The 143,420-nt window shown below is 44.4% G+C and overlaps 7 protein-coding genes and 1 pseudogene across 12 annotated transcripts; 6 read left to right on the top strand and 2 right to left on the bottom strand.

Annotated features, from left to right (window-relative positions):
• The first annotated feature begins 12,999 nt into the window (after positions 1-12,999).
• On the top strand, positions 13,000-24,672 carry LOC125543088 (ABC transporter D family member 1-like). Its single transcript, XM_048706335.2, has 25 exons — positions 13,000-13,494; positions 13,615-13,906; positions 14,458-14,682; positions 15,445-15,642; positions 15,765-16,219; positions 16,753-16,891; positions 16,974-17,052; positions 17,986-18,224; positions 18,324-18,628; positions 18,720-18,825; positions 18,909-19,070; positions 19,613-19,712; positions 19,787-19,895; positions 20,102-20,192; positions 20,418-20,542; positions 20,642-20,791; positions 20,887-20,959; positions 22,018-22,198; positions 22,286-22,444; positions 22,935-23,081; positions 23,173-23,373; positions 23,530-23,684; positions 23,767-23,819; positions 23,911-23,989; positions 24,147-24,672. The coding sequence occupies exons 1-25, from the start codon at positions 13,433-13,435 to the stop codon at positions 24,231-24,233; spliced, it is 3,972 nt and encodes a 1,323-aa protein (XP_048562292.1). The 5' UTR covers positions 13,000-13,432; the 3' UTR covers positions 24,234-24,672.
• Positions 24,673-39,205: 14,533 nt separating this feature from the next.
• LOC147988501 (uncharacterized) lies at positions 39,206-40,456 on the top strand. The gene has a single exon (XM_087534981.1). It carries the CDS (start codon positions 39,206-39,208, stop codon positions 40,454-40,456), a length of 1,251 nt encoding a protein of 416 aa, XP_087391107.1.
• Positions 40,457-40,591: 135 nt separating this feature from the next.
• LOC147988500 (uncharacterized) lies at positions 40,592-41,670 on the top strand (annotated as a pseudogene).
• Positions 41,671-76,611: 34,941 nt separating this feature from the next.
• LOC147988499 (uncharacterized) lies at positions 76,612-81,759 on the top strand. Its single transcript, XM_087534975.1, has 11 exons — positions 76,612-76,779; positions 76,859-76,960; positions 77,139-77,294; positions 77,398-77,482; positions 78,724-78,930; positions 79,451-79,660; positions 80,733-80,788; positions 80,924-81,036; positions 81,144-81,213; positions 81,507-81,559; positions 81,756-81,759. The coding sequence occupies exons 1-11, from the start codon at positions 76,612-76,614 to the stop codon at positions 81,757-81,759; spliced, it is 1,224 nt and encodes a 407-aa protein (XP_087391101.1).
• A 1,970-nt stretch (positions 81,760-83,729) lies between these two features.
• LOC125539884 (uncharacterized) lies at positions 83,730-85,588 on the bottom strand. Its single transcript, XM_048703448.2, has 4 exons — positions 85,213-85,588; positions 84,876-85,070; positions 84,514-84,752; positions 83,730-84,405 (listed from the first exon to the last, which is right to left on the bottom strand). The coding sequence occupies exons 1-4, from the start codon at positions 85,289-85,291 to the stop codon at positions 83,833-83,835; spliced, it is 1,086 nt and encodes a 361-aa protein (XP_048559405.1). The 5' UTR covers positions 85,292-85,588; the 3' UTR covers positions 83,730-83,832.
• Positions 85,589-89,131: 3,543 nt separating this feature from the next.
• LOC125543076 (uncharacterized) lies at positions 89,132-99,480 on the top strand. 4 transcript variants are annotated; one of them, XM_087544504.1, is made up of 14 exons: positions 89,132-89,555; positions 90,473-90,612; positions 90,701-90,849; positions 91,641-91,780; positions 92,989-93,238; positions 93,775-94,715; positions 94,811-95,011; positions 95,234-95,368; positions 95,467-95,536; positions 96,229-96,420; positions 98,221-98,276; positions 98,375-98,436; positions 98,531-98,618; positions 98,874-99,480. In XM_087544504.1, the coding sequence occupies exons 6-14, from the start codon at positions 94,548-94,550 to the stop codon at positions 98,931-98,933; spliced, it is 1,032 nt and encodes a 343-aa protein (XP_087400630.1). In that variant the 5' UTR covers positions 89,132-89,555; positions 90,473-90,612; positions 90,701-90,849; positions 91,641-91,780; positions 92,989-93,238; positions 93,775-94,547; the 3' UTR covers positions 98,934-99,480. The 4 variants fall into 4 exon arrangements, 3 of the variants coding, with proteins under 3 accessions (XP_087400630.1, XP_087400624.1, XP_087400620.1); XM_087544498.1 differs by having other exon boundaries at positions 95,207-95,368; XM_087544494.1 differs by having other exon boundaries at positions 95,192-95,368.
• A 33,080-nt stretch (positions 99,481-132,560) lies between these two features.
• On the bottom strand, positions 132,561-133,157 carry LOC147988498 (uncharacterized). Its single transcript, XM_087534965.1, has one exon. The coding sequence runs from the start codon at positions 133,155-133,157 to the stop codon at positions 132,561-132,563; it is 597 nt and encodes a 198-aa protein (XP_087391091.1).
• A 1,933-nt stretch (positions 133,158-135,090) lies between these two features.
• LOC125543060 (uncharacterized) lies at positions 135,091-141,194 on the top strand. Of its 3 annotated transcripts, none has more exons than XM_048706319.2 (6): positions 135,091-135,388; positions 137,872-137,958; positions 138,174-138,444; positions 138,566-138,763; positions 138,848-139,077; positions 140,478-141,194. In XM_048706319.2, the coding sequence occupies exons 1-6, from the start codon at positions 135,377-135,379 to the stop codon at positions 141,033-141,035; spliced, it is 1,356 nt and encodes a 451-aa protein (XP_048562276.1). In that variant the 5' UTR covers positions 135,091-135,376; the 3' UTR covers positions 141,036-141,194. The 3 variants fall into 3 exon arrangements, with proteins under 3 accessions (XP_048562276.1, XP_048562272.1, XP_048562267.1); XM_048706315.2 differs by having other exon boundaries at positions 137,854-137,958; XM_048706310.2 differs by having other exon boundaries at positions 137,821-137,958.
• Positions 141,195-143,420: the final 2,226 nt, after the last annotated feature.

The following is a 143,420-nucleotide window of genomic DNA, read 5'->3' as shown; positions in this document are numbered from 1 at the left end:
ATAATGTAAGACAATTTTGCAAACTTGTTTTGCTTACAAAAATATCTTACATTGTGGGATGAAGGAAGTAGAAACGAGCAGAGAAAGTACATATGGTGGCCGGGCTCAAGAGAGCTCTGTTCTTGTTTCAACGAAATACAGTTTCCATATTCCAAAATAATATGAAAAGAAATACAAATAAGCATATATGTATGTATGTATGAAATTTCATAAACATGTATGTTCACATGTGATGTACAAAATATAAAATACATAGATTAAAATGGCATTTTTCTTTGTTATATTTGAGTCAAAATTTTCCTTTTTGTGTAGTCCGTAAATAATCATATTATTTAATAAAACTTTACAGATACTTAGAGAACATGCATGTGTATTTGTAAAAACTAACATTTATTTTGATATATATATATCACCCTGAGTGAGGAATAGTTATTCTTCATCCCCCCTCTATTTTATCATCAATGCACCGTAATTTTACGTTCCGTAAGTTTTGTCTTATTTTCGACGCAAAAAGAGACCGTAAGAAAATATATAATCGTCGTAAAAATATATTTTATGTTATGTAAAATTACAAACGTAAAAATATAGTCTAAAATACACATAAACTACAATTTTTTTGTCTTATGACATATATTTTTATTTTCTTATGTCAAATTTTACATAGTGAATCAATAGAAATGTAACTATTTGAATTCAAAACATAATTTAATTATGAAATGATCGTAAGATTACCTCGGATGAAGAATAACTTATTCTGCACCCTGGGTGATGAATAGTAACACTATATATATATATGGGAGTTTTCCCTTTTAAAACAGGCTCCTTATAACCCTTCTTATAAAACGTTGCGTTTCAACTTTCAAATAAGTAAAAAAAGGCATAGGCCCCTCTTGTGGACCTTGCACTACATTCAAACCAAAGAAGCGGGAGCAACTAGTTAACGAGCGCTCCTTCGGGAGCCTTGTAACGATCAGCGCCATTTGTCGTGCTTTCAGCCATTCACCACGTGTCTCGTTCTGGACGCTTTCTTCGGATTTTATTTTTTTATTTTTTCGCACGCGTTTTCGGCTTTTTTAGACGGGGTTTTTCGACGTTTTGGTTTTCCACTGTCTTCCGTAGCTTTTCGACCAAAAAAAATTGCGCGAAAAAACGCGTTTTCTTTTTTTTCCTTTCGCGAAAGTCATGGTTTTTTCCGTGAGAGTCACGGTCGTGCCTTTCGAAAACGAAAAAAAACGCGTTTTTTGTTTCTTTTTTCTTTCGCGAGAGTCATGGTTTTGCTTCCGCGAGAGTCACGGCCGTGCCTCTCGAAAAGGGAAAAAACGTGTTTTCTGTTTTTTTTTCTTTCGCGAGAGTCATGGTTTTGCTTCCGCGAGAGGCGCGGTTGTGATTTCGCAAGAGTCACGGCCGTGCCTCTCAGAAAGGGAAACAAACACGTTTTATGTCTTTTTTTCTTTCGCGAGAGTCACGATTTTGCTTCTGTGAGAGGCACAGTGTGCTTTCGCGAGTGTCACGGCCGTGCCTCTCGGAAACGGAAAAAAACGTGTTTTCTATTTTTTTTTCCTTCCACGAGTCACGGTTTTGCTTCTACGAGAGGCACGGGTGTGATGTCGCGAGAGGCACGGGCGTGCCTTTTTCGGAAAGGGAAAAAAACTGTGCTCCCGATACGGTTTTTTTGTCCGGTTTTTTTCATGAAAAAAATCGTCAAAACCTAACAACATGGGATCTAGTTTTAAAGATATCGACGCGAGGAATCCAATGGTGAAAACAGTTTGAGATTTGGACGCACGGTTTAAAAGATAAAACGTTTTGAATAAACGAATCTACGAAAAAAAGGAAAAACTCTCAGGTTGCGACAAGTGATGCACTGCATGTGCGCCACTTGTCACGACCTGTGAAAGTGGAGTGTTCTTTACAACGAGTACTCCTTAATTAGTGATTTCGCAAAGAAAGAGCGGAATTTTTTTGTTTGAGCATCAGTACAGACACAAGCGCTCATATACACGCGCATACACTCACCCCTATGAACGCACACACGCACACCCTACCCCTATGAGCACCTCCGAGAGACTGAGCCGGCATATCATCTTGAGATTTACGAAGTCACCGTAGGCGCCTCGTCGTCGACGGGAACGTCTCCTTCCATTGAAAGCACATCGCTGGAAATTCTGAAATAAATCCAGAAATAATGCGAGCACCAGAATTTAAACCCTGGTGGGTTAAGAATACCACTGTTCACCTAACCAATTCAACCACAGACTGATTCGCAAAGAAGCAGCGGAATTAAAACCCGCAATGAACGAATTCAACAAACCATAGAAAAGTCAAACCTAAAAAACAAATATGACCAACGTCAAAACATTAAAGAGAAAAAGGCGCGGCGTGGCAAAGCGTGCGTCTAGTGGATAGCCATAGGCCATAGCTCCCTCTTTCTTCTTTGCTATAAGCTTGGGTACCAACGACTTCTCTCATCATATCCAAGAGTCCGAGGTAAGATAGATGTTAAGTACAGTAATTAGCTACTCCTTTCGTCTTATAATATAAGACGTTTTTTTAACACTGTGTTAGCGTTTAAAAATGTCTTACATTATGAGACGGAGTACTACCAAACCCTGCCACGTGGTTGTGAACGAAGATCTCTACGACCTTGCTTTGATTTCACCGTGGAGGTAGCCACGTGCACATCCTTGTCACCGGTGAATCTACCCACAAGCTAGAGCTAGAGCTAGGTTGGTGGTACCATACCATATGCATCATGCATCATGCACGCATGACGTACGGACACGTTACGATGCTAGCGTACAGTGGAGGTTGTTGTCCGCTCAGCATGTGACGAGAGGGACGTGCTGTGCCAGATCATGCATGGAGCTTCTTCTCAGCGGCAATGGCGGCCCCGCACCCGGCCCGTGCACGACAGAACCGACGTGTACGTACATGCCGGGGCTTGCCGTTCCTAAATATAAAAGAGCTTGCATTTGATATGTAGTAAGAGCAACTCTAATGGGGTGACCCATTTCGTCTGCTCGCGTCTGTTTGGGTCGGTGTAGACAAAAGTGACGGCCTAACGCATCGATTCAAATTTAAATCGTGTCCGCCTGGCGTCTGCGCCGACCCATTTCCGATCCAAAATTGCGTCTGGAATGCGTCGGCGCGGACGCGAAGTGGACGCGCCGCACGTCTTCTCGCCGTCCGCCGCGTCCTCACCTAGCGGCCACCCAACCGCCACCGGTCGTCTTATTTATGACGACCACCGACAGCGGGCCCAAGCGTCAACCAGTGGAAGCGTCCTTTTTCAACCACACGTGCGGCGGGGTCGGCTTCATCCACTTCTCCCGTCCACATCTGGCCCCCCACCACTCTCTTTGCTTCCTCGCCGGCGACCGCAAACCCTAGCGCGCCCATGGGCCTCTTTGGCAGCAGCAAGGGCAAGGGCACCCCGGCGCCTCGTCCTCCCGTGCTCCCCTTCCCCCTCCTCCTTCGGCGGCGACGCGTTTCCGCCCTGGTCGCCGGCGCCTGCACATCCCGGTGCACCAAGCGCGGTGGCACTGAGAGTACAGGCAGCCATTGTCGTACCCCGATGTCACGCTGCCGCATCGTTGGCATCTGGATCCGCAGCGGATCCCGGTGCCGACGGTTCCGCGTACCCAGCGGGCGCACGACGACGAGGTGCGCAGGCGCCGCGCGCAGCTCACGCCGGAGCAGCGTCGGCTGCCAGAGTACGCCGCCGATTCCACCAACTGGGAGGCGTGGTTCGCCCTCGAACACGAGGAGCAACGACGCTCGGGTGTCGACGCCGTCCTGCCGCCGTTCCCACCGCCGCCCCCGCAGGTAGAGCCGGAGGACATGGAGGCGGAGGCGGAGTACCAAGCCGCCCTCAAGGAGGCCCTGCAGCACGCGCTGGAGGCTAGCCGCCTCGAGGAGGGCGTGCACTGGGATGGGCTGGAGCAAGCCCTTGCCCTGTCGGCGACGGGGCACTCCGTCCACAACCCGCTCTTCGTACTGCCACCACCACCGTCGTCGCCCGTCCAGCCCAAGCCGGAGCCGAAGCCGGAGCCGACGCGTAAGCGCTCCCCGCCTCCACCCACTTGGCCGGAGGAGGCCTCTCGTGGACGGGCCAGTACCGCGAGCGGGTGAGCGTGCCTCCCATCCAGTTCGCCGCGACGCCGGAGGATGAGGTGGCCCACCTCGAGCGATGAAAGGAGCACTGGTTCCGCCAGGAGCAGGCCGACGGCGAGGAGCAGATGCGCTACGAGGCCATGCTCCAACGCGGCGCGGAGGTGCTCCGACTCGAGGAGGAGGAGGAGGAGCGCGTGCGGCTTGCCGCAATGCTGCCGCCCCAGCAGACGCTGGAGGAGGTTGCCCTGGCAGCATGCCAGGCGGCGTTCGGGTGGGCTGCCCTGCTCCGGTCTTCATCGACCTCACCGAGGACGGCGTCGTCGACGGCAAGGGCAAGAGCAAGGCCGGCGACGTCTAGGGCAGCGTGCGGGGCGGCAGCAGGCGGTCGCGGACTTTTCTAAATGTTCTATTTAATGTTTATTAGATTTAGGTGGACTTTGGCCGGCGTTTGACCGGCCACATTATGTTTAATTATGTTTATTTCGTGCATTTTTTCCACGACGGCACATTTGGGTCGGCCTCACCATTGAGCGGTCAAGCCGATCCATTTTAAAATGCGGACGCGCACGTCCGCCTGGCCGACCCAAACGGACAAAAAACGGACAAAGCGCGCGTCCGTTTGGGTCGCCCTGTTGGAGTTGTTCTAAAAGTTCATCCATTATAAAAGTTCACCAAAAGTATATCACTGGAGCATGAGATGCATGCATGCGTCAATTTTTGTCTTGATCAAAACACTATTTAGACTACCCACACTGAAAGTGACATAGATGGTAATATCACACATATCCATGCAAAGTAGATGATGTGGCAAGTAATAAATAAATAAAGAGAGTCATGCGGTAACATAGCTAGTTAATAGGCTAGTCATAGTCGGAGTGATAGTAACATAGCGCATTCCAAGAAATTTTTTACTAGTCATAGTGGATAGCCGTTTCTTTTTACTCCGCATATAAGATTTGGTGAAAGTCAAACTGCATAAAGTTTGACCAAATTTATATTAAAAAAATATGAACATCTACAATACTAAAACTATATAGTATGAATATACGTCTCATGGTGCATCTGATAATATTAATTTCGTATTGTGAATGTTTATATTTTTAATATAAAGTTAGTCAAACTCTACAAAGCTTGACTTTGACCAAACCTTATATGGGAACTAAAAAGAAATAGAGGGAGTATGAGTAACATCACATATATTAAGATAAGATGAGTAACATCACATATATCAAGATAAGATGAGTCTACAACCTAATAAATAAAGTGTTGCGTGACACTACATATATGTTACTCCTCACTATGAAGATAGTAACATGGACTAGTAACATATGCATGTTACTGATCGAAGTTACTTCCCACTGTGAAGGTAGTAACATGGACTAGTAACATATGCATGTTACTAGTCGAAGTTTCTTCCCACTATGGAGACGGCAATTACCACATGCATTTGCATGCATGCGTGCGTCAGTTACTACATGTGGTAGGTCCAGCAACTTCTAATGTGCAGATCGGATGGCTATTGTGGACTCATCTAGTATTCAATGACTAATTTGAATGGTGTGGCTTAAGAAGAAGCAAGAGAATTCCTAGTAATGAAGGGGCTAACTATTTAGATATAGTAGATGATCTAACAATGAGTCTCGGTCATCCGGTACACGTAGCGTGCTATGTCGCAGTTTTCTTTCTACTTTTTTTCTACGCATGAATAGATCGACTGACTTACTTGGACGCATTGCTGTTAACTTACTTGGACGCATTGTTGTTAACGGCCGTCAGATGTACATACGCATCATATCTTGCAGTTGGTTTTGCTAAACAGTTTAGGGGAGAGCGTGGGATGTGTCTGGCTCATGAACACGAACCAGTCCAGACTCCAGACTACCCCGCAAAAAGAAAAACAGTCCAGACTAAAAAATCAAAATAAAAGGAGGAAAATCACACGTGGCTCGCCGTATGTATATGACGACCGTGATCCACCTAGCAGACCACTCTTGAAAGCTTAAATATGGCAAAACTTTTGCCACATGATCATCAGATAATCCGGATGAGAAAACGGTTATAAATTGTGTAATTAACTTTAAAACTGTCAAAGGATGAGGTAAAAGCAGCTGGAGCTTACTAAATCTGCAACGTCACATCGATCTTACCGTGGGGTAAATCGCCGGAGCCTAGCTGGATAGATTCTAGAAGCGATCCACCAATTTTAATTTGGTCGCCGAGGAGGAGGAACAAGGAGATGCATGCGTGCATGGAAGCTCACGACATAAGCGAGGTGAAGTGCCCAGCACGACACACGTTGCTGTTGCCGCGTTGCGTCCCCTTAATTTCTTCTCCATGGGTTCTGTTGGGCGCTTGCCGTCTAAGCTCCATCGTCGCTGAAGGGTGCGTGTGGTCACTGTACATGGAAGCTGAGAGAGAGAGAGAGAGAGAGAGAGGGGGGGGGGGGGGGGGGGGAAAGGGGTCCATCATCAAATTAAAATCGACGCCCCAACCGACGGTACATGTGGCACACTTCCAAACCGGCCCTTAAGCAAATTCTCTATTGTTTTTGCACGCACCTTTGTTTTTCCTCTCTCTTCTTTACATACTTTTGTAACTTCTGTACGTTTTTTTTTCAGACACGTTGCATGCACTCCTGGATTATATATATGTATAATCATTTAATTTTTTTATTCCATTTATTGTGGGATTTTTTGTTTAAGTGTTTCATGTGCAAGTAACAATGTATATGTATACATACTCCTTCGGTTTTATACGGTCTATACACATGATTCATGTTCCTCGCAAGAAAAAAATATACACATGATCCATGTGAAAAAAGATGTGGTGCTTCCAAATTGCTCTGTTGTGACATTGATTGACTGGATTTGTTCTGAACCATTTGCTATTTTACCCCCTCATAGAAGGTTTATTCTTATGTAATTATCGCCGCCTACTTGGATGGCTTAATTTACCCAATTTTGGATGAAAACAACATTATTTTTTTATGACAGTAGATTGAAAACTAGGTAGATCCCGTGTATGCACTTCTTTATGTTTTTTCGCGGACACGTTAACGTTGCATGCACTTCCTAGATCACATGTAGAGTAATTTGAATTTTTTTTTTGTTTCCCTTTATTGTGGGATCTTTTTTGTTTCTACTAATGGGGTATCCTGCTCCACAAGTGGACAGGTGTCGAGTTTTCCATATGATTGATAAAAAAATAACGGTTTTGCCATGTGGGGAATCTCAAAATGTAAGGACCCACAAGCTAGGAGCACATTTATAAAGTCTTTGATGAGGAGGATTCATGTGCACCTACCATAGGGATTTAGAAACAATGTATGTGTATCCACACTATTTTAGTTTTATACAATCTATACACATGATCCATGTGAAAAAAATTGTGGCGCTCCAAATTTCTCTGTTGTGACATTGATTGGCCAGATTTGTTCCAACCATTTGCTACTTTGCCCTCTTCATAGAAACATTAATTGGCTTTTGTTTTGCGTAATTATCGCCGCCTACTTGGTTGGCTTAATTCGCATGATTTTGGATGGAAACGACCTTAAATATCTTATGACAATAGATTGAAAACTAGGTAGATCATGAGAGGGCACATATTTTTCCTCGCCTAAGGCATATTTTCTCTCTAAAGAGAAAAAACCAAGCTTAGCATGATGCAGTCCATGGAACATGAACAATTTTGTAAGAAGAGCAATAATGTTCCATATGAAGGTTATGAGGCAGCAATGTTCAGTTTCTAGGAAAACATGATATATAAAGCTCGAAAGTGAAGAACTCAAACATATTCCATCTGCAAAGCAAGAACTAGTCACCGGGCCAATAACTGATTCGCTCGAATGCACCATCTTATGATAAAAAAAATGCCATCATTTGCCAGTGCTTTTTATGCAGGAGAACATGCTGATATCTAGAGAGACGATAGATATATCATTAGTCATTACAATGTTTCTTTATTTAGTACAACACGATAAGCTCTAGAGAAATATAATCATTAATCAAATGTACTATTACATCTTCTTGGCAAGTTTTCTTATTGGAAACCACAAAGGATTGTTCTCTAGGTTGAGTTTATCAAAAGAGCATTATCTATAATGCATTTAGTGAAATATTAAAAGCATAGTTTCGTCAAAAAACCATTAAAAGTATAGACATTCAAACAAAATAGGGAAGCACCAGTCCGTTGACACAAGCATGAGTAAAAGATTAAAGAACCAAGAAAAAAGAAAAAATGATGCTTTTGGAAATGAGCCAATTGTGCTACAAGTTGCGCGAGTTCATGCCAATTATAGTATTTCTTAGTCCTTCTCTCCAAATTTCTCTCTTTCTCGTTGCCACTCTCTCTTTGGCTTAAATCTCAACAACTTGTCAGGCATTCACTACGACATAACATGAATAATTTCATAAGAAAAGGAGAGAATGCTTCGTCAAGGAGCTAAAATGCAATAATGTTCCATCGAGGAGCTGCTATCTTAGCGTTCTTTCATTCAGGAGAACACGATGAGATCAAGAAATGTAAATATCTCAAATATAAGCTATCATCTATGCACCCTTTGTCTTAGAAATAACAGAAAAAGTTATGCATCTTTAATTTCTTCAATGCTCATTGATTACATGTGTAGTCAAATATTAAACCATAGTAATTTCATCAAAATAGAGAAGTATCAGGCATGACACAAGCGCAACTAAAAATGAAAAGAAACAAACAATACGTATAGGATGCTCTTGCAAATGAGCAAAGTAAGCAACACAGTTGTGTGCGTTCATGCTAGACAGTAGATTTTAGCCAAACTCCCTCTTTCTCGCCATCATTATCTCTATCTTAAATAAATATCGTCAACTTGTTTGCATGCTCTAGGATGCAACATAAGCAAGTCCACAAGCAGAGCAAGAATGCTCCATCAATGCACTAAAGAGCAAGAACCCGCCATAGAGGAGCCGGTACCTCAATGTTCTGGTATATAGGGACGGATGATAAGTGCAAAGTTATTTCTCTCAAATGTTAATCATCTTCGCCTTTTGTCTTAGAGACCACACATAAAAAGTTCCACACCTTTAATATATATTTCCAATGCATACTATTTACTTGTGTGCTCCAACATTAAATAAATAAATAAATCCAACATAAATATATAAGCATCAAACAGTCGAGATAAGCACAATTGAAAGAGAAAAGAATATAGAAAAAGGCCCAGGATGCTCTTGCAAATAGGGTACATTAGCAATGAGGTTGCATGAATTTGTTCTGAGTACAATAGGTTTTGATTCCTCACTCTAAATTTCTATCTGTCTCGTCGTTACTTCCCTTTTCTCTTGAATCTCATCAATTTGTTTGCATGCTGCTATGACACATCATGAGCAATTTCTTAAGAAGAACAAGGACCTCCATCAAGAAGCCACGTGAAGTTTTTACTACGGTATTCCAATATCCGGGAGAGCTCGAGAGTGGTAATATCCCAAATAATCTTCTGTAACCCTTTATCTTGGAAAATACATGTTCACCTCTACTTTTCGGAAGTACAATCTATCAGTTCTGGAATATATGTAGCACCGAGAACCTCAATGTCGGTCCAATTTAGAACTACAGGGGTCCCCATCAAAGTGTTGTTTTTGTTGGCTTCTGTACAAGGACAAGCTAAACACCAAAGACAATCTACTTCGCAAGCACATTGGTCAAACTAGTGCTTGCGCACGCAGTCAAGCACTCTACGAAGATGATGATCATATCTTCATCTTCTACCTAGGCAAGGAGCCTACAAGGGTTCATTCCTCCAAACTCGATAGAAAGAGTTCGGAACATCTACGACCTCTCAAGCTGTGATCCGCTCACCTGGCCAGCCGTGGCTCTCACCGTCCTATGAAAGTTTTGAAATTGAGGAAATACCAAAGCACTAGACAATACCATTAGGAATACTGTTGTGGATTTCACTCTTTGGACTAGTAGGTTTAAAGGACATACTCAAAAGGCAAATATAATCTCTTCATCAATACTTTTTCTCTTGCATCGACCCAGCCTTATAATTCTGATGTGGGTTTCAGCTTCGAGTTATATATACGAGTTATTATAAAAGAACATTAAGTTATGGAAATAATTCATCAATGGAAAACATAACACAATTTTGACACAAGGCACATAGGATAGAGAAAAACAAGAAAAATGCTTAGGATGTGGTACCTCTTGAGCATGCGTTGGTTTTTTCTTGAAGAGGAAAAGGTGATGCAGCAAAGTAGCGTAAGTATTTCTCTCAGTTTCTGAGAATCAAGGTATCAATCAAGTAGAAGGTAACACGCAAGTCCCTAGTACCTGCACAAACAAACAAAAACCTCGCAACCAACGCGATAAAGGGGTTGTCAATCCCTTCACGATCACTTACGAAAGTGAGATCTGATAAAGATAATCAGATAAATATTTTTGGTATTTTTATTGTATAGATTGGAAAATAAAGATTGCAAAATAAACAACGATAGAAATAGAAAGTAGATAGGAAAATATTATGATGGAAGATAGACCCCGGGGCCATAGGTTTCACTAGTGGCTTCTCTCAAGATAGCAAATTTTATGGTGGGTAAACAAATTACTGTCGAGCAATTGATAGAAAAGCGCATAGTTATGAGAATATCTAGGCATGATCATGTATATAGGCATCACGTCCGCGACAAGTAGACCGGAACGATTCTGCATGTACTACTATTACTCCACACATCGACCGCTATCCAACATGCATCTACAGTATTAAGTTCATAAGAACAGAGTAACGCATTAGGCAAGATGACATGATGTAGATGGATAAACTCAAGCAATATGATATAAACCCCATATTTTTATCCTCGATGGCAACAATACAATACGTGCCTGGCTGCCCCTGCTGTCATTGGGAAAAGACACCGCAAGATTGAACCCAAAGCTAAACACTTCTCCCATTGCAAGAAAGATCAATCTAGTAGGCCAAACCAAACTGATAATTCGAAGAGACTTGCAAAGATATTAAATCATGCATAAAAGAATTCAGAGAAGAATCAAATATTGTTCATAGATAATCTTGATCATAAACCCACAATTCATCGGATCTCGACAAACACACCGCAAAAAGAATTACATCGAATAGATCTCCAAGAGAATCGAGGAGAACTTTGTATTGAGATCCAAAGAGAGAGAAGAAGCCATATAGCTAATAACCATGGACCCACAGATCTGTGGTAAACTACTCACACATCATCGGAGAGGCTATGGTGTTGATGTAGAAGCCCTCCGTGATCGATTCCCCCTCCGGCGGAGCGCCGGAAAAGGCCCCAAGATGGGATCTCATGAGTACAGAAGGTTGCGGCGGTGGAAATAGGGTTTCGTGGTGCTCTCGAATGTTTTCGGGGTATATGAGTATATATAGGCAAAAAAGTAGGTCAGCGGAGCCACGAGGGGCCCACGAGGGTGGGGACGCGCCCTCCTGCCTCGTGGCTTCCTTGACGTCCACTCCAAGTCTCCTGGATTGCGTTTATTCAAAAAATAACTCTCCCTAAGGTTTCATTCCGTTTGGATCCCGTTTGATATTCCTTTTCTGCGAAACACTGAAGTAGGCAAAAAACAGCAATTTGCACTGGGCCTTTGGTTAGTAAGTTAGTCCCAAAAATAACATAAAAGGTATATTAAAGCCCATTAAACATCCAAAACAGATAAATATAATAGCATGGAATAATCAAAAATTATAGATACGTTGGAGACGTATTAAGATGCTTTTGCAAATTGTAGCAATGCAGTTGCAAAGAGGTTTCTCCAAATCTCTGTCTACCACCGCCACACACACACTCTCTTAAATCTCTATAGGGACCCTCCCTCTCCCTCTACGAAGACGATGACCACCTCTCCATCTTTGTCCAGCTCCTACCCAGGTGCGGAGTCTGCTATGGTTCATCCCCCCAAACTCAACAGAATGGGTTTGGGACGTCTATAATCACTCGAGCCGCGATCTGCTCACCTGGCCAACCGTGACTCTCATCGCCCTATCCTAGGAAAGGTTTTAAATTCAAGGAATGCCAAAGTATTCCGTGATACCAGTTGGTATATTGTTATATACTTCACTCTTTGGACTCATAGATTCAAAGGACCTAGTCAAAAGTGAAACAGTATGTCTCGCCACTAATACCTTCTTCTCGCATCAACGCAACCTTATAGTTTTGAACCTGGGTTTCAGCTTCGAGTTATATATACAAGTTATTATAAAGCATTAAGTTATGGAGATAATTCATCAAAAATGGAAAAACATAACACACTTGACACAATAAAAGCACATAAGATTGAGAAAAACAAGAAAAACGCTTAGGACGCCCACCTCTCTCTACGAAGATGACGACCATCTCTCCATCTTCGCCAGACTCCTACCCAGGTGCGGAGTCTGCTATGGTTTTTTCCCCAAACTCGGTAGAACGGGTTTGGGACATGTACAATCACTCGAGCTGCCATCTACTCACCTGGCCAACTGCGGCTCTCACCGTTCTATGAAAGGTTTTAAATCCAAGAAATGCCAAAGTATTCCGCGATACCATTCGGAGTATTGATATATACTTCACTCTTTGGGCTCATAGATTCAAAGGACCTAGTCAAAAGTCAAACACCATGTCTCGTCACTAATACCTTCTTCTCGCATCGACGCAACCTTACTAATTCTGAACCCAGGTTTCGACTTTGAGTTATACATATTATTATGTAGAAATTCTAAATTACGGAAATAACTCAAATAAAATAGAAAACACAGCACAGTTGACACACAAAAAGCACATAAAGAGAGAGGAAAAACAAGAAAAATGATTAGGATGCTTTTGCAAATTGCAGCAGATGCAGTTGCGAAGAGTCTTCTCCTCCAAATCTCTCTCTCTCTCCATCGCTGTCACACCCTCTCTCTTGAATCTCATCAACTTGTCTCTCGTACTCACCATTTTTTTACTCCCCCAATCTCCTCTCCTCTGTTCCTCTACCCGCCTCCCTTGCTTCCCGGCATCTACCACCCCCCACCGCCGGGGATCTCTCCGCCGAGATCGAGGTCACCACCACTCAAGATTCCCCTCCACCGGTTGCGCGCCCTCCCGCGGTGATCTCCTCGGAGGCGGCTGACCCGCCCCTTCTCTGGTCCCGTCCCGGTTCCGGCGGACGAAGTCAGGCAGGGCCAGCGACGATGCGCTGCGAGGAAGGGAGGCGCGGCTCGGCTCCACGGCGGCTCACGCGCCGCTGCCGTAGATAGCAAGATCTTCCCCCCCTCCGGCGGCGCGCCCGGCCTGCTGCTCCGGGGAGGTCGCGCCTCGCGGCCTGCTGCTGCTCCGGGGAGATGCCGTCCCTGCAGTTGCTGCAGCTCACCGAGCGCGGGCGGGGGCTCCTGGCGTCCCGGAGGTGCGTGCGTGCTCAGCTCCAAAGTCCTGTCCTTTTTCAACCCTTACCATGTTCCCCTGATTGGTATCTGAATTTTTTTGGGGGGGAATCTTGAATCTTGTCAATTTTGGGTGGAAGCAGGAGGACGCTGGCGGTTGTCTCCGGCGCGCTGGTCGCTGGCGGGGCGTTGGCGTACGCGCGGTCGGGCCGAGGCCAAAGGAGGAGAGGCCGTCCGGAAGCCGCCAACGATGGTGATGATGCATTGGCCAGGAATGGGGAAAGGCCGGGTCACAACGGCACGGATGGCCGGTTGGCCGGGACGTCGAAGCGGAGGAAGAGCGCGCTCAAGTCCTTGCATTTCTTGGCCGCTATCCTGCTCAAGAAGATTGGCCCGAATGGCACGCGATACCTTCTTGGCTTGATGCTGACAGCTGTAAGTTCAGAGAATTTTGCAGAATTGGTAGTTCTTCATAAGCAATGTCATGTTTTTACCATGCCCGAAGAAGCGAACAGCTAGGTTTGAGTTTAAATTTTGCACAATAATTAAGCTCCCTTTTTTGGTATGCGTACAAAAAACAAGGACTTTTGTAACCGTTGATCTGGCCTGCAATCATGCTGGTCCTGCTAATAGTAAGGACATCGTAGAGCATACTGCTTGGATCTGTGACACCTATTCTACTTCCTTAATAGAGCAGGCAAATATATAGCAAGTTGGAGAAGACCCATTTTTGTTACTTCTGCAGTGCCCCAGTGGCACAGTTTAAGCGAATACACGTTTCATATGTTTGATTGGTGATATTTGAAATGGCTAAGTTCACTCCTGTTGTCCTATATTGAACGTTCTCAATATGATGTAGTACACAGATGCGACAATATAGGAAAAGCAGTGATACTACTGCGTTCTGTTGTATTTTAAGATGGCATTTGAAGCATACTACGTATTTAATGATCGGAGACATTACTTTTGGTATGTTTTCTTTTCAGGTGCTGCGTACTGCTGTTGGGCATAGATTAGCAAAAGTTCAAGGCTTTCTGTTTAAAGCGGCATTTCTTCGGCGGGTTCCAACCTTTACACGCCTAATTATAGAAAATCTGATCTTATGCTTTCTCCAATCAGCAGTATACCAGACCTCAAAATACTTAACTGGGTCTCTGAATTTGCGCTTCAAGAAAATTTTAACAGACCTTGTCCATGCCGATTATTTCCAGGTACACCAGTTGATCAATTTTGCTTATGTAGTGGTTGAACATTCCTCACTTGTGTTCGTCTCCAGAATATGTTAATGTTTATTTCCAAGTTTCTGTCTATCAGTGGACTTATGGTTTCTTGCAAAATAAGAAGCAAAATGGACTCATATTGTTCCGAGTCAGTATGCTCGGGAGGATTATGTCATGGGTTATAATAACCAGTGGCTTAAAAGTATTGCCAGTGTTGCAAATGTAACAAGCTGATGAAAGAATAACATACATGCACCTTGTTGCTAGCTGAATATAAACTTACAAACCCAAAACCCCAAACCCAAAACTATAGAGTACTGGGGGATTACTGATCTAGTTTTCATGTGCCATTCCTTTTCAATTTAATATGAGCAGTCTCATTTATGTGATATTTAGCTGTTTCTTCTAGGTTGTTCATGAAGCAATCTATTTACTGTTTCTTCTATTTTGCTTCCTTTCCCTCTTCCTTTAGTAGCATTTTTTCTATGCTAGCTGAATTTGCTTTCTCTATTAGTTTATTGGAGATGGTGTCAATTGTGTTTGTGTTGCCATGTCAAGTCATATCTTTTCTTTCTGATTTGATGTTGAAGTAGTGGCCATATCAGTTCATGTTCTTCTTTCTGAAGAATTGTTATAAAAATACAGAAGATTCATATGGTGCATGCACGTACTTTTAGAATACAGGTTAATCAATAGTTTGATCTTTTGGAATACAGTGTTAATATCTTGCTGCTTTTTCTTCTGTATGTCCAGAATATGGTTTACTACAAGATCTCTCATGTGGATCATCGAATATCAAACCCGGAGCAAAGGATTGCGAGTGATATACCAAAGTTCTGTTCTGAACTTAGTGAACTTGTACAGGATGATCTGGCTGCAGTTGCAGAAGGGTTGATATATACCTGGCGTCTCTGTTCTTATGCTAGCCCAAAATACATGCTTTGGATTCTGGTAATTATTGATATTATTTTAATACACGATAATACCCCTACCAATGAGGAGCAATGCTCAATTTTTATATGTTTTGCTTCCTTGGTTTTCCTATAATGTATTAATAGACAAAATGCTTTCAGGGATATATACTAGTTGCTGGTGGAGCAATTAGAAATTTCTCTCCTGCTTTTGGAAAGATGAAATCTACAGAGCAGCACTTAGAAGGGGAGTATCGTCAACTTCATTCACGCTTAAGAACTCATGCTGAGAGTGTAGCATTTTATGGTGGTGAGAAGAGAGAAGAATATCATATTATGCACCGATTCCGAGCTCTTGTTGGGCACTTGAAGCATGTACTCCATGAAAACTGGTGGTTCGGCATGATTCAAGATTTCTTTCTGAAGTACTTCGGTGCCACTGTAGCAGTTGTTCTTATTATCGAACCGTTCTTCTCCGGCGACCTTAGACCTGATTCATCTACACTAGGAAGGGCTGATATGTTGAGTAACCTTCGATACCACACGAGCGTGATCATAGCACTATTTCAGTCTCTCGGGACCCTCTCTATCAGCTCTAGGCGTTTGAATATCCTGAGGTAAATCCATCTGCGCGAATACTATTCATAGCACTGAATAGTTTCATTTCATTTCCAATCCTGTTATTTTAGGATACATTGCTTGCATCTTTCAGAAGTATAGACATTTGATAGAAGTGAAAATGTTTAAGTACTTGCTGATATATTGCGAGCTTATGTTTTTCTTTGTCATCCTTGTACATATTTTAAGAGTTCTTTGAAACAACACAATTTATGGTAGTGTTTTGTTCAGTCTGACCTGTTACCTATTGTTGGATTTAATAACCTTTTGCATCTTGTAGTGTATGAGAACTGGCAGAGCCATTAAAGTTTTGCACTGGGACCTTCCGTATTTAGGATTATTTGAATGGGTTATCTTCTTTATAGTTTGTATATCTAGACAACTGTGGCCTATATATGCAACTATGGTCGTAATTTTGCAGGGCAAACTTTGTGGTCCTGTGACCTACTGTCTCTGATGCTATTCTGCTGTCTTCGAGTTCTGATATTTTTTGTGACATGATTGACAATGGACTTTCACTGTAATTTGACAGTGGCTATGCAGACCGGATTCGTGAGTTACTAGATGTTTCACGTGAGCTGTCTGGGGTCCGTGATAGATCGTTGAATCACAGCTCTTCTATCGGGAATTACATCAGCGAAGCAAACCATATAGAATTTTCCGGTGTTAAGGTAGTAATAGCATGGTTGGAGGAGCACATTTGCTTTCTGTTTCCATACATAATTCCATCATTCTGATATGAAATGATTACAGGTGGTGACACCCGCTGGGAATGTTTTGGTTGACGATTTAACTCTCCGAGTAGAAACTGGATCTAATCTTTTAATCACCGGTAATCCTCTCCTACCAAATGAATTTGGACTATTGGCTTAACTATTGCAATGCTCAGTACTTATGAGAATGTATGTAGCATCATGCACATTTTTCTTTTACATGTTCTAGAGCATCTGTAAATCATATCCAGATATCAGACTGCCTGCAGTAATGAACCATGAAACAGGATATGTCGAAGTAGTTTCATGTCTGGCCTCTCTGTTTCAAGCTCTTATAGCCTTAAGTAATCTGATAAAACTAGAAGTTAAAGAGAACTTACATTTTACTAGCAAAATAAGTCTTTTCCGTATCAAACTGCAAACTGATCTTGTAATTATCTATGATGGCATTTCTTTTTTGCTATTTTGTTTTCAGATATTTATGGAGCTCATAGGCTGCTGCTTTTACCATTATACACCCTTTGGGCGTAAATACAAGGATATGTTAGGTTCTGTAGTAATTTGAAAACACGCAGCTTCATACATTTGAACACTACTTCCTGAAAGAAGATTAATTAAAAACAATGAAACAAAGTTGGATAATATAGCATTTGCAAGTTTGCAATTTTGGATTCATCAATCAGATTAATGTTGTATTGAAGGCAATCATTTGGTAATCTGCTCAGTTACTACTTACTACTCCCTCCATATCAAAATATAAGACGTTTTTGTAGGCTAGTTTAGCCTAAAAGACGTCTTATATTTTGATAGAGAGGTAGTAGGAGTTACCACTCCGGGTTTTAAGTCTGGAAAAGGATTGGATTCTGCAACAGTAGGCGACGCAAAAGTCATGCATATGCTGTTTAAGTGCATCTACTTGAAAGGAGGCTTATATTCTTAAACTTATCTAGTACAACCAAACTCTCAGTGTCCAACTGTTCATAATCCATGCATGTTTGCATGAAATTCCATATAAGTGAAGTGTTGACACTGACATTTTGTTATTATTTCAGGTCCCAATGGTAGTGGAAAAAGCTCCCTTTTTCGGGTCCTTGGGGGCCTATGGCCGCTAGTATCTGGCCATATTGTCAAACCTGGTGTTGGTTCCGATCTTAACAAGGAAATCTTTTATGTCCCACAAAGACCATACACAGCTGTTGGCACACTTCGCGAACAGCTAATCTATCCTCTCACAGCAGATCAGGAGACTGAACCACTTAGCTATGATGGCATGGTGGACCTTCTAAAGAATGTAAGTCTTCGTATCGATATGCTATTTGTATTTTACATCATGGCCTCTTGAGTTATGTCTCATAACCTGCTGGAATTCGTAATTATGCTCCTTTTACAGGTTGATCTGGAATACTTGCTAGAACGTTATCCTCTTGACAAGGAAGTTAACTGGGGCGATGAGCTATCCCTTGGCGAGCAACAAAGATTAGGAATGGCCAGGCTGTTCTACCATAAGCCAAAGTTTGCTATTCTTGATGAGTGTACTAGTGCTGTGACAATTGATATGGAAGAACGTTTTTGCAAAAAGGTTCGAGCGATGGGAACATCATGCATAACAATATCTCATCGCCCAGCGTTAGTTGCATTTCATAATATTGTTTTGTCATTGGACGGTGAAGGAGGGTGGGATGTTCAGCACAGAAGGTATACGGTATACATCCTGAACTAATTCACTGAATGTTTATTTGTCCAAAATTAATTCACGGTAAGTTTAATATCACACTTGTTTTTGCAGGGATGACTCATCCTTTTACACTGAAGAGTCTGAACTTACATCACTGGAAACTGAACGTAAATCGGATGCCCTAACTGTTCAAAGGGCTTTTATGAACAGGGCAAAGGTATATAATTACCTGGTATGTCTATTCCATTATTATTAATCGAATCTTGGCTGTGACACAGTTCTATGTATTCTCTTTACTAGAGCAATGCTTCATTAAGATCCAAGGATTCCTACTCTACAAAGGTCATAGCAAATTCCCCCAAGTTGGAAACAGGGCAAACAGTACGAACACCTGTAATCCCACATTTGCAATGCTCCCCAAGGCCTCTCCCTCTGAGAGCAGCTGCAATGCTCAAAATATTGGTATGTTCTGTTTCATGCTTAAACTTGTTCTCTTTGATTTTTGTTCCAATGAGTCAATAGTTTCTCTGGATACTGCATCTTGTTAATAGTTAGTCACTCTTGTATCTGAGATGTTAGAATTTTGAGATTTTACATCAGCAGGTGATAGCAATTTGAGAATTCGAGTATACTGAGGCAATACATGTACTCCCTCCTTCCCATAATATAAGGCGCTTGACTTTTTCTGGTCTTCATGGCATAACTTTGACTATAATTTTTACTTATTCTGTGCCTACAACATTAGTATAAAGACATATGAAGTAAAATTGTTTTGCAAGACAAATACGACGATACCATTTATACACATTCAGTTCATCTACGTTGATATATATTAATGATCAAAATTGTGCATCAAAGGCCGTGTAAAATCAAGCGCGCCTTACATTTTGGGAAGGAGGGAGTACTAAGGAAGAACCTGACATTACTTATATGGGATGAAGCATATGAAATTATCTCAAGTAAACTTATATCAGATGTTAATATGTTCTCATCTTGCTTCCCAGGTTCCTAAATTACTGGACAAACAAGGAGGGCAGTTGCTTTCTGTTGCTCTACTTATTTTCTCTCGCACCGTGATCTCGGATCGTATTGCTTCACTGAATGGTTGGTTTCTTCAATATCTTCTATTATCGGAAGAGCTATACATGAAATTCTTGTCTGATTCATCTCATCTTCAGGGACTACTGTGAAGTTTGTCTTGGAGCAGGATAAAGCTGCTTTCGTTCGGTTGGTTGGCGTCAGTGTTCTGCAGAGTGCTGCAAATTCTTTCGTCGCACCATCTCTGAGGTAACTGGTTTACGTGCACTCAGTAGACTCTCTTGACATGGGATCATGCATAATCATTTTCTAAGTTGGTTTAAATGAATAACCTGCTGCTTTTGGTTGGTGCTTGGCAGACTGTTCTTCTGGGCATGCAAATTTAAGCTTGGTCGGTTGATGATTATTTCCGTGTATGTCTAACTTCATGGTTTTGATAATTTATGTCTTCACAGAACCCTTACTTCAAGACTTGCCCTTGGATGGCGAATTCGCTTGACCAACCATTTGCTTCAATATTATTTGAGAAGAAATGCATTCTACAAGGTATATCCTGTATCTGCTCTTGTATTCAAGTTGTCTCTCGGTGATGCGTGGGAAGGGTTGTCTGTTAGGATAAGTCTTTTGGAGGTCTGGACAAGGTTTTGTTCAGTTGATGTCTCTTGGTGTGCATGAGATCTGGTTGTGAAATAAGACTGCATGTCGATCGGAGTTAACATTATGGATTTCGACTTTTGACTGAAGCTAAGTTATTCTAGCATATGTTTTCAGGTATTCAATATGTCAGGTAAAAGTATCGATGCAGACCAAAGACTAACACTTGATGTGGATAAGTTGACCACTGACCTTGCTGGCTTGGTTACCGGAATGGTAAAACCACTAGTTGACATTCTTTGGTGAGTTATCCTTGGAATCAGCACTGATATCTACTCGGTTTAATATTTGGTTAGCTTGTAAAATTCAGCGTAACAATGTCAATGTATATTACTCACTAGGTTTACATGGAGAATGAAGCTTTTGTCTGGCCGAAGAGGAGTTGGTATATTGTATGCTTACATGTTACTAGGATTGGGTTTCCTGAGAGCTATATCACCCGACTTTGGCCATCTTGCAAGTGAGGAACAAGAACTTGAAGGAACATTCAGGTAATGTTTGATTCCTTGCTGTTTCTTGTCAGACCTGACTTTTTGTTGATTTAAGAATTTTGGAGTGTTGGTTAACCTGGTGAACTGTGTACTAGGTTCATGCACTCGAGGCTGCGGACTCATGCTGAATCAATCGCTTTCTTTGGTGGTGGTTCAAGAGAAAAAGCTGTGAGTTTCTTAACCCTGGATGAGAAAATTTTAAAGTATATATACTGATATGTTGGTAGTGTCTGTTCACCTTTTATTCTTGTCAACTATTTTTATTCGAATCATGAACTACGCCGATATGTGAAATCTGGTAATTGCATGCTAGTTGCATAATTTTATAACTACTCTGCTAAGTATGAAGTAAACAATCTCATGGTGATATTTAGTATATATATAGCTCCAGATCTTGTTTCTTCCTGTTTAATCCATCCATATTGTTGAAAATGGAAAAAGGTTGGTTATGCATTCTATTTACTTGCTTTTTCTTGAAGCATCTATGCCAAAAAAACTCCAGAAGTAAGGTTATCGACAAGGGAAAATACGCTGATACACCTGGTTGTAGATGAACCTGATAAAAAACATTCCGAGATTTTTTTTAGCAAGTCAGGAAAAAGTCAAAATCTTCAAAACTTTTTTTGAACAAACTTGACCTACTGGCGTGCTCGTATAAAAATTTCGACAAAGAAAAAATCCCTTAAAAAATCTGAGCAAATTTTTTTTAGAATAATCAAGGACAATATAGAGTGAATAGTAACTCTAATATAGTGCTGATGTTGTCTTTTTGGCGAACAATATCATGAAAGTCATTTCTTTGCAATTTTTTTTACCAGTGTAATGCTTGCGCAAGTTTGTTGTCAAAAAATTTCATGATTTTTTGACCAATTTTGCAATTACAATTTTATTTTATTTTTGAAAAATGGGTGCACCTACCCCTAGGTTCCATTCGTTCCCCTCTGTCGGACAAGCTAAAATATAACTAATGCACTTAAGCATAAGCAGAGGCCATTCACAAATTGTCCATTTTGCTGTTTGTCTGTTGAACTTTTTCCCCGTGTTACTAGCATTGTTAGCTATCTTTGCTTACTCCAACTAGTATTATAATATGTGCTTATGATTTCCTATTCCTTTATGTTCTTATGAATCAAAAGATGGTTTCAATAGCTTTTCCTGGCCTTATTTTGTTATGGGATGAATTAGTGCCGTACTGCCGTCCTTATGGTTTTGTTCTCTTATATCAGATGGTCGAGGCTAAGTTCATGAAATTGCTTAACCACTCAAAGGTTCTGTTGAGAAAACAATGGCTTTATGGTATTGTTGATGATTTTGTGACAAAGCAACTCCCGCACAATGTGACATGGGGTCTGAGTTTGTTATATGCTCTGGAGCACAAGGGAGACAGAGCTTTGACTTCGACACAAGGTTACTCAACATAAAATTGCTTCAGTTGTCAGGAGTAGATTATTTTAAACTTGAACTTGGCAAAACCTTTACTCTTTTGTGCAACAGGGGAGCTCGCACATGCTCTGCGGTTCTTGGCATCAGTGGTGTCACAAAGCTTCATAGCCTTTGGCGATATTCTTGAGTTGCACAAAAAATTCCTTGAACTTTCTGGTGGGATTAACCGGATCTTTGAGCTCGAGGAGACTCTGCGTGCGGCTCAAAAGGGTAAGTTTCAGTTGGTTATGGCTTGGCTAGGACAGCTGAATAGTGCGGTTGCACTACTAGTATTGCAGGATATAACTAATCTTACTGTATGACATGCATCATGTTTGGTTTAAAAATGTGACATTTTCCTACAGCATGCTTGTTATGGACTTATGGCACATCATGTTTAGCATATTATATATGATGGAACTTTGGCACATGTCTCGATCTAAAACCGGTTGCCTTCTCACTATGCCAAACATAATAGAGTGCTACATAGAATGGTTGCAGGAATTTGATGTTCCGCCAAAAGTTGCAAGTTTGTGTTAAGTTATTGATACTCTTTTGCATTGATGATTAGCTCCGCACAGAGTTGGCAACTTGTAACACTGGGTTGTGTTATAATTCTATATCAGTAATGTCCTAAGTTAGCTAGTGGCATGATCATTTTATAAGTGTTACAGCAATGTCTTCCGCCAATTAAACACAGCTTTTCAATTGTTTCCTGTAGATGCTCTGGTGCCTTCCAGTGCCATTAGTGCAGCCTCAGACGAAATTATTGAATTCCATGAAGTGGACATTGTAACACCATCGCAGAAGCTATTGGCTAGGAAGCTGTCATGCAGTGTGGTACAAGGGAAAAGCCTTCTTTTGACTGGTATGTCACCTGTCTGTGCTCTGAAACCTTCATTTATCTTTATAAGGCAGTGAATCATGCTGACTTACCTTTTTACCTTGATTTTCTGAAGGCCCCAATGGTACCGGGAAGAGCTCTGTTTTTAGGGTGCTCAGAGATTTATGGCCTGCCTTTTCTGGGAGAGTTACCAAGCCCTCTGAAGGGATGTTCCATGTTCCTCAGAGTCCATACACCAGCTTGGGAACCCTTCGGGATCAGATCATATACCCTATGTCAAGGGAGGAAGCAGAGATGAAGATTCTTTCATTATATAGTAGGTGCCACTCAGAATATGGGCATATTGAATTACCGTAAACTGTATATATTGAACTGCATATCCTTCCTTTTTACTATGAAATTGCTTGTAAAAATGGAGTAGTAAATTATATGTTTGCTTCTCCTGGTAACCTGAAATGCTGTGCTAATGTAGGCAACAGGTCTAGTGCTCCTGAGTTGCTAGATGACCACCTGAAGACGGTTCTTGTGAATGTCCGGTTGGTCTACCTTCTAGAGAGAGAAGGTTGGGACTCTACCCCAAACTGGGAAGACGTTTTGTCGCTGGGAGAACAGCAGAGGCTTGGGATGGTCAGTGTTAACTCCACTGCAAGCTGTGCAAACTGCCGTGTCTGTCCCCTTAATATCTTCTGATCGAACTGTTTTGTTCCAGGCTCGTTTGTTCTTCCACCATCCAAAATTCGGCATCCTCGACGAGTGCACAAAGTATGTGCAGCGCCACAACACTCTTTGACCATTTTTATTTTCATCCGCTGATCAATTACTGTGGGTCCTAAAAAATCGCACTTCATTGCAGCGCTACGAGTGTTGATGTTGAAGAGCATCTGTACAGGCTAGCAACAAACATGGGCATAACTGTGATCACTTCATCACAAGTAAGTGTTCGTGCAATTCCCGCTAATTGTGTAAAGTATCTGCTGCGATCCCAGCTCAGTTCTTTGTTGAAGCCTCTGCATTTGAATTTTAAAGTTGTTCTCATATAATCTTGATTTACGGTATTTTACTGAAACTTCCTTTTCACTCTGTTTGCAGAGGCCTGCTCTTATACCCTTCCACTCCGTGGAGTTGAAGCTCATCGACGGCGAGGGGAACTGGGAGCTGTGCGAGATCCAACACTGATTGACGCCGCCAGCTAGAGTTTTTTCGGCTCTCACTTACTTACGCCACACAGGAGATGCTGCTGCTGCTACTGCAGCGATTTGTTCATATCGGGTCGCCTTCACAGACCGTCTGGAAGCTGTAGCAGCCTGTACAACTATGAAGCAGGCCGGAAAAGAAGAAGAAGAATCCGCTTCAGGAACTCGACGCAGAACATTGCAATCATAGTCTAGCTACACCGAATTTAGTAACAGTTGAACGAGCAGGGGCCGGTGGTAAATCAGTTACTTAGGATTGGGAGGTGTTTCGGTTTGGAGGTGTGGAGTGAAGTAGGAAGAGAGTGTAGAACAGCAGTACATAATCTCAGAGCAGCTGTTGATGTGAATTCATCAAACCTATTATTGATTGATTCCATGCTAGTGTAGTACATATGGAATAAATTTGGCTGTTGTTGCCGTCATCTCCGTTCGCCATCGTCATCAAAAACTGTGTAAACAAAAGGAAGCAAACTACAATTGGTATTGGTTGTTGACATCACCAAACTACAATTGCATGTTGACATAGAAAACTGTGCAATACGGTATTGGTTGTTGACATTACCAAACTACAATTGCATGTTTCTTTTACATTCTCCACGTGTATGGATGATATGCGTTTGGTTGTATAAAACTTGCAAAAGGGACTGTATGTTGCAACGGAAGAAAAAAGGGACTGTATAATCGCCAAAGGCTATGATCACATTTTCCTCCATTACGAGATACAATATCACTCTTTCTCATTGCGCGTGCCGACCCAGGTGAGGAGATTCACAAACGTACTTTTCCAGCTGCTGCCGTGTGGGCCGGCCCAGGTGGGGGTGGGGGGATTCCCCTGTCTAAAACGTATTTTTCGATGCGCTACTGTGTGGGAGTTTCCTATTTGGCGCGTAGTGACCTAGCGTGTACCCCCTCCTGCCTTCGATCCTGTTTCCGGCCGACCCATTTTCTGATTTCTTTCTCATCGGTTTTGGGAAGGTCCTTGAGCCTGTTTTTTTTTCTTTCCTTTTTCGTATTTCTTTTCTGTTTTTTCTTTTTCCTTTCTTTACTTTTTAGTGAACACCCTTTTGAATTTTCGAATATTTATTTGAAATCATGAACAATTTTTTAAAATCATGACCATTTTTTTAAAACTTGGGGACATATTTGAAATCATGGACATTTTCCAAAGTCGTGGAAGTCTTTACAAATTTGTGATTATTTTTAAAAATCATGAACATTTTTTGAATCCATTAATATTTTATTAACTGTGAACAATTTTTTAAATCAGAAAACATTTTAAAAAATTGACGAACAATTTTTTGGGAATTGATGGCACAATTTTTGAACTTCACAGATACTTTTTTGATTAAACGAACATTTACTGAAATGCATCATAATTTTTTGAATCAGCGAATATTTTATGAATCAATAAACTATTTTGTAATTCATGAACAGATTTAATTTTTAGGACATTTTAAAAAATTCAGGAACATTTTTTGAATTGGCAATCTTTTTTCAATTTTTAACATTTTTAAATATACATTTTTCAAAATAATGAATAGTTTTTAATTTCATTAACATTTTTATAAAATCGTGAACATTATTTTATAAATTATGAACATTTTTTGAATCCACAAACAATTTATAATTGATTGAACATTTTATTTCCAATTTGTTTTAAAAATGGAACTTTTTTAAAGTTCCAATTTATTTAAAGTAGAAAAAAATAATAAAAGTAAAATAAAAACCTAATTAAAAAAAGCCGCCTGCACATGGGCCGGCCGAAACAGGCATGCTGCGCCTTCTCACAACGCGTAGAGCACCATATAGGAGGTCCCTACTCCATGGGCTAGCCCAGGCGAGGGATTCCCCTGTGTGAATTTTTTTTGTCACCTATAGGTATACCTGGCCATGGGCCGGGCCGGGCCGGGCTTAGGCTGGGCCTTAAAAATCCCATGGCAGAAAACTGAGGCCTAGGCCCTCCCAGGCCCTACCATCGGGCCTACTTTTCAAGCCCAAGCCCAGCCCATCTAGTAAAAAGCCCTAAAAAGCCCTTAGGGCTTAGGGCCATGGGCCGGGCCTCTTCCTTAAAATGCCAATATGCCAAGCCCATCCAGGCCCTGCTAGTGGGCTCAAAACTCAGGCCCAAGCTCGCCCCATGGGCAAGCCCATCGGGCCTAGGCCCTGGTTAGGGCCGGGCCTGGGTGGGCCGACAGGGCCGGGCCGGAGATGACCAGGACTACTTATAGGTGACATCGGTGGGCAATATTTTGCAACTTTGAGGGCAATTCCGGGATGACCGAGAAAAAACGCTAATTTCTTTATTAGTAGGTCTAGATTGATTGAGGAGAGAGGCCGAACAACAAAAAGTGCGCTACTCCTAGACAAATCATTCAAGAAAAAAATTGCCACGTGTGCGTCAATACTGATGCGGCCAACTAAAGGCCGAACTTAGGGTTGTCATCTGCAAGCCGAGCTGGTGGGGGTCATGGGCGGCGGGGTGGGCCGAGGGATGGCTGGCGACGAGGTGCACAACGGCGCATGCGCTATAGTTTGCCCCATTTTACCGAGACTTGTCCTTGGAGGACAAATGGGCTAGAGGTGTATATTTTGGGATGAACAACTATAAATTTGAGGGATGGGCTAGCTAGTGCTTAATTCCTCAAACCAAAAATATCGTCCATATATAACTTTTGGGGATGGGCTAGAGATGCTCTTTCGTAGTTATTCAAAAGTCTGGCTCAATAATTGGATAAATTGCGAAAGGCTGGTGCAACAGTAATTTTTGGATAAATTGCGGAAGTCAGGATTTGAACTCAAGACCCTAGGCTCTAATACCCTATCCTGTTAAGCTTCATGCATTAGTCAATGCAATCAAAAGTCTGAATGGATAAAAAGGGCTAGACAATCCACATATAAACTTCAACACCTTAAACTAGACTACATACTTTCTTGGCCCGGGTTTATAACCCCCTTTTGCATTTTTTGATTAATTTTGACCATAGATATTACTAGCAAAATTTAAATTAAATATCATGAAATTTATATGACTAAAATCATATTTGAAAGAGTAATATTATTTTTACCACATAAAACTTATATTTTATTGGTTAAATTTATGTTAAAGTTTGACACAAAATATGAGGGGAACAAAATAAACACAGCCGAAGGAAGTATATTATTAGAATCTTTATCTAGTTATTATTCGGTTAGAAGACTGTCCGGCTGCCATTGGAAAGGTCAAGCCGACTTCGTTAGAGGAGTGACGGTAGTGGTGCATCAGTGAATCGTTTTGGCAACAGTGGTCTTTCAATGATCCAGAGATCTTGATGTAATTTTTATTATGTCCGAGGTGTTTTGTACTAACTTTGATAATAAATCTGAATCTTTTTTGAAAAAAATTGACTAATGAATGTGTGGCATTCATTTCGGCGATCCATTCATTTTTGTTTCCGCATTTTTAGCTCCTTATCAAAAGAGAATTTAAGCATTCAATTTTGCTTCTAAACTAAGTGTAGCTCTCAGCTCACTGAGCATAGCTTGGATGGTTGAGTCAGATAGCCCGTGTTCCTGGCCCGACATGTTTATAGTCGGGCCGTGCCAGCACATGGCCCGCCTAGGGCCGTGCGTGGGCCGCGAGGCTGGGCACATGTGCCGGCATGACACGACCCATTCAGTTTTTTATGCAACATAATAGACTAAATATAGGCCCAAAATAACCTAATGGGCTGAATTCCACACAGGGCAGCGGGCTAAACCGCCCAACATGCCAGCCCGTGTTAGAAGGGGGCCATGCTTGGGCCAGGGAGAGCCCGTGTACTTGTCGCGCCTGGCCCATATAACCCAGGCCGGGCCGGGTCGGCCTATTTGGCCAAGTTTGTATGTGGGCATTTGTGAGTGCACTATGATTTTGTTTTGATAGATGCCAATATGATCCCTCAAAGCCTACCAAATTACGCCTTCCACACCCGCGTCGAAACACACATCTACCAGGTCAGGCCGGGCCGACCCATTTGGCCAAGTTTGTATGTGGGCATTGTGAGTGTACTATGATTTTGTTTTGATATATGCCAATATGACCCCTCAAAGCCTACCAAATTATGCCTTTTGCACCCGCGTCAAAACAAACAGCTCCCAGGCCGGGCCGGGCCGGCCCATTTGGCCAAGTTTTTTTTAAAAAACATACTAACTTTATTCAATCGAAATAACCGATACATCGTTTAAGAGGAAGGGTACAATTTCATACAATGGCTCCTCAAACCAATCAACAATATCAGAAAATATAGCCAAACTAGCAAGTTCATGAGCTACTTTATTTGTCTCTCTATTACAATGTTCAAACTTGGACATAGAAAAGTCACAAGCAATAAAATAACAATCATCGAAAATTGCCGCCACCACTCACGCTAACCTTCCTCCTTTATTCATAGTCTCGATGACCTCTAAGTTGTCAGAATTGATGACAAGTCGATTACATCCTGCCCGCGCCAGGGATAGCCCAAATCTAAGCGCTAGAGCTTCCGCCGTGAGAACGTCCGCACACCAGTCAATTCTTGAACAACCCCTGCAATAAAATTTTCTTTGTCGTCGCTGAGAACCGCTCCAGCCATTCCCTTAAAAAGGTCATGATCGAAAGAAGCATTAACATTAAGTTTCACAAATCCCACCGGGGGGCGGCTCCAACCCCCTTTTCATGGAAGCATAGGAGAGGAAGCAATAACATAATTAGTCGTAAGAGCTTGTATCCCCATAGATATCTGCTTAGCATCTTGAATTATCTCCTTATGCACAAGTTTACGTCTTTTTCCACCACAAATACCACGTCATGGCAATCATTTGGCCAAGTTTGTATGTGAGCATTGTGAGTGTACTATGATTTTGTTTTGATAGATGCCAATATGATCCCTCGAAGCCTACCAAATTACGCCTTTGGCACCCGCATTGAAACACACGGCTTCCCGCCTGAATTTTCATCCCTGGAGCAACTGTACGGCTTCCCCATCCCCATCCTGAGCAGTCCGCCCCGTCGCCGGCCGCTAGGGCGAGCACCCTCCTCCTCACCGCCGATGAAAATTCACTCCCGGAGCCCGGCCGCCTCGGTCTCCTCTGCCTCCCTCTCACCCCGCGCACCGCCTCGGAGCCTCCTGCCGCCGTCGCACCCCACCTGCCTCCTCCACGCTGCTCGCGTTCCCGCCCCCCTGTTGGGGAACGTAGTAATTTCAAAAATTTTCCTACGCACACGCAAGATCATGGTGATGCATAGCAACGAGGGGAGAGTGTGATCTACGTACCCTTTGTAGATCGACAACGGAAGCGTTTGGTTGATGTAGTCGTACGTCTTCACGGCCCGACCGATCAAGCACCGAAACTACGGCACCTCCGAGTTTTAGCACACGTTCAGCTCGATGACGATCCCCGGACTCCGATCCAGCAAAGTGTCGGGGAAGAGTTCCGTCAGCACGACGGCGTGGTGACGATCTTGATGTACTACTGTCGCAGGGCTTCGCCTAAACACCGCTACAATATTATCGAGGACTATGGTGGCAGGGGGCGCCGCACACGGCTAAGAATAAGATCACGTGGATCAACTTGTGTGTCTCTGGGGTTCCCCTGCCTCCGTATATAAAGGATCAAGGGGGGGGGGTGCGGCCGGCCTAGGAGAGGTGCGCCAGGAGGAGTCCTACTCCCTCTGGGAGTAGGATCCCCCCCCCCCAATCCTAGTTGGAATAGGATTCGCGGAGGGGGAAAAAGAGAGAGGGGGGCCGGCCCCCTCTCCTTGTCCGATTCGGACCAAGGGAGGGGAGGGGCGCGCGGCCCATCTTGGGCTGCCCCTTCTCTTTTCCACTAAGGCCCATATAGCTCCCGGGGGGTTCCGGTAACCTCCCGGTACTCCGGTAAAATCCCGATTTCACCCGGAACACTTCCGATATCCAAACATAGGCTTCCAATATATCAATCTTTATGTCTCGACCATTTCGAGACTCCTCATCATGTCCGTGATCACATCCGGGACTTCGAACAACCTTCGGTACATCAAAACGTATAAACTCATAATATAACTGTCATCGAAACCTTAAGCGTGCGGACCCTACGGGTTCGAGAACAATGTAGACATGACCGAGACACGTCTCCGGTCAATAACCAATAGCGGGACCTGGATGCCCATATTGGCTCCTACATATTCTACGAAGATCTTTATCGGTCAGACCGCATAACAACATACGTTGTTCCCTTTGTCATCGGTATGTTACTTGCCCGAGATTCGATCGTCGGTATCCAATACCTAGTTCAATCTCGTTACCGGAAAGTCTCTTTACTCGTTCCGTAATACATCATCTCGCAACTAACTCATTAGTTGCATTGCTTGCAAGGCTTAAGTGATGTGCATTACCTAGAGGGCCCAGAGATACCTCTCCGATGATCGGAGTGACAAATCCTAATCTCGAAATACGTCAATCCAACATGTACCTTTGGAGACACCTGTAGAGCACCTTTATAATCACCCAGTTACGTTGTGACGTTTGGTAGCACACAAAGTGTTCCTCCGGCACACGGGAGTTACATAATCTCATAGTCATAGGAACATGTATAAGTCATGAAGAAAGCAATAGCAACATACTAAACGATCGGGTGCTAAGCTAATGGAATGGGTCATGTCAATCAGATCATTCAACTAATGATGTGATCCCGTTAATCAAATGACAACTCTTTGTCCATGGTTAGGAAACATAACCATCTTTGATTAACGAGCTAGTCAAGTAGAGGCATACTAGTGACACTCTGTTTGTCTATGTATTCACACATGTATTATGTTTCCGGTTAATACAATTCTAGCATGAATAATAAACCTTTATCATGATATAAGGAAATAAATAATAACTTTATTATTGCCTCTAGGGCATATTTCCTTCAGTCTCCCACTTGCACTAGAGTCAATAATCTAGTTCACATCGATAGTTCACATCATCATGTGATTAACACCCATAGTTCACATCGACATGTGACCAACACCCAAAGGGTTTACTAGAGTCAGTAATCTAGTTCACATCGCTATGTGATTAATACCCAAAGAGTACTAAGGTGTGATCATGTTTTGCTTGTGAGATAATTTTAGTCAACGGGTCTGTCACATTTAGATCCGTAAGTATTTTGCAAATTTCTATGTCAATAATGCTATGCACGGAGCTACTCTAGCTAATTGCTCCCACTTTCAATATGTATCCAGATTGAGACTTAGAGTCATCTAGATCAGTGTCAAAACTTGCATCGACGTAACCTTTTACGATGAACCTTTTGTCACCTCCATAATCGAGAAACATATCCTTATTCCACTAAGGATAATTTTGACCGCTGTCTATTGATCTACTCCTAGATCACTATTGTACTCCCTCTCTTAACACAGTGTATGGTATACAATAGATCTGGTACACAACATGGCATACTTTATAGAACCTATGACTGAGGCATAGGGAATGACTTTCATTCTCTTTCTATCTTCTGCCGTGGTCGGGCTTTGAGTCTTACTCAACTTCACACCTTGTAACACAGGCAAGAACCCTTTCTTTGCTTGATCCATTTTGAACTACTTCAAAATCTTGTCAAGGTATGTACTCATTGAAAAAACTTATCAAGCGTCTTGATCTATCTCTATAGATCTTGATGCTCAATATGTAAGCAGCTTCACCGAGGTCTTTCTTTGAAAAACTCCTTTCAAATACTCCTTTATGCTTTGCAGAATAATTCTACATTATTTCCGATCAACAATATGTCATTCACATATACTTATCAGAAATGTTGTAGTGCTCCCACTCACTTTCTTGTAAATACAGGCTTCACCGCAAGTCTGTATAAAACTATATGCTTCGATCAACCTATCAAAGCGTATATTCCAACTCCGAGATGCTTGCACCAGTCCATAAATGAATCGCTGGAGCTTGTATATTTTGTTAGCACCTTTAGGATTGACAAAACCTTCTGGTTGCATCATATACAACTCTTCTTTAATAAATCCATTAAGGAATGCAGTTTTGTTTATCCATTTGCCGGATTTCATAAAATGCGGCAATTGCTAACATGATTCGGACAGACTCAAGCATAGATACGAGTGAGAAACTCTCATCGTAGTTAACACCTTGAACTTTGTCAAAAAACCTTTTTCGACAAGTCTAGCTTTGTGGATAGTAACACTACTATCAACGTCCGTCTTCCTCTTGAAGATCCATTTACTTGCCGATCATCGGGCAAGTCAATCAAAGTCCATACTTTGTTCTCATACATGGATCTCATCTCAGATTTCATGGCCTCAAGCCATTTCGCGGAATCTGGGCTCATCATCGCTTCCTCATAGTTCGTAGGTTCGTCATGGTCAAGTAACATGACCTCCAGAATAGGATTACCGTACCACTCTGGTGCGGATCTCACTCTGGTTGACCTACGAGGTTCGGTAGTAACTTGATCTGAAGTTACATGATCATCATCATTAGCTTCCTCACTAATCGGTCTAGTAGTCACAGGAACAGATTTCTGTGATGAACTATTTCCAATAAGGGAGAAGGTCCAATTACCTTATCAAGTTTTCTACTTTCCTCCCACTCACTTCTTTCGAGAGAAACTCCTTCTCTAGAAAGGATCCATTCTTAGCAACGAATGTCTTGCCTTCGGATCTGTGATAGAAGGTGTACCCAACTGTCTCCTTTGGGTATCCTATGAAGACATATTTCTCCGATTTGAGTTTGAGCTTATCAGGATGAAACTTTTTCATATAAGCATCACAACCCCAAACTTTAAGAAACGACAACTTTGGTTTCTTGCCAAACCACAGTTCAGATTGTGTCGTCTCAACGGTCTTAGATGGTGCCCCTTTTTAACGTGAATGCAGCTGTCTTTAATGCATAACCTAAAAAACGATAGTGGTAAATCGGTAAGAAACATCATAGATTGTACGATATCCAATAAAGTACGGTCATGACGTTCGGACACACCATCATGCTGTGGTGTTCCAGGTGGCACGAATTTGTGAAACTATTCCACATTGTTTTAATTGAAGACCAAACTCGTAACTCAAATATTCGTCTCCGTGATCAGATCGTGGAAACCTTATTTTCTTGTCACGATGATTTTCCACTTCACTCTGAAATTCTTTGAACTTTTCAAATGTTTCAGACTTATGTTTCATCAAGTAGATATACCCATATCTGCTCAAATCATCTGTGAAGGTCAGAAAATAATGATACCCGCTGCAAGCCTTGATTTTCATCGGACCACATACATCAGTATGTATGATTTCCAACAAATCTGTCGCTCGCTCCATTGTTCCGGAGAACGGAGTCTTAGTCATCTTAGCCCATGAGGCATGGTTCGCAAGCATCAACTGATTCATAATCAAGTGATTCCAAAATCCCATCAGCATGGAGTTTCTTCATACGCTTTACACCAATATGACCTAAACGGCAGTGCCACAAATAAGTTGCACTATCATTATTAACTTTGCATCTTTTGGCTTAAATATTATGAATATGTGTATCACTACGATCGAGATCCAACAAACCATTTTTGTTGGTGTGTATGACCATAGAAGGTTTTATTCATGTAAACAGAACAACAATTTATTCTCTTACTGAAATGAATAACCATATTGCAATAAACATGATCAAATCATATTTATGCTCAACGCAAACACGAAATAACACTTATTTAGGTTCAACACTAATCCCGAAAGTATAGGGAGTGTGCGATGATGATCATATCAATCTTGGAACCACTTCCAACACACATCATCACTTCACCCTTAACTAGTCTCTGTTCATTCTGCAACTCCCGTTTCGAGTTACTACTCTTAGCAACTGAACTAGTATCAAATACTGAGGGTTTGCTATGAACACTAGTAAAGTACACATCAATAACATGTATATCAAATATACTTATGTTCACTTTGCCATCCTTCTTATCCGCCAATCACTTGGGGTAGTTCCGCTTCCAGTGACCAGTCCCTTTGCAGTAGAAGCACTTAGTCTCAGGCTTAGGACCAGACTTGGGCTTCTTCACTTGAGCAGCAACTTGCTTGCTGTTTTTCTTGGAGTTCCCCTTTTTCCCTTTGCCCTTTTCTTGAAACTAGTGATCTTGTCAACCATCAACACTTGATGCTCTTTCTTGATTTCTACCTTCATTGATTTCATCATCATGAAAAGCTCGGGATTCGTTTTCGTCATCCCTTGCATACTATAGTTCATCACGAAGTTCTACTAACTTGGTGATGGTGACTAGACAATTCTGTCAATCACTATCTTATCTGGAAGATTAACTCCCACTTGATTCAAGCGATTGTAGTACCGAGACAATTTGAGCACATGCTCACTAGTTGAGCGATTCTCCTCCATCTTTTAGCTATAGAACTTGTTGGAGACTTCATATCTCTCAACTCGGGTATTTGCTTGAAATATTAACTTCAACTCCTGGAACATCTCATATGGTCCATGACGTTCAAAACGTCTTTGAAGTCCTGATTCTAAGCTGTTAAGCATGGTGCACTACACTATCAAGTAGTCATCATATTGAGCTAACCAAACGTTCATAACGTCTGCATCTGCTCCTGCAATAGGTCTGTCACCTAGCGGTGCATCAAGGACATAATTTTTCTGTGCAGCAATGAGGATAAACCTCATATCACGGATCCAATCTGCATCATTGCTACTAACATCTTTCAGCATAGTTTTTCTCTAGGAACATATCAAAATAAACATAGGGAAGCAACAACGCGAGCTATTGATTTACAACATAGATATGCTAATACTACCAGGACTAAGTTCATGATAAATTTAAGTTCAATTAATCATATTACTTAAGAACTCCCACTTAGATAGACATCCCTCTAATCCTCTAAGTGATCACGCGATCCAAATCAACTAAACCAAAACCGATCATCACGTGAAATGGAGTAGCTTTCAATGGTGAACATCATTATGTTGATCATATCTACTATATGATTCACGCTCGACCTTTCGGTCTCCGTGTTCCGAGGCCATATCTGTATATGCTTGGCTCGTCAAGTATAAGCTGAGTATTCCGTGTGTGCAACTGTTTTGCACCCGTTGTATTTGAACGTAGAGCCTATCACACCCGATCATCACGTGGTGTCTCAGCACGAAGAACTTTCGCAACGGTGCATACTCAGGGAGAACACTTCTTGATAATTTAGTGAGAGATCATCTTATAATGCTACCGTCAATCAAAGCAAGATAAGATGCATAAAAGATAAACATCACATGCAATCAATATAAGTGATATGATATGGCCATCATCATCTTGTGCCTGTGATCTCCATCTCCGAAGCACCGTCATGATCACCATCGTCACCGGCGCGACACCTTGATCTCCATTGCAGCATCGTTGTCGTCTCGCCAATTTTATGCTTCCACGACTATCGCTACCGCTTAGTGATAAAGTAAAGCATTACAACGCGATTGCATTGCATACAATAAAGCGACAACCATATGGCTCCTGCCAGTTGCCGATAACTCGGTTACAAAACATGATCATCTCATACAATAAAATTTAGCATCATGTCTTGACCATATCACATCACAACATGCCCTGCAAAAACAAGTTAGACGTCCTCTACTTTGTTGTTGCAAGTTTTACGTGGCTGCTACGGGCTTAAGCAAGAACCAATCTTACCTACGCATCAAAACCACAACGATAGTTTGTCAAGTTGGTGCTGTTTTAACCTTCGCAAGGATCGGGTGTAGTCACACTCGGTTCAACTAAAGTTGGAGAAACTGTCACCCGCCAGCCACCTGTGTGCAAAGCACGTCGGTAGAACCAGTCTCGCGTAAGCGTACACGTAATGTCGGTCCGGGCCGCTTCATCCAACAATACCGCCGAATCAAAGTATGACATGCTGGTAAGCAGTATGACTTATATCGCCCACAACTCACTTGTGTTCTACTCGTGCATATAACATCAAACCATAAAACCTAGGCTCGGATGCCACTGTTGGGGAACGTAGTAATTTCAAAAAATTTCCTACGCACACGCAAGATCATGGTGATGCATAGCAATGAGGGGAGAGTGTGATCTACGTACCCTTGTAGATCGACAACGGAAGCGTTTGGTTGATGTAGTCGTACGTCTTCACGGCCCAACCGATCAAGCACCGAAACTACGGCACCTCTGAGTTTTAGCACACGTTCAGCTCGATGACGATCCCCGGACTCCGATCCAGCAAAGTGTCGGGGAAGAGTTCCGTCAGCACGACGGCGTGGTGACGATCTTGATGTACTACTGTCGCAGGGCTTCGCCTAAGCACCGCTACAATATTATCGAGGACTATGGTGGCAGGGGGCGCCGCACACGACTAAGAATAAGATCACGTGGATCAACTTGTGTGTCTCTGGGGTTCCCCTGCCTCCGTATATAAAGGATCAAGGGAGGGGTGCGGCCGGCCTAGGAGAGGCGCGCCAGGAGGAGTCCTACTCCCTCTGGGAGTAGGATCCCCCCCCCCCCAATCCTAGTTGGAATAGGATTCGCGGAGGGGGAAAAAGAGAGAGGGGGGCCGGCCCCCTCTCCTTGTCCAATTCGGACCAAGGGAGGGGAGGGGCGCGCGGCCCATCTTGGGCTGCCCCTTCTCTTTTCCACTAAGGCCCATATAGCTCCCGGGGGGTTCCGGTAACCTCCCGGTACTCCGGTAAAATCCCGATTTCACCCGGAACACTTCCGATATCCAAACATAGGCTTCCAATATATCAATCTTTATGTCTCGACCATTTCGAGACTCCTCGTCATGTCCGTGATCACATACGGGACTCCGAACAACCTTCGGTACATCAAAACGTATAAACTCATAATATAACTGTCATCGAAACCTTAAGCGTGCGGACCCTATGGGTTCGAGAACAATGTAGACATGACCGAGACACGTCTCCGGTCAATAACCAATAGCGGGACCTGGATGCCCATATTGGCTCCTACATATTCTACGAAGATCTTTATCGGTCAGACCGCATAACAACATATGTTGTTCCCTTTGTCATCGGTATGTTACTTGCCCGAGATTCGATCGTCGGTATCCAATACCTAGTTCAATCTCGTTACCGGAAAGTCTCTTTACTCGTTCCGTAATACATCATCTCGCAACTAACTCATTAGTTGCATTGCTTGCAAGGCTTAAGTGATGTGCATTACCGAGAGGGCCCAGAGATACCTCTCCGACGATCGGAGTGACAAATCCTAATCTCGAAATACGTAAATCCAACATGTACCTTTGGAGACACCTGTAGAGCACCTTTATAATCACCCAGTTACGTTGTGACGTTTGGTAGCACACAAAGTGTTCCTCCGGCACACGGGAGTTACATAATCTCATAGTCATAGGAACATGTATAAGTCATGAAGAAAGCAATAGCAACATACTAAACGATCGGGTGCTAAGCTAATGGAATGGGTCATGTCAATCAGATCATTCAACTAATGATGTGATCCCGTTAATCAAATGACAACTCTTTGTCCATGGTTAGGAAACATAACCATCTTTGATTAACGAGCTAGTCAAGTAGAGGCATACTAGTGACACTCTGTTTGTCTATGTATTCACACATGTATTATGTTTCCGGTTAATACAATTCTAGCATGAATAATAAACCTTTATCATGATATAAGGAAATAAATAATAACTTTATTATTGCCTCTAGGGCATATTTCCTTCACCCCCCCTGCGGCGTCGCACGCACCGGATCCGCCGTCTTCCCCAACTCCCTCGCCGCGCCAGATCGCCGCTACTCTCCCCGCCGACCGTCCTCCCCGCAGTGGTGCTGCTCTCTCTCCCCGTCGCAGCTCCTCCCGCCGAAGCACCTCCTCAGGCCACATCCGCACCTGGTCGGCCTCTCGGCGGACTCGGGCTCAGGGATCCGCGTCCACTCCGTCTTCGACCTCCAGCCCCCAGCGACCCGAACAAACTGCACCCCAGTGTAAGTTTTCTACATGAGAAAAATTCACTACAGGTCCATTAACTTGCATTGGCGTTAGCTTTAGTCCCTGTGGTTACAAATACCCACAATACGATCACCAAACTTGTTCTAGGGGTTCATCTACGGTCCAAAATATGATTTTCTATACGTACGCGCTGAGCTGGCTCGAGTCAACGACTGCCAACGGTGCGCTGACTGCCACATGCACTTGCTCGCTCGAATACGCAGGCAACCAGGGTTTTTTTTGCAAAACTGGCAGTTATTAAAAGATCTCCTCCCCACACCTGGTTTCCCACCTGGTCGGATCAAGCCACCTGGTCGGGTCGGACCGAGCCACTCCCTCCCCTGCTTCTCCTCCCCTGTTTCGTCGTCGTTGCCGAGGTGATTCATCGTCTCCGGCGTGGGCGAGCGTGGCGACGACACCATGAGCTCGTCGTCGGACGCGCCGCCGCCGCCGTCTGCGCCATTTGGGAGGGGCATGCGTGACGTCCCTCTCGCACCGATGCGTCGTGACGAGCATGCCTCGCCGCCCCTTTATGGTATGTCCCCGTCGCCAGCAGCTTCTGTACTCGATCTGTCAAGGAATATCTGTTGGAAGGATTGTGTTCTGAATGGCAACCACTTCCAACAGATATTCCTTGATCATGATGAGAGCATGAGATCATTTATATCTCCCGTTCCTATTCACTCTGATGATGGGGATCCTCCAATTGTCAGGTTCAGTGGAATTAGGCCAAAGAAGGAGAAGGCACACCAGCAGCAAGTGGAGTAGGAAGAAAAGCAGCAAGAGGAGCAGGCTGAGCTCACTATAGTGGAACAGGAGCAGGCTGAGCTCCCTCAAGTGGAACAAGAGTTGCCTCAGCATGCTCAGGAGCAGGAGCAAGATTAAACACAGTCAGAAAGTGAAGCAGAGTCAGAAGAAGATGATTTCATACCAAGTCCACCTCAGCCAGGAACAACTTACCTTTCATCTCAGTTTGGGTTTAGGGTCAGGAAATCCTCTAGGTGTTTGAACATGGATGCAGCAGACACAGTTGGTTGTTTAGTAATGCAGTATTCAGATGAAGATTACATTCCACAATTTGTTGATTCAGACATTGATCTGCAATATGATGATGACTTGTTTGACAAGAATGTTGATTGTGAAAAAGGTAAAGGTAAAGCAGTCCAAGATGATGATCCTACTGAAGATGTGGACATGTGCTTGCCTTCATCAGATGAAGATAAGGTTAAGCTGAATTTCAAAAGTTTCAGAGAAGAGGACCTGGCTAAACCAGAGTTCAAAGTGGGCCAGACATTTGCTAGTGTTGAGTTACCGAGGAGGGCTATCAAGGAGTATAGCTGTCATGAAAGGGTTGACATCAAGTGCCCCAGAAATGATAGGAAAAGAGTTAAAGGCATTTGTGAAGATGGGTGTCCATGGTCTTTGTATGCATCATTTGATGGGAGAATCAAGTGCTTCATGATCAAGAAGTATAACCCAAATCATACCTGCATAAAGAAATGGAATGTCAAGTCATTCACTGCCCCCTTCATGGCAGGGACGTATCTTGATGCATTCAGAGCAGATGAAAACATGAACATGAAGAATTTTTCAAGGGTTGTTCAGAAGGACTGGAACATGACAACCACAAGGAGCAAACTTAGAAGGGCCAGGAGACTAGTGAAGAAAGTCATTGAAGGAGATGAATTAGAGCAGTATAACAGTATGTGGGATTATGCAGCAGAATTCAAAGGATCAAACCCAGGCAGCTCTTTCTATGTAGGTGTCAATGATGGCATATTTGGAAGTTGTTATTTCTCTCTGGATTCCTGCAAAAGGGGTTTCATGCAAGCATGTAGGCCTGCCATTTGTTTGGATGGATGCCACCTAAAGACAAAGTATGGAGGTGTTATGCCGTGTGCTGTTGGCATGAATCCTAATGACTGCATTTACCCTCTAGCTTTTGCTGTTGTTGAGGTAGAGAACACTGGCACATGGAAATGGTTTCTGTCAAACCTGAAGAGTGACTTGGGAATTCTGAACACAGAGCCATGGACTATAATGTCAGACAAACAAAAGGGGCTGATCAAGGGAGTGAGGCAGCACTTTCTTGATGCAGAGCACATACACTGTGTTAGCCATATATGGCAGAATTTTCAGCAAACACACAAAGGAGATGTTCTTAAGAACCAGTTATGGAAGTGTGCAAGGAGCACAACACCAGAGCTGTGGGCTGCAAGCATGGAGGAAATGAAGGTCATCAGCATAGAAGCATACAAATGACTTGAGCAACTACCACCCAACACTTGGGTTAGGGGCTTCCAAAGAGACTTGGTCAAGTGTGATATCCTTCTGAACAACAATTGTGAGGTTTTCAACAAATATATTATTGAGGCCAGGGAGATGCATCTCAGATCAATGGTTGAGAAGATCAAAACTCAGCTCATGGTCAGATTCTACAACAAAAGAAAAGAGGCAGAGAACTGGCCTGGTTCTGTATGCCCTAAAATAAGAAAAAAGAATTCAAAGGAATATAGAGCTGGCAGCTACATGCATGGTTTCAGGGGCTGGTGATGGCATCTTCCAGGTTGACAACAGGACCGAGACATACATTGTTGACCTCAAGGAAGAGAGTTGTACATGCAAAAGGTGGGATCTTAGTGGAGTTCCATGCCACCATGCAATTGCATGCTGTAGACATGAGAGAATTGACCCAGAGAGTTTGGTGCACTCCTGTTACAGTATAGAAGCATTCAAGTTAGCATACAAGCCAATTATCAAGCCTTGCAGAGATAGGAGTGAGTGGTAGAAGATGAATGCTTGTGAAATCAAACCACCTGTCTATGAAAAGAAAGTTGGGAGGCCTTCAAACAAGAGTAGGAGAAAGCAGCCTTATGAGATTAAAAACAAAGATGGCACAAAGGTACTGAACAGACATGGAGGCACAATAACATGTTCATACTGCCATGAACAGGGCCACAACATCAAAGGATGTGATACTAGAAAAGCTGGCATTTTGCCAAAACTACCAGTGAGAAGGGGGCCAAGGGCTATTCCTGAGGATGTGTCTGATGATGAACCAGTTATGGCACAACAAGATGGTGGGAAAGTCACACAGGAGGAGGTTCATGTCACACAAGATGATGAGCAAGTCACACAGGAGGAGGTTCATGTCACACAAGATGATGACCAACTTACACAGGAGGATGTCAATGCCACACATAATGATTGCCCAATGCAGCAACAAGAGGATGAATATGATACACCAGTTGTTTTTCAGGTAAATTCTAATCTTTTTTGTCCATTTCTTTTAGGTTGTATTTAATATGATACACCAGTGATGATAGCATGTGATGATTGGCTGTGCACAGGTGCAAGACTTTGGATATACAATGCTTTTTAAGATGCAGCAGTCTAGGCCTGTACCTACAGAAGAAACTGAAGGCACTCTACCAGATTCATCATTCATATTACAGGCATCCAGTTCTCAAGCTTGAGCACATACAACAACAGCTACAAATGGTGGCAACCTGACCATGAAGTTGTTGAAGATGAAAAGAGACAAAGAAAGGCAGATGGCAGCCAGGAGAGATGAAGCACTAGAGGCAATGAATGAGATGACAGAGAGGAGAGCAGAGGAGGCTGAAGCAAAGAGGAAGGAAATTGCTATCAGGAGAGCAGAGAAGGCAGCCAGAAGAAGAAGAGCAACAAAAGAGAAGAAGGCTGAGGAAACATCAGCAAAGATGGAAGCTTCGGCAGCAAGAAAAGCAGCATTACAAGAAGAGAAGGAGGCCAGGGCAATTGAAGCAATTGCAGCTAAGGCAGATGCAACAATGAAGAGAAGAGAAGAGCAAGAAGCAAAGAGAGCTATTGCACTGAAGAAAAAACAAGATCAAGAAGCAAAGAAGAAACAGCAAGAAGAGGCCAAGAGAAGAAGAGCTGAATCAGTTTGCCCAAGTGCACCAACATGAAGAGGACGTGTGCCCAAGAAGAACAGAGTCAACATGTTTGATGAGTTCAGATGAATCAGTGCTATTGCACTTGTAACTCAGTGATTTTTTGGCAGAAACTTAAATCTGAGTAAATTGATGCTCATTGAGCTCAAATGTGGTTCATTCAATGAAGAAACTAATAGAGCTGAAATGTAGCTCATTCAGTGAGACATAAGTAATTTGATGCAAACTGAATTTGATGCAGCATTGTAATTTTGTTTCTGTGTCCATCTTTGCTGAATTTCAGGCTCACTGAATTTTTATGACTGAACTTGTATTGCTCAGTTTGCTGCAAACTGAACCCAGGACCCGAATTTGAGGCTCAAGTTGTAATTTTTATGATTGAATTTATGTTGCTCTATTTGCTGCAAACTGAATTTGAGAGCTATTGCTCAATTTTTATGTACCAAATTTTGTTTAAAGTAAAAAAAATTAAAAATCAAACAAAAAAAGTTTTGCCTGGGTCTCAAACCCAGGACCTGTGGTATTGAACATTTGGGGCAATGCCAGTGGGGTAAGTGGTAGTGCTTTGATAAAGGGTAGGTACTAAACTAACTATAGTAGTTGCTAGTGGCCCATGCATTTTCTGTTTCCTCGGTTTCCTCCTCTGCTTTTAAGCCCACCCACCCACCGCTCCACTCTCCACTCACCTTCAATCCACCCCGCACCAAACCACGTCGCCTCGGTTACCCCTCACCAAACCCCCGCCGTCAAGAAAACCCTCGCCGCCGACCACCACACCGCCGCCGCGAACATGGAGAACTGCCCCGCCTGGAAGAGGGTCATCGATGACCTCGCAGGTGACGACAAGGCGATGCGCGTGGACCTGACGGAGAACGGGGAGTGGTTCCCCAGCTGTGCGATGCTGCGTCACCACGCGCGTGGCCTCTGAAGGTCATGACCGACGACGAGCTGGACCGCGCCTGCCCCGACCACAACGGTATCCATTATGCACTCGTCCTCTGCTTCGCTATGCAGGAGACGCGCTCCGACAACCCGGGGCAGCGAGCCCGGTGGTGGATGTACCGGTCCGCCACCGAGCCGAGGCAGCCGGATCCGTTGCGCGTTGGCTCGCGAACGGAGCGCGTCCACAACGTCAACCTGGCCGTCCCCGCGCCTGTCAACACGACCTTCTGGGACCACTACCAGTCCGACCTCCTCGGGCGCGACAACGTCTCCGAGTACATCTCGTCCGACTCGGAGTACGACTCTAGCTCCGACGACGACTCTGGCTACGCCGCCGAGTCATCCTGGTCAATTGGCTGGGAGGAGCCGGAGGTGATTGTCCTCTCTGACGATGAGTCGGAGGTCAAGGTGGCGGAACCCGTTGTCCCCGAGCCGGAGGTCCAGATGGTGGCACCCGTCGCCAGGGAGGGTGACAAGCACCACCCCATTGATGTCCAGCTGCTTCCCGATGTTCCTGACATCGTGAAGCAGGAGGTGGAGGTGGTCTTGGCCCTACAAGCACAGGTGGACGTCGCAGCTCAGCCAAAGAGGATGAAGAAGAGGAAGGTGGCAGCTGACATGGAGGTTTGCCGCTCGGAGCGCCTCCAGAAGATGAAGAACTAAAGAAGATGAAGAAGATGCAGTTGCCAACATGCAGAAGATGCAGTTCTAGTTAGTTAGGTATGCTGAAATATACAAATTTTTAGCATATAAGTTATAAAATACTGTAGTTTGTTAGGTGTGCTTGCATATTAAGCACATAAGTTATTTCTAATTTCTGTTGGCAATGTTGAACTAAAGTGGTTGTTGAACTATGTTGTTGATGCTGTTTGAGATGTTGATGAAGTTGAACTATTAATCTAATGTTGTTTTATGTTCTCTGTTGAACTATGTTGTTGATGCTGTCTAGTTGATGTTGTTGATGCTACTGTCTAGATGCTATAAGTTAACTGAATTTGTCTGAACTTGTTGCTATATAAGGCAAAATGAGACCAAAAGTGTCTTGTTGCTATATAAGGCAACAATCCAAAAGAAGAAGCTACCAAAAGTGTCTTGTTTGCTATAAGTTAACTGAACTTTGTCATATAACTAAATTCAGACAACTCTGTAAATTTTGTTAACTATACAAATTCAGTTATCTTTGTCTTAACTGAAATTTGTCTTAACTGAACTTCAATTTAGTAATCTTTTCAAAATTACAAATTTTAGTTAGCTTAACTGAACTTTGCCACCTATCTGAAATGGCAACACTACACACCCTACAATTGGTTTGAAATGGCAACACAGCACACCCTGTAACTTGTATTATGCATGCACCTTTGGTCCACCAACAGATCCACCACCAGGTCCACCACCACCAGAGCAACCACCAGGTCCCCTTCTTCTTCCTCCTCTTCCACCAGATCCACTACCAGGTCCCCTTCTTCTTCCTCTTCTTCCTCCACTCCTCCTCTGCTCCTGCTCCCCTGGTCTTCAGCAGCAACCATGGTGTCCTGGGATGATCTCCCAACCTCTTCTGAAGATGACTCAGTGACCAGCAAGGTTAGTCTCCAGCAACCATGGTGTCCTCTCCTCCACGCAGCTAGGGTTAAACAGCAGCTAGGGTTAAACATCTTCTAGGGTTTATACTTAACAAATGCAATTTTTTTTCTTTTTTTAGCCTCCAGCAACAATTTTCTGCAAAGAATGGACTGGCCTCGCGACAGATCTGCCTAGCTTTACATGTGAGCATGGATCTTTGTGTGAGAAGTGATGAAGACATGTACCTAGGGTAGGGACACGGACCTGACCGAAGAGTCCTACTCTAGGACACCCTTGGGAGTAATTACCTTTCAATCGACTTAAAGGCATCCCACTCGACAGGTTCAAAACACTCGACCAAGAAGCTACCACTCGACCATGAAGCTATTCACTCGACTGCCAGAAGATCTACAGTCACTCCGTAGGCAAACGGTCAGCTGTTAAGTAGTCTTCATGGTCATTACGACACTTTATTAGAGGCGTTACCAGTAACGCCCCATCTTAAATGTACTTTAAACCCTGCATTACTGAGGGCAGGAGGGGGTCGGCGAACTCTATATAAGCCACCCCCCTCCTCAGTAGGAAGGGTTCGCACCCCTGTAATCCATACACGTATAAATCCAGTCGACCGCCTCCGGGCTCCGAGACGTAGGGCTATTACTTCCTCTGAGAAGGGCCTGAACTCGTAAACCTCGCGTGTAACAACTTCCCAATAGCTAGGATCTCGCCTCTCCATACTCACCCCCCTACATCACTGTCAGAGTTAGAACCACGACAGTTGGCGCCCACCGTGGGGCTGGAATCGTAGCGCTTAGTTGGAGAAGTTGTGATTTTTCTCGATCCCTTTGATCATGTTTTCTTGCGGAGTTTTGGTGGAGGACCGCGAGATCCGTCTCGGCGCACTCACCTTCATCGTCGACGACTCCGCCTGGCTTCAGGAGGCACCGCTCGACATCGACGCGCTCCCCGCCCGCGGTGCGACACATTTCCGCGCATGCATTCGTGGCGTCCTCCTGCAGCAACCGTCGACCCAATATGGGTCGGCCCCCGTATCGTCTCCCCGCCCTGTCTCCCACCAGCGCAAGCGCTCCGGTCGGTCGAGACTTCAGCGGTGGGTGAGGCACGCCGTGGCCCGCCAATCGGCAGCCCCGCAAGTCGCGACCATCGAGCCCGTCGAATCCCTCTACGGCCTGTTCGACCTGTCGACTGGCTCCGTGGAGACCGCATCCGAGTGCGACAGCAGCGATCCAGCGGCTAAGGTTCTGGCGGTCGATGGAGCACACAGTCCCCCTGGTTTCCCTCGCACTAATGGAGGCGCGGGTGGGGGCGATCCATCGCATCCCCACGACGAGTATCTCCCTGAACCTCTCACGTCATTGCTGTTGGGGAACGTAGCATAAATTCAAAATTTTCCTACGTGTCACCAAGATCAATCTATGGAGTCATCTAGCAACGAGGGAGGAGTGGATCTACATACCCTTGTAGATCGCGCGCGGAAGCGTTCAAGAGAACGGGGTTGATGGAGTCGTACTCGTCGTGATTCAAATCACCGATGATCCTAGCGCCGAACGGACGGCACCTCCGCGTTCAACACACGTACGGAACGGAGACGTCTCCCACGCCTTGATCCAGCAAGGAGGAGGGAGAGGTTGATGGAGATCCAGGAGCACGACGGCGTGGTGGAAGTAGCGGATTCCAACAGGGCTTCGCTAAGCGCTGCGGGAGGAGGAAGATGTGTCACGGGAGGGAGAGGGAGGCGCCAGGCCTTAGATTGGTTTGCTCCTCCTTTTTCCCCACTATATATAGGGCCAAGGGAGAGGGGGAGGCGCAGCCCTTGCCCCTTCCTCCAAGGAAGGGTGCGGCCAAGGGTGGGGAGGAGTCCATCCTCCCCAAGGCACCTCGGAGGTGCCTTCCCCTTATAGGACTCTCCCCTTTTCCCATCTCTTGGCGCATGGGCCTCTTGGGGCTGGTGCCCTTGGCCCATATAGGCCAAGGAACACCCCCTACAGCCCATGTGGCCCCCCGGGGCAGGTGGCCCCACCCGGTGGACCCCCGGGACCCTTCCGGTGGTCCCGGTACAATACCGGTGACCCCGAAACTTGTCCCGATGGCCGAAATAGCACTTCCTATATATAATTCTTTACCTCCGGACCATTCCGGAACTCCTCGTGACATCCGGGATCTCATCCGGGACTCCGAACAACTTTCAGGTTACCGCATACTAATATCTCTATAACCCTAGCGTCACCGAACCTTAAGTGTGTAGACCCTACGGGTTCGGGAGACATGCAGACATGACCGAGACGTTCTCCGGTCAATAACCAACAGCGGGATCTGGATACCCATGTTGGCTCCCACATGTTCCACGATAATCTCATCGGATGAACCACGATGTCAAGGACTTAATCAATCCCGTATACAATTCCCTTTGTCTATCGGTATGTTACTTGCCCGAGATTCGATCGTCGGTATACCGATACCTAGTTCAATCTCGTTACCGGCAAGTATCTTTACTCGTTCCGTAACACATCATCCCGTGATCAACTCCTTGGTCACATTGCGCATATGATGATGTCCTACCGAGTGGGCCCAGAGATACCTCTCCGCTTACACGGAGTGACAAATCCCAGTCTCGATTCGTGCCAACCCAACAGACACTTTTAGAGATACCTGTAATGCACCTTTATAGTCACCCAGTTACGTTGTGACGTTTGATACACCCAAAGCATTCCTACGGTATCCGGGAGTTGCACAATCTCATGGTCTAAGGAAATGATACTTGACATTAGAAAAGCTATAGCATATGAACTACACGATCTAGTGCTATGCTTAGGATTGGGTCTTGTCCATCACATCATTCTCCTAATGATGTGATCCCGTTATCAATGACATTCAATGTCCATGGTCAGGAAACCGTAACCATCTATTGATCAACGAGCTAGTCAACTAGAGGCTTACTAGGGACATGGTGTTGTCTATGTATCCACACATGTATCTGAGTTTCCTATCAATACAATTATAGCATGGATAATAAACGATTATCATGAACAAGGAAATATAATAATAATCAATTTATTATTGCCTCTAGGGCATATTTCCAACAGTCTCCCACTTGCACTAGAGTCAATAATCTAGTTCACATCGCCATGTGATGAACACTCACAGGTCACATCGCCATGTGACTAACACCCAAGAGTTTACTAGAGTCAGTAGTCTAGTTCACATCACTATGTGATTAACACTCAATGAGTTTTAGGTTTGATCATGTTGCTTGTGAGAGAGGTTTTAGTCAACGGGTCCGAACCTTTCAGATCCGTGTGTGCTTTACAAATCTCTATGTCATCTCCTAGATGTAGCTACCACGCTCTATTTGGAGCTATTCCAAATAACTGTTCTACTTGGAGCTATTCTAAATTGTTGCTCCATTATATGCATCCGGTATCTCTACTCAGAGCTATCCGGATAGGTGTTAAGCTTGCATCGACGTAACCCTTTACGACGAACTCTTTTACCACCTCCATAATCGAGAAAATTCCTTAGTCCACTAGTTACTAAGGATAACTTTGACCGCTGTCCTGTGATCCATTCTTGGATCACTCTTGTACCCCTTGACTGACTCATGGCAAGGCACATTTCAGGTGCGGTACACAGCATAGCATACTGTAGAGCCTATGTTTTAAGCATAGGGGCCGACCTTGGTCCTTTCTCTCTATTCTGCCGTGGTCGAGCTTTAAGTCTTAACTTCATACCTTACAACTCAGGCAAGAACTCCTTCTTTGACTCATCCATCTTGAACAACTTCAAGATCATGTCAAGGTATGTGCTCATTTGAATGTACCATTAAGCGTTTTGATCTATCCTTATAGATCTTGATGCTCAATGCTCAAGTAGCTTAATCCCGGTTTTCCATTGAAAACACTTTCCAAATAACCCTATATGCTTTCCAGAAATTCTACGTCATTTCTGATCCATAACATATACTCATCAGAAATTCTATAGTGCTCCCACTCACTTCTTTGGAAATACAAGTTTCTCATAAACTTTGTATAAACCCAAAATCTTTGATCATCATCAAAGCATACATTCCAACTCCGAGATGCTTACTCCAGTCCTCAGAAGGATTGCTGGAGCTTTGCATCCTTATTAGCATCTTTTCAGGATTGACAAAACCTTTCGGTTGTATCACATACAACCTTTCCTCAAGAAAATCGTCAAGGAAACAATGTTTTGACATCCTATCTGCAAGATTTCATAAATAATTCAGTAATCGCTAATATAATTCCAACAGACTCTTAGCATCGCTACGAGTGAGGAAGTCTCACCGTAGTCAACTCCTTGAACTTGTCGGAAACTTCTTAACGACAAGTCGAGATTTCTTAATGGTGACATTTACCATCATTGTCCGTCTTCCTTTTAAAATCCATATGTACCTAACAGCCTTACGACCATCAAGTAGTTCTTCCAAAGTCTACACTTTGTTTTCATATATGGATCCTCTCTCGGATTATATGGCCTCAAGCCATTTATCGGAATCCAGGCCCACCATCGCTTCTCCATAGCTCGTAGGTTCATTGTTGTCTAGCAACATGACTTCCAAGATAGGATTACGTACCACTCTGAAGTAGTATGCATCCTTGTCATCCCACGAGGTTTGGGAGTGACTTGATCCGAAGTCTCATGATCAATATCATAAGCTTCCACTTCAATTGGTGTAGGTGCCACAGGAACAACTTCCTGTGCCCTGCCATACACTAGTTGAAGAGACGGTTCAATAACCTCATCAAGTCTCCACCATCCTCCCACTCAATTCTTTCAAGAGAAACTTTTCCTCGAGAAAGGACCCGATTCTAGAAACAATCCCTTATTGCTTTCGAATCTGAGACAGGAGGTATACCCAACTGTTTTGGGTGTCCTGTGAAGATGCATTTATCCGCTTCGGGTTCGAGCTTATCAGCCTGAAACTTTTTCACATAAGCATCGCAGCCCCAAACTTTTAAGAAATGACAGCTTAGGTTTCTCTAAACCATAGTTCATACGGTGTCATCTCATCGGAATTACGTGGTGCCCTATTTAAAGTGAATGTGGTTGTCTTTAATGCTTTAACCCATAAACTATTGTGGTAATTCGATAAGAGACATCACGGTATGCATCATATCCATAGGGTGCAGTTATGATGTTCGGACACACCATCACACTATGGTGTTCCAGGCTGTATTAGTTGTGAAACAATTTCCACAATGTCTTAATTCTGTGCCAAACTCGTAATCCAGATATTCATCTCTATGATCATATCATAGATCTTTTATCCTCTTGTCACGACGATCTTTCAACTTCACACTGAAATTACTTGAACCTTTCAATAATTCAGACTCGTGATTCATCAAGTAAATATACTCAACATTTACTCAAATCATCTGTGAAGTAAAAACATAACGATATCCACTACATGCCTCAGCACTCATTGGATTGCACACATCAAAATGTATTACTTCCAACAGGTTGCTTTCTAGTTCCATTTTACTGAAACCGAGGCTTTCAGTCATCTTGCCCATGTGGTATGATTTGCATGCCTCAAGTGATTCAAAATCAAGTGAGTCCAAACGGTCCATTTGCATGGAGTTTTCTTCATGCATACACACCAATAGACATGGTTCGCATGTCTCAAACTTTTCAAAAATGAGTGAGTCCAAAGATCCATCAACATGGAGCTTCTTCATGCGTTTTATACCGATATGACTTACGTGGAAGTGCCACAAGTAGGTGGTACTATCATTACTATCTTTTGGCATGAACATGTGTATCACTACGATCGAGATTCGATAAACCATTCATTTCAGGTGTAAGACCATTGAAGGTATTATTCAAATAAACAGAGTAACCATTATTCTCTTTAAATGAATAACCGTATTGCGATAGACATAATCCAATCATGTCTATGCTCAACGCAAACACCAAACTCGATGGTAGAGGGAGCTTGCGATGCTTGATCATATCAACATTGGAAACACTTCCAACACATATCGTCAGCTCACCTTTAGCTAGTCTCCATTTATTCCGTAGCTTTTATTTCGAGTTACTAACACTTAGCAACCGAACCGGTATCTAATACCCTGGTGCTACTAGGAGTACTAGTAAAGTACACATCAACACAATTATATCCAATATACTTCTATCGACCTTGTCAGCCTTCTCATCTACCAAGTATCTAGGGTAATTCTGCTCCAGTGGTTTGTTCCCCTTATTACAGAAGCACTTAGTCTCGGGTTTGGGTTCAACCTTGGGTTTCTTCACTAGAGCAGCAGCTGAATTGCCGTTTCATGAAGTATCCCTTCTTGCCCTTGCCCTTCTTGAAACTAGTGGTCTCACTGACCATCAACAATTGATGCTCCTTCTTGATTTCTACTTTCGTGGTGTCAAACATCACGAATATCTCAAGGATCATCATATATGTCCCTGATATGTTATAGTTCATCACGAAGCTCAAGCAGCTTGGTGGTAATGACTTCGGAGAACCATCACTATTTCATCTGGAAGATCAACTCCCACTCGATTCAAATGATTGTTGTACTCAGACAATCTGAGCACAAGCTCAACAATTGAGCTTTTCTCCTTAGTTTGCAGGCTAAGAAAATCGTCGTAGGTCTTATACCTCTTGACGTGGGCACGAGCCTGAAATCCCAATTTCAGTCCTTGGAACATCTCATATGTTCTGCGATGTTTCAAAAACGTCTTTGGTGCCTCAATTCTAAATCATTTAGCATTACGCACTGAACTATCATGCAGTCATCAAAACGTGTATGTCAGATGTTCGCAACATTCACAGACAACGTTCGAGGTTCAGCACACTGAGCGGTGCATTAAGGACATAAGCCTTCTATGAAGCAATGAGGACAATCCTCAGTTTACAGACCTAGTCCGCATAATTGCTACTATCAACTTTCAACTAAATTTTCTCTAGGAACATATCTAAACAGTAGAACTAAAGCGCGAGCTACGACATAATTTGCAAAATCCTTTTGACTATGTTCAGGATAATTAAGTTCATCTTATGAACTCCCACTCAGATAGACATCCCTCTAGTCATCTAAGTGATTACATGATCTGAGTCAACTAGGCCGTGTCCGATCATCACGTGAGACGGACTAGTCAACATCGGTGAACATCTTCATGTTGATCGTATCTTCTATACGACTCATGCTCGACCTTTCGGTCTACTGTGTTCCGAGGCCATGTCTGTACATGCTAGGCTCGTCAAGTTAACCCTAAGTGTTTTGCATGTGTTCCGAGGCCATGTCTGTACATGCTAGGCTCGTCAACACCCGTTGTATGTGAACGTCTGAATAAAACACCCGATCATCACGTGGTGTTTTGAAACAGCGAACTGTCGCAACGGTGCACAGTTAGGGGAGAACACTTCTTGAAATTGTTGTAAGGGATCATCTTATTTACTACCGTCGTTCTAAGCAAATAAGATGTATAAACATGAAAAACATCACATGCAATCAAATAGTAGTGACATGATATGGCCAATATCATATAGCTCCTTTGATCTCCATCTTGGGGCTCCATGATCATCTCGTCACCGGCATGACACCATGATCTCCATCATCATGATCTCCATCATCGTGTCTCCATGAAGTTGTCACGTCATCTATTACTTCTACTACTACAGCTAACGGTTAGCAATAAAGTAAAGTAATTACATGACGTTTATGTTGACACGCAAGTCATAAATAAATAAAGACAACTCCTATGGCTCCTGCCGGTTGTCATACTCATCGACATGCAAGTCGTGATTCCTATTACAAGAACATGATCAATCTCATACATCACATATATCATTCATCACATCCTTTGGCCATATCACATCACATAGCATACCCTGCAAAAACAAGTTAGACGTCCTCTAATTGTTGTTTGCATGTTTTACGTGGCTGCTATGGGTTTCTAGCAAGAACGTTTCTTACCTACGCAAAGACCACAACGTGATATGCCAATTGCTATTTACCCTTCATAAGGACCCTTTTCATCGAATCCGATCTGACTAAAGTGGGAGAGACAGACACCCGCCAGCCACCTTATGCAACTAGTGCATGTTTGTCGGTGGAACCGGTCTCACATAAGAGTACGTGTAAGGTTGGTCCGGGCCGCTTCATCCCACGATGCCGCCGAATCAAGATAAGACTAGTAACGGCAAGCATATTGAACAAAATCAACGCCCACAACTACTTTGTGTTCTACTCGTGCATAGAAACTACGCATAGACCTAGCTCATGATGCCACTGTTGGGGAACGTAGCATAAATTCAAAATTTTCCTACGTTTCACCAAGATCAATCTATGGAGTCATCTAGCCACGAGGGAGGAGTGGATCTACATACCCTTGTAGATCGCGCGCGGAAGCGTTCAAGAGAACGGGGTTGATGGAGTCGTACTCGTCGTGATTCAAATCACCGATGATCCTAGCGCCGAACGGACGGCACCTCCGCGTTCAACACACGTACGGAACGGAGACGTCTCCCACGCCTTGATCCAGCAAGGAGGAGGGAGAGGTTGATGGAGATCCAGCAGCACGACGGCGTGGTGGAAGTAGCGGGATTCCAACAGGGCTTCGCTAAGCGCTGCGGGAGGAGGAAGATGTGTCACGGGAGGGAGAGGGAGGCGCCAGGCCTTAGATTGGTTTGCTCCTCCTTTTTACCCACTATATATAGGGCCAAGGGAGAGGGGGAGGCGCAGCCCTTGTCCCTTCCTCCAAGGAAGGGTGCGGCCAAGGGTGGGGAGGAGTCCATCCTCCCCAAGGCACCTCGGAGGTGCCTTCCCCTTATAGGACTCTCCCCTTTTCCCATCTCTTGGCGCATGGGCCTCTTGGGGCTGGTGCCCTTGGCCCATATAGGCCAAGGCACACCCCCTACAGCCCATGTGGCCCCCCGGGGCAGGTGGCCCCACCCGGTGGACCCCCGGGACCCTTCCGGTGGTCCCGGTACAATACCGGTGACCCCGAAACTTGTCCCGATGGCCGAAATAGCACTTCCTATATATAATTCTTTACCTCCGGACCATTCCGGAACTCCCCGTGACGTCCGGGATCTCATCCGGGACTCCGAACAACTTTCGGGTTACCGCATACTAATATCTCTATAACCCTAGCGTCACCGAACCTTAAGTGTGTAGACCCTACGGGTTCGGGAGACATGCAGACATGACCGAGACGTTCTCCGGTCAATAACCAACAGCGGGATCTGGATACCCATGTTGGCTCCCACATGTTCCACGATAATCTCATCGGATGAACCACGATGTCAAGGACTTAATCAATCCCGTATACAATTCCCTTTGTCTATCGGTATGTTACTTGCCCGAGATTCGATCGTCGGTATACCGATACCTAGTTCAATCTCGTTACCGGCAAGTCTCTTTACTCGTTCCCTAACACATCATCCCGTGATCAACTCCTTGGTCACATTGCGCATATGATGATGTCCTACCGAGTGGGCCCAGAGATACCTCTCTGCTTACACGGAGTGACAAATCCCAGTCTTGATTCGTGCCAACCCAACAGACACTTTCAAAGATACCTGTAATGCACCTTTATAGTCACCCAGTTACGTTGTGACATTTGATACACCCAAAGCATTCCTACGGTATCCGGGAGTTGCACAATCTCATGGTCTAAGGAAATGATACTTGACATTAGAAAAGCTATAGCATATGAACTACACGATCTAGTGCTATGCTTAGGATTGGGTCTTGTCCATCACATCATTCTCCTAATGATGTGATCCCGTTATCAATGACATTCAATGTCCATGGTCAGGAAACCGTAACCATCTATTGATCAACGAGCTAGTCAACTAGAGGCTTACTAGGGACATGGTGTTGTCTATGTATCCACACATGTATCTGAGTTTCCTATCAATACAATTATAGCATGGATAATAAACGATTATCATGAACAAGGAAATATAATAATAATCAATTTATTATTGCCTCTAGGGCATATTTCCAACAATTGCAGCGAGAGGAGCTTCGCCGCCAGAACATAGACGCGCTTCACACTCCCATCGTCGGAGAGACCCCCGAGGCCCGGGCCTTGGAGGATGCGCGTTTGGCCAACTTGGCCGAGCGCACTCGACTGGAGAATCTCCAGCGAGCACTCGACGAGCAAGCGCGTCAGCAGGCTCCCGAGTCTAGTCGACGCCAGCTCTTCCCGCCGACGCAGGTATATCGAACCCCAGTTCAGAATCTGGCCGCCGCGGCCCGTATAGCAGAATCGATTCAGCCCTCCCAGCCGGAGGCTGGCAGGGGCTTGTTACAGATCAGAGCATTGCTCCGGGCGGCGGGAGACCAGAATTCCGCTGTCTCTCAGTCGCGGAATAGGATCCACAGTCGGTCCGTCGCAACCGATACAGTCGAGTCAGCTCACAGCCCGAGATCGCCCCCGAGGCGTGAAGGACGTGGTGGCCAGCATGGTCAGTACAGGAGGAATGAGCAGTATGATCACCGATTCGACCGTGATGATCGACGTCGAGTGCCAACCCCTCCCCCGAGGAGTGGGTCATATGCGCCTCGACGGCAAGATGACAGACGCCCTCATAGTGTTGGGCAGAGGATTCCAGTCGACCCCAGAGACCCAGGCTTTGATGCGAGATCCATCCTCGTTCAAGGTTTGGTTGACAGGAACAGAGCTCATCGGGAAGGCCACAACAGAGATGCGCCTGCCAGCAGCAGAGTACATGCATCAGGGCCAGAGTGTTTCAGTCGAGCCATCAGAGCCGCAGTGATACCTCCCAATTTCAGGTTGGCGACCGGAATCGGCAAGTTCACCGGTGAATCTAAGCCTGACACCTGGCTCAAAGATTACCGAGTGGCTGTACAGATTGGCGGTGGCAATGACGAGGTGGCCATGAAGCATTTGCCTCTCATGTTAGAGGGCTCGGCCAGAGCATGGCTAAATCAGTTGGCACCCAGCAGCATTTACACTTGGGAGGACCTCTCCCGAGTGTTTATCACAACCTTTGAAGGAACATGCAAGCGACCTGCAGGCCTTACAGAGTTACGGTCTTGTGTGCAGAAGCCGAATGAAACTCTGAGGGAATACATCCAGAGGTGGATCACGCTGCATCACTCGGTTGAGAATGTGCCGGACCATCAAGCAGTTTGTACCTTCAAGGAAGGTGTTAAATACAGAGAGTTGAATCTGAAGTTCGGTCGAACTGGAGAGATGTCTCTGAATCAGATGATGGAGATTGCCACCAAGTATGCTAACGGAGAAGACGAAGATCGACTCCGGAGTGGCAAGCAGAAAGCAGTCGCCCAGGAAACTGGAGGCAATTCCAGTCGGAAGCAAAAGCGGAAGGCCGAACCAGCCGCTCCTGGGGAGGCCCTGGCCGTAGCCCAGGGAAACTTCAAGGGAAAACCCAAGGGCACCTGGAAGCCCAAAAAAGTCAAGGATTAAGACGGAAATGATGTTTTGGATCTGCCATGTCACATCCACACCAAGAAGGATGAAGAGGGTAATTTTATTTACCCAAAGCATACCACTCGACAGTGCCGACTCCTGATCCAGCAGTTCCAAGGAAAGCAGTCCAAGGATAAGGAAAAAGAGTCGGAAAGGGTCGAGGACAAGGAAGACAGCGACGATGGATACCCCCAAGTCAATTCCACCCTGATGATTTTTGCCGATGTCGAGAGCAAAAGTCGACTGAAAGTCATTAACCGAGAGGTGAACATGGTTGCCCCGGCAACACCCAGTTACCTGAAGTGGTCACAGACTGCCATCACATTCGACCAGTCTGATCACCCGACGCACATTGCCACCCCTGGGAGGCAAGCTTTGGTGGTCGACCCAATTGTTGAAGGCACTCGACTGACTAAAGTCCTGATGGATGGAGGCAGTGGCCTGAACATACTGTATGCTGAAACATTGAAAGGAATGGGCATTCCGATGTCCAGACTCAGCACCAGTAACATGAGTTTCCACGGAGTCATTCCTGGGAAGAAAGCCCAATCACTCGGCCAGATCGCTCTTGATGTGGTTTTCGGTGATTCAAAGAATTACCGCAAGGAAAAGTTGACATTCGAGGTCGTGGACTTCCAAAGTGCTTATCACGCCATTTTGGGCAGGCCAGCTTACGCACGCTTCATGGCCCGGCCATGTTACGTGTACCTCAAACTGAAGATGCCTGGCCCCAAAGGTGTGATCACTGTCACAGGCAATCGGAAGAAGGCGGAAGAGTGCTTTCAGAAGGGCTCAAAGATTGCAGATGCTCAGATGGCAGTGGTCGAGCTGCAAGAGTACCAAAAGACTGCCGATCGAAGTGAATTGCTACGGGCCAAGAAGCCCGCTTCGGAGTCAGCTTTTCAATCGACTGGTGAAACGAAGACAGTCCACATTCACCCGACCGACCTTGATGCTGCCCCGACTCATATCTCAACGACGCTCGACTCCAAATAGGAGGAAACGCTCATCCAGCTCCTCCGTGAGAATTGGGACATCTTCGCATGGAAACCCTCCGACATGCCTGGAGTTCCCAGGGGGCTGGCTGAGCACCGTCTACGGGTCGACCCAAAATTCAAGCCTGTGAAGGAACATCTTCGATGGTCCGCCGTCCAGAAGAAGCAAGCCATTGGCGAGGAGGTGGCTCGGCTTTTAGCAGCAGAGTTCATCCGAGAAATTTACCATTCCGAGTGGCTCGCCAATGTCGTCATGGTCCCCAAGAAGGACAAGTCTCTTCGCATGTGCATTGATTTCAAACATATCAATCGGGCCTGCCGAAAGGATCATTTTCCTCTCCCCCGCATCGATCAAATAGTCGACTCAACTGCGGGGTGCGAGAGGTTGTCTTTTCTAGATGCTTATTCCGGATACCATCAGATCCGTCTGTATGGACCCGACGAAATCAAAACAGCTTTCATCACCCCATTCGGATGCTTTTGTTATGTCACTATGCCGTTCGGCCTCAAGAACGCCGGAGCCACGTTCATGAGAATGATTCAGAAGTGTTTACTCACTCAAATCAGTCAGAATGTGGAGGCATACATGGATGATATTGTGGTCAAGTCACGCAAAGGTTCCGACCTGCGAGCTGACCTTGCCGAAACCTTTGCCAACCTCAGGAGGTATGATATCAAGCTCAATCCATCAAAGTGCACATTCGGAGTTCCAGGCAGAAAGCTACTCGGTTTTCTCATTTCCGAACGAGGGATCGACGCCAATCCTAAGAAAATTGGCACCATACTCCGGATGAAGCGCCCTGTACGCGTGCACGATGTCCAAAAGCTTACAGGCTGCTTGGCCGCTTTAAGTCGATTCATTTCTCGTCTCGGTGAAAAGGCGTTGCCTCTCTACCGACTGATGAAGAAGTCTGACAAGTTCGAGTGGACTCCAGAAGCTGACGCAGCGTTTGCAGAACTCAAAGCTCTGCTCTCCACCCAGCCGGTGCTCGCTGCCCCAATCAGCAAAGAGCCTCTGCTGCTGTACATTGCGGCCACGGGACAAGTTGTCAGTACAGTACTCATGGTTGAGCGGGAAGAAGAAGGAAAGGCCTTCAAAGTTCAGCGCCCAGTCTATTATCTGTCTGAAGTTTTGACCCCTTCAAAACAAAGATACCCTCACTACCAGAAGCTTGTATATGGGATTTACATGACCACGAAGAAAGTTGCACACTACTTCTCTGACCATTCCATTACAGTCGTCAGCGATGCCCCACTGTCAGAGATTCTGCATAACAGAGACGCGACTGGTCGAGTGGCCAAGTGGGCGATTGAACTCCTTCCCTTAGATATCAAGTTCGAAGCAAAGAAGGCCATCAAGTCCCAAGCAATCGCAGATTTCATCGCCGAGTGGATTGAACAGCAACTTCCGACTCAAGTTCACTCGGAGCACTGGACCATGTTTTTCGACGGATCTAAGTTGCTGAATGGTTCCGGTGCTGGGGTAGTTCTAGTCTCCCCCCGAGGAGATAAGCTCAGATATGTTCTCCAGATTCACTTCGATTCCTCCAACAATGAAGCAGAGTATGAAGCACTTTTGTATGGGTTGCGCATGGCCATTTCACTCGGCGTCCGTCGCCTCATGGTCTATGGTGACTCAGATTTGGTGGTTAATCAGGTGATGAAGGAGTGGGACGTCAGAAGTCCAGCTATGACTGGTTATTGCAATGCAGTGAGAAAGCTAGAAAAGAAATTCGAGGGGTTAGAGCTTCATCACATCCCCCGACTCAAAAATCAAGCAGCCGATGATCTAGCAAAGATAGGCTCCAAGAGAGAAGCCATTCCCAGCAATGTGTTTTTGGAGCACATCCGCTCGCCGTCAGTCCAGGAGGATCCTTTTACAGAAGAAGCCCCACAACCGAAAAGTGCCACAGATCCGACTGAAGTCGAAGTTCCCGCTATGGTCGACCTGATCATGGAAGTCTTGGCCATCACTCCCGACTGGACGATACCATACATCGCATATATCCTAAGGAAAGAGTTCCCAGAGGACGAGGAAGAGGCTCGACAGATCGTCCGCCGATCCAAGGCCTTTACAATCATAAAGGGGCAGTTGTACAGAGAAAGCGCGACTGGAATCGGTCAGAAGTGCATAACTCCGGAAGAAGGTCAGATGATCCTTGATGAGATCCATTCAGGGACCTGCGATCACCATGCGTCCTCCCGAACCATTGTGGCCAAAGCATACCGGGCGGGATTTTACTGGCCAAGAGCAAATGAGATGGCAAAGGAGACAGTTGACAAGTGTGAGGGGTGTCAGTTCTACTCCAACATGTCCCACAAGCCCGCATCAGCCCTGAAGACCATTCCACTCGTCTGGCCCTTCGCTGTCTGGGGACTGGACATGGTCAGCGGTTTCACCCATGTGCTTGTGGCAGTCGACAAGTTTACCAAGTGGATTGAAGCTAAACCCATCAAGAACCTCGATGCTGGCACTGCTATTAGTTTCGTCAGAGGACTAACATTCAGATATGGAGTCCCTCACAGCATCATCACTGACAATGGGTCAAACTTCGATTCAGACCAGTTCAGAGCCTTTTGCGCCTCTCAAGGCACTCGTGTCGACTATGCGTCAGTCGCCCATCCCCAGTCGAATGGACAAGCTGAAAGAGCAAATGGTCTGATCCTCAAAGGACTAAAGCCTCGGCTAATGCGTGATCTCAAACACGCAGCAGGTGCCTGGGTCGATGAACTTCCGTCAGTTCTGTGGGGATTAAGGACCACCCCTAACCGGTCGACTGGAAGAACCCCATTCTTTCTTGTTTATGGAGCCGAAGCCGTTCTGCCAAGTGATCTCCTTCACAACGCTCCCCGAGTCGAGCTTTACACCGAAGATGAAGCAGAACAGGCTCGGCAAGATGCAGTAGACCTCCTGGAAGAAGAAAGAGAGATGGCCATGATCAGATCGACCATTTATCAGCAAGAATTGCGTCGATTCCATGCCCGGCATGTGAAGAGTCGAGCCTTCCAAGAAGGGGATTTGGTCCTCTGAGTGGATCAACAGAAACCACACAAGCTTGCTCCTACTTGGGAAGGCCCCTTCATCATCACCAGAGTCCTCCACAATGGAGCGTATCACCTCTTCAATGTTGATCGCCAGATCGACGAGCCTCGAGCTTGGAATGCGGAACTACTCCGCCCCTTTTACACTTGAGCTCAATCTTGCACGAGATGTAATAAGAAAAATTCCCGCAGTTCGTTTTTATCGAAGGCAAGAGTGTTCCATTAATTGTTGTCACTTTTGTTTACGTACGAAATCCCCCAGTGGGTGACTTAGCTGCGAATCCGTCTCGCCTAAGTTTGAAAAATCCTACCGAGTGGAGAGCAAACCTCCCACCCGGGGGCTTAGCTGCAGTCCAGCACTCGCCTAAGTTCTCCTACGAAGAGACTTAGCTGCAGTCAGCACTCGCCTAAGTTTGAAAAATCCTACCGAGTGGAGAGCAAACCTCCCACTCGGGGGCTTAGCTGCAGTCCAGCACTCGCCTAAGTTCTCCTACGAAGAGACTTAGCTGCAGTGAGCACTCGCCTAAGTTTGAAAAATCCTACCGAGTGGAGAGCAAACCTCCCACTCGGGGGCTTAGCTGCAGTCCAGCACTCGCCTAAGTTCTCCTACGAAGAGACTTAGCTGCAGTGAGCACTCGCCTAAGTTTGAAAAATCCTACCGAGTGGAGAGCAAACCTCCCACTCGGGGGCTTAGCTGCAGTCCAGCACTCGCCTAAGTTCTCCTACGAAGAGATTTAGCTGCAGTCAGCACTCGCCTAAGTTTGAGAAATCCTACCGAGTGGAGAGCGATCCTCCCACTTGGGGGCTTAGCTGCAGTCCAGCACTCGCCTAAGGCCTCCTACGAAGGGACTTAGCTGCAGTCCGCACTCGCCTAAGTTTGAAAAATCCTACCGAGTGGAGAGCGATCCTCCCACTCAGGGGCTTAGCTGCAGTCCAGCACTCGCCTAAGTTCTCCTACGAAGAGACTTAGCTGCAGTCAGCACTCGCCTAAGTTTGAGAAATCCTACCGAGTGGAGAGCGATCCTCCCACTCGGGGGCTTAGCTGCAGTCCAGCACTCGCCTAAGGCCTCCTACGAAGGGACTTAGCTGCAGTCCGCACTCGCCTAAGTTTGAAAAATCCTACCGAGTGGAGAGCGATCCTCCCACTCGGGGGCTTAGCTGCAGTCCAGCACTCGCCTAAGCTCTCCTACGAAGAGACTTAGCTGCGGTCAGCACTCGCCTAAGTTTGAAAAATCCTACCGAGTGGAGAGCGATCCTCCCACTCGGGGGCTTAGCTGCAGTCCAGCACTCGCCTAAGCTCTCCTACGAAGAGACTTAGCTGCGGTCAGCACTCGCCTAAGTTTAAAACCCTACCGAGCGAGAGCAAACCTCCCGCTCGGAGACTTAGCTGCAGCCCAGCGCTCGCCTAAGTGTGAAAACATTTCTCGTGTCCCAAGGACGACGAGGGGCAGGTCGACTGCCACCTTCTCCTTCGGAGCTGCACCACAGACACAAAGTTACTTCGAGTGAATATCAAATCCCACTCGACGGGTCATCCACAAAGAGATTCAACGACAAACCAATTACGGATAAAGCCTAAAAGGTCCTAGAAACCTCAGGTCAAAGTACTCGAAGCCCCCGGCTCGGCAGAGTTTAACTGTTACACTTCCACTCGGCATTCCGAGGCAAATTTAAGGCAGAGTTTAACGGTTTACAAAATACACTCGGCATTCCAAGGCAAGTTTTTTCATTCCTCAGGAGGAGGAGGACTGGCAGGGGCCACGAACTCATCCAAGTCGATCCCATCTGCGATGCGGGTGGCAGCAGCAATAAATGTCTCCATGAAGTCTTGGAAGTTGTGCTTCCTCGTGTTAGCGACTTGGATGGCGGCCAGCTTCTCCTCCTGCACCTCCTTACAATGGACGCGGATCAGGGACAGAGCCACGTCAGCGCCACACCGAGCTGAAGACTTCTTCCACTCCTGCACTCGGTCAGAGATTCCATTGAGTCGAGTCATCAGAGACTCGAGATCGTTCTGGAGGGTAGATTCTGGCCAAAGTGTCGAGTCGATCCGCGTCATGGCAACCTTCAGTCGAGCTAAGTAATCCACGACGCCGTCAACACGAGACTCCAGACGGAGCACGTTCATTGCGGCCTCGTCCTTCACAAGAGAGTTAACAGGGTCCAAGCTCGGCTCCACTCGATTGGTCTTCTCTTCAAAATTCTGGCAAAGCTCTGTATACAAGATTCAAGGATAAGACAATTTTCACAGAATGAGTCGACTCAAAGACCAGTCAGAACTGAATGTGCACCTTCAAGCTTAAGGTACAACTTCTTGGCGAGGCTCCCCAAGTAGCTCTCCAGGTCGTTTCTCCCGCGAGCGAGGCCTTCCAGCTTCTCGCTCAGGGTGAGGTGCTCCTTCTTCCAACGCGAACACTCCCTGTTGGCTTCCTTCAGAGCGGTCTTCAACTTGGTGTTCTCCCCTTCTAATTGGTCGACCGAAGCCAGCTTCTGCGCGGCCAGAGCGGTCTTATCATCAGCCTCCTTACGGGCAGCAGCCAAGTCCCGATCCTTCTTCGCCAGAGCTTCTTTCAGTTTTTCTGCAAAAAATGACGATTGAGTCGGAGCAAGCGAAAAGATACTCAAGCCTAAAAACCAACCAGTCGACAAAAGTGTCTTACCTGCGGCGCCGTCTCTGACATTCTGCAGCTCTGTCCTGGCCAGCTCTAGATCAAGGTTCATTTGAATTTGCTGCTTCTCCAAGTCAGCCAAGCGGGTTCCAAGATCACAAGATTTCTGAAGTCAAAGAGGAGGAGTTACAGTTTCAGTAAAAAGGAAAAAGCAACAAAGGCAGTTAATACTAAGACTATGGTCGACTGCCAGCAGTCCACCATAGTCTCGGGGACTACACCCAGTGGGTGCACTTAGCGTGCCCCCACCGGTTCCTATCCCACTCGACCGTTCCGTGAAAGTCGAGTCCAAGACAAGCTGCTTCCGAGCAGTTAAGAGACAATAACAGAGTTTCTAAGACTACAGCCGAAGCAAAACATTCGACAGTAGCCTCGGGGGCTACACCCAGTGGGTGCACTTAGCGTGCCCCCACAGTAAAAAGAAGAGAAAAGACGTCGACTGCCCGCAGTCGACGAGGTTCCATTCGGCACGACCCGATTAGACAGAGCGAAGAAACTCAACTACGACTCAATTTAAAAAGACTCCAGTCGACTGCCAGCAGTCGACCGTAGTCTCGGGGACTACACCCAGTGGGTGCAATTAGCGTGCCCCCACTCATCCAAGAATTGGCAAAACACCCAGTGGGTGTACAAACTTAAAGACCTTCGGAAAAGAGATTCTTCAAAGAACATACCAAAACAGACCAAGTGTTGAAGTCGACTGACCTGGACATTGCTCTGAAGAGCCGAGCTTGCGTCGTAAGCCGCCTGGCAAGCCTCCCGAGCCACCTTTACCTGCTCCATCATGACTCCAGCCTGGCGTACAGCCTCCTTCGCAGCAGCCGCTTGGTCCTCAGGGACGGGGTACGCAGCAAAAAGCGAAGACGGATCTGCAGCCGACGCCGAAGGCTGAACACTCGTCAAAGGAACAGCGAAAGTCACGGAAGCCCGAGTGGGTTCGCCATCATCCTGAACCGCAGCCTCAGGCGCGGGAGTGGATTGCGGAGCCTTGCCAGCCAACACCTTCTTCTTCCTCTTCACCCTCAGTGGTGTGTTGTCGCCGTCGTCCGGGAGATCGATAACATGAGGAGGAGCTGCAAGGAAAACATTCAATCGACCAACACCTTCTCCAGTCGACTCGTAGGCAGGTCGGCAGTGATCGTACCAGGGTTGGAGGTGACAGCGTCCTCCATCTCTTGGTCGTCGTTCCTGGCGGAGACCTCAGAAGTTGCACCACTGCAAATCTCGAGAGTTAGTCAGTTGGCCCAGTGAATCGACCGAGGATCCATCCACAGTCGACAAAGGAAAGCAAGTATTGTTGTTACCCCGAAATGGTGGGAACAGCTATCTTCATTTTGGGCAAGGCCTTGGGCGGCTTAGATGGCGCCGTTCGTGGGTGCTTGGGAGCCTTCCCGGTCGGCGGAGGAGAAGAAGTCCGAGGGCGTTTCGACGACTGCCCAACGGGAGCGGCCGCCTTGCCGCGTTCCTGCGCTGGATCGTGGGCGAGCTTGGACCGTCCCTCCAGGCGGGAGGGTTCAGCCTCCTCCTCCTCCTCACTGGAGAAGATGTCGTCGCCCTCCTCTCCCTCGCCGTCGGACTCCCACTCGACCTGGTCGTCCCCGCTCTCGCCTCTGCTCCCCTCACCTTCCTCGGTCGACCCTTGTGCCCCGCTGGGCGTCGAGTACATATCAGTGGTGGCCTGGAGGACAACGAACAGGACGAAAGTCAGTCGACTTATACAAAGAAGACTAACGCAGAAGGCCAGATATCTGACACAAAGACATACCTGATCCACTTCATATGAGTTGTCGAGTGGAATCACCCTTCTGGCTCCTCGGGGGTTGTCTTTGTTCCCCGTGATACTTGACAGCCACCCTGCCAGCATCTCATCGGTGACCTCCTCCGGGTGGATCCGAGTGGTGTCGTCAAGGCCAGAATACAGCCACATCGGGTGGTCTCGCGCCTGGAGCGGTTGAATGCGCCTCTGGAGGAAGACCTCTAACAGATCCATCCCAGTCACCCCCTCACGGACAAGCTCAACCACTCGGCCCGCCAACACCTTGACCTGGGCCCTTTCCTCCGGCGTGACTTTCAGAGAGACAGGCTTCTCGGCTCGGTCGAGGGAAAAAGGAGGAAGACCAGTCGACTGTCCGGGGGTCGCCTGGTCCTGGCAGTAGAACCAGGTCGACTGCCAGCCGCGAACCGACTCCGGGAAGGTGATAGAGGGAAAACAGCTCTCCCCCCTCGTCTGGATCGCCAGGCCCCTGCACAGCTGGATCACTTGCGTCTTTTCATCACTCGACTTGGCCTTTTTAACCGACTGAGAGCGGCAAGTGAAGATATGCTTGAAAAGCCCCCAGTGCGGACGGCAACCCAGGAAGGCCTCGCACATGGAAATGAACGCGGCAAGATAGACTATGGAGTTGGGGGTAAAGTGATGGAGCTGCGCTCTGAAGAAATTCAAGAAACTCCAGAAGAAAGGATGGGGCGGCGGAGAAAACCCTCGGTCGATGTGGGTGGCTAGGAGCACACACTCACCGTCACGGGGTTGAGGTTCAATCTCTCCCTCCGGAAGACGCGCAACTTCGTGGGGAATGGCTCCCCCCTCGACCATGTCGTCAAGATCGTCTTGCCGGAGCACCGAGGGCATCCAGTCGCCCTGGATCCAGCCTTTGGGCAGGGCGGTCCTGGAGGAGGATCCGCCCCGAGCAGATCTCTTCCCTTTCCCCGCCGCCGCCGCCTTCTTCGCGCGCTCCAAAGCAGTGGTATTGCCCTTCACCATCGTCGCCGGAGAAATCTCGCACGGGCTCGCAGCGCTAGGGTGAGAGCGGAGGTAGCAGAGAGACTGGCAGAGGGAGAGAGGAAGAAGGAAGGAGAAGAGAGCGCACGGCCTGGAAACCCCGATCCAGCAACTTATAAGGGGCCGCTCCCGAGTGGCTGACCGGTAGGCCCAGGCCATCCAGTCAAATCCCGCAACAGACGCGCGCGCAGTACGTGGCAAAAAAGGCGACGCGGAGATCGAGGAACTTCCGCTTTATCGCTTCCGATTACTGCGGCTGCTCCCGTCCCGCGCGCTTCCCAAAATCCAAATCCCGCGACATCCGCGGGCCGCAGAACAACTTGCCAAAAAACAGAAGACCCCGATCGCGCCAGCACTCGGTATGGCACAAACAAAGAAATTCACTCGACGGAAGGCCTAGAATGGATCAAGGCGACTGAAAAAAGTTGGCAACGCCATCCGTGACGATTGTCCCGAAACGAGGCGCTCACATAGCCCGAAGAACCAGTCGGAAAGTTCTCCAACTCTTTCCCCACTCCAACCTCGATCCATTCGGGGGCTAATGATGAAGACATGTACCTAGGGTAGGGACACGGACCTGACCGAAGAGTCCTACTCTAGGACACCCTTGGGAGTAATTACCTTTCAATCGACTTAAAGGCATCCCACTCGACAGGTTCAAAACACTCGACCAAGAAGCTACCACTCGACCATGAAGCTATTCACTCGACTACCAGAAGATCTACAGTCACTCCGTAGGCAAACGGTCAGCTGTTAAGTAGTCTTCATGGTCATTACGGCACTTTATTAGAGGCGTTACCAGTAACGCCCCATCTTAAATGTACTTTAAACCCTGCATTACTGAGGGCAGGAGGGGGTCGACGAACTCTATATAAGCCACCCCCCTCCTTAGTAGGAAGGGTTCGCACCCCTGTAATCCATACACGTATAAATCCAGTCGACCGCCTCCGGGCTCCGAGACGTAGGCCTATTACTTCCTCCGAGAAGGGCCTGAACTCGTAAACCTCGCGTGTAACAACTTCCCAATAGCTAGGATCTCGCCTCTCCATACTCACCCCCCTACATCACTGTCAGAGTTAGAACCACGACAAGAAGCATGTGGCTTTTCAATCTATTGACAGTGGAAGAAGATTCCTGACTTGTGCACACAAGGTTTGTACAAATCCAGATAATAATGCCATTTTATCACCAATTTACAGTGACAGTGGCTTTTATCTGAAGATTTGCAAATAACTGGATAATGTCACTTAACTGAATGTTTCTTTGGATGATAGGAAGTACCTAAATGCACCTATGTGGAATGGATAGACCCTTAGTGGCTTGAAGCATTGAAGATGAGCATAGCTACCATATGGAGCATGTATGAAGAGGAGACAAAACAAAGGCTACAAGAAAATGTGTTGAGTGCTGAACAGAACTTGAAGATCATGGAAGAGAAGACAAAAATGGAGAATGAGCTGAGACATTTCAAGCTTGATTTTGCCAAGATGGTGGCTGAAAAGGAGAAGGCAATGAGTCAATTAGGAAACACACAAATTGCTCTGGCTTATCTGAAGGAAGAGCTTGAGAAGAAGAAGAGCACTGACAAATCTGTAATAAACATTCATCAGGTATTCAGGGCTAAGGCAGAGAAAGAGAGGGACCAAGTCATGCAGGAGAGGGATCAATTGAAGCAAGAGAAGAGAAAGCTTGAGTACATGATAGGTGACTTATTCAAACACAAAGAGGAGACCAAGGAGAAGATAAAGAAACTTAAGGGGATGCTGAATGATTTTGACTGAACTTATCTTGTTCTTGTCCCTGTGTAAACTTAATTTGACCAACTATGTTGTGAAATGGATTTGGTTGTCAACTGATTTTATCTTGCCTGTCAACTGAATTTTAAGTGCAATGGATTTGGTTTTCAACTGTAATATGTTGTCAAATGATTAGAATTGAATTGAGACATGCTGTGTTGCTGTCTAAATAAAGAAGTAACATAACAACATTGGTACATAACTCCAGTCTTCATATTATTTGATCAGTTATCCATTACAACCATCACAACATGCAACCATTACAACCATCAAAGCATGCATCCAAACCCAAAAAAAGTACTTGATCTACTTAGTGTGCTATGCTCACTGATTCCAGTACATCTCACTTCTTCATGACTACTATGAAACACAACACACAAAGCACCATAACAGCAGCCATCACCAGCTTCAGCAGCAGTAGGATTTCTCTACCTAATCCAAGCAGCATAGCAACTTGCTGCTTGGTAGCAAAGTTCTTCTCACTAGGGGTGCCAAATGACCCAAAATCAACTCTGCCAGCACCTCTCCCAGCCATGCCTCTTCCAGCTATGCTTCTTGTGTTCATTGCTTCAGTCCTCTTCCACTCAAGCTCCTCCCTTTTATCCTCAGCTGCTCCTATTGCATCCACAGCAGCATCACCAACAAGAACCCTATGTTCAACAAGATGCTACACATATTCTAGCTCCCAACGTCAGAAATCACAGGTGACCTATAAAACAGAGAAACAGAGCATTTTTAGTTAACTATAAAGTTCAGTTAACTACAAATTTCACTTAACTACCACCAACCAATTGCAGTACAAACCTAATGCCAGTTAACTAAGTTCAATCTGACAAAACCCTAATGCAGTCTTACACATCAATCTGATGCAGAACCAGTGAAGAAAAGATCTACCACACAGGTAGAGGAACTTGACCTGGTGTTTGCTGCACCTGTAGAAGACCCACCCCTCGTGCTCGTCCGTGCCAGAGCGGTAGAACTTGACCTGCTCGCCACAATCCGGGCACGGGATCAAAGGAACCACAACGGAGCGGCCACATAGCCCAGATCGAACAGAGCTCGAAGATGACATGAGGAGAGAGGCCGCGGCAATGTCTGTGGCGGTGGAGAGAGGGCGGCGGCAATGGCTGCTGCGGCGGCGGCGAGGGCGGCGACGGAGGGAGGCGGGTGGGCTAGGGTTGGGGAAGGGAGTGGCTCGGTCTGACCCGACCAGGTGGCTCGATCCGACCAGGTGGGCGACCAGGTGTGGGGAGGAGATCTTTTAATAAATGCCAGTTTTGCAAAACCCCCCTAGTTGCCTGCGTATTCGAGCGAGCAAGCGCATGTGGCAGTCAGCGCACCGTTGGCAGCCGTTGACTCGAGCCAGCTCAGCGCGTACGTATAGAAAATCGTATTTTGGACCATAGATGACCCCCTAGAGCAAGTTTGGTGACCGTATTGCGGGTATTTGTAACCATAGGGACTAAAGCTAACGCCAGTGCAAGTTAATGGACCTGTAGTTAATTTTTATCTTTCTACATTTGGTCGAGTTTGCAATGTATGCAAGTTGAATCTAAAACATTTAGAAATCGCAAGTTATCCAATAACTGATAATCTTCATACCCTATGTCTCCTCTCCCATTAGGTTGATCTCTAACAGAACAATAGCCAATGTCATGAGTGAAGAGGAGATGATTCGCGAGTTCAACAACATGGTCACAAGAGAGTCGGAAGCATACGAGCCTACAAGCTTGTTCCACGGCTGGAACGATGATGATAAAATAAAGTACATGAAGCAACTCCAAGTCAATTTGTCAGATCAAACTGGAGCTGCCGATCTTGATGAAATGGATGTCTTGGTGAGTCACTAGTGCAGAACCGGGCAATAGCACCGGTTCGTAAGGCCCTTTAGTGCCGGTTCGGTAACCGGTACTAAAGTGTGGGCACTAAAGGCCCCCCCTTTAGTACCGGTTCAGCACGAACCGTTGCTAAAGGGCAACCACGTGGCACGAGCCAGCTCCGTGGGCACGTAGGACATTAGTACCGGTTGGTAACACCAACCGGTACTAAATGTTTGGGTGTGTTTTGGTTTTATTTTTATTTTTACTTTAATTTTGTGTTTTCAATTTAATTTAGTGATTGTTTTACATTATAATGAGTTGTTAAATCATTAGGTGAATGTACCGCAGATTAGTTTGACTGGATGCATGTGGATCCTAGCTAAGTCATCAAGTATATGTCATATCCATATTATATATACTTGATCACCTAATTAAGTGATCGAGGTAATATGGATATGGCATATACTTGATCACTTAGCTAGAATCCATCCAGTTGAAACTAATCTGCGGTTTCTTTCATAAATGATATAATAACTCATCATCATCATCATCATATTAATATAAAAAATCTTGCATCATATATATCATCACCAACAACAGTTTTCATAGCTAGCTAAAAATCATCATATAATAGTCGTCTCATTACCATTACTTAATCATCATATAGTCATTACCGCTATCTAATCACCACCAACACTAGCTTAAAGAAGAAACATTCACTTGTACCAGAAGCAAAATATCATCGAGTTCAACATGGTAATGATATTATAAGTGTTCATAACACCACAAAAGCAAATCACTCTTTGAGATTAAGTTCAGGACGAAGAACACGGACATGAGAGGACAATTACTAAGAGCATGAGCTAGCTAATTAATCACTCCTGCTACTCTCTCTCAGGTAAAATAGCATAGAACATGTATAGCTTTCCTGATTCATCATATTGGAGCATGCAGATGAACCTGTCTCCTAATCGTGGGTTGCGCTTCAGATTGCTGCCCCCTAGTACTTCTATGCGATCGTTCACAATTTTGCTCCAGTCTTTTACTATTAAGCATTCCTCGCTATTAGGAATCCTGAATGCACTAAAGTGCATTGTAGGATATCTTGGCCGTAAGCTAACAATATTCATGGTACCTTTAGTCTCGATCCAATCAGGCACAAAATTCATCGGGAGTCCCTGTTGAAGAACATCGTATAGTAACATACTTAGCAATGAAGTTTAGCTTAAAAAAATAATGTATGAAAAGACGCACTGAGGAGAAATAGTAGAAATCTTACCATCTTCTCTAAATATATGTGACCGTAGTTCAGTACGAACACTATTGGTCGCACGTTTTGAGTACTAACATTTCTAAGTGCAGATAAAAAATTTGTCTTGACAGCATCAAGATCCTCAAGCCATGAAACATAATGACTTATCTCCTCGCAGTTTAGTTCAGCCCCGGGACAGTGGACGGTCCTGTCTACCAAGCGCCGGACATGTTTGCTTGATTGGAAATAAGCTGTCAATATAAATTGAGATCCATTAATTATTCAACTGGTTCAAATAATCTCATATCGAAGACATAAATATGGTTGAGAAACTCACATAATGGTAGAACTGGAGGCGTCTGCACATCGATCCAGATGTCTCTATTACCTTCAATATCATCTTCCGGACGAATATCAAAGGTGATAACCATATCAGGCTCAAATGCATAAGCCTTGCATGGTGCTTCCCAAGTTTTGCATTCAAAATAGGTGTATGTGTCTGCATTGTATAATTTGACGTTGAAGGTATAACCATGCTCGGTCTTCAAGTAAACTCTTTTTACCTCCATAGTTTCGTTACGACTGAAACCTATCTTATCCAAGACAAAAATTCTTGCATGGAGGGGGATACGCTAGTAGAATAGTGAAAAATTAAAATTAAAAGTTGAAGCAAATGAAGCATAAGTCATGCTTAATTACGAAAAAAAACTTGTCGTTATGACTTACTGTATCCACTTCGAAGTTCTCATCCAGCTTGATGCTGAAGCATCTATCATCAACTAGAAAATTTCTGCCACACAGGCCGCGCTGGTCTTTGCAGTATTCGCACATAATGAAACCGTGTTCGTCGTCAGACGACATTCCTATGTTCATAGGTGAAACATTAAACACTTATTAGTTCTATTAATTCAACTAATTCTGGTAAATCAACTAGTTCAACTAATTAATTGAACTAATTCAACTAAGCACTTAGGAAAAATATACCTAAATAAAGTAGCTCAACTAATTTAACTAACTAGTTCAACTAATTAATTCAACTAATTCAACTAAACTAGTTCTATTAATTTTCTTACTAAAAATAAGGTAGCTAGTTATATATAATAAAATGTTAATTAGATAATCAAATCTCATATAACTAAATTAAATATATATCTAATATATAATTTATATCTAATTCATCTAACGTTTGACATTAATATCTAACATATGTTCATATATAGGTGAAACATTAAACACTTACTAGTTCTATTAATTCAACTAAATAAACTAGTTCTATTAATTCAACTAAGAATTTACTAAAAATAAACTAGTTCTATTAATTTCTTACTAAAATAAAGTAGGTAGTTCTATATAGTAATATTTTGATTAGATCATCAAATCTCATATACCTAAATTTTCTTACTAAAAATAACTAGTTCTATTAATTCAACTAAGAATTTAGTAAAAATAAACTAGTTCTATTAATTTTCTTACTAAAATATATAAAGTAGACAATTTTATAACATTTATATATAACTGACATTTCTAATATTTCTATAACTAAAAACAGAAAAATTTCTAACATTTCTATAAATAAAAAACATAAAAATTTCTATAGCTAAAATTTATAACTAAAAAACTAAAAAACAATGTGTGTGTGTGGACATGGCGGCCGGGGCAGGATCTCACCGGTGAGGCAAGGCGACGGGCGGCGCCGACGGGGATGGTGAAGACGGGGATGGCGACGACGGGGATGGGGACGGGGCGGCGACCACGGGGACGGGGACGGACTGGGCGGGGACGACTGGGGCGACGGCGATGGGGACGGCCGGGGCGGCGACGACGGGGACAGGGACGGGGCGGCGACGGGGGCAGTGACGGGGGCGGCGGGCGATGGGACAGAGGAGAAAAAGCAGATGAGAAACTGAATTTTTTAAAGTGTTTTCTTGTATAGGATGGTCCTTTAGTACCGGTTGGAGACACCAACCGGTAATAAAAGCCAACTTTGGCCAGGCCAAGAGGCGGGAAGAGCACCCTTTAGTACCGATTGGAGCCACCAACCGGTACTAAAGACCACCCTTTAGTACCGGTTGGAGCCACCAACCGATACTAAAGGTTGTGCGCTGCCACCCGCGGTGCACAAAGTTTAGTCCCACCTCGCCGGGCGAAGGGCAGCCGCACTGGTTTATAAACCCAGCCGTGGCTGCCCTTTCGAACTCCTCTATAAAGCAGGCTTCTGGGCCTAACTATGGCGCGCTGCCCTGTGAGTCTGCTGGGCCTTGTGGGCCTGAAATTGCACGCCCGTGGTCTAACAGGCCCACAGGGCAGCGCCCCAAATTTTTTTTATATAGTTTTTTTCTTTTCTGCTTTATTTTTTCTTCTATTTATTTCTGAGTAGTTTTTTTCTTTTCTGCTATATTTATTTTCTTCTATTTATTTCTAAGTAGTTTTTATATAGTTTTTTTCTTTTCTGCTATAGTTTTTTTTCTTTTTTGCTATTTTTTCTTTTCTGCTATTTTTCTTTTCTGCTTTATTTATTTTTTTCTATTCATTTATTTTTATATACCATGCCAAGTTGATGGTTGAAAGTTGATGACGTCGCTTTGAATGCTGCATACTGAATGCAAAAGAAGTCCGGAGTTCAAATAAGTTAAAAAAACATTGAAGTGCCCGTGTAACAGATGAGTTCTCGTCCGAAACCCTGATACTCCGAAAAAGATTGTCCAGTTTGTACATGAAGTGCGTCCAGTTTTTGCCGTGACCCTCTCTACTCTTTCGCACATGCTATGCGGGTGAAATGATGATACCATGCCAAGTTTCAACATTTTCACAGTTCATTTTGTAGTGATTTTCAATTTCACGGTCATTTAGCTCTCTAAACAATTAGGTAAATGACTGAAAATAGCAAATGATGTCAGAACATGTTGGAAACTGATGACGTCGCTTTGAATGCTGCATACTGAACGCAAAAGAAGTCCGGAGTTCAAATAAGTTTAAAAAACATTGAAATGCCCATGTAACAGATGAGTTCTCGTCCGAAACCCTGATACTCCAAAAGAGATTGTCCAGTTTGTACACGAAGTGCGTCTAGTTTTTGCCGTGACCCTCTCTACTCTTTCGCACATGCTATGCGGGTGAATTGATGATACCATGCCAAGTTTCAACATTTTCACAGTTCATTTTGTAGTGATTTTCAATTTCACGATCATTTAGCTCTCTAAACAATTAGGTAAATGATTGAAAAACAGCAAATGTAGTCAGAACATGTTGGAAATTGATGACGTTGCTTTGAATGCTGCATACTAAACGCAAAAGAAGTCCGGAGTTCAAATAAGTTTAAAAAACATTGAAGTGCCCATGTAACAGATGAGTTCTCGTCCGAAACCCTGATACTCCAAAAGAGATTGTCCAGTTTGTACACGAAGTGCGTCCAGTTTTTGCCCTGACCCTCTCTACTCTTTCGCACATGCTATGCGGGTGAAATGATGATACCATGCCAAGTTTCAACATTTTCACAGTTCATTTTGTAGTGATTTTCAATTTCACGGTCATAGCTCTCTAAACAATTAGGTAAATGACTGAAAAACAACAAATGTAGTCAGAACATGTTGGAAATTGATGACGTCGCTTTGAATGCTGCATACTGAACACAAAAGAAGTCCGGAGTTCAAATAAGTTTAAAAAACATTGAAGTGCCCATGTAACAGATGAGTTCTCGTCCGAAACCCTGATACTCCAAAAGAGATTGTCCAGTTTGTACACAAAGTGCGTCTAGTTTTTGCCGTGACCCTCTCTACTCTTTCGCACATACTATGCGGGTGAAATGATGATAGCATGCCAAGTTTCAACATTTTCACAATTCCTTTTGTAGTGATTTTCAATTTCACGGTCATTTAGCTTTCTAAACAATTAGATAAATGACCGAAAAACAACAAATGATGTCAGAACATGTTGGAAATTGATGACGTCGCTTTGAATGCTGCATACTGAACACACAAGAAGTCCGGAGTTCAAATAAGTTATTAAAAATAAAAAAAAGAGGTGCAATGCTGGTTAATTTGCTTCAAGCCTTTCGGAATAGTGTAGACTGCACTACACATAGCTCAGTGCAATCTATGCTATTCCGAAAGGTTGAAGCTAATCAACGTGCAGGTGAGTATTGCGCCTCTTCGTCATTGTCTCTACACTCACGGCTTATAAACCGCTCATACTGTCTCTCCCTTGGTGAGGTGGGACTAAAAATCAGTTTACTAAGAAACTCTAGTACCGATTCATGCCATGAACCGATACTAAAGGTCTTCGTGGGGGCCCCAGCCTGACCACAGCCGCACTGGCCTCATTAGTACCGGTTCATGGCATGAACCGGTACTAAAGGTTGCCCACGAACCGGTACTAATGATGTCCGCTCGCCTGGCCGTTGGAACCGGCACTAATGGCCGGCTCAAATTCAAACCGGCACTAATGTACTTCACATTTGACCCTTTTTCTACTAGTGAGTGGAGCTTCTCCTCTACAATATAATGTTCTTTTTTGTGCATGTATAACCTGAGCAGTGATCCACTAAATCCCTGTAGGCTAGATTATATCATTCTCCAGTCTGAACACAGGTTCAGCTGTCCTCTTTCTTATAGCAAAAGGGGGCAAAATCATTATGTATGATCATGCACAATTCAAGCAGAATGGAGCCAATGCATAAAAACCTCTAGAATCCAACTACTAAATGAACAAGCAACGACAAAAATATCATAAATCTGAAACCACGGATCTCTCTCAACATAACTTCTGAATTTTGACCTACAGCCAATAGAATGCCATTCTCCAGTTGGACACAAGTTCAGATATAATTTTTCTTATAGCGCAAGGGGCAAATTCATTAGCTATGATTGCGTACAAATGAAGCAGATAACTGTACAATTGTACCAAACTACTAATGCAATTCAGGTGTGATAAGATTCATAAAGGTAGTGTCAATGGGGACAAATTTATTATATTTTTGACCGGAAAACACAAGAGAATGCTTCGCACTTAAATGGGAATATCAAACATTCATGCTAAACTGAACTTACTAGAACAACACACAGTTCACTAGCCTTTTTGTTCCAAAAGGATACAGTTGTGCATAATGACATATAGATTGCATATGAAGAGAGAGTGAATAGCAAAACCAGAATGGAGGATCTGCTAGCAACTTTAGCCTCATAGGTTAGTGAATAATGTTTTAGTTTTCCTTGAAATGGTTAATTTAGGTAGGTAGCTACTCACTACTTGAATCATATCTTGCTTCTTGCTTACTTTTATGTATGGCAAGGATTTTGAACAATTATTGTCCATTATTGTAGTTAGATAATTTAGGGAAAACTTAGAAATAAAAATTTATGTCATGTATGTTTACTATGTTTCCATATATTGTGCAGCCCAGTGTAATGTTTGATATCACAAACGACAAGAAGGCTAAACAAAATTACATATCCTCAATTGGACATTACAGATCATGGCAATACTCTGGTTCAGACAAACGGTATCAGTTTGGGTCAAAGAGCAAACGAGCGTTTGTTACAAGGCCGAGTGGTGTGTTTGTTTTCTATTTTAGATACAATCATTTGGTCGTGGGGTTGATTGTTGATGGGCAGAGTGGTTGGGTTGAGGGTGCTGTTACAAATAACTTAGATGATGAGCGTCAATTTGTACTTCAATTCCAAAGAAAACCTTCTGAGCCTGACTACATTAGAAGTTCTCGTACACATAATCTGAAGTATGATGGCAATTACACGAAAGCAGGAAAAACATATGAAGCAAAGCTTGGGATTTGGCATGTCCGTAAAGCAATAGAGGAGATAGCTAGTTTTGATCCTCGAGTTACAAAATCTGGACCTGAACCAATTCATTGGCAAGTTCTGACTCTTTTTTCAGTGGAAGCCGGTAGACTTAATCATGTCTTTCGTCGCACGTCGCTATCTCTTTCTGTTGCCATTGGACCGGATGGAACACTGAAACTCCCCACAAGTGGGGAACAATTCATACTGAACTATCTGAAGCTTTCTTTGGTTTCTCTTGAAACAATCGAAGGTAGACCATTCATTCACGTGAAAGGCACAACACCTAGAAACCTTTATCAAGTTTTGTTGGAGATCTTGATACTAAGAAGAGAAGTTATTTTTTGAACTTGTTTTATTCTCTCGGATGCCCCACCTATGAAATTCAAGAAGAATGAACCAAAACGGGATAAAGGAAGCAGACTACTGATAGAGAAACATAAATTGGAAGCTGAAAATGCAACGGGTCACAAATATCTTGTGGGAAAACACGGTGGAACTACTGCTTATCGCTGCGAGGATTGGTTGGTAAACCCATTTAAGGAGGTAATACATGCCACAATATTTGACACGTTTCATGCATACTCTGATTGTTCTTCTCTCTCAAACTGCAATTTGTTTTCAGGTTGTAATGACTGTCGAACATGTTTCTGCAAATGGGCGTCCAGATGTCAGGGACAGTAAAATTACTATGGTTGCAGAAATTCTGAACAGGGATGCTTCGGCTGTAAGGACCTTACTATCTTTTTTCACTTACTGTATACACCGATGTCCATACAACGTTCAATTTTCACATCATATTGTCAAAACTAAACTGAGAGAACATCAAAATATTTCTTGTGATTCAAAATGCCCAAAATCTATTGACTATTATCTGAACTCTCTGTCAAACTCACGTTGATCAGGTAACACCAAAGATCTTACAATCGCAAATGTGTAATGGTCTCCAAAAGCTTGATTTAACTGAAGGACAGATTGCAGCCCAACAGTTCATTGGTTTAGCGACGTCTTTAAAGAGGTCCATTCAAGAGAAATGGTATTGGGAGGACCAACATCAAAAGGTTAATTCTCAATAGACTATGTCTTTATATTCTTATTTACCTCCCTTGGCAGTTTGTATTATTAAAATGAGGCATCTAATTTGATGATTTCATGTCTCAGCAGAAAGATCAGAGTGCAACTGGTGGATGCTGTCTCTCCATGTTAAAATATGATATAACTACAAGGCGCGCATATGCATCCGCACAAGGCAAGCAACTTCCTTATCCAAATGTGCCAGCATATTCTTCTAAAATTATTTCTAATATTATACCTGAAAACTAACTCTTCATATTGTACTCGGGAAAGAAGCAAATATGTAGTACCATGCATTTTAGACTCGATCATGTGTATGGGGCACTAGGGAGGACCTATATTTTCTGTTCCCTATCCTGAATCCTGTATTGTGATACTCTTGCAAGATCTTTAAATATCTACGTAAGGTTGGTCTATAACTATAACAATATGCGGATATGTTTAGTTGTTTGCAATCACCTTTGCTTCGGTGTCAAGTAAACATAATGGTGGCAATAAAAATGTCATTTATTTTGGCAAGAAAGTCCACTACATTTGTGATAGTATGTCTCCATTAAACAGATTTCTGTCATTCCTTCTCATTAAGGTGCTTGTTCATTCGTAACTATATTTTTATGTTACTATCACAGGAACTTCTTTTTGTATCAGTTTCATTATTAAACCCCATCTAATATTTGGTCTCTGATGATTGTATTTGCCCTTTCATATTTTTGTCGTGTGCTGTTGTATAATAGTTAATAATTCAAGACTAGTAAAAAAGAGTACTAACAGTAATTGTGCTTTCTTATTTGGCTGGTTACATTACAAATTGCACGATGATGCAAATAAAAGATGCTAAATAAATCATATTTTATTTTGCTTGTGCTTGTCATCTGATCTTCCCTGGCAAATATGCGTGGCAACACAACCCCCATGACGACCCTGTAAATGAAGCATCGCGAGAATCCAATTTAAAGATCCGTAAATCTGTCGCGCTCTAAGTTTCATACTGATGTAAAACCTGGATTCATGTTGGTGTTACTGATGTATAAAAGATGGTAAGTTTTCTACTGATGTGAACTTCTATTCATATCAGGGTAACTACCACACAGAAGACGCGAACTTTGTATATATTTGTAATCTTGTTTGGATGAACATTTATTACTTAAGCAACAAATTGATTTTGCAACTTGTGTGGACTATGGTCATGGATTCAGGGAATTCATGTCATGTTCCTGCAACATACATATTTTTTATCTGCAATGTCTGTACTGAAATCTCAAAACCATTTGTACACCTTGAGCTGAGATTCTCTTCTCACACATTTTTTTTCTTCTGAAAAGTACACAGTTGGCCTAATAAGACATTTTAGGATGACTGGATAGCCAAGCGCTGAAATGTCCAATTAACTCTTTTGTACTGATTTTCTACTCCCAGAGGAACCGTGGCATGATGAACCCGGAAGGAGGTTTCACGTGGCCCTGGGAGCTGACAATGGCCAAGTGCCAAAAATCTTGAAAAGACACATTGCTAGAATAACTGACAACATGCATACTCAAAATAAGAAGGCCAAGTTAATGGTGGCTGAGCATGAAGAAACATGCCATGCTAGTGCACAAAGGGAATTATCTGATGAATTGTCAGGTTTGTCTATATTTATTCTCTTACAGTCTGTTTTTTTTTTACCTACATATGAACTATTTCTTTTTAAGAAACCCAGAACAGGCTAAATACTAACCCAGCCTTTGTTTACCGCTTGGAGCCTGTATTAAATTACTGCTGGTGGACTGATGGGTACTTGCTCAGGAATATTTTTCTACTGATGTGAACTTTTATTCATATCAGGGTAACTACCACATAGAAGAGGCGAACTTTGTTTATATTTGGAATCTTGTTTGGATGATGTTTTTGCAATTTGTGTGTACCATGGTCATGGATTCAGGGAATTCATGTCATATTCCTGCAACATGCGTATTTTTTATTCTGCAATGTCTATACTGAAATCTCAAAACCATGTGTACTCCTTTAGCTGAGATTCTCTTCTCGCATGATTTTTTTTTTTTTGAAAAGCACACAGTTGGCCTAATCAGACATTTTAGGATGACTGGATAGCGAAGCGCTTAAATGTGCAATTAACTCTTTTGTACTGATTTTCTACCCGCAGAGGAACCGTGGCATGATGAACCCAGAAGGAGGTTGCACATGGCCCTGAGAGATGATAATGGCCAAGTGCCAAAAATCATGAAAAGACTCATTGCTAGAGTAACTGACAACATGCATGCTGAAAATAAGAAAGCCGAGTTAATGGTGGCTGAGCATGAAGAAACTTGCCGTGCTAGTACACAAAGGGAATTATCTGATAATAAATTGTCAGGTTTGTCTATATTTATTCTCTTACAGTCTGTTTTTTACCTATATATATAATATATGAACTATTTCTTTTTAAGAAACCCAGAACAGGCTAAATACCAACCCAGCCTTTGTTTCTGGCCAATTCCCCTGTCTGTTTCCTACTACTAAGGCTACAGTTTATTTCAGACTCGCTTGGAGCCTGTCTGAAATTAATGCTGGTGGACTGATGGGTACTGGCTCAGGAATGTTTTTTTACCTTGATTTATCACAACCCCATTGGTGCATCTGATAGCATGATACTGTTTGTCATCAAAGCGTTTAACATTTCATCTTTCACATAGTGACATGACATGGGTAGTTTATGGTAGCCTTTTCCTAGAAAATGACCAGATAGAGTGTGCTAATTTAATTTCATGATTTTTCCACATTGAAGATAGGCATAAATTGTATTTATCGATTCCAAAAAACAAGGCTACTGTCCAGACTCTCGAGGCACTTGATAATTGAGCTGGTTACCATATTTTGAAAATATAGAAACAACATGTTTCAGTAAAAAGGAATATCAGCATTTGATTTGTTGATGCACAAACTCATGTCAAGCCAGCATGTCTTGAACCGTATTGCTGGATGTTACTGTGATTATTATTTATTTTTAAAATTTTAAATCTGTCTTCTATTCTATGATTAGTGCCCTGCTGCCACAAGCATAGCGCCTATCACTTTTTAAAACATTGGCAGATGCTAATCTAGTGCATTTTTGAGGATTCAATTTTGTCTTGAACTCGAGTTAGCTAGTTTTCCATAGCATTGTTCACATGTATATGGTCAATCGTTCGTTCCACATCGTATAGTTTTGTACTTTAGAAGGCGAGGTGCTCGCTTTGTACTTCTAGGGGATAATTCACTTCAGTAGAACAGTGTTCATGGTGGTAATATGTAATTTTCATTTACTTGTATATTTTGAAATATGGATCTTTCTTCACCACCTGTTCACTGAATTCATATTATGATTTACAAGCTCAACCCTTGTACTTGTAATATTCTTACATATCATGGGTGGAGTTGATGTCTTATCAAATTTTGCCTTTCTTTAGGTTCGCATGCAACTTTGGCAGAAGATGTTGAGTCCAGAACTATTCCCGTGACAAATGTATGTGAAGATAGACTATCTGATTGTTTTCCTTCTCTCTGTTGTGACTGTACTTTGTTTCTTTCCTTGACTTTTATTTTTTGGTAGAGGATATATTCATTGAGTTACTACATCTCCATCGAATGATTGTTGTAGGTACGTCTCATGGCGACCAAGGAAGCAGAATTGTCAACTCATTTTATGAGTGGGACTGGGACTGGGCTTAAGATAAGCTTGTTGAGAGATGCAGTTGCTAGCCACTCTAAAGGGTATATACATATATATATATATGTATGTATGTATGTATATTTCAGTACTTCCAACTTGGTTTACTTGAGCTATCCTTGTATTGTTAATTCTTTTTGGTTTTCGCCAGGGCTGCATGTGTTACTTTTGATGACATGGAGTGTACTGAGAAGGCTGTATCTTTCTCTAAATTTGCCGAAGTAAGACTCTCTTTTTTATATATTCAGTCTCATTCTATCCAACAGATGCAAAACCCTGTTCCTATTCCATAGTTAGATGCCTTGGTAATTGATTAATCTGTCTTCCTAAAAGAGAAGAAAGAAAACAGAGGCATAAAGTAGTTAGAACACTGGGCCTATCCACATTATAGTCGACAATGTTTAAACATATGAAGCAGAGGCATAAAGTAGTTAGAACATTGGGCCCATCGCAGCCTCAGAAGCAGTTTCTTGATTTATTTAAATGTTACATAAACGGCATGTTGTGTTTTCAGGTAAGGTGCAAAGCAGAAAATCTGGCTCCAAGATTTCTGGCAGCATGCAATCTGTACTGCCCTTGTCCGATTCCTTGTCCACTGCCTGGCCTGCCCTCTAACTGAAGAAATCTGAAGGCAGGGTTTGCCAAGGAAAACATTGCTGCTGCTGTACACTAACCTGCCAACTTGAGACGCGATAGAGAATCGGACATACGCTGCTACTGCTATCCGAAACATCTGTCTGTCTTACCTTGTTAGTTGTTGCAGATGAGAGTATGAGATGAGGAAGCTATTTGCCGCTCTGCCAGATTCAAAATCAATGAACTCACCAAAGCCAGACCGAATTGCTATGTACAACAGAGCATAATTTGATGGCGTACCATGTGCACATGGTTGCAGATTCCCGTGATGTTGCGCTTGCATATTTGGGTTTTTTTTTTCACATGGTTGCCCGTGCCGAGTTGCTTCCATTCCATCTGTGTGTGCAAAACGTTTCCTTCTTCCTTTGTATTGCACTCCCTCCAACGTTTTATAAGGCGTTTTGAGAGTCCATGACAGTGTCAAAAAATGTCTTATATTATGTTACAGAGGGAGTAGTATTGTTTATGGTTGCTATGAAGTTGTACAACAATTAGTATGAGGTCCTTTTTTCCCTAAATGTAACGTACACTGTAACATGGGGTGCAGGCTGTTCTATCTTAGACCCACCTTTTTCCCAAACTTTCCATCTGTAAACATATAGAATCAGATCAAACAATTTATAAATTATGATTAGCAAATAAAAATTTCCAATTTATGCAATATATTTTTCTGAAATATGTTTTGTGCAATTTTCTCGAAAAAGATATTCTAGTTCTGTGTATAATATTTGTGCATGTTAGACAAATTGTTTATGCAACTTCCTTTCTTTCGCAGGAACTGCTGATGCAACTTATGCCTGAAATCTTGAGATAGCTTAGGTTGTCATATAAACTTGAGTGACAAAAAATAGGGCCATATAGTACAAAATGTGAGACGAGGATGAGTTCATTGTGCGTGCAGTTGTGGCCCTTAAGTTGTTGGAAGGGCTCAACATAGGTGCGACGATGCGACATGGCCTCAACATTGGTTCCTCATGAGGCCACGGGGTGGTCGTTCAGTGAGAATGTTAACTACGATCATTTTATGACTCGCAACTCAGCTACCAACCAACTATATTTGGAGAGCCACGCACTACTATAATATCTATGGCAATTGTCGAACAAATTTCAAGGTGTTCTTCTAAAAAAATCAAGGTGTTAAAAGGACCTGCTAGCAGCGGGGCTCTATTAGTTGATTATCAATCAATCTAGAAATAGCTGCCTTTTATTGTGAGGAGGGGGGGGGGGGGGGGGCGCCTAAGGCCATAGCTACGATTAGAGAGAAGTGTTGACGAGGTAGACTTTCAAACTTAATTGAGCTTCATCGGATACCGTACATGAAACTTAACAAAACTCAGCATCATATCCAAGACTTGTGAGATGGAATGTGGGTTCATACTGATAGTAATAGAATGTTTTTTTTAAACCGAGGCAAAAGACTTGCCTCAATTCATTAATTAAGAGGGAAGAGTGTATGTTACATAACAGTGGCTCCACAACATAGCCTGCCAGAGGAGAAAACAAACAACAAGCGGATTACTCTCGCAGCATGATGATGCTAAGTGCCTAGTCCCTGTGGTGGTCCAGAGTTTAGCCTCGTCTTGGATAAGCTCAAGTAGGTAGAATGGCGTCGTCGATTTTCTTCCTGAAAACTCTAGCATTTCTCTCGTTCCAAATGAACCAGCAGACAAGCATGGTGAGGGAAGTCATGGACTTCCGGTTTTGTCGTATTAAGAACCATACATGATGGGAGCGTGATGTCCTCTGTTTTCAATGGTACTATTCAAGCAATGACATTAAAATGAAAACTAGTCTTGTGGAGGTTTTAGCGGATGAAATTTTAATGCAGCTTTGAAATATTTTCAGGGTAGAAGGATAGAGAAAAAACTTGCATTATAATTTTTATTGACTAAACATATCAAGAAGTGGTTCCGTGCCTCCAGTTCTTAGTGGGAAACGAAACTGGTTACTACTTGCATAATTAGCTGAAGAAAAACCAAAAGAAAACATAGAACTGAAATAAATGACTTGCAAATTTAGCTTTCGGAAGAATTCCATTTAAAATTTAGAATGATGCAAGTCTTCTGGTATTTTTGAGCTATGAAAACTTGATTTAACATCTAGTTCATAAGACATGCTAAAATAGTACACCAATAAGCACACGTTTTGTTCTCTTCCTCTGCAAATATTATTTAATTCCTCCAACATATATACATATATATTCCTTAGTAGAGGACTGTCGACCAAGACACTTTCACAGACACCAAAGCACTATTACGGAAATAATATTCTTTTTCTTCACTGCCATGAATATCCGCTTTAAATGAAATTGGCATACTCCCCTCCATAAAATCAATAAACAGTGTGTCATCCATCTGCACAGCTGCTACAAAATATTGTGAAAAGCTCCCAGTTGAAGACACGAAGCTATTGCAGTCGCATTCTTTATCGTCTATGAAGGCATACAAGTTCTTCCAGATGGCAGTGTACCCACACATCTTTATATCAAACCCATCTCCAGGCACTTCCAAAAAGTTCATATGTATGGTCGCCTCGACACTGTCTCGAAATATGATAAGATTAAAAACAAGAGCACCATGTTCACCTTCCATTTTGATTCTAGAAAGGACGTCGAAACTAGACCGGCCCTCGATTAGGTCGAAGCATCCGTCAACAAGATTTTTATCACCTCTACTATCACCCGATGATGCCTTTGTTCTAATATCCACTTCAACTAGGCAGTCGAATTTCATCGAGATGCCTCTTTTGGGGCTCAACAAGCGCAGATAGTCGCCGGCCTGAAATTTAATCGAGTAGCAGAGTCAGCATACCAACATGGCAACATATGCTGTATTTAGAACACAGCTAAACAGTTAAAAAATAAATAAATAAAACTTGACGATTACCGAATTGATAGTGAGCGGGTCATCACGGGATCGGTTGAAAAGATAATTGCGGCGATAATCCTCGTCATCACGGACCGCAATATAACCGTATACCTCGACCGGTCCGGTGCAATCTTCCAGAAAGGTATGCACCATGGTAGAGAAGAGTTGGAGTATAGGGCGCGGCTTGTGAAAACACCTTTGCTGCCCAGTTGAAGCTTCGTTGCAACAGCGAGTATACCGCATAGGAGGCAGGCAAGCTATTGATTCAAAGGCAGGCAGGGAGCAACATATTTAACACAATACTGATGCAGCAAAAGTAATCTAGACAGAAATGTGTATTGTATTGTAACGCGGAGAGAGCTTGCAGTTGAGCTGCTTACTCTCAGAGACTTGATTCATCTGGTAGGCCTGGTGCCAGTAAAGATCACACGCAAGCCTCCGATCTCTAGACGACCCCGGGAGCGGGCAGATGTTGGGCCAGTCATAGGGTTCGGGCGGAACCCCCATAGTGTCTTTCATCAACAGTTTCCTCTTGGCAGGCTCCACGGAACCAACAGTCTCAACAAACCGCAGCACTGATGATGATACAAAGGAAAAGAAGACATCAACTAATGAAAATTACAACCAGGTGCAGATGTAGCTTAGAACAGCATCCATCCATAGAAATAAGTAACCAACAAGGGAAAATCATTTGGGAGTATAATTAGCGAATGTTACCATCCTCGGGGCTTAGGGGGCCGTCGTCAAGATCATCGTCCTCCTCCTCCTCCTCCACCTCCTCGTGAGAGAGAGCCATAAGTCCTGAAACTCCGAATTCGTAGATCGAACTTGCGCTCTGCAGGAGGAATCACTTAGATTTGCAAATCTATGGATCTGCAAAAACGAAATATTTGTATGAAGAGATCGATCGAGCCGGCTGAATAAATATAAATTGCAAGAGCATCGAGTCCGAATTGGATTTGGGGGTGTAGTAATTAGGTCATGTAGACGGATTCGGGGCTGGCGAATTCGGGGGCGGCGGCGGCGGCGATACGTACGCGAGGGTTAGGGTTTTCTTTCTTTGTTCCTGGGAGAATTCGTTTTTTTTTTGAGGGAATCCTGGAGAATTCGTTGGGGGTAAGGTCAAGCCCGTGTTCCTTTTGGGCCACCTTTTTTTTTCAGAATCCCCTTTTGGGCCACCCTAATATTGGAGGGAGGTACCTCACAAGATATTGGGCCTGCTTGTTTGAATCGACTTGGAACCGGCCTACCCTGCTAAGGGCCTGTTTGAAACTGCTCTTTTTCCTAAAATTTAGCTCCGCTCTGAAAAAGATGCAAGCCAAACGAGGTAGCTCCATGATGTCTCACTTCAGAAAAGAAATAATAATTTAAAACTAGGTGGAGCTCCCTATTTGTGAAGCTATTAGGGGGTGCTTCAAAAACTCTAGTTCAAAGAGCTCTTGTGGAGCTCGAAGAAAAATTATCCACCATTACCACCAGTAGTGGATACCCCCTTCGTTTTATTTCTTCATGTCACCCAGCCAAATAGACTTTTCCCATATACATTTTTCATTAGTAAAGCTGCAACTAGCTGAAAGCCAAACATGATAAATTGCTCTGTTCGAAAGTGGATTTGGTGGAGTGGAGTAATCCCAAACAAGCCCTAAATTTAATATACCTTAATAAATAATAAATTGGATCTAGGTCGAACACATGATAATTTTTTCAAACATGTGTTCATCTTATTGTTAGTATTTTTCCCTTTTTTTGGTAGTTATCTTTATTCTTAAGGTCACGGAAGGAATCATGTTGTAAGTAATCATGTGAATTTGATATGTGTTCGATATTTTGATAGTATGTATGTTGTGATTCCCTTAGTGGTGTCATGTGAACGTCGACTACATGATACTTCACCATATTTGGGCTTAAGGGAATGCATTGTGGAGTAGCAATTAGATGATGGGTTGCGAGAGTGACAGAAACTTAAACCCCAGTTTATGCGCTATTTCGTAAGGGACCGATTGGATCCAAAAGTTTAATGCTATGGTTAGAATGTATTCTTAATACTTTTCTCATAGTTGCGGATGCTTACGGGAGGGTTAATCATAAGTAGGAGGTTTGTTCAAGTAAGAACAGCACCTAAGCACCAGTCCATCCACATATCAAATTATCAAAGTAGCAAACACGAATTAAACCAACATGATGAAAGTGATTAGATGAAATTCGCGTGTACCCTCAAAAACGCTTTGCTTATTATAAGAGACCGTTTTGGCCTGTCCTTTGCCTCAAAAGGATTGGGCTACCTTGCTGCACTTTTGTTACTACTATCGTTACTTGCTCGTTACAAATTATTTTGCTATCAAACTACTCTACTACTTACAATTTCAGCACTTGCAGACATTACCTTACTGAAAACTACTTGCCATTTCATTCTGCTCCTCGTTGGGTTCGACACTCTTACTTATCGGAAAGAGCTACAATTGATCCCCTATACTTGTGGGTCATCAAGGCTATTTTCTGGCACCGTTGCCAGGGAGTGAAGCGCCTTCGGTAAGTGGAATTTGGTAAGGAAACATTTATATAGTGTGCTAAAATTTATTGTCACTTGTTACTATGGAAAACAATCATTTGAGGGGTTTGTTCGGGGTATCTTCATCTCGTCCGGAGCCACAATTAGCTACCCCTCAACCTACTACACCTACTGAAAAATATTGAATATGAAATTCCTTCGGGTATGATAGAACAACTGGTAGCTAATCCTTATGTAGGAGATGGAACCGAACATCCTGATATATACTTAATATATGTAGAACAAATTTGTGGATTGTTTAAGCTTGCAGGTTTACCCAGAGATAAAGTTATGAAGAAGGGTTTCCCTTTATCTTTGAAGGGAAAAGCACTGGCTTGGTATAGGCTATGCGGTGATATTGGATCATGGAATTGGAATCGTTTGAAATTGGAATTCCACCAAAAAATTTATCCTATGCATCTAGTTCATCGTGATCGGAATTATATATATAATTTTTGGCCTCGTGAAGGAGAAACTATCGCTCTAGCTTGGGGGAGGCTTAAGTCAATGTTATATTCATGCCCCAATCATGAGCTCTCAAGAGAAATTATTATTCAGAACTTGTATGCTCGGCTTTGTCGTAATGATCAAACCATGCTTGATACTTCTTGTGTTGGTTCTTTTATGAAGAAGACTATTGAATTTCGGTGGGATCTTTTGAAAAGAATTAAACACAACTCTGAAGATTGGAAACTCGACAAAGGTAAAGAGTCAGGTATTAAACTTGAGTATAATTGTGTTAAATCTTTTATAGATACCGATGCTTTTCAAAAGTTTAGACTCTGAGATAGTAGCCTTCTTTTGTGAATCATTTTCTACTCATGTTGAACTCCCTAAAGAGAAGTGGTTTAAATATCACCCACCTATTAAAAAAGAAATTAAAGAACCGGTACCAGTTAAAGAAGAAACTATACTTTATAATGTTGATCTAGTTGTTCCTTCTGCTTATATATATTGAGAAACCACCTTTCCCTGTTAGGATAAAGGAACATGCTAAAGTTTCAACTGTAGTTAACAAAAGCTATATTAGAACACCTAAACCTGATGAGCAAATTAAAGTAGAACCTAGTATTGCTATGGTTAAAGATCTCTTGAAAGAAGATATGGATGTGCATGTTATTTACTTCTGTGAAGAAGCTGCTAGAATTGCCAAACCTGATAAGAGATAAACATAGACCTATTGTTGGCATGCCTGTCATCTCAATTAAAATAAGAGATCACTGTTATCATGGTTTATGTGACATAGGTGCTAGTGTGAGTGTTATTCCTTATACCTTATATCAAGAAATTATGAAAGACATAGCACCCGCAGAGATAGAAGAAATAGATGTTACTATTAAACTTGCTAATAGAGACACAATATCACCAATTGGGATTGTTAGAGATGTTGAAGTCTTGTGTGGGAAAATAAAATACCCTACTGATTTTCTTGTTCTTGGTGGGCATCATAATCATAAGCATCTTTTATTGATCAAATTCAAATCATCTTTGGCCAGAAGTGAATAAGAATAACAAAAGGTTTGTGGACATGTATATATTAATCACCTTTGGATAGAATAATAAATACAAGCCACACTTTATTAAGTCATCATGCATAAACTTCATTTATTAATCTGGTCCGTATCAACTTTGGCTAGAAATGGACATAATTAATAAATTTGTGTGGGCAAAATGTTCGGCAAATAGCTTTGGTGCCAGAATGACGAATAGAATCCACACTTAACTGGAGGATTTATAAACTTAATTTCACAGCAAAGACAATGTAACATGGTGATAATAATCATCATAGCAATGCAATGCCATAGAAAAAAACAAATAAGTATAATAAATTGCATTGGGAACTAAGTAAACATGAACATGATGAATAGAAACACTAGAGAAATTACCTAGCATTAATAAGCATAACGAATAATGCAAAAATTAGCCCTAAGACTTGTATAGATCTAAATAAAAAAGGAAAAATGAATTATTTTTTAGTGATGGAAAAATCAATTGTTTGTTTTTCAGAATTAGACTTCGGCCCATTCCTATGCGCTACCGTAATTTGTTTTTCCGGCGGCCCGAAATTCCTCTCAAGCTGAGCCGAAACTGCGGTTCCCGGTGGCCCGTTCCATCCCCTTTCATTTCTCTCCTTCCTCGCACGGTCACATCCGCGACGGCGACGAACGGGAGAGAGAGAGAGAGAGAGAGAGAGAGAGAGAGAGAGAGGCGGCGGTGAAGCCAGCGGCAGCGGCGGAAGAGAACGACGCCGGTGGGCGCCTTTCGTCGGATTCGCGTGCAGATCAAGGTAGCGCGCGGCTCCGTCGACTGGTGCTCGTCGGTGTCCTTCGCGAGGCGGGCGCGGACGGGGACGCGCACGAGCGTCCAAAACCGGCACGGCGACGGGCCTCCAACGCCGACAAGCGAGCGAGGAGGCGCAGCGGACCCGAGCACACCCGCGCAGCTGAGGGGCTTACTCCGGCGCCGTCGTGGCCAGCGACGACGACGACGACGACGAGACCCTCAACGTGAGGTAGCTTCCGCCACCGATAACTCAGTCATGGTTAGGGTTCTTAAGAGATGGGGAAATTTTTGGGGATTTCTCCACATTAGAGTTTCGGGTTTAAGGGCAAAATTGCGGTTACTTCAAATCATCTTATTCCCCTCTGATTGAGTGCATGATACGATAGCCCTAGCTTCAAATTTGGGGAAAACTTGAGGAATTTGACATCTAGGGTTTCGAGTTTTGGGGGATTTAACTTAGGAATAGCATAATTTAACTTAACCCCCTTTCATTTCTCAACAAACCCCAAGCCCTGGGTCCTTCTTAGCACTGTTAAGGCTACAACTCACAATAATAGGGCTAAATTAAAGCAAACTTAGCTTAACAGGAAGAACAATTAACCACAAAAGCATAAACATGCTTATCCAGAGATGATTTAGAGCACAAGAGGGCTCTCTAGCTTAAGAGCTAGATGGCTCCCATGCTATTGCTAGGATAGCAGGATTGTCTAGCTCAAACTTGAGCCACTTAGAGGAGAAGATGAGGTTGATTACCTTGGTCTTGAGGTTCAGCCGTCTCCTGTCTTCTTCTGGAGCTTGTAATGTGTGTACTATTCCTTCCTGGTGCTTCATTGATTGCTTGATCAGTGAGCAGGGAGAGAGTTAGGATCAGTGAGTGTGTGTGTCTGTCTTAGCTTTTTCTTTTCCCCTTTATATATGCACTGTACACTAGGGGAACCAACACCAAATGGGTGAGAAATGATCCCCCGATCAGGGGCAAGGCCAAGCAAACCTACTGTAGCAGCTGTGATTGTTGACTTCCTGTACATCTGTTGACCCACTGTTTAGCAGTAGATCACTTGTTATCCAATTATCTGTTCAGACAAATATATTTCCATGGAATGTGATTTTAGTATTATTCCCTGACCTGCCATTGTTCATTTGCAGAACTTGCCAAATATATTTGTTTTGCTACGAAAACTGAAAGGGATTGAGCTGGAATTCTTCTCTTGACTCCAACAACCTGACTGCTACTTCTACCATAACTTCTATCTACCAAGCACTTTGGACACCAGACCGAGAACTTGGTAACTTTCTAGTATTTATTGTTCTTTAGACTTATTGCAGTATTATTCATTTGCAAGCTATCATTTAATGCTGTTCTTCTTAATTAAGCTTATAACCTACAAAACCGGCACGGTGACGGGTCTCCAACGCCGACAAGCGAGCGAGGAGGCGCAGCGGACCCGAGCACACCCGCGCAGCTGAGGGGCTTGCTCCGGCGCCGTCGTGGCCAGCGACGACGACGAGACCCTCAACGTGAGGTAGCTTCCGCCACCGATAACTCAGTCATGGTTAGAGTTCTTAAGAGATGGGGAAATTTTGGGGGATTTCTCCACATTAGAGTTTCGGGCTTAAGGGCAAAATTGCGGTTAGTTCAAATCACCTTATTCCCCTCTGATTGAGTGCATGATACGATAGCCCTCGCTTCAAATTTCGGGAAAACTTGAGGAATTTGACACCTTAGGAATTGCATAATTTACCCAAATCCCCTTTCATTTCTCAACAAACCTCGGGCCCTGGGTCCTTCTTAGCACTGTTAGGGCTATAACTCAGAAGAATAGGGCTAAATTATAAGCAAACTTAGCTTAACAGGAAGAACAATTAAGCACAAACATGCTTATCCAGAGATGATTTAGAGCACAAGAGGGCTCTCAAGCTTAAGAGCCAGATGGCTCCGATGCCATTGCCAGGATAGCAGGATTTTCTAGCTCCAGCCACTTAGAGAAGATGAGGTTGATTACCTTGGTCCTGAGGTTTAGCCGTCTCCTCTCTTCTTCTGGAGCTTGTAATGTGTGTACTGTTCCTTCCTGGTGCTTCATTGCTTGCTTGACCGGTGACCAGGGACAGAGTTAGGATCAGTGAGTGTGTGCGTCTGTCTTAGCTTTTCCTTTTCCCCTTTATATATGCAGCTGTAATTGTTGACTTCCTGTACATTTGTTGACCCACTGTTTAGCAGTAGATCATTTGTTATCCAGTTATCTGTTCAGACAAATATATTTCCATGGAATGTGATTTTAGTATTATTCCCTGACTTGCCATTGTTCATTTGCAGAACTTGCCAAATATATTTGTTTTGCTACGAAAACTGAAAGTGATTGAGCTGGAATTCCTCTCTTGACTCCAACAACTTGACTGCTACTTCTACCATAACTTCTGTCTACCAAGCACTTTGGACACCAGACCGAGAACTTGGTAACTTTCTACTATTTATTGTTCTTTAGACTTATTGCACTATTATTCATTTGCAAGCTATCATTTAATGCTGTTCTTCTTAATTAAGCTTAACCTACAAAACAGTAAACCTCCTTTTTTTTGCGGTGAGGTTTCATGTCATTCCTCTGATTTGAAGGAATCACTGTGTTCGGCGTATAGAGGGCATATTCTCTTCTTGGAAATCAGTGTGTTCCATTTCTTTGGACAACCAAACACAAGAATAGAGCCTAGGTGCGGAACAGACATATCATGTTCTAGCCCATCACCCCAACCTAACACACCCCTAAGGTACCACCTGCCCACCTCCTCTTCGTGGTTAGTAGGACTGAAACCGCATCTCATGTACCCAGTTTGAGTTCTACTGAGCATAGAACCTTTTGATTCTAAAGTCTGTCTCCACAGCTAACTTCCTATTAACCCCTGCCCAACTATCGTCGACTAGCACCACATTATCCACAAAGAGCATACACCATGGGATATCTCCTTGTATATCCCTTGTGACCTCATCCATCACCAAAGAAAGATAAGGGCTCAAATCTGACCCTTGTTGCAGTCCTATTTTAATTGGAAAGTCATCAGTGCTGTCATCGCTTGTTCGAACACTTGTCACAACATTGGCATACATGTCCTTAATGAGGGTAATGTACTTTGTGGGACTTTGTGTTTCTCCAAGGCTAACCACATGACATTCCGCGGTATCTTATCGTAGGCCTTCTCCAAGTCAATGAACAACATATGCAAGAGATATATATGGATGAGTTAAAATTGTTTTTATTTCTGATCAATTTGATATAACAGAATTTATAAGTAGGCATTTATAATAAGGTATATTTTATAAGTAGCACTAATAATCTCAATTATCAGGTGTGACATATGAGAATAGAGCATCATCAAGGAAGGGTTACGAACAAGGCCACAAGTTTTGAGGTGTTCATGTTTATGTAATTTGCTTTAAGTAGTCCAAATGTCTGTGTATGTATTGCGTTGTGAGCTATGTAAGTGTATTGTGGATGTAAACTGAATCAGAAGTAATGAAATCTTCCTTATTTTTCACCTTTTGGATGTAAACTGAATCAGAAGCAATGAAATCTTCCATACTTTTCACTTTTTGTATTTTGTTTTCTTAAACCATGTCTTTCTTCTATTAAATCCACCGGGTGCGCTAATAGCTACAGGTGTGCTAACAGCTACAGCCCGGAAAAGGATTGTAATACAACTTCCTCGCTCATTGATATTCCTCAAAATTAGAAGATGGCCCATGAACAGGAGCTGATCCTCAAGTTTGACACTATGGTCGGTGAGGAGCGTGAAAAAAAGGAGCCAACTAATCTTTTTGAGGGTTGGAGTGACGAGGAAAAGGTAAGCTATATGAGGCAGTTGGAATTCAATCTTCCACAATACAGTGAAGCACCTAATCTTGAAGACAAGGAAGTCCCGGTAAGAATCTGGATTTTGTTGTTGTTGCACATTTTGAATGCTTGCATGCTAGTTTATTGATTTTTTTAGTTAAATAAATTGATCTAGCGTTATCATATGTTGATCGTCTACTATTTTTGTACAAATGGAGATCTTTTGCATTACCACAAAAGCATCTAGTATTTTTCCTTCGTGAAGTATGTGCTGCTCACTTCATAGTATGTGGTATATATTCTTTACCTATCCAAATGCTTGTCACTTATGTATTTTCTGGTTGGGTGTTTATGTCTGGCACTATAGCAACACACAATAGTGTTCAGCACACAAAATATACTCGGTTGGTTAGACAAATATGGTATGAACTTGGCATCAACTATTACTCTAGATTGTTCAAGGTTATGCAACCATGTTCATTTCTGAGGGCGATATGCTAGCAGTGAGAAAGATTTCTGGGTGTTTAAGAACCATGCTAACTGAATCTGCTGCATGTTTTGCCTAACTAAAGTCAGATATATTATGAATTTTGCATCTTAATTAAATTTTTTTATGCCATGTAGGATAGTGTAATTTTTGATGTCACAGATCCAGAGAAAATTCAGAAAAACTATGTTGCTTCAATTGGTCATTATAGATCCTGGCAATATGTTGGTTCCGACCGACGTTTTGAGTTTGGTTCAAAGCAACGCACGTTTGTGACCAGATCAACGGGAACATTTGTATTCTATTATAGATACAAACATTTTCTTGTTGGCTTGATCGTCGACGGACAATGTGGTTGGGTGGAAGGTGCCATAACCCGTAATGTTCGTGATGGCCTTGAGTCTGTGTTGCAATTTGCTAGAAAAGGATCTTCCCCAGATTATATCAGAAGTGCAAGAACATATACTCTTGCCTATGATGGGAATTATACAAAGGGTGAAAATATTTCAAAAATCAAAATTGGAATATGGCAGCTGTGTAATGCAATAGAGGGAATAGGAGATTTTGTTCCCGGAAAGAGCAAGTCTGAACCTGATCCTATGCAGTGGCAAATCTTGATTCTTTATGGTCCAGAAGCTGGAAGGATCAACTATATATTTGATCGGACAAAAATGTCTTTATCTGTTGACAATGGAGGGCATGTGGCAGTTAAGATTCCTGCTGATCTTGAGCCGTTTGTGCTGAACTATTTGAAACTTTCCAAATGTGGTATTGCTGTGCTTGATGGCAAGGAATTTTTCATGTCAAAGGAACGACGCCAAGAAGTTTATACCAGGTTTTATTGGCGGTTCTGATACTAACAAGAAAAGTGGTGTATCCTACTCACTTTCTGCTTTCGGATGCTCCCCCCATGAAATATAAGCGAGAGGAGCCTGATCAGGGGAAGAGGGGTAAGGCACTCACGGATGAGCAAAAATTGGAAGCTGCTAATGCCAAAGGAACTACATATCAAGTTGGCAAACACGATGGATCTTCTATTTACCACACCGAGAAATGGCTTATTGACCCATTGAAACAGGTAACATATAACATAGTTGATATGTTTCAAACAGGTAACTTTACCTTTAGAAGTTGATGTGTTTTGCTTATTCACCTAATATTTCTTATCTGCAGGAGAAGAGATCCTTTCCAGAAAGGCCTGAGCTCATGATGGTCTTAATATGGCTAAGCCGGCTCTGGGGTTACCTCAGCAAAAATTCTGTAGCACTATCTGATACTTCCGGTGTACAACGCGGGTTATCTAGTGAGAGTCTGAACCTGAATGTCAAGAAAAATCTTCTGGTTGCTGGAATCCGACCTGGGAATGCTCCTAATGTAAGCACCTCACTCTATTTTCTCTTACATTCATTAGTCAACATACGACATATGTTAATTATGCTGTCTAAACTAAACTTACATTAGCAACCAAATACTTTAAACTACTTTATATCATACCCTATAAAAGACAGTCAAAAACAACAGTTTTAGCCTAGTGTAATTTGAATGCTGGATCAGACTCATGTTGATCAGGTTAATCGAAAGACCGTAATGCCACAGGAGCATCATGGTCTTGAGAGGCTTGAATTAGCTAAAGGAGAAAATGCGGCCCAGCAACACACCGCTTCAACCTTTATCTTTTGTCCAGAAAGGTTGACCGCTGACCTGTGGTATTGGGAGGAGTTGCATCAGAAGGTCAATATTCACTGTACTATGCTTTTAATCTTAATTTCACCTCCGTTTGTATATTGTGAGACTGAGGTAGCTAACTTAATGATTTTAAGTTAGAACAGAAAGATGAGAGCCCAATAGGTGGCAGTGGTTTCTCCATGAGGAAATCTGGTGTAGCTTCAAGGACCGAAGGCAAGCACTTCTCTTATGCAATTGTACCAGCATCTCAGCTCAATACTCCGACAGTGTATTCTTCTCAGAATATTTTTTATGTTGTAGCTACTTTAAACTACTTTATATCATACCCTATAAAAGAAGCAAGTCTTACGTTCCATGCCTTCATGTATTTTAGATTACATGGTGCAGAGTAGTGGGTTGTTTCTACATGTTACATGTGTGTTAATATTTGTCTTCTGAATATTTTTATCGCATGCTATGCTTTTTTAACCATTTTTTTTTACCTGCTTCTAATTCAAGGTTGATGTAACTTCCAAAAAAGAGAACCAATTGTAACTTGTAAGGCTTTCTTATTTGGCTTGTTGCATTTTCAAGTTGCATGATGATCCAAATAAGAAACGATGATAAAATCATTTGCTATGTCATTTCAACCCTGGTTGCATGCATGCCTGATAGATGTGAATGGTAGCATACCCCCATAATGTTATGGCATTGAGTCAGGGACAGCATGTCATATTCCTGCAGCTTGCCTGATTCTGCAATTTCTATACTGAAATCTCAAAAGTACTTGTACCACCTATTTGAACGGATTTACTTGCAATAAATGGTCCCACTAATCATACCTTTTGGGTTCTCTGGATAGCCAAAAGCTCAGAACACAAAAGCACAATTAACTGTTTGATATTAATCTATTACTCCCAACACAGATGAGCTCTGTTATGGTGAGCCCAGAAGCAGGTGGCCTGTGGCCTTCGGAACTGATAATGGCAAAGTGCCCGAAATCATGAAAAGACGTGGCATCTCTAGAGAGACTGACAGAATGGATGCTCGCAATAAGAAGGCCAAGTTAATGGTTGCTGAGCATGAACAAAGACACTGTGTTGACTCGAGTACACAAGGTAATTATTTGGTGAAACGTCGGGTTTGTCTATGGTTCTTGTCTTGTTGCATCTTCCCTACCTTACCAGGAACAAATTTCTTTTCAAGAAACATAGGGTAGACCTTGGCTTTATTGATTAAATTGGTCTACCTGTTTGTGTGACATGACATTACTGTGTTTTAGTGATATGCATGTAACTCTTAAAATCTATTTCGGTTGCCACCTTTAATGAAAAGGTGATTACTATGTTGATGGTTTTGTATGGTCTCGATCTTCCTGTGCAGCAATAGCTACGTAGTTGAAATATACAGGAAGTCCGTTGTGCTTTACTCAGTTCAATGATATCAGCTAAGAGAAGCATATGTTATGTGTCCATTAAATAGCTATCCTTAAATCCTATTTGTACATAGTTACAGGGGTGGAAAGTTGGCTCTCTGTACTGCAGTCAACCTTAATCTTTTCTGAAACTAGACCTTCAATCTTGATGAATAAGTCGGCAGTTCTGTAGTTGCAAACAATGAGAGAGCCTGGTGGTTTGTTATTCTCGTATTTCTCAAAACAGCTTCTTTGCGTGCCTTACAAGTTTGCAGCGGAGGGCGGGTTATTAGCGAAGTGTTACATAATGGTGCATAGGTGCGCTATTCCTTGAGAAATTTGCTCAGCTGTATTTGTGATGTGATGACACTCTTGTCATTTAATTTTGAACCTCTATGACATCCAAAATACAAAAACCTCTATGACTTTACCAAAGGTTTGAGATGACATCGTAAAGAAAATGACATATATGATTTTTAATTTAACTTCATCCCATTAGGAAGTTTAGACATCACTTGGTTAATTTACCAGGAATACTCTCCTACTGAATTGTCCCGTATCATGTCAAATCTCAGTTCCTTTTTTATATTGGAATACTCTCCACTGTTATATGAAACTGGTCCGTTTCGGGCTACTTCCCCTCTGTTTCTGACCATTAGTGCTAGGGCTTGTTTCAGACGGTTTTCACTTGGAACCTGTCTGAAATAAATACTGGTGGCCTTATGGGAACTGGCTCAAGAATATTTCTACCTCGATTTATCACAACCTCATGGTGCATTTGATAGCATGGCACTGTTTGACGTCAATGCTGCCGACAATTGATCTGCCATGACATCAAAAATTTATGGCAGTCTTTTTCTAGAAACTGACCATATATAAATTGTTAATCCAAAACTATGTTCTCTAAGAAGTTGAAGTTATGTAGAACTGTATTTAATTTCTCCTGTGTGGACTCTGATGCATTTGATAGCGTTGCAAATGTTTTATCATCTTTTGAAGATATACAAAAGTGATTTTCTCGGCACTTGTTTCTCTGAAAACAGCATTTGAGATGCACAAAGCTGTGCTACGTCAGCATGTCTTAAAGCTTATTGATGTGTGTTATTATGATGATGCTCTGCTGCTCACTTGCCACTCGCCTAGCACCTAGTGCTTTTTAAGAGCATTGGCAGATGCTTACTTTTCAGGAGTCAGTTTTGCGTCAATGTTAATACTAAGGTAGTTATCAATAGTGTTTGGTCAACTCTACATCGCTTGGTTTATATGTTTACCAGTGGGGCAGGATACTTGTTTTATACTTACGGGGCTAAATAAATTGAGTATCACGGTTCATGGGGGTGATATATACTTTTCACTTATTTGTTTATTTTGACATGGGGATCTTTTATCATCTGTTCGCTAAATTCATATTTTGGTTTACAAGCTCAATCTTTGTACTTCTAATATCCTTTATATATCAATCACTGATACAGTTAAAATCTTACCAAGTTTTGTCTTCCTTTAGGTTCACTTGCTAGCACAATGGACAAGGCTGACTCTAGCACTGATATCCTGACAAATGTGTGTAAAGAGGGACTATCCAATTATTTTCCTTCTCTCCTGGCGTCACTGTATTTTTTGTCCTTTCATTCATGTCTTCGTCTGGATGATTGTTTTAGGTGCATTTCATGGCAAGGAACAAAGCAATGTCGATGCATTTTATGCAATGCCACCCTGAAGGGTATATATTTTCATGCTGTGACTCTGTTTACCCGAGCTCTCCTTATATTGTTTAATTCTGAAAGAAAAGTTATAATCCACTTTGGTGTTTCCAGGACTGCGCATGTTACTTTTGCTGACAAGGAAACTATTGAGGGTGCTACATCTTTGCCTGGGACACCATTCTCCTCTAGATTTTTCACAGTAAGACCCCCTTTTTAATTGTCAAGCCCATGCCGTCATATGCAATAACTCTTGTCTTTCTTCTGAGCCCTGTGCCTGCCTGCTGTCATATTCTCTCTCTTGGTACTTGATGAAATTAATCTCTATTTCTGGAAGGGGAAAAAACGAAAAGAAAACTATGAGACAGGGTGATCCACAGTTGCGGCAACATAAATTTTTAGCAGCAGTCAGTGTTATTAAGCTTTTATCCCTGAAAGAAACAAGTTGTACTTGCAGGCAATGCAGCCAACCCAGAAAGGGGAGAGTCCACTGCCTGCCAGCTGCCTCTGTAACTGAAGAGCTGTGAGAGTGTATGTTCACCAAAGAAAATAGGCCTGCTGATCTAAACCTTGCCCTGCCAGGAACGAAACTGTGATACAAAATCAGGCTGCCCTGACAGAGCATGTACTTGATACAAAATCGACAACACAACAGTTACCGCTACCCAAACATTTCCCTGTCTGTCTGTCTGACTGACCGGAGGAGACTTCCCCGTTTTTCTCTTCTCGGGATTTACCCTTGTTACAGATACAGATAGATGAGGAGAATTTGGTTGACAGGTATGAAGAAACCTCTGAAATTGGCTGAGGTTATATTTCGCCATGGCATTTTGAGACGGCATGTTTCGGCGATCCACACGCCTTTTTTCTGAATGCGGTTGTGGTTGAAAAACAGAAGCACAACCTGATTAGTAGCATCAGCATGCAATATTTTTGCTCTTTGTGCTGGCTTAGATGTTAATGTGTGTAATCTTGGTTTTGCGTTGCTCAGACCTATTTTGTGTCATTGTTACAATTTTTTGTTGTTGATGATCTTGTCATTTCAAGACCAGTTTTTTTTTCAACAGGTGGTCTAACAAGCTCAGTCGGGCCGTGTGTTCTATACGTACATATAGTCGAATTGTAGGAGATGCACATTAGTGTTGCTCCTTGCGCTGCCTGCCTCTCGGCTGTCAGACCATTGCCTACCCCTCCTAACTAGATTGTTAGCCCTTGATGCTTACAGTTTTTTTGGGGGGGTGCATGGCTTTGTAGAATTTGGCGTGATTTTGCCATGTGGCAGGCGCCTCGGTGGGCCCAAGCTTGTTATTTCGCATTCCGTCTCTTTGAGGTTCATCGGGTGATCTGTTGTCATCGATGTAATTTGTGCTAGTGATGGATACCTGGACAAACGACACGATTAAAATAAAATGAAGCTACGGTACAAAATTGGAGAGATTGGTACGGAGACTATAACCAATGGAAAACCGATCTAATAAAAACCTAGGGTTTACTAGGAGGTTTAACTGCATTGATTGGTGTATGAGGTTTACGTGCATTTGATGTATTAAGGGCATTTCTAACCTGATCCCCTAAAAGGCTATAAGGGAGTAAAATTTTCGGTTTACTCCCTTACGGCGGACCTAGCCGATCCCATAAAACCAGTAAGGGAGTAATTTTTTTTACTCTTCCTATTCCCTCCAAAATTTCCCTAAATATACTCCAACTTTGGGTGGCCAAGTAAAGCTCACTCTCCTCCCGCACCGCGCTGCCTCCTGCCCCCGCCGCCATCGGTGACCTCCGAGCCTGTCGGAATTGATAGCCAACACTCCCCGCGTCGGAATCCACCCAAGCGTCGGAATCCACCCAAGCGTCGCTGGCGGTGACAAAAAAGCTTGGGGATGAAAAAGAACCACCGGGTCCAAGCGACGCCTCCAACCGCGCCAATGGTATCCGGCGTGGCCACCGCGTCTCCGGCAACGGCACGCCGCCTTCCTGCCGCATCTACTAGAGGCAAACGGGCTCGAAAGCTCGCCGAGGCGGCCACCAAGAAGAAGGCGAAGAAGACCGCGACGCAGCCTTGTCCAAGGCCTACGCCTCGTACGGCAACTCCGGCTCCCCCTACAGAGACTGCTCCGGCGCGAGTGGCGGCCGCAGTCGGCAACAAAAATCACGGCCGCCAAGTGCTCAATGAAATGCCAACAAGGTAAAAGCCTCATGTCCCCTTGGAATTTGATAGTGAATGTTAGTGCTTGATAGTGATGGTTTATAGTGCTTGCTTTGACATTGTAGAACCGAGATGGACACGGCCGAATTCCTCGCATCATTGGAGTCCTCGGCCACCGTTGGCCTTGATGATCTCAACTATGATGACTCGTTTTGGGATCATTCGGCCACCCAAGACATGAAGGAGGCCGAGGAGGAGGTGGTGGAGGTGGTGGCCGAGGAGGAGGTGGTGAAGGTGACCGAAGCAAGCATCAAGGGCGCAAGGACATGCACCCAAAACTACGACCAAAAGGAAGACATTGCGATTTGCGATGCTTGGTGTGCCATCTCTATGGATGCAACGATCGAACAAATCAAACCAAGACCGTGAAACCGCAAGAAAGTATTGGGAGCTCACTCGTGGAGAAATCTTGGCCTCTCTTCGGAATGTTGGTGGTGGGCGATGGGGTGGTGGGGATGGTCATGATGATGGTGGTCATGGTGATGGTGGTGGTGGTGAGGGTGATGGTGGCCGAGAGGATGGTGATGGTGGCCGAGAGCATGTCGACGTAGAGCATGGTGATGGTGGCTTCCATTTTCAGAGCTTCCAGGTAAAATGGGATGGCTTCCAGGAAGTTGTCTCGGAGGCTTGGAACAGCACGACTCCGGACCCAGACCCCTTCCGTCGTATCTTCATCAGGCTCAAAGCTACCGCCCGGAGCTTGCAAAGCTGGGGCGCGAAGAGAATTGGCGACGTCTCTCTTCAATTGCTCCTCCCAAGAGAAATCATTGCACGCCTCGACGCCGCCCAGGATATGCGCCCCTCTCCGATGCCGAGGCCTGGCTATGTCGTAAATTCAAGTGTGCTTACCTTGGACTAGCCTCCCTCGAGATTCAGATGGCTCCGAGAAGGCGACACGAGCACCACCTTCGTCAAAATCCACGCGGCTCACCGGCGGCATAAAAACCACATCTTCCAATTGCAAAGCGATGGCAACCTGGTCTCTGACCATGCTGACATGGCCCGTATGGCCTTTGAGCACTTCTCTTCAATCTTCGGCTCTCATGAGCAGCGCAGCCTATCTATTGATCTCCAGGCCATCGACCACCAAACCTTCAACATGTCCGGCCTTGATGCGCCTTTCTCTGAATCTGAGATCTGGGAGGCCGTTAAGCGATTACCGGCTGGCAAGGCTCCGGGGCCCGATTGTTTCACCGCGGAATTTCTTCACGCCTGTTGGGACGTTGTCAAGCATGACATCTGCGATGTCTTTCACAAACTCTACCTGATGAACAGTCGTGGTTCATAAGCTTAATGAAGTACATCTTACGCTTCTACCTAAGAAGGCCGATGCGTCCTCGCTCTATGACTACCGCCCCGCCAGCCTGATCCACCTGCTGGCAAAGCTGTTCGCGAAGGTCTTATCCTTGAGGCTAGCCCCTCGTCTTGGTGACATCGTTTCGACTAATCAAAGTGCCTTCATCGCCGGCTGCGGTGTGCATGATAACTTCATGCTTGTACAGCAAACTGCTCGGCTTTTGCACAACCTCAAGGCCCCCCGGATGCTTCTCAAACTAGATATCGCCCGAGCATTCGACACAGTATCTTGGCCGTTCTTATTCAACGTCCTTTGGCAGCTCGGCTTCGGGCCGAGGTGGTGTTCCTGGGTGGCCATACTCCTCTCGACTTCCTCGACGTGAGTTCTCATCAACGGAACCCCGGGACCGCCTATGGACCATGCTAGCAGGCTGAGGCAGGGTGACCCCATCTCACCCATGCTTTTTGTCCTTGCCATTGATGTGCTCAACACCCTGGTTCAAAAAGCCACTAGTCGCGGCATTCTCCACAAACTCACCAGCAGACGTGCCATCCCCAGCATTTCTCTCTTTGCGGACGACGTCATCCTCTTCTGCCACCCGGACGAGCTTGACCTTCTGGCAATCCAGGGAATCCTCAAAGTGTTTGGCCTCGCTTCCGGCCTCAAGAACAACTTTGTCAAATGCTCGGTGACGCCAATCTGCTGCGCGCCTGAGACCACCGCCATGGCTGCCGAGGCACTCTCCTGCCCTACCACGGCCTTCGCCATCAGCTACCTCGGCCTCCCCCTCTCTACCAGGAATATCCCCTCTTCGGCACTAGCACCCCTCGTTGACAGGATGGCTAAGTGTCACGCCCCGAGACCGATGTGCCAGGTGTCCTCCAGTTATTCGCCGTCGTTGCCATGTCATTCGCTTGCGTGTTGCATCTTGTCATGTCATCATGTGCATTGCATCATCATGTTTTCAAAACTTGCATCCGTCCGGGTCTCCCCATTCTTTCCGTTGTCCGTTCTGAGCCCAGACACACTTGCATGCGCCCGCGGCATGTCCGAAATAGTATTTTATAAGTGGCCGGAAAATATTCTCGGAATGGGATGAAAGTTGGCATGTGGTGTTGTTATGTTGTTAGTAGGTCGCCTGCCAAGTTTCATCGCATTCAGAGCTCGTTTGATAGCCCAACCGTTAAACTATAGCGGCAATATAGCCGGTCTAACGTCGGACGTTTTCGGTCTCCGGAAACAGTCGCCGAGCCTTATTTCTCTTCTCTCCTCTCTGCCCGAGGCCTTCTGCACAACCCACACGCTCCAATCTACCCCTCCTCGTATCCGGAGTCGTCCGATCGAGATCGAACGGCTCCGAAACGACCTCAAACCCCCTAACCCTAGCCCCCTTACCTTATATAGACCCCCCTCCATGCCATTTTGGGCCTTCTCCTTCCTCCTCCTCGAAATCCGCGCCCCCAATCATCAGCCAGCCGCCTCCCACCTCCTCTCCTCTATTTCCACCGCCGGCCACCTCGTCCCTGCCACTTGGCGCGCTACCAGTGGCCAGCCGTCGCTCCAGCAGCGCCCGCGGCCAACCAAAGCCGACCACGTGGCCCCGGGCTCCCCACTCCGCCGTGGCCCGCGGGAGGCCCGCCCAGGCCCGCACGGTCGCGGCCCCGCATCTCCCGTTCCATCGCTCCCGATCTGGACCGAGGGGAGGAGCCCCTCGACCTCGACCTCGCCGTCTGCTCCTTCCCGCCGACTCGCCGGAGTCACTGCCGGCGACCACCTCCGGCCAGGTTGCGCTGCCCCTACCTCTCCTCCTTCCTTCCTTGCCTCTCCTCCATCTCCCTCACGATCTCTCTCTCCCCCACAGGATCCCATCACCAGGGATCGCCGCCGCCCGGAGCTTCCCATCCTCGCCGTCGCCGGAAATGGACCCCCGGAGCCAGATCCGGCCTCCTCCACTCCGGATCCGTCGGTTCTGCGCCCGTTCCCGGCCTCCCCGTTGTTCCTCGCGTCGACGGAGCGTCGCCGCCGGAGCTTCTCTGCTGGACTCGCCGTTCTCGACGTCCTTCCTCGCGCTACTTCGATCCGTTGATCGTGCGTGTGGGCCGCATCCCACGCCAAGGCCCAGCGCGCTAAGCGCCCGACCTGCCAAGCCTCTCCCCCGACCTGGGCCATGGCCTGTGGGTGAGCAGCCCCTCCCTCCAGTCCCCTGTGCATCTGGCCCAACAGTTTTGGCCCATGTCATGTTTTTTTCCTCTGGACGATTTTGTCTATTATTCCAGAGAACGCCTGTTTTACAGAGAAGTCCCTAGAGTTCATGCATTTAATAACTCATGAACCGTGCATCGGATTAAAATTATTTATATATGAAACTTGCTTAGAATTGCATCTAGTTTCATAATATGTAATTTTCATCCATGTTTAAAATATTTAAAATGATGTTCGGTTAAATTTACACCTATGCCATGCTAAAATGCTTTAATTCGTAACTAAATAACCGTAGCTCGGATTTTAATAAACTTTATATGTAAATGGGGTAGGAAAATGCCTAGTTTAACATGGTGGCTTCAGTTTGCATGTTTAACAACTATAAAATTATGTTTAGGGCAGAACAGGACCAACCTAATATATGCATATGAGGAGTTTCCGGACTTGTTGTTTTGTTGTTCCGGCCTCATTTAAACTTGCCTAGATAGGCAGTTTTGTTTTGCTTCACCCCTTGCCATGCTAAACAACATTGAATATTGTTGAGTACCTAAACGAGAGAGAACTAAATAAGTCATGTGGTGTTTCGTCAATATGCAACTCGTTGCATATTGAGCTCCACTTAATTTGTAGGATTGCTTGTGCACTTTGCCATGCCATGCCTAATTAAACCGGACATGCATCATACTTGGTTGTGCATCATGTCATGCTTATGTGTTGGTTGTTTACTATGTTGTTTGCTTCTTTCCGGTGTTGCTTCTTCGGGTTGGTTCCGATAACGTCGTGTGTGTGAGGATCCGTTCGTCTACGTTCCGTTTGTATTCTTCATGGACTCGTTCTTCTTCCTTGCGGGATTTCAGGCAAGATGATCATACCCTCGAAATCACTTCTATCTTTGCTTGCTTAGTTGCTCGCTCTTTTGCTATGCCTATGCTGCGATACCTACCACTTGCTTATCATGCCTCCCATATTGTTGAACCAAGCCTCTAACCCACCTTGTCCTAGCAAACCGTTGTTTGGCTATGTTACCGCTTTGCTCAGCCCCTCTTATAGCGTTGTTAGTTGCAGGTGAAGATTGAAGTTTGTTCCTTGTTGGAACTTGGAGATGTTGTTCCTTGTTGGAACATGTTTACTTGTGGGGATATCACAATATATCTTATTTAATTAATGCATCTATATACTTGGTAAAGGGTGGAAGGCTCGGCCTTATGCCTGGTGTTTTGTTCCACTCTTGCCGCCCTAGTTTCCGTCATATCGGTGTTATGTTCCCAGATTTTGCGTTCCTTACGCAGTTGGGCTATTATGGGAACCCCTTGACAGTTCGTCTTAAGTAAAGCTCTTCCAGCAATGCCCAACATTGGTTTTACCATTCGCCACCTAGCCTCTTTTTCCCTTGGGTTTCGTGGACTCAAGGGTCATCATTATTTTACCCCCCCGGGCCAGTGCTCCTCTGAGTGTTGGTCCACCTGTCAGCTGCCGGTGGCCACCAGGGGCAACTCTGGGCTGGCTTACCCGTACCTAAGACAATCTGAGTGTGCCCTGAGAAAGAGATATGTGCAGCTCCTATCGGGATTTGTCGGCACATTCGGGCGGTGTTGTTGGTTTAGTTTTACCCTGTTGAAATGTCTTGTTGTACCGGGATACCGAGTCTGATCGGAATGTCTTGGGAGGAGGTCTATTCCTTTGTTGACCGTGAGAGCTTGTGATGGGCTAAGTTGGGACACCCCTGCAGGGATTTGAACTTACGAAAGCCGTGCCCGTGGTTATGGGCAGATGGGAATTTGTTAATGTCCGGTTGTAGAAAACCTGAAGTTGACCTTAATTAAAATGAATCAACCGCGTGTGTAACCGTGATGGTCTCTTTCCGGCGGAGTCCGGGAAGTGAACACGGTGTTGGAGTTATGCTTGACGTAGGTTGTTATAGGATCACTTCTTGATCATACTTTTATCGACCGTGCTTTGCCTTCTCTTCTCGCTCTCATTTGCGTATGTTAGCCACCATATATGCTAGTCGCTTGCTGCAGCTCTACCTCATACCTTTTACCTTACCCATAATCTTAAATAGTCTTGATCACGAGGGTGCGAGATTGCTGAGTCCCCGTGACTCACAGATACTTCCAAAACCAGTTTGCAGGTGCCGTTGAGTCCGTGCAGATGACGCAACCAAGCTCAGAAGGAGCTCGATGAGGATCTTGTCCTTTATGTTGTTTCGTTCTAGTTGATCAGTAGTGGAGCCCAGATGGGGTCGATCGGGGACCGTGTCGCATTTGGGGTTCTTCTTTTATTTTGGTTCCGTAGTCGGACCTTGATTGTATCTGGATGATGTAATGCTTTATTCATGTAATTGTGTGAAGTGGCGATTGTAAGCCAACTATGTATCTCTTTCCCTTATGTATTACATGGGTTGTGTGAAGATTACCTCACTTGCGACATTACTTTCAATGCGGTTATGCCTCTAAGTCGTGCTTCGACACGTGGGAGATATAGCCACATCGAGGGCGTGACAAGTTGGTAATCAGAGCCTTCCCCGACCTTAGGAGCCCATTGCTTGATCGTTTTAGCAGCCGAGTTGTGTCTAGAAAAATGTTTTGAGTCATTTAGGAATTACATATCAGAGAGTTTAGGAATTCTTTTTACTTCCCAGTCTCCTCATCACTTTGGTAAGGCATCCTGACGTAGAGTTTTGACTCTTCTCTTCTCAAATTTCGCTAAAAAAAATTTAGGTTCACGCGGGTATCTTGGAATCGTTTCGATGGTTTTATGATGAGAACATTGTCTTGGTGCCTCCTGTCAGGGGTTTTGTGGAAGTGTCCCGGGGAGTTGAGCTCTGAGGTGTTGTCGTCATAATTTTATCATTGCAGTTCTGGAATACCTGAGTTTAGTACGCCGACATCGAAAATCTCTTTTATGCAGTTCGTTGGTGAGATAAACTCGACACCACCCAGTACTGGGGCGGGAGTTCGGGAGTATTGCCATAACTTGTATAACGGATGCTTTTCGAAGGTTGAGGTAGATGGTTTCCGAAGGTTTCTTGGTTATGTGTTGAAGGATGGATACAGCTGGATGTAGGATTTGCTAGTTTGGGCGAAATATTATGCTTCCCCTGTATCCCCAACACCTGATTGCATAACCAGAAAGGTTCGGGAGTTTATAAGTGGGAATTCAAGTAGCTCTTAGGATATCTTTCCGACAGATGTATGATATGAAAATGGGGTTCGACGTCTAGTGGTCCGCCGATTCACGGTCGGTTTTACAGTGGTCTCGTTATGTCTTAAAGAGTCCTTGGCTATGCCGACTCGGGGACGCTTCGTATGTCATGTGCACTGCCTTGTACATGATGGTGCTGTACGATCGAGCCTGTGTAGGCCCCACCACGAAAACTTCGGACGAAATCTCTATCATATGTTTGTTCCGGCTTATTCTGCAAGCCAATCCTTTGTTTTTGTTTTGAGTTGTGGTATTCGAGTTACTTCGAAGTCAAGAGTTGATTCCATACCTTTCCTAAATGGTGTTCTCATACTCCGATGTGAACACTAATCCTTCTTGATCATCAAGATTGTCTTGTCAATCCTTTTAACCGGTGTGCTTCTCTTCTAGTGGACCCGACCATTTCAACTTCCGCAAGATCAATTATCAGTTCTTCTCAACGGTGTTTGTTTCATCCGTCTCCAAGTTGCTTTTGTTTTCCCTCCCACCCACCCTTTTTCTTCAACGATTCAGATTTCTTATACAAGTATCCTTTTATTGATGGGAAATCTCTCCATTCTTTTCCGTTAATGTTCTTATCCGGTGATTCTCATGAAGATCCTAACGGAACCTCAAGTTCATCATTCTTCATTCCTTTTCATCTCCGGTGGTTTCAAGTCAAGCTTTGTTGACCTTACCCTTTTCCTCATTTCAATGCCTTCTCATACCGGTGTACTTCATAATAATTCACTTCTCGCTATTCATTTATTCCGGCATGCTCAAATTTTCTCAAAAGGCTCGTCTTGCCATTCAAGAGTCTTTCAAGATCTTTCGAGGATGTTCTCTCATTCAAGTCATTTAATTCAATCGGTGCAACCTCCCTTTTAAATCATTTCAACGGTGTTTCTCTTGACTGGGCCCTAACCCATAGGTCTTTTCCTAGGATCTTACCTGACTCTTCTTATTTTCCCGGAGGTAACCTCAATTTCTTTTCAAAGTTTGACGTAAGAATGAATTATCATTAGTCAAATGTCTTTCCCCAAGATCTTCCAAATTCTTTTAATCGTTGGCTCAACCTCTTTGTTTTGAATCTTCCGGTGTGCCTCAATAATTCTTGGTGGTGTTTCTCATCGTCATTGAAGACCGAAGAAGAGTTTTACCTCCATATCTTATCCGTTCTCTCAGAGATTCGTGGTTGTAATTCGAGGCCATCCTCTCATAATTGTTTGATTGTGAGAATTCTTTTTATCCATCCGGAGCAATTCAGGAGCCTTTTCAGTTTGTTCATCCGGAGCCCATCATCTAAGTTTTATTCATTCTCAGTTGTCAGTTATCATTCTCCTATCTTGCCGGTGCATCAATCATATATCCTCTAATCAGTTCTTGATCTCTTCGTTCTGATGTATCTAAATCCCCTCAAACATCTTCGTTCATTTGCTAATTCTTCCCGGTGTTTCTTTGTCTTTTCTTCGTTCATTTTCAATTCTTACCCGGTGATTCATCCCTTACTTCGTTTATTTCAATTCTAATGGTGGTTCGTGCAAGAGTTCTCGTCATTCGTTATCGTATATATTCATTCGTTCTTTTCAATCCTACCGGTAACTTGTTGAAGACGTTCTCAAGTTTATGTTATATCTCTCTTAATCTTTTCCACGAGAATAAGTAATATGTCAAATCCGTTGATTGTCATCAATTTGATTGTTGAAGGATACGCAGAACATAATTCTTATTCTTGTTTCATCCAAGTGATTAATTCCTTATTCCGGAGCCTCATCAAAATTCTTGGTTTCAATTGTTTCATCTTTTCTTTTCCGGACTTCCAAGCTCTCTCAATTTATTTCATCGCGAAGATCCATCTAATCATTGCAAGGATTCACCTTGTGTTTTCAACTTCTCTTTCTTCTCGTTATCCTTTCGTTACCGGAGTTCTTCATGGAGGTTCTTCATGATGGTTCATCAAGGATTTAATTTCTTCTCGAAGTATTCATCGAGATTCTTTTCAGAGGAGCTCAAGTATTCTTTATCTTGCATTTTAAAGTGCAATTCTTTCAACCGTATCATTCGAGGTGGTATTATGTCATTCTTGATAATTTGAGTTCATGTTTCATGATTCACAGGTTGTTAAGAATGGGGTATTTTAAATCCATCAACCTATTCATTGGAATTACCTTGGGTTATATTTCACCTAGAGCGTTCCCTAAGGATTGTTGCTACCTATGGTGCTCATAAATGACCCAAGTTCTTATTTCATCCTTCCGGTGAAATAAGTTTCTCGTCTCCTCGTTCATATCAATCCAATTCTTTTCCCGTGAGTGGCCGGGTGTCACCTCAAAAAAATTTGAGATGTTTTCCATAAGACCATACCAAGCTTATTCTTTTCGTTGTTGGTTTTCCAACAACTCCGTTCTAGCATTTGTTGTAAGCGTGCTCTCTCAAGATCGTGTTTCCCTTAGTTCATTCTATTCCATTCTTACTTTTGTTCCGGAGGCATTGTGATGTTCATCTTTTCAACCCATCATCTCGTTTTGTCAAAGATCATGTTCTTTTTATGCCTATCCTTTTAACCGGAGTGTTGTGTCCTCTTTTCAAGTATCCTCTCATCTTGTCAAGTTCAATTCCTTCCATTTACAGGCGGAGTGCTGTCCAAATTATATCACTCTTATTCCTTCCCTATCTTGCTTAACCGGAGTATTGTGCCCCTTTGTTCAAGTTCTTTTCGCCTTATCAAGCCTTGCATCTCTTTTCAACCGGAGTGCTGCCCGAATTTGGTCTTCCTTGATTCCCTTCCTTAACCGGAGTGTGTTCAATATATATCTTCCCTTCAACCTCAAGGTTTTCACAATGTTCTTTGTCCCTCTTTTCTAACGGAGTGTTTTCGACTTTGTTCACCTTCGTTGTATTCTTTTCTCGAATTTGTTCAACCTCTCAAGGTTCTTTGGTTTCACTCGTTTGCCAAAGAAGCAACTTGGTTTTACCTCTTCTCTTTCCCTTCTGTTTTCCCTCCGGTGCCATTCTAGATCTCGGGACGAGATCCTCTCGTAGTGGTGGAGTGTTGTGACGCCCCGAGACCGATGTGCCAGGTGTCCTCCAGTTATTCGCCGTCGTTGCCATGTCATTCGCTTGCGTGTTGCATCTTGTCATGTCATCATGTGCATTGCATCATCATGTTTTCAAAACTTGCATCCGTCCGGGTCTCCCCGTTCTTTCCGTTGTCCGTTCTGAGCCCAGACACACTTGCACGCACCCGCGGCATGTCCGAAATAGTATTTTATAAGTGGCCAGAAAATGTTCTCGGAATGGGATGAAAGTTGGCATGTGGTGTTGTTATGTTGTTTGTAGGTCGCCTGCCAAGTTTCATCGTATTCGGAGCTCGTTTGATAGCCCAACCGTTAAACTATAGCGGCAATATAGCCGGTCTAACGTCGGACGTTTTCGGTCTCCGGAAACAGTCGCCGAGCCTTATTTCTCTTCTCTCCTCTCTGCCCGAGGCCTTCTGCACAACCCACACGCTCCAATCTACCCCTCCTCGTATCCGGAGTCGTCCGATCGAGATCGAACGGCTCTGAAACGACCTCAAACCCCCTAACCCTAGCCCCCTTACCTTATATAGACCCCCCTCCATGCCATTTTGGGCCTTCTCCTTCCTCCTCCTCGAAATCCGCGCCCCCAATCATCAGCAAGCCGCCTCCCACCTCCTCTTCTCTATTTCCACCACCGGCCACCTCGTCCCTGCCACTTGGCGCGCTGCCAGTGGCCAGCCGCCGCTCCAGCAGCGCCCGCGGCCAACCAAAGCCGGTCACGTGGCCCCGGGCTCCCCACTCCGCTGTGGCCCGCGGGAGGCCCGCCCAGGCCCGCACGGTCGCAGCCCCGCATCTCCCGTTCCATCGCTCCCGATCTGGACCGAGGGGAGGAGCCCCTCGACCTCGACCTCGCCGTCTGCTCCTTCCCGCCGACTCGCCGGAGTCACTGCCGGCGACCACCTCTAGCCAGGTTGCGCCGCCCCTGCCTCTCCTCCTTCCTTCCTTGCCTCTCCTCCATCTCCCTCACGATCTCTCTCTCCCCCACAGGATCCCATCACCAGGGATCGCCGCCGCCCGGAGCTTCCCATCCTCGCCGTCGCCGGAAATGGACCCCCGGAGCCAGATTCGGCCTCCTCCAATCCGGATCCGTCGGTTCTGCGCCCGTTCCCGGCCTCCCCGCTGTTCCTCGCGTCGACGGAGCGTCGCCGCCGGAGCTGCTCTGCTGGACTCGCCGTTCTCGACGTCCTTCGTCGCGCTGCTTCGATCCGTTGACCGCGCGTGTGGGACGCATCCCGCGCCAAGGACCAGCGCGCTAAGCGCCCGACCTGCCAAGCCTCTCCCCCGACCTGGGCCATGGCCCGTGGGTGAGCAGCCCCTCCCTCCAGTCCCCTGTGCATCTGGCCCAACATTTTTGGCCCATGTCATGTTTTTTTCCTCTGGACGATTTTGTCTATTATTCCAGAGAACGCCTGTTTTACAGAAAAGTCCCTAGAGTTCATGTGTTTAATAACTCATGAACCGTGCATCGGATTAAAATTATTTATATATGAAACTTGCTTAGAATTGCATCTAGTTTCATAATATGTCATTTTCATCCATGTTTAAAATATTTAAAATGATGTTCGGTTAAATTTACACCTATGTCATGCTAAAATGCTTTAATTCGTAACTAAATAACCGTAGCTCGGATTTTAATAAACTTTATATGTAAATGGGGTAGGAAAATGCCTAGTTTAACATGGTGGCTTCAGTTTGCATGTTTAACAACTATAAAATTATGTTTAGGGCAGAACAGGACCAAACCTAGTATATGCATATGAGGAGTTTCCGGACTTGTTGTTTTGTTGTTCCGGCCTCATTTAAACTTGCCTAGATAGGTAGTTTTGTTTTGCTTCACCCCTTTCCATGCTAAAAAACATTGAATATTGTTGAGTACCCAAACGAGAGAGAACTAAATAAGTCATGTGGTGTTTCATCAATATGCAACTCGTTGCATATTGAGCTTCACTTAATTTGTAGGATTGCTTGTGCACTTTGCCATGCCATGCCTAATTAAACCGGACATGCATCATACTTGGTTGTGCATCATGTCATGTTTATGTGTTGGTTGTTTACTATGTTGTTTGCTTTTTTCCGGTGTTGCTTCTTCGGGTTGGTTCCGATAACATCGTGTGTGTGAGGATCCGTTCGTCTACGTTCCGTTTGTCTTCTTCATGGACTCGTTCTTCTTCCTTGCGGGATTTCAGGCAAGATGATCATACCCTCGAAATCACTTCTATCTTTGCTTGCTTAGTTGCTCGCTCTTTTGCTATGCCTGTGCTGCGATACCTACCACTTGCTTATCATGCCTCCCATATTGTTGAACCAAGCCTCTAACCCACCTTGTCCTAGCAAACCGTTGTTTGGCTATGTTACCGCTTTGCTCAGCCCCTCTTATAGCGTTGTTAGTTGCAGGTGAAGATTGAAGTTTGTTCCTTGTTGGAACTTGGAGATGTTGTTCCTTGTTGGAACATGTTTACTTGTGGGGATATCACAATATATCTTATTTAATTAATGCATCTATATACTTGGTAAAGGGTGGAAGGATCGGCCTTATGCCTGGTGTTTTGTTCCACTCTTGCCGCCCTAGTTTCCGTCATATCGGTGTTATGTTCCCGGATTTTGCGTTCCTTACACGGTTGGGCTATTATGGGAACCCCTTGACAGTTCGTCTTAAGTAAAGCTCTTCCAGCAATGCCCAACATTGGTTTTACCATTCGCCACCTAGCCTCTTTTTCCCTTGGGTTTCGTGGACTCAAGGGTCATCATTATTTTACCCCCCGGGCCAGTACTCCTTTGAGTGTTGGTCCACCTGTCAGCTGCCGGTGGCCACCAGGGGAAACTCTGGGCTGGCTTACCCACCTAAGACAATCTGAGTGTGCCCTGAGAAAGAGATATGTGCAGCTCCTATCGGGATTAGTCGGCACATTCGGGCAGTGTTGCTGGTTTAGTTTTACCCTGTTGAAATGTCTTGTTGTACCGGGATACCGAGTCTGATCGGAATGTCTCGGGAGGAGGTCTATTCCTTCGTTGACCGTGAGAGCTTGTGATGGGCTAAGTTGGGACACCCCTGCAGGGATTTGAACTTTCGAAAGCCGTGCCCGCGGTTATGGGCAGATGGGAATTTGTTAATGTCCGGTTGTAGAAAACCTGAATTTGACCTTAATTAAAATGAATCAACCGCGTGTGTAACCGTGATGGTCTCTTTCCGGCGGAGTCCGGGAAGTGAACACGGTGTTGGAGTTATGCTTGACGTAGGTTGTTATAGGATCACTTCTTGATCATACTTTTATCGATCGTGCTTTGCCTTCTCTTCTCGCTCTCATTTGCGTATGTTAGCCACCATATATGCTAGTCGCTTGCTGCAGCTCTACCTCATACCTTTTACCTTACCCATAAGCTTAAATAGTCTTGATCGCGAGGGTGCGAGATTGCTGAGTCCCCGTGACTCACAGGTACTTCCAAAACCAGTTTGCAGGTGCCGTTGAGTCCGTGCAGATGACGCAACCAAGCTCAGAAGGAGCTCGATGAGGATTTTGTCCTTTATGTTGTTTCGTTCTAGTTGATCAGTAGTGGAGCCCAGTTGGGGTCGATCGAGGACCGTGTCGCATTTGGGGTTCTTCTTTTATTTTGGTTCCGTAGTCGGACCTTGATTGTATCTGGATGATGTAATGCTTTATTCATGTAATTGTGTGAAGTGGCGATTGTAAGCCAACTTTGTATCTCTTTCCCTTATGTATTACATGGGTTGTGTGAAGATTACCTCACTTGCGACATTGCTTTCAATGCGATTATGCCTCTAAGTCGTGCTTTGACACATGGGAGATATAGCCGCATCGAGGGCGTGACAAGTTGGTAATCAGAGCCTTCCCCGACCTTAGGAGCCCCATTGCTTGATCGTTTTAGCAGCCGAGTTGTGTCTAGAAAAATGTTTTGAGTCATTTAGGAATTATATATCAGAGAGTTTAGGAATTCTTTTTACTTCCCAGTCTCCTCATCACTCTGGTAAGGCATCCTGACGTAGAGTTTTGACTCTTCTCTTCTCAAATTTCGCTAAAAAAATTTTAGGTTCACGCAGGTATCTTGGAATCGTTTCGATGGTTTTATGATGAGAACATTGTCTTGGTGCCTCCTGTCAGGGGTTTTGTGGAAGTGTCCCGGGGAGTTGAGATCTGAGGTGTTGTCGTCATAATTTTATCGTTGCAGTTCTGGAATACCTGAGTTTAGTAAGCCGACATCGAAAATCTCTTTTATGCAGTTCGTTGGTGAGATAACCTCGACGCCACCCAGTACTGGGGCGGGAGTTCGGGAGTATTGCCATAACTTGTATAACGGATGCTTTTCGAAGGTTGAGGTAGATGATTTCCGAAGGTTTCTTGGTTATGTGTTGAAGGATGGATATAGCTGGATGTAGGATTTGCTAGTTTGGGCGAGATATTATGCTTCCCCTGTATCTTCAACACCTAATTGCATAACCGGAAAGGTTCGGGAGTTTACACTACAAGAAATATGTTAATTCATGACGAAATTCCGGTGACGTTCCTAAAAATCGTCATAGATCATGACGGTTTAAGTATATCCGTCATGGGATCCGTCATGAATCTGGGAGCGGCTGACTGGTCCTAAAATGTAGAGTTTTGTCTTTCATTTTTACAATGTTGTAACCGTCATGGATTTATAGTTGCAGACGTGGCGTGAGAGGTTTGGCCCAGCCCATGATTCTTTTTTAACTACGCTGTCGTGTACTGGCTCGGACAAACTGACGGTCGTCGTGCGACCAGGCTCTAGTTGCAGACGTGTCCTGCTGTGTTTGGGCAACTTGGTGAACCAGCTCGCTCACACTGACGGCTGCTGTGCGACCGACCTGTGGTGTTGGTCTATCCTGTGAAATTTATTATAACAAAAAAATCGGTAGCACCTGATTGCATAACCCGAAAGGTTCGGAAGTTTACACTACAAGAAATATGTTAATTCATGACGAAATTCCGATGACGTTCCTAAAAATCGTCATAGATCATGACGGTTTAAGTAGATCCGTCATGGGATCCGTCATGAATCTGGGAGCGGTTGACTGGTCCTAAAATGCAGAGTTTTGTCTTTCATTTTTACAATGTTGTAACCGTCATGGATTTATAGTTGCAGACGTGGCGTGAGAGGTTTGGCCCAGCCCATGATTCTTTTTTAACTACGCTGCCGTGTACTGGCTCGGACAAACTGACGGTCGTCGTGCGACCAGGCTCTAGTTGCAGACGTGTCCTGCTGTGTTTGGGCAACTTGGTGAACCAGCTCGGTCACACTGACGGCTGCTGTGCGACCGACCTGTGGTGTTGGTCTACCCTGTGAAATTTATTATAACAAAAAAATCGGTAGCACCTGATTGCATAACCGGAAAGGTTCGGGAGTTTACACTACAAGAAATATGTTAATTCATGACGAAATTCCGATGACGTTCCTAAAAATCGTCATAGATCATGACGGTTTAAGTAGATCCGTCATGGGATCCATCATGAATCTGGGAGCGGCTGACTGGTCCTAAAATGCAGAGTTTTGTCTTTCATTTTTACAATGTTGTAACCGTCATGGATTTATCGTTGCAGACGTGGCGTGAGAGGTTTGGCCCAGCCCATGATTCTTTTTTAACTACGCTGCCGTGTACTGGCTCGGACAAACTGACGGTCATCGTGCGACCAGGCTCTAGTTGCAGACGTGTCCTGCTGTGTTTGGGCCACTTGGTGAACCAGCTCGGTCACACTGACGGCTGCTGTGCGACCGACCTGTGGTGTTGGTCTATGCAATCAGGTGCTACCGACCTGTGAAATTTATTATAACAAAAAAAATCGGTAGCACGGGGAGGCACTCGAACCCACGACCTCACGAGCGGGGAGAGCAGTCCTTGCCATTGAGCTACAGCTGCAGCTGTATGAAGCCCTTACACCTTGTATATTAGTACTATAGAAGTTCAGCCTTAAATGGCTAGTTTTTTCAGTTGGTCCTTGTGTCGCTTGTTACAATTGAGACTCCAGGTTCGAACACTGACCTCTAAATTGAGGTAATCACTTACCCGCGGTGCTCAACTGAAAAAAAACTTGCCCGTGATGCTAGCTAAGCTATGGTTTATCAAGTAAAATTTTACGAATTTTGTACACTTAGTACTACTTTCTCCTATACATACCAATTCTGTCTATTGCTCACCTCACATATATTTGGGCCACCCTGTACGCGAACCGGGTGGTTTTCTACTGGATTTCTTTTTTATTTTGTGCAAGTTCATGTTTAATTTCCCCTTTTTATTTTTAAATTTGTGTTCCCTTTATATAAAAGTTTCAACAATTTTTATTGTACAATTATTGTGTATTCTAAATCTCTATTCTATTTTTGTTATTTTGTACCTTGAAGAGGTAAACATGAACTAATTTTCTTACACACTAATCTTTTAATGCACGTTGAACATTTTTTGAAAACACGTTGACCAATTTCTAAAAACACATTGATAATTGTGTAATAGTAATAAATTTTAGAAATGTACTAAAAATGTTAAAGATGTTTGTAAATATCTAAGAATAATTTTACACAATAATATTTGAATGCATGTTGAACATTTTCTAAAAATATGTTGAACATTTTTTTTCAAATACACTTTGCCAAAAAATAATGCTTGACGAACATTTTGCAAACACGTTGGCAATCTTTTAATTTTGTAAAATGCAAACGTGATGCGGAGCATCCCTCCATCATCCCCGTGGAGTCTACTACAAATCATCAAGCACCTCGAGAAGGACCAATGACAAGAGCTCGTGCACGTGCCATCGAAACCGAGGCTAACTCTTTCCTCTTCGATCTTCATTGGAATTCACATGAGAATTGGGTTCAACCTCAAAGAGAAACATTGTGTATTCATAGGTACCAACGAGATGGCCGTAGGAAGCTAGCAGGGAGTCACAAGCAACCAAGAAGGGAGAAGGAAGAGCTCCAAGACACGAAGCACCAGAGGCTCTCTGGACACCCCAGGTGCCCGCACCATCCACCCTTGAGTGACCAGACCCCCCGGTGCCCCCGGACTTGTTCTTGAGTGTTTCTCTTGTGATTTCCCCTCTTGTTCTTCGTGTTCTTCATGTTTTTTGTGGATCACCCTCCAATTCGTGAAATATCTCCACTTAGGGTCTCCACCCTACATCAAAACGAAGTCTTGAAAATATGAAACTTGGCATGGTGCCCTCATATGATACCTAGAGGCTCTGGTAAAAATTTGAGAAAGTTTCACAATAGTGGTTGTATCCGCTACTTAGAAATTGGCCACTTTGAGGAAGAATCTATGTTACGAGAAGGAAGAGGTCAGTTGTGAAGGTAAAGCGACCATTGCATCATATGTTGACCTTAAAATGTTCTGTACACTTAATATACACCGTTGTATGATCCATGTCAAAAATTTAGATTTTTCGGGGTTCGTTTGCCATATTTAAGTCATTTCATGCATTTTTGTGGCATTTAATGAATACAATTCAATTTTGAATTGCAAGTGCATCAAAAAGTTGGCCAATTTGGTTTGAAAAATCCTACTTGTTTTACTGAGTCTATATTTGCGTCTTATCCAAGAAAATAAAAGGAGTTACACACATGAGGGTGACAGACTCAACCTTGAACATGGAGTTTATTGATTTTTTTTAATTCTACAAAATGCAAACGAATTTTGAAAAAAATGGAACTTGGCATGGTGCCCTCGCATGAATACTATTGAATGCTCCCGCAAAAAAAGAATATTGTTGAATGCATGCACGAAAGCATTTTTTATTATTCTCAAAAGAATTAGTACGCTGTTGAAAAAATTGTACACATGACAATACTACCTGTAGAAAATATGCAAACAGCCTATAGAAAATTTAGATAGATTTAATTTATTTATTCTTCATAGGATGTTAAGTTATTTAAAGTTTACGGTTTGAAAAGGAGAAAATTAACATCAAACTAACTTTATATGTATTTTCAAGTTTGAATTTGAAAAAGCTAAAAGATTTCGCAAACACGTCAATAACATTTCTTTTGGAATAAAAGTCTATTTTCAAAAGAATTCTTCATATAGAAATTTGTTATGCTACCATGATTCGATACGAATTGTAATAAAACAGTCCACAAGTTCCCAACATGATAATTTTATTATAGCATGTAATATCTTACTTTTAATTTTCATGATTTACTAGTATTGTGATGACACATAATAATCTAACATGCAAATCACTTACAAATTACTAGTAAAAAAAGGGGGTTCAAAACCTGAGGTTGCCTAGACTTGACCCAGGCATAGAGTTTGGTTATTTCGTTTTTAATTCTGAAAATGCAAACGAAGTCTAGAAAACATGAAAATTGCCCTCGTGCCCTCATATGACACCTAAGGTTGTGGTAAATATTTGAGAAGGTTTTGCAAAAGCTATGACGTACGCTGCTTAGAAACCGGGCCATCTCCAAAGAAGAATCTATGTTTCGAGAGGGAACGAGCCATGTTTGAAGGCGAAAAGACATATGCTTCATCCACTAGCCTTGAATTAACTATTATCAGAGAACTTAGTACATGTAGTACCTTCCACTCTCACGTAACAACACACAAGCAGTATACACAAAAATTGCTAAATTTCTAGCAAGTGTTTCCTACCACCGCACATCGTTGACGATGGCTAGGTCACCAGTGAGTTGAAAATATTTATTCATTAAGTAAAATCCATACATTAAATAATTATTCACTAAAAATATGACTAATATATGAAAATATTTACCAGTTATAATGGTATACTTTAAATCTAGAAAAAACATAATTGATTGATGTTCACTCAAAATAATATGTGTAAAAACTCAAAATATTTTTGAAAAGTGTTCTTTGGTTATTCTAATGATTGGATAATATTGTTCAACCTATTTTGGATAGAGAACTAAACAACACTTTTTAATATACTATACGTATAATAAATGTTATATTTAATGCTTCTTCTCCACCCACGAGACATATCCGTCGATCCTTCCAGATCCTATCCTCGCAGCGCCTTCCTTCCTCCTTCCCCTAATCCACATCTTCCTCCTCCCAGCATCTCCATTCCACTATCCTCTCACCGAAGGCAAGCACAGCCCCCACGAGTCGATGACGCCCATGCCGCCATCGAATCCTTTGCGTGTACCGTGCTGGGCCGCCCGAGGGGTCTGCATCCACCGATCGACGAGGAGCAGCGCTTTGGCGGACGCACGGCCGAACGGTGCGACGGCTTCCACTTCCGGGGCGTTGGCGGACGGGGCCTATGGCGCCAGCGGGATGGCTTCCCGTTCAGCCGCGACCGGTGCCCGTGTCGCTGCAAGGCGCTTGCCGCCTCGACGACTGCCTCGTCCATATAAGCAGCGACGCCCCCAAAGGCCGACCTGGCGCTGGTACCGTTGGTGTGGCCTGTGCCTGAGTCGCTGCAGGCCTCGAACGGGAACGGTGACGGGCTCGCAGACTTGGATGGGTCTGGCGCGGCAGAATACCCGACGGCGTGCTCGAGGTCGCCCGGCAATGGGTACTGGGGCGCCGACGGGCTCGTGACCGGCCCTCCACGGCCACGCGTCCAAAGTGCAGGGCGGAGCGGACGCGATCGAGCTAGATGGCGATGGGCACCGAGGCGGCGTCGTGCATGTGATCCCCTCCCATGCGTGCTTGAGGAGCCAGAATCTAGGGGCACCATATGCGGCAAGATCCCCTCCTAGGCGTTCTTCCGTGGTGGAAAAATGATGGCTTTTTTTATTTTTTTTAGCAAATCGAAGATGATGGTGGTACTGAATCCAGTGGATCCTAGCCTAATAAGTTCAGCGTCATGATGTTGTACTCTTGCTTCCATTTTCTCAAAAAAAAATCAACGAGCATGACTTGGCTGTAACTTGCATTTATGTAATTTTTTAGTGGGTTTCATTTTCCTTTTTATTATTGGTTGTAATTTATGTTTGTCTGATTTTTTTAATTTAATGGTGTGAGCAAAAATCTTTTAAAAAATTATGTGCTTGAAATGTTAACAAACACAAAATAATATGTATTGGTCTATACTATAATTGGTGGGCTAAAGTTGCATCTAATGGAAATGAGTGGGCCAAAATTCTACTTGGGCCACAACTTCAGCGGGCTGAGATTTTAACTGGGCTGATGATCACATGGGCCAAAGCCGAAAACAGTGGACTGAAATTGTCTATGGGATGATTACTAGATGGGCCGCCATGTTGGATTCATGTTGGCTGCCATGTCGGATGATGATGTGGCATGCGCGTTATCGTCGTTGTTAGCACGTCAGTTAAGTGCCATACATGACAGTCAAGAGCTTTCATGGATCCATGACGGTATTGGTAGCTCCGTCATGGAGTGCATGGTGGTCAAATTATGACGCGATATACAAGACGGATTTTGAATCCGTCACGCATGGCCATCCATGATGGTTTTGTGCCCAGCCATGACGGTTTGGTTCCGTCATGTATTAACTGATTTCTTGTAGTGTTATAAGTGGGAATTCAAGTAGCTTTTAGGATATCTTTCCGACAGATGTATGATATGAAATTGGGGTTCGACGTCTAGTGGTCCGCCTATTCACGGTCGGTTTTACAGTGGTCTCGTTGTGTCTTAAAGAGTCCTTGGCTATGCCGACTCGGGGACGCTTCGTATGTCATGTGCACTGCCTTGTACATGATGGTGTTGTACGATCGAGCCCGTGTAGGCCCCACCACGAAAACTTCAGACGAAATCTCTATCATATGTTTGTTCCGGCTTATTCTGCAAGCCAATCCTTTGTTTTTGTTTTGAGTTGTGGTATTCGAGTTGATTCCATACCTTTCCTAAATGGTGTTCTCATACTCTGATGTGAATACTAATCCTTCTTGATCATCAAGATTGTCTTGTCAATCCTTTTAACCGGTGTGCTTCTCTTCTAGTGGACCCGACCATTTCAACTTCCGCAAGATCAATTATCAGTTCTTCTCAACGGTGTTTGTTTCATCCGTCTCCAAGTTGCTTTTGTTTTCTCTCCCACCCACCCTTTTTCTTCAACGATTCAGATTTCTTATACAAGTATCCTTTTATTGATGGGAAATCTCTCCATTCTTTTCCGTCAATGCTCTTATCCGGTGATTCTCATGAAGATCCTAACGGAACCTCAAGTTCATCATTCTTCATTCCTTTTCATCTCTGGTGGTTTCAAGTCAAGCTTTGTTGACATTACCCTTTTCCTCATTTCAATGCCTTCTCATATCGGTGTACTTCATAATAATTCACTTCTCGCTATTCATTTATTCTGGCATGCTCAAATTTTCTCAAAAGGCTCGTCTTGCCATTCAAGAGTCTTTCAAGATCTTTCGAGGATGTTCTCTCATTCAAGTCATTTAATTCAATCGGTGCAACCTCCCTTTTAAATCATTTCAACGGTGTTTCTCTTGAGTGGGCCCTAACCCATAGGTCTTTTCCCAGGATCTTACCTGCCTCTTCTTATTTTCCCGGAGGTAACCTCAATTTCTTTTCAAAGTTTTACGTAAGAATGAATTATCATTAGTCAAATGTCTTTCCCCAAGATCTTCCAAATTCTTTTAATCATTGGCTCAACCTCTTCGTTTTGATTCTTCCGGTGTGCCTCAATAATTCTTGGTGGTGTTTCTCATCGTCATTGAAGACCGAAGAAGAGTTTTACCTCCATATCTTATCCATTCTCTCAGAGATTCGTGGTTCTAATTCGAGGCCATCCTCTCATAATTGTTTGATTGTGAGAATTCTTTTTATCCATCCGGAGCAATTCAGGAGCCTTTTCAGTTTGTTCATCCGGAGCCCATCATCTAAGGTTTATTCATTCTCAGTGGTCAGTTATCATTCTCCTATCTTGCCGGTGCATCAATCATATATCCTCTAATCAGTTCTTGATCTCTTCGCTCTGATGTATCTAAATCCCCTCAAACATCTTCGTTCATTTGCTAATTCTTCCCGGTGTTTCTTTGTCTTTTCTTCGTTCATTTTCAATTCTTACCCGGTGATTCATCCCTTACTTCGTTTATTTCAATTCTAATGGTGGTTCGTGCAAGAGTTCTCGTCATTCGTTATCATATATATTCATTCGTTCTTTTCAATCCTACCGGTAACTTGTTGAAGACGTTCTCAAGTTTATGTTATATCTCTCTTAATCTTTTCCACGAGAATAAGTAATATGTCAATCCGTTGATTGTCATCAATTTGATTGTTGAAGGATACACAGAACATAATTCTTATTCTTGTTTCATCCAAGTGATTAATTCCTTATTCCGGAGCCTCATCAAAATTCTTGGTTTCAATTGTTTCATCTTTTCTTTTCCGGACTTCCAAGCTCTCTCAATTTATTTCATCGCGAAGATCCATCTAATCATTGCAAGGATTCACCTTGTGTTTTCAACTTCTCTTTCTTCTCGTTATCCTTTCGTTACCGGAGTTCTTCATGGAGGTTCTTCATGATGGTTCATCAAGGATTTAATTTCTTCTCGAAGTGTTCATCGAGATTCTTTTCAGAGGAGCTCAAGTATTCTTTATCTTGCATTTTAAAGTGCAATTCTTTCAACCGTATCATTCGAGGTGGTATTATGTCATTCTTGATAATTTGAGTTCATGTTTCATGATTCACAGGTTGTTAAGAATGGGGTATTTTAAATCCATCAGCCTATTCGTTGGAATTACCTTGGGTTATATTTCACCTAGAGCGTTCCCTAAGGATTGTTGCTACCTATGGTGCTCATAAATGACCCAAGTTCTTATTTCATCCTTCCGGTGAAATAAGTTTCTCGTCTCCTCGCTCATATCAATCCAATTCTTTTCCCGTGAGTGGCCGGGTGTCACCTCAAAAAAATTTGAGATGTTTTCCATAAGACCATACCAAGCTTATTCTTTTCGTTGTTGGTTTTCCAACAACTCCGTTCTAGCATTTGTTGTAAGCGTGCTCTCTCAAGATCGTGTTTCCCTTAGTTCATTCTATTCCATTCTTACTTTTGTTCCGGAGGCATTGTGATGTTCATCTTTTCAACCCATCATCTCGTCTTGTCAAAGATCATGTTCTTTTCATGCCTATCCTTTTAACCGGAGTGTTGTGTCCTCTTTTCAAGTATCCTCTCATCTTGTCAAGTTCAATTCCTTCCATTTACAGGCGGAGTGCTGTCCAAATTATATCACTCTTATTCCTTCCCTATCTTGCTTAACCGGAGTATTGTGCCCCTTTGTTCAAGTTCTTTTCGCCTTTTCAAGCCTTGCATCTCTTTTCAACCGGAGTGCTGCCTGAATTTGGTCTTCCTTGATCCCCTTCCTTAACCGGAGTGTGTTCAATATATATCTTCCCTTCAACCTCAAGGTTTTCACAATGTTCTTTGTCCCTCTTTTCTAATGGAGTGTTTTCGACTTTGTTCACCTTCGTTGTATTCTTTTCTCGAATTTGTTCAACCTCTCAAGGTTCTTTGGTTTCACTCGTTTGCCAAAGAAGCAACTTAGTTTTACCTCTTCTCTTTCCCTTCTGTTTTCCCTCCGGTGCCATTCTAGATCTCGGGACGAGATCCTCTCGTAGTGGTGGAGTGTTGTGACGCCCCGAGACCGATGTGCCAGGTGTCCTCCAGTTATTCGCCGTCGTTGCCATGTCATTCGCTTGCGTGTTGCATCTTGTCATGTCATCATGTGCATTGCATCATCATGTTTTCAAAACTTGCATCCGTCCGGGTCTCCCCATTCTTTCCATTGTCCGTTCTGAGCCCAGACACACTTGCACGCGCCCGCGGCATGTCCGAAATAGTATTTTATAAGTGGCCGGAAAATGTTCTCGGAATGGGATGAAAGTTGGCATGTGGTGTTGTTATGTTGTTAGTAGGTCGCCTGCCAAGTTTCATTGCATTCGGAGCTCGTTTGATAGCCCAACCGTTAAACTATAGCGGCAATATAGCCGGTCTAATGTCGGACGTTTTCGGTCTCCGGAAACAGTCACCGAGCCTTATTTCTCTTCTCTCCTCTCTGCCCGAGGCCTTCTGCACAACCCACACGCTCCAATCTACCCCTCCTCGTATCCGGAGTCGTCCGATCGAGATCGAACGGCTCCGAAACGACCTCAAACCCCCTAACCCTAGCCCCCTTACCTTATATAGACCCCCCTCCATGCCATTTTGGGCCTTCTCCTTCCCCCTCCTCGAAATCCGCGCCCCCAATCATCAGCCAGCCGCCTCCCACCTCCTCTCCTCTATTTCCACCGCCGGCCACCTCGTCCCTGCCACTTGGCGCGTTGCTAGTGGCCAGCCGCCGCTCCAGCAGCGCCCGCGGCCAACCAAAGCCGGTCACGTGGCCCCGGGCTCCCCACTCCGCTGTGGCCCGCGGGAGGCCCGCCCAGGCCCGCACGGTCGCAGCCCCGCATCTCCCGTTCCATCGCTCCCGATCTGGACGGAGGGGAGGAGCCCCTCGACCTCGACCTCGCCGTCTGCTCCTTCCCGCCGACTCGCCGGAGTCACTGCCGGCGACCACCTCTAGCCAGGTTGCGCCGCCCCTGCCTCTCCTCCTTCCTTCCTTGCCTCTCCTCCATCTCCCTCACGATCTCTCTCTCCCCCACAGGATCCCATCACCAGGGATCGCCGCCGCCCGGAGCTTCCCATCCTCGCCGTCGCCGGAAATGGACCCCCGGAGCCAGATTCGGCCTCCTCCAATCCGGATCCGTCGGTTCTGCGCCCGTTCCCGGCCTCCCCGCTGTTCCTCGCGTCGACGGAGCGTCGCCGCCGGAGCTGCTCTGCTGGACTCGCCGTTCTCGACGTCCTTCGTCGCGCTGCTTCGATCCGTTGACCGCGCGTGTGGGACGCATCCCGCGCCAAGGACCAGCGCGCTAAGCGCCCGACCTGCCAAGCCTCTCCCCCGACCTGGGCCATGGCCCGTGGGTGAGCAGCCCCTCCCTCCAGTCCCCTGTGCATCTGGCCCAACATTTTTGGCCCATGTCATGTTTTTTTCCTCTGGACGATTTTGTCTATTATTCCAGAGAACGCCTGTTTTACAGAAAAGTCCCTAGAGTTCATGTGTTTAATAACTCATGAACCGTGCATCGGATTAAAATTATTTATATATGAAACTTGCTTAGAATTGCATCTAGTTTCATAATATGTCATTTTCATCCATGTTTAAAATATTTAAAATGATGTTCGGTTAAATTTACACCTATGCCATGCTAAAATGCTTTAATTCGTAACTAAATAACCGTAGCTCGGATTTTAATAAACTTTATATGTAAATGGGGTAGGAAAATGACTAGTTTAACATGGTGGCTTCAGTTTGCATGTTTAACAACTATAAAATTATGTTTAGGGCAGAACAGGACCAAACCTAGTATATGCATATGAGGAGTTTCCGGACTTGTTGTTTTGTTGTTCCGGCCTCATTTAAACTTGCCTAGATAGGTAGTTTTGTTTTGCTTCACCCCTTTCCATGCTAAAAAACATTGAATATTGTTGAGTACCCAAACGAGAGAGAACTAAATAAGTCATGTGGTGTTTCATCAATATGCAACTCGTTGCATATTGAGCTTCACTTAATTTGTAGGATTGCTTGTGCACTTTGCCATGCCATGCCTAATTAAACCGGACATGCATCATACTTGGTTGTGCATCATGTCATGTTTATGTGTTGGTTGTTTACTATGTTGTTTGCTTCTTTCCGGTGTTGCTTCTTCGGGTTGGTTCCGATAACGTCGTGTGTGTGAGGATCCGTTTGTCTACGTTCCGTTTGTCTTCTTCAAGGACTCGTTCTTCTTCCTTGCGGGATTTCAGGCAAGATGATCATACCCTCGAAATCACTTCTATCTTTGCTTGCTTAGTTGCTCGCTCTTTTGCTATGCCTATGCTGCGATACCTACCACTTGCTTATCATGCCTCCCATATTGTTGAACCAAGCCTCTAACCCACCTTGTCCTAGAAAACCGTTGTTTGGCTATGTTACCGCTTTGCTCAGCCCCTCTTATAGCGTTGTTAGTTGCAGGTGAAGATTGAAGTTTGTTCCTTGTTGGAACTTGGAGATGTTGTTCCTTGTTGGAACATGTTTACTTGTGGGGATATCACAATATATCTTATTTAATTAATGCATCTATATACTTGGTAAAGGGTGGAAGGCTCGGCCTTATGCCTGGTGTTTTGTTCCACTCTTGCCGCCCTAGTTTCCGTCATATCAGTGTTATGTTCCCGGATTTTGCGTTCCTTACGCGGTTGGGCTATTATGGGAACCCCTTGACAGTTCGTCTTAAGTAAAGCTCTTCCAGCAATGCCCAACATTGGTTTTACCATTCGCCACCTAGCCTCTTTTTCCCTTGGGTTTCGTGGACTCAAGGGTCATCATTATTTTACCCCCCCGGGCCAGTGCTCCTCTGAGTGTTGGTCCACCTGTCAGCTGCCGGTGGCCACCAGGGGCAACTCTGGGATGGCTTACCCGTACCTAAGACAATCTGAGTGTGCCCTGAGAAAGAGATATGTGCAGCTCCTATCGGGATTTGTCGGCACATTCGGGCGGTGTTGTTGGTTTAGTTTTACCCTGTTGAAATGTCTTGTTGTACCGGGATACCGAGTCTGATCGGAATGTCTCGGGAGGAGGTCTATTCCTTCGTTGACCGTGAGAGCTTGTGATGGGCTAAGTTGGGACACCCCTGCAGGGATTTGAACTTTCGAAAGTCGTGCCCGTGGTTATGGGCAGATGGGAATTTGTTAATGTCCGGTTGTAGAAAACCTGAAGTTTACCTTAATTAAAATGAATCAACCGCGTGTGTAACCGTGATGGTCTCTTTCCGGCGGAGTCCGGGAAGTGAACACGGTGTTGGAGTTATGCTTGACGTAGGTTGTTATAGGATCACTTCTTGATCATACTTTTATCGACCGTTCTTTGCCTTCTCTTCTCGCTCTCATTTGCGTATGTTAGCCACCATATATGCTAGTCGCTTGCTGCAGCTCTACCTCATACCTTTTACCTTACCCATAAGCTTAAATAGTCTTGATCGCGAGGGTGCGAGATTGCTGAGTCCCCGTGACTCACAGATACTTCCAAAACCAGTTTGCAAGTGTCGTTTAGTCCGTGCAGATGACGCAACCAAGCTCAGAAGGAGCTCGATGAGGATCTTGTCCTTTATGTTGTTTCGTTCTAGTTGATCAGTAGTGGAGCCCAGTTGGGGTCGACCAGGGACCGTGTCGCATTTGGGGTTCTTCTTTTATTTTGGTTCCGTAGTCGGACCTTGATTGTATCTGGATGATGTAATGCTTTATTCATGTAATTGTGTGAAGTGGCGATTGTAAGCCAACTATGTATCTCTTTCCCTTATGTATTACATGGGTTGTGTGAAGATTACCTCACTTGCGACATTGCTTTCAATGCGGTTATGCCTCTAAGTTGTGCTTCGACACGTGGGAGATATAGCCGCATCGAGGGCGTGACACTAAGCGCCTTGGCACCTGGCAGGCCTGCCTTCTCTCCCGTGAGGAGAGACTTGCTCTCGTCTGTCATGTCCTGAGCGCCATGCCAGGCCACCTGCTGCTGGCCATGGCTTTGGCACTCTCCATCCTCAAGCTAGTCAACCGGTTGATCGAGACTTCCTCTAGCACGGCAGGAAGGAAGCCCGAGCGGGTAACTGCCCGGTCAACTGGTCGAAGGTGTGTCGCCCCCTTGACCTTGGTGGTCTAGGCATACGAGACATACAACGCACGGGTATATCTCTTCGAGTTCGTTGGCTCTGGCTACGCACGACCGACCCTTCCCGGCCCTGGCACCACTTGCACTTGCCGGACGATGCAGCGGTGCACGACATCTTCCGTGCGTCCACCACCTGGCATGTCGGCAATGGTCAAACCTGCCGATTCTGGGCTGACCATTGGCTTGATGGCAAGTCTATTGCTGATCTTGCACCTAACCTGATCAGTCTCGTGCCCAGACGACACCGCAGCACGCGCCTTGTGCATGAGGCGCTCCTAAACCGGGCATGGATCAGAGACATTCGTGGCGCGCCGGGCATGCCCACCACTGTCGAGTACATCCAGCTTTGGAGACGCCTTCTTCATGTGTCCCTCTCTGCCAACCCCTGTCGTATATGCTGGCGCTGGACCGAGCATGGAACGTACTCGGCCTCATCTTGATACAGAGCACTCTTCCATGGCTCCATCGCTGATCTGGACTGGTGGCTGACTTGGAAGGGCTGGGCACCATCCAACGCCAAGCTTTTCATGTGGCTTGCGAAACTTGCCCGCTGCTGGACAACTGAGAGACTTGCAAAGCGAGGCTTGGACCACCCCCTAGGTGCGTTCTCTGCGACCAGGGCACTGAAGACATCCACCATCTACTCGCTGCTTGTGCCTTCTCTCGTGAGGTGTGGCACCGCCCCCTGGCTTGGTGCAAACTCACCGTCCACCCACCGGACGGCAACCTTACCCTCTACGATTGGTGGCGAGGCACAACAACCTCCGCCCCCTTCTCGCTCCGGAAAGCATTGGCGTCGATCGTCTCTCTGGTCGCTTGGGCCATTTGGAAGCACCGCAACGCCTGCATCTTCGACCAAAGGCAACCCTCGATCAGCCGCCTATTCTCCTCCATCCAAGATGACGTGCGCACTTGGGCCAATGCCGGCGCCAAAGGGCTACGAGCTGTAATCGACGCGTTGTAAACCTCTGTAGTGGGGCTGAGTATCCCCTCCCCCCTACTCTTGAGTGCCCCCGGCACGCCTCTCAGTGCACGAACCGGTGGCTCTCTAACTTTGTAACTAACTCCTCCTTTTTTTGAACCTTACTTCAAATATTAATCAAACTTCCCAAACTGGGATTTCGTCCGAGATAACACTCAAAATACAGTCAGGTGGAGATTGTAACCAGACCTTACATAAATTATGTGCGACACCCTCTCTAGCTAACAGATGTGCTGCTTTATTTGCTGATCGACGAGCCCATGTAACCCTCCAGCTTCCGCGCGTTGCCAGCAGCTTCTTAACTTCTTCGATGACAGGTCCCAATGACGACAGGTCCTTTTCCTGACCCTGTAGCTTGCATACGATTTCGCGACAGTCCATCTCTACATGCAGATTATGTACATTAAGCTCAACAGCAAGTTGCACTGCTCTCCTACACGCCCAAAGCTCCGCCATTGCTGGATCCTGGCACCGCGGGAAGATGTGACATGCCCCTCCCAGAAAGGCGCCCTCCTGATTCCGAAATACAATGCCCGCACCACCAACCTCTCCTACTTTGGAAATTGCCGCATCAACATTAGCTTTCACCCACCCCTCGTCAGGCGGTTTCCATCTCTCGCATGGTGCTGGGTTGGATTGTTTGCTCTTGCGGCCATGAATGGATTGCCACTCGCCCATCAGATGGAACACTCTTCTCGCAATATCTTCCGCATCTTCTATTCTCTGTCCATCCCTTGCGTTGTTGCGTGCCAGCCAGAGCGCGTACACCCCCTGAACCATGACCGCCCTCTCATCGTCCGACGCCTCCTCAAACCAAGACAGGAGCCACCTTGATAATGCATTCTGAGGGCTAGCTGACTCCGGTGGGATCGCCACCGGCACCCCCAATTCCGAGTGCATAATCTTCCAGAATTTCAATGAATGAAAACAGCCCCAAAATCTATGATAGATTGTTTCTTCTCTGCCACACGCTACACAAAACACCCCAACCTTGATCCTCCTCCTATGGAGTTCAGCTCCCACTGCCAGACCATTACGTATCAACCGCCACATATGTATTTTCACCTTCCCCGGCGCGACGGTATCCCATAAGCCCATCCACGACTTGTGGTCCTGTACCGTGGATGAGGTTTTCGGCCGGCCTGCTTTGAGTCGTTTCTGTTGCATCCGCAAGTGGTAGGCAGACCTCACTGTAAACACCCCATTTTTGGTGTAGTTGCACGCTAGATAATCCTCCACACTTGGTCCACCGATTGGGATCCTGGTTATCTCACGAGCTTCGTCCGGGGAGAACATTGCATGCACCTTCTCTAGATCCCATGCAGTGCCGTTTTCACAAAACAGATCGCACACCCGATTTATTCCTTGGATATAGGTTTGGCCCAGTGGCCTTAGACTTCCAGTCCTTGGTATCCAATTATCATGGTGCACTTTGATTGTAGTACCATCCCTACTCTCCAGATGAGTCCCTCTAATAGCAGATCCCTCCCGTGGAGTATGCTTCTGAAGGTGAATGATCCACCACTCGAGCAAGTTGCATTGAGAATCGAGCCCTCCACAAAGTATCGTGCTTTCAGAACACGAGCGCACAATGTCTCCGGTTGCTGTAGCATTCTCCAGGCCTTTCGTGCGAGCATAGCTTGATTGAAAGCTTCAGGGTCCCGAAAACCAAGTCCTCCCTCATGCTTCCTCGTACACATTTTATCCCAAGCAATCCAGTGCACTTTCTTCTTTCCATTTGCTTCCCCCCACTAGAAGTTTGATGAGATAGTTGACAAGTTCCCGCACATTTTCTTTGAGAGTTGGAAGCAACTCATGGTAAAAGTTGGTGATGAATGGAGGCCTGACTTCACAAGCACCTCTCTGGCTTTTTTGGACAGCCCCTGTCCCTTCCATCCCGATACTTTTCCTCTTGCACACTCCTTGACATACCTGAACGTTCCATCCTTCGATTTGCCTACAGTGGTTGGGAGTCCCAAATACCTCTGGCTGAGTGCTTCCACCGATATACCACTAACCTGATGCAGCTCACCTTTACTTGCTTCGGAGATGCCCTTTCCAAAAAAGATAGCAGATTTTTGGAGGTTTACTTTCTGACTTGAGGCCGCTTCATAGTCCTGCAAAATAATTCGGAGTGCATCAAAGTTCTCTGCGGATCCCTCAAGGAACACCACACTATCATCTGCAAACAAAAGGTGGGTGACAGTCGGTCCTCCACTTCCAAAGGACACCCCTCTTATATCTTTCTATCTCTGTGCATTCTTTAGCATTGCAGAAAATCCCTCTACATAGAAAAGAAAGAGATATGGGGAGAGTGGATCCCCTTGCCTAAGCCCACGAGACGATAGAAACCCATGGGAGAGGCCGCCATTCAACTTAACCGAAAAAGATGCTGTTCTGACACATCTCATGACCATCTCCGTCCAGTGACTAGAGAAGCCATCTTCATCATCATTTGCTCAAGGAAATCCCACTCGACCCTGTCATAGGCCTTCATCATGTCGAGCTTTACAGCGCACAAGGGGTTCTTCCGTTTTCTCTTTCTAATCGCATGCACACTTTCATATGCCACTAGTACATTGTCTGTAATTAATCTACCAGGTACGAATGTGCTCTGTTCTTCTGAGATCATGAACGGTAACACCACCTTCAGCCGATTAGCCAGTGCTTTCGCGGCGATCTTATATAGAACATTGCATAAACTAATCGGGCGAAACTGCGTAAGTAACTCCGGTGAGTTTACTTTCGGGATCATCACTATGACCGTATCGTTGAACCCCGTCGGGGCTGCCTGGACAGCAAGGAACTCACGGATCGCCTCACACACGTCCTCCTTTAACAATGCCCAATGCTTTTGGTAGAACATGGCCGGGAGCCCGTCCGGCCCCGGGGCCTTAGTGGGTCCCATTTGGAAGAGAGCGGCCTCTATTTCCTCATCAGTGAACTGCGCACAAAGCCTGGCATTCATAGCTTCTGTAACAGCAACGTCAATGTGTTGTAACACTTTCTCCGTGTCCCGCGTGCCATCCGAAGTGAACAGTTGCGCGTAGAACTGAGCCGCCATTGTCCTCATCCCGTCATCATCCGTGCACTTGGACCCATCGTCTCTGATTAGAGCTTTGACCGTATTCTTTCTCTTCCTGTGTGAAGCTCGGTTCTGAAAATACTTCGTGTTTTGATCCCCCTCCGTCAACCAGTCAACCCTCGATCTTTGTTTGTACTAAATCTCCTCTCTCTCATATAGATCGTGGAGCTGGTCCTCGATATCCTTCACCTCCTGTCTGTATCCAGATCGTGCAGCCCGCTCTTTGGCCTCCACTAATTGCACTTTCAGGTTAGAAATCTGTTTCTTTATAGACCCAAAAACATTTCGGCTCCATCGCTGCATGTCCCTGGACGTGGCTTTAATGCGTTTGCATGTCCCAGCAAGGGCACCAGCCCCGTGATTGGTCGCATGGGAATCGGCCCATGCAGACGCCACCATCGCTTCATATCCGTCGTGCTTCGCCCAGGCCGCTTCATAGACAAAAGGGCGCTACCCCCCCGAGTGCTTCGCAGCCAGTGCTGCTTGCACCTTGACAACAATCGCCTGGTGATCCGATTCCTCAGTCATGACATGTAAAACTTCGACCGCCGGGAAAATCTGTGCAAAGTCAGCGTTGCAGGTGGCCCGGTCCAATCTTACTTGAATGTTTTCGTTGCCATCTCTTTTGTTATCCCACGTGAAAGGATAACCCGAATAGCCTAGATCAGCTAGCCCGCAGTCGGACAAGCAATCGGCAAAACTCACCATTTGGTTCAAGCACCTCGGGTTACCTCCCAACTGTTCCTTCTGAAGAAGAGCTTCGTTGTAGTCTCCCACACACAGCCATGGGAGATTATCCTGAGCTCGAAGATACCGAAGCACATCCCATGTTTTCTTTCTCTTCTCCACACATGGCTCCCCATAGATTCCAGTGAATCTAAAGGTGACACCATCCAGCACAACGTGGGCATCGATGTAGTATTGGCACCACGGCCTTACCGTTACGTCCACATGCTCTCTCCACCATAACGCTAATCCTCCACTCTTGCCGTTGCAGTTTACAGCTACCCCGTGCCAAAATCCTAAGCTCCACTTCAATCTCTCCATCGCTCCTGCTGTTTTTTTAGTTTCTGATAAGAACACCACCGCTGGGTTGTATGACCTAACCAGGTCCCGTAATTCGCCCACTGTCGGGTCCAACCCCAACCCCCGACAGTTCCAGGCTAAAATGTTCATTGCTCCCGGCGGCCCTGCGCCCTAGCAGGGTCCGCCGATGTACCTTCACACTTGGTTATGCGTTCAAAAACTGATGCTGTCTTCTGCCTTGCGTCACGGATGAACGTGTCATGCCCTTCCTGACTTTCTCCTCCCTCCTTCGGTTTCCATACCTGCCTCAGTCTCCTCTTTCTAGAATCCGGGGGGGGGGGGGGGGGGTGGAAGCTGTCTCCCCTCCCCCTTGCTCCGCACTCATCTGTCTGGGTTTGCGAACATAATACCCCCTTCTTCTTTCACTAGGGTAATGCGGTGTATACCCAAAGTTCCCCTCTCTTTCTCTAGTAGCATAAGCACCCTCCCACCGTCGTCGCTCTTCAAGTTTTTCCTTCTCAAACTCCCGCTGCTTTTGCTGCATTTTCAGTTGTTCCCTCAGGTCTCTTTCTTTCTTGTGTTCCAGATCATGTCTCAGGTCCCTCTCCTCTGTCCATTCCCTCCTAACATGGCCCTTCCTAGGGCTATTTACTTCTCCCTTTTCCTGCCTTCGGTCCACGCTAGTGCGTGAGCACTCCGGCTTGTCAAACTCACTATTAAGGTTGCGTTTTGTCGGGATGTCCCGGACTCGCCCATACACCTTGCTTTCCTGCTCTCTCTTGCTGCCCTCCGACTGTGAACTCATGAAGCTGCTACTATTGTTTGTCTTCCCCTTCGCCTCTACTTTGGAGCCAGTGCTCCTCCCCGGCGAAGCTCTCAACTAGCCGCCCCATTGTGAAGATTTGTCTACTGGAGGGTCGCACCGCCCATCCACATGGACGAGTCTTCCACACTCGAAGCAAAAGTGTGGGATTTTTTCATAATGGAAATCAAACCAAGTGCCCACCTTATCCTCCTGTGAAGTCTTGAGTTGGAAGCACCTAACCAGCGGCTCGTAGATTGAAATCCTTGCCCTCACCCTCAACTGGTTCCCTCTAGCTAATCCTTCCTTGTCCACATCTACCTTGACAACCTCGCCAAGCCAGTTGCCTAGCGCGCGCGCCCAAATGCCTCAGTTCTCTTCCCCAGTGGTAAATCATCTACCCTGACCCAAACATCCACTTTATCAAACACCATCTCAGAGGGCCGAATATTACTCTCATACTCCTTTAGCACGAGCACGTTGAAATCATACTGCCACGGCCCGTTGCTCATCGCATGTCTCCAATCACCTTCACTGCCAAAGTGAACCACAAAAACGTTGTCGCCCATGTCCCTGAACCTCGCCTCGTGATGTAGCCCCCAGGCCCTCTGCATCGCCTTCTCCAACACTGTTTTGTTTAGCGGCCTCGGCGAGAATGCTTTCCCCACCGCTGACCACTTTGCGCCCTTGGGCAAGATCTGATTTGAGTCTTCGAAGACGAAGCCTTCTGCCTCCTTATCTAGAAGTACCATCCCTCCCAGCCTAGCTGAGAGGCTCGACGTGGGATCCGGCGTCTTGCTTGCCATCGGGGACTTGGAGGATCCCCTGCTCACCGATTTGCCCGGCGTCATTGCCGCTGCCGGGGTAGCCTTTGCCCCACCCTGCTTCTCCTTCGCCCTCTCCGCCATAGCTCCGCTCCGCGGTGGAGAACGCTACACCAGTCCGTGCCAAGGGAAGCGCCGTCGCCGCCCCGGATCACGACTGTATCCTCGCCGCCCCCGTCGCAGAAACCCTAACCCTAGCGCTGGCCCTAACTCCTCCTACCTATCAATGCAATGATACGTTCCAGGCATATTGAAGGAAAAAAAACTTTTTCTTAATGAAATCGGAGTCCCAGGGCACGACTTAAACACAACTGAGATACTAGACGGGCCCGAGAGCCGGACGGAGGCGGCCGCTTCCTGCCAAAAAATAGAAATTGGGTGGTCGATCGCCGTCCCCTCCCACCCCACCGCACCTCGGACGCGTCGTCGCCGCCTCCGCCCTCCGCCAAAATCCGTCGCCGCTCCACGCCTCGCACCGCTCCCCGTCGCCTCGCCGGATCCGGCGGAGATCCAGGGCCGCCGCTGCCGGCGCAACGCCGCGTCGACGACACGGTCCCCCGGTTCCTCAATTCGGCCTAGGGTTTCTCTCGGGAGGAGGCGCGCCACCCGCTCACATGGCGAACGAGGTTGTTCTCGAAACTCGAATTGCCCCTCGCGCATTATCGATTTATCTCTGCTTCCTTTCGTTTTTACTGCTCTGTTAGGTGTTCATCACAACTGCATTAGTTCCTAGCGATTATTATACGCTATTAGCTAGAACTTCCCAAGGAAGTTTGTAGATGACATTGGACAGTGAAATGGGTCTCAACTTTGCTAGAATCTGGAGGATAACTGGTATTTGGAGTTAATAAAATTACATAGTACATGTTTACTTTCGCCACTGGTTCGTCAGTGAAAGAGGCACATAACTGCACACTAGCTTATTCATGTGATGATCAATAACAATTGTTGGCACAGACTGGGTAACCAACTCTTGTTCGGTTCTGTCTTGAACTATGAAAGTGTCTAGAATTAGTCCGCAGTATGTGCTGTGCTTGATTTATTTTTGATCAGTTATTATGACATGGCATCAGGTCTACAGATGTTGGAAATTCTGTTTCTTCTTGCTCTGGTTGTCTACAGGGGTTGAAAAAAAATGTTGCCTTCTTGTCACTATCTGACAACCATTGAACTTGGGACCGGGACCTCTGTCGTTCCTTGCCCTTTTCTCTTGCCAACATATCTGTCGGCTTCTGTATGATCCTTCTATCATTCACGGATGCAGTTGACCCGATCGACGGAGCCTGATTTTCACCTAGCTTATGCTGAAGGCACCTTATCTCCTTTTCTGACACCATCAAAGGAGGTGATCCTCCAGGGTTTCACCGAGGGTCATACAGCATCAAGTGTATCTTACGTGTCGGTGTCACACAAATTCTGTACATGACCACCCTTCTGCCAAGCCTCAGCCACCACGTTTCTCGTCGCTCTCATGTCGTTGCAGCATGTTCTTATATACTGGAAATGTTTCTCAGTTTGTTTTTGATCGATTCCTCTGTCCTCACCAGCAGTGCACATTGAGCGGAGCTAGTCGTAGGGATGTGTTCCACTCGAGTACCCGGGAAAAGACGTTGAAATTTCTCGCTTCACTAGGGCTTGGTTGAGGTGCACCTTCACATTACGAGGTTCTTGAATGATAATTCTCGGAAGTATGCTATCTTCCACTCTTCATGTTCATTGCGACCAAATTGCTCATGCTCATGAAGGGTTTCAATAAAGTCACCCACTTAAGAAGGAACCAACTATTCCTGTTAAGCATCCTTTTAGGATTGCCATAAAATCAGGCTCATCTCCTTTGTTTCCTTTAGACAAGATGACGCCAAACTGAGACCATAGAGATTGCAGCCATGCAGTGACATCCGCCTCCAAAAGAGAGACAGGCTTTCAGTACATCTCTTGCATGGAACATTCAGTCTATGTGGGAGCCAATTCTCAGCTGAAAGATCTCCACCTGGGTTTATTCATCTTTGTTCTGCAGAGGAACACCACCATAGGATTATACAATCCACTAAATTGAAGATTTCATGAACTGCCTCGGGCTTCCAAAGCACTGGCAGTTCATACTTAGCAGATACATTGTGGGTCTTTCTTTTACCCTACACTGTAGGGCAAAAGCCCCACAGCCATTGTGGGTCTTTGACCCTGGCTGATGATGCATTCGGGGGCGAGAACTCCATTTTCCGCGTCTTAACTTTCATCTCTGACCCTGCCTCATCAGCCGAATCATCGATGGTCATACACTGTCCATTGGGCACCACTGCAAGAGCTAGTGCAGGACCACCATCCAACCTTCTCACTTCATTAATCTTCTTCCCTTCCTGCCTTTGGTCCTGTATCCATTTCCTTGGTATCTGTGTCAATTGAGTGACCGGAACCAGAATTAAATCCTTTGCCACAGGAACTATAGTGCCTGACGACTAGTTTTAAAAGCGATGTAATACCCTCCTTAGCAACTTGTGTCTCACCTTATTTTTCTCTGTATCCAACTATTTGTTCTTCAGTAGCAAAGATGACAACTAAGGCTGGTTTACACCAAGAGATTGATTCCCCGCTTTTGCTTGCTCAAGAGGTTGACTGATCAAGTCCTTCCTCTTCTCTTCTGGTAGTCTCAGTTTCTTCCCACACGGTAGGATTCCGTGGTCATCCTTGATCTCAGCTGTAATATCAGTTTTCCAATGCTCCAGTGCGTTGAGTACATACGTATTATGGCGGGCAGCCATGGTTTGTAGCTATTTGGTGAAGCTCCCCAGCTCTGTTTATTGACCTGAACAAGGCACATCTTATTTGAATTGACTGAATAAGTCAGAAAAGAAAAAATATTTCTTTTGGGAATACATTACTAGATGGACATGTTCTGTCTAGTTAGTTTAAATGTTTCACTTGCATTAGTTGCCATTCTTGTTTGCTTTTTGTTCATTAGTGGGGTTGCATTCAACCTGTATTTTGTATGTTTCAAAGTCCACATAGTGATCAGTTTTTGCGCTTCTTCATTAGACATTTCCAAGTTCTCATTTTGTAGGTGTGCATGCGTTCACCTTTTGATCTCATCCAGAGTTGTGAGTGGTTTCAGAAACGTGGCCATGGGTTTGCTGAGGAGGGCACAAGCAAGAAAAAGTTAGCTACTTCACCATCTCCATCTTCTATGGCAGGCGGACAGGTTTGTAGCTGCTTACTCGACGTTGAGGGGTGCTTTTCGAATTCAGTTCAATTGTTTCACTTGCGCTTGTTTTCATTTGCTTAGTTCTCAGCCAAAGTATTTTTTTTTGTATGTCGTATTAGTGCATACATTTCTCAGACCTGTGTTTTGAAGCCCTAAAAAAGTGATTATAAGATTTCCATGTGTAACAATATGTTTGATTTATTATTTTGTAGGCTTCATTGTCGAGTTCTGATCTCATGCTGAGTTGCGAAGGATTTCAAAAGCATGGCTATGAGTTCCCAACGACACATGTCAGCCATCGGTTGCTTTACACCACTGGTGCTGAAAGTTGCCTCAGTGATAATGGCAACGCCACTGCTGCTAAGGACAGCCTTAGCAACAATCTCGACCTAAAAAATGATGACAGTCTTGGAAACATCCCTTGTTATGATGATTTTCTCCCTCTTGAGGATGATTCCGGTGATACGCTTACACATGATGATGGTACTTCCTCTCCCTCCCTGCCCCACTCTCATTTACGTGTATGCATGCTAAGGTTTTCTTATTGAAGAATATTATCAGAACTGGCATTCAAGGGAAAATTCTGTTTACTTGTCTGTATCAGGGATAGGAATTATCCAAAGGGTTAGTCCTATGGAATATATCAAAAGGCTACTATTGAAGAGATCTGCGTTGAGTATCTCTTCTGCTGAGTTAGGTGTCAATACGAAGTTAAGTATGATTCCAGAATCTTCAAGAGATTTTAGGCATAGTGGTGATCTTTGTTGGCACGAGTATTATCACATGAGTGAAGTATCTCAGAGTAAACAACTTTTTCCTTACCCTGTGTCTATTCACTTTATTTGCAGACATGTACTTATATACTGAATAAGTATCCTTTTTTTAGCTGTTTTGCCACCAAAGCGATATACTCGGTGCGAACCATTGACTGCCGTGCGGTGCTTTCACGAGCCACAGGCTATGCTCCAGGTTTTTTCTATCAAGCTGAAGGCATATCTCCAAGCTATAGGCAGTTCAGTCGATGTATATGGTTTTGTTGCAGTCCGGGATGGTGAGGATTATCACCGAAATTATCTTTTCAATCAACCCCGAACTGACCCAGTGACCATCAACACGGTAATTACTTTTACACCTTAAATTTGACTTGATATTTTGGTAGCAAATGTGCATATAATTAATGGCCTTCTGTAGTGTCCAGTCAAGCTTTTGCGGCTTTACTTCTATTTTTGTATGGACATGTTTACATTAGAGTAAAATGCACAGTAGGTCCTAAAACTATTTAAGGATTGTCAAGCTAGTCCTAATACTATGAAAATGCACATCTACATCCTAAAAGTTTGCTAAGTGTGTCACCTGCAGTCCTATCTGCACTGCATCAGCTTTGACTTGCACAGGTCGCAGGTCGACAACTGCCATGTGGCAACTTTTTGCAAATCCCCCGGAAAGATCTTCTCTTTGAATTTTATTACCCCTCATCTTTGCACGTATCATCTATTCCTCTCTCTTGCCCTCCTCTCCACCTATGCCGATGTCATCTAGCCATCAACTAACCAAAACACTTGCAATTCTCGTACATAGGCTAATAGCATAGCACAAAGCAAGAAAAAAAAACAAGACAAAGAAACATGGTAGCAAAGGGGATCGATCACGGTGGTGTGCATCGCATGTGGAAGCAGAGCTACAACAGCGGCACCATAAAGTTGACCAATGGGAAATAACAAGGGAGCAGAGACGAAGGCACACACTAGACTAATTGAGCTAGAACTCACCAATGGTGGAGGTGGAGGGCAGCGGCTCGACATCTGATGTCGGGGACAAACATTCCAATTGAAACGTTGTGGTACGTGGGACAACAAGTCTGTGGTGGGATTTGTCCGGCTCGTTGTGGTGCTCCTCTACATGGGTGGAATAGGGTCAGCATGCTCTGGTGATTGCTGGTGGTGGAGGCGACCTGCCACATGACAGTGGTCAACCTGCCACATGTGCAAGTCAAAGCTGATACAACGCGGATAGGACTGCGGGTGACACACTTAGCAAACTTTTATGACCTAGAAGTGCATAGTATTAGGACTAACTTGGCATCCCTCAAATAGTTTTAGGACTTGTTGTGTATTTAACTCTTTACATAATGTAAGTAAATTTGTATGTTTGTCTTGGATATAATGCTTTTACATTCATTGATCATGGTACAAGATTAGCATAACACTTCACAGTAAAGTTGGAACTTGTGAGCATATCTTACATAGAAATGCACACTGTTCACTTCTTTTGGCTCTGAAAGCCCTCAAATGTGAATGCATCACAGCACACTTCCTTGGTAAGCTTAACTTAGATGACATGATAAATAAAATTAAGCGCGTGTGGATTATTTTCAAGACATTCATGCTGATTTGTTCTGAAAAGTTGCATCTCATTTGACGTCTCAACTAACTTGGCTATATAGTTGCAACATCTCTGACATGTTGCCATCAAGAAAAGATTCTGACATGCTAATTCTTTTCCCTGTCGAAATTCAGACCAGCGACTACCTGCCTTTGACGAGTCCGGTAAGAGGCATGTCCATGACATTTGAATGCTTGATCGAAGTTGATATCAGAATAAAGGGAGATATAGAAGATGTCACTCTAGTCGATGGGTGTTCCGATCTTATTGAGAGTCGTTGTCTATATGACACAGAAATTGAGTGCACAATGGATGATACAAATGGTGCGGCCATGTTTGATTTTATCATCTTTCGTAGAGCGCTCGAGGCGACGATAGAGTTGAATTTCACGAAGGTGCCTACAGGAGGCATGGAGGTGAAGATGTGTGGATACACGGCGATTTCGAAGAGCCTTTATGACTTCATGGGCGAGCAGCGTGAGTGTGATCGGTTTGTTACCTCTGCCGGGAAACATCCACAGTACTTCATAGCAGCTGTGCCGTTTGAAGATACACTGTTTGTTGACTTCATGGAGGGAAAGCTGTCGATTCCTTTCAAGGCAGCAGTTCATGGCAGCCAAGAGAGAGAATACCATTTCAGCAACGGTGCCGTGGTGTCGCTGACGGTTTCTTGGTCGTCGACCTATTACTGAACCTAGCAAGATATATAAGTATGCAGAGTGTCAACTAACTGCCACGTGTTAGATCTTTTATGTAACTTGATGGATTGTAAACTATGTTTATGTCGCTTTGTGCGACACACATCGACTTGTATGCAGTATTCTTATTGAGTAAAACTCGGCCTTTGCGCAGTGAGAGTAATGTGACCAAAACCTCAAACACATCTAGCAATAGGTTGCTTGCTAAATTTTTCCTTATGTTTTAAGCATAATGAACCACCATAAGACTGAAATGCAGATGCGAGCAAGACCAGTAGTTGCAGGGAAAACCTAAAATACGACTGCATCCATAAGCATGATCATTGTTTACGAAGTTCCTATAGCTTGCGCTGTAAACACAATAAGATTACTACTTAGGCAATCAAATTCTACGGCAGTCTGTGTATAGTCGCCTCGACAGTCTGAGGCAACGTGGGTCATGTTGCCTCAGTCTGTGAATGCATACAAGTTCTACTCTCAGTTAGGTCGAAGCATCAATTAAGAGAACACCTTTTTTTGAATACCCACTTCAATTGGGCATCAAATTTGATTGGATATACAGTAGTCACCATACCAACATGTGGGGGAGAATAGCAGAAAGGAACACCAGGAAAGACCCAGATAAAGAAGAACCACTGTATGAAAGAAGTTGAAGTGCCACAGTTAGATAGTGCCGGGGTAGTTCATCGTGTCCATGGACAAAAATATTCAAATATGTTATTTCTTCATCTGAAACACATTTGGGAAGAGTTATAGAAGAAAAATTGAGTAGAAGAGCAGTGCATGAGAGTGATGGTGGAAGTGGTGGACTGTTGTTACTATGAAATAATGACATCAAGGTTTATGAACGAGATGTGACATCAAGGTTTTCGAAGACACAAATGAAGAAGCAGCTTTTTTTTTTTCTTCCAATAGTACTCTTCAAGCAATTAAGATGACAACGATTTATGTTATCGCCACTCCTACTTTTTACTTGATGATCAGGGAAAGTATAAGAATATGGTATTTGACGTCTTTGAGATATTCAAATTCCTAGAGGCATTATTTCTCACATTTTTGTAGAGATTTAAACATATGACATTTAATGAGTTTAATGTAACGTTGAAAAAAAATCACTGTAGAAGGGTGGAGAAGAAACATACATTACATTTTTCATTGACAAAAATATTTTTCGAAAGGTTTACGTAGCTCCAGTTCTTAGTGGGAATCGAGATTACTACTTACATAAAGTATTACTTTACCACCTACATAACTAGGGAAAAAATCAAACGAAAATGATAATTCCAATAAATGACTTGGCAAACCAAGTTTTGGAAGAATTCAATTTAAAACTAAGGTATGTCACAAGTCTTCGGTATTCGCACATGTACTAAGTTTCCGGTTAATACAATTCTAGCATGAATAATAAAAATTTATCATGATATAAGGAAATATAAACAACAACTTTATTATTGCCTCTAGGGTATATTTCCTTCAGTCTCCCACTTGCACTAGAGTCAATAATCTAGTTCACATCGTCATGTGATTTAACACCAATAGTTTACATCTTTATGTGATTAGTACACATCGCCATGTGACTAACACCAAAAGGGTTTACTAGAATTAATAATCTAGTTCTCATCGTTATGTGATTAACACCCAAAGAGTACTAAGGTGTGATCATGTTTTGCTTGTGAGAGAAGTTTAGTCAACGAGTCTGTCACATTCAGAGCCGTATGTATTTTGCAAATTTCTATGTCTACAATGCTCTGCACGGAGCTACTCTAGCTAATTGCTCCCACTTTCATACAAGTCCAAATGTTTCATATTTCAAAAACTTCACAAATATCATTATAAATATTCACACAAATAGTTGGTGATTTCGGGTGGGTTGTATTGTACAATTGCTAAAATAGCTCATGAATCTCAAAGCATGTATTCTACCGTGACCATCTACACCTACGCGAGGCTTGCTTCGAGCTCCTTCTACTGGGCCGCCTTGGCCCAAAGAATCAGAAAATCCAGGTCAACTATTGTCATAGCAGAAAAATTCCGCTACATAGGTCCATAGGATTGTCGCAGATCTAGAGCATATATCAAAAGGATCTATGGAGAGGATCATTCCCAAACAACAAGCCAAAAGCATTTGTTGTGACTTTTGCCCACGCCATGTTTTGCTACTTCATTTTGATAATCTCTAACCACAAACTGCTTGACCATTGATTTTTTTTTTCAAGACCACTTAGACAAAATACATTGATTCATGAGCTTCGAGTTAGTGATTCTTAGACCTTGCGTGAAGACAGGGGAACAAATGGCGCTCCAGTGTTCCATATGGCATTTTTTTTAACTTACCTCTGTGATGGATCAAGAAAGAATCTTGAACGAACTCTATCAAAC

The sequence above is a fragment of the Triticum urartu genome, chromosome 1A (assembly GCF_056163025.1).
Source record: "Triticum urartu cultivar PI428250 chromosome 1A, HENAU_Tu73, whole genome shotgun sequence".
NCBI classification, from domain to species: Eukaryota; Viridiplantae; Streptophyta; class Magnoliopsida; order Poales; family Poaceae; genus Triticum; species Triticum urartu.
This window is presented reverse-complemented; position numbering and strand designations above follow the sequence as displayed.

Bases quoted from the DNA above. Each gene is read 5' to 3' on its own strand.
- LOC125543088 (XM_048706335.2), top strand. From the start codon at position 13,433: ATGCCGTCCCTGCAGTTGCTGCAGCTCACCGAGCGCGGGCGGGGGCTC. The intron at 14,683-15,444 runs GTACACCAGTTG...CTGTATGTCCAG, and splicing joins TCCATGCCGATTATTTCCAG to AATATGGTTTACTACAAGAT. The intron at 18,629-18,719 runs GTATACGGTATA...TTGTTTTTGCAG, and splicing joins TGGGATGTTCAGCACAGAAG to GGATGACTCATCCTTTTACA.
- LOC125539884 (XM_048703448.2), bottom strand. From the start codon at position 85,291: ATGGCTCTCTCTCACGAGGAGGTGGAGGAGGAGGAGGAGGACGATGAT. The intron at 85,071-85,212 runs GTAACATTCGCT...TATCATCATCAG, and splicing joins CCCCCTAAGCCCCGAGGATG to TGCTGCGGTTTGTTGAGACT. The intron at 84,753-84,875 runs GTAAGCAGCTCA...TTGAATCAATAG, and splicing joins GATGAATCAAGTCTCTGAGA to CTTGCCTGCCTCCTATGCGG.
- LOC125543076 (XM_087544494.1), top strand. From the start codon at position 94,548: ATGAAATATAAGCGAGAGGAGCCTGATCAGGGGAAGAGGGGTAAGGCA. The intron at 95,369-95,466 runs GTCAATATTCAC...AAGTTAGAACAG, and splicing joins GGGAGGAGTTGCATCAGAAG to AAAGATGAGAGCCCAATAGG. The intron at 98,437-98,530 runs GTATATATTTTC...TGGTGTTTCCAG, and splicing joins ATGCAATGCCACCCTGAAGG to GACTGCGCATGTTACTTTTG.
- LOC147988501 (XM_087534981.1), top strand. From the start codon at position 39,206: ATGGATGCAGCAGACACAGTTGGTTGTTTAGTAATGCAGTATTCAGAT.
- LOC125543060 (XM_048706310.2), top strand. The intron at 137,959-138,173 runs GTTTGTAGCTGC...ATTATTTTGTAG, and splicing joins CTTCTATGGCAGGCGGACAG to GCTTCATTGTCGAGTTCTGA. The intron at 138,445-138,565 runs GTACTTCCTCTC...TGTCTGTATCAG, and splicing joins TACGCTTACACATGATGATG to GGATAGGAATTATCCAAAGG.
- LOC147988498 (XM_087534965.1), bottom strand. From the start codon at position 133,157: ATGGAGAGATTGAAGTGGAGCTTAGGATTTTGGCACGGGGTAGCTGTA.
- LOC147988499 (XM_087534975.1), top strand. From the start codon at position 76,612: ATGAAATTCAAGAAGAATGAACCAAAACGGGATAAAGGAAGCAGACTA. The intron at 76,780-76,858 runs GTAATACATGCC...ATTTGTTTTCAG, and splicing joins TGGTAAACCCATTTAAGGAG to GTTGTAATGACTGTCGAACA. The intron at 80,789-80,923 runs GTATGTGAAGAT...TGATTGTTGTAG, and splicing joins GAACTATTCCCGTGACAAAT to GTACGTCTCATGGCGACCAA.